This window comes from Lacerta agilis, chromosome 2 (assembly GCF_009819535.1).
Source record: "Lacerta agilis isolate rLacAgi1 chromosome 2, rLacAgi1.pri, whole genome shotgun sequence".
NCBI classification, from domain to species: Eukaryota; Metazoa; Chordata; class Lepidosauria; order Squamata; family Lacertidae; genus Lacerta; species Lacerta agilis.
Genome location: NC_046313.1, coordinates 7,671,096 through 7,815,274, shown reverse-complemented (window position 1 = coordinate 7,815,274; position 144,179 = coordinate 7,671,096). Strand labels below are relative to the sequence as shown.

Here is a 144,179-nt window from a genome sequence, read left to right as displayed (position 1 = left end):
CTACCAAAGCCTGGGGTGTGTGCAAAAATCTCACCTATCCACTCTGGCTCAGAGTTGCTAGGAGCCTGCGCAGCTGTCTGTGTGCTCCCCAGGCTGCACCTCTGCTGCTCTGGGTGTGCAGGCTCCTTTGGTCACCTTGGCAGAGGAATCTAGGTCTTTTGCCCAAAAGGTGATGAAAAGCAAACTTGTTGGGTTTCTGGTCCATGTCTTTCCAACGGCGCAAGGGACTGGGGGAGGGGACGCCAATACAGTTGCCAGGAGCACAAGGGAGCCTAGGTATGCCGATTCAGAATCGGATCCTCTGCTCCAGTTCCAGCCATGTATGTACTAATTTAGTTCTCCCATGTGGCTGCATCGGACTGAAATTTGATGGGACTCTATGCTGAGCCACTACCAAATCCCAAGTATTTACAGTACAAATGGGGACGCGGGTGGCGCTGTGGTCTAAGCCACTGAGCCTAGGGCTTGCCGATCAAAAGGTCTGCGGTTTGAATCCCCACGATGGGTTGAGCTCCCGTTGCTTGGTCCCTGCTCCTGCCAACCTAGCAGTTCAAAAGCACGTCAAAGTGCAAGTACAGTGGTACCTCTGGTTACGTACTTAATTCGTTCCGGAGGTCCGTTCTTAACCTGAAACTGTTCTTAACCTGAAGTACCACTTTAGCTAATGGGGCCTCCTGCTGCCGCTGCGCCGCCAGAGCATGATTTCTATTCTTATCCTGAAGCAAAGTTCTTAACCTGAAGCGTTATTTCTGGGTTAGCGGAGTCTGTAACCTGAAGCGTATGTAACCCGAGGTACCACTGTAGATAAATAGGTAGCGCTGCGGTGGGAAGGTAAATGGCGTTTCCATGCGCTGCTCTCGTTTGCCAGAAGCAGCTTAGCCATGCTGGCCACATGACCCAGAAGCTGTATGCCGGCTCCTTCAGCCAATAAAGTGAGATGAGCGCCGCAACCCCAGAGTCATCCGGGACTGGACTTGTCAGGGGTCCCTTTACCTTTACCTTTACCATACAAATGCAGGATGCACACAGCTCCACCTAAATCCCAATTATTATTTATTCACTATATTATTATTGCTGCTGATGTTCTTGTTCCATTACACTGCATTACACTGCTCATACCAAGAACAAACTTAGTTGGTCTCTAAGGTGCTACTGGAAGGAATTTTTTTATTTTATTTTGTTTTGACTATGGCAGACCAACACGGCTACCTACCTGTAACTGCTTTTCTTGTCTGCTTTGAGTGGTTTACAATACGGTAGCCAGGTCATTACTCAGCAAGCAGCTAGAAAATTCTCCTGCACACTGAGGATCCATTTCCAGAAACTGGTTTTGTTTTTCCCCTACCAACATTTTTGCTGAGACGCAGTCGCAAAGGGAAAAGAAAAGGGTACATACCTTACAGAGCTTTTAAAAAAAATATTGATGAAAATGTTTTCTTCCATATAAAACATGTCCTTCTCATGAATGTATATAAGGCCATTTGGTTTTGGACATTCAGTCACTGCATATGAAATGCAATCTCTATGAGGATGAATTTGCTTTGAAATAGGTCGTGCTGCCACTGTGCTTACATTTAATGGATCGCCTCTTTGCGCTGTTCCTGCAGTTGTGGAAACGTGCAGATCTTTCATGCGCCTTTCCTATGCATTAGGCTTTGATGTCCCCTTTTTGAATTCATAGAATCCTAGAATGATATTGTGTCAAATATATTCTGATGGTCTGCTTTTCCCTCTATCCAGTCTAGGATCCATGATGCAGCCCTGCAAAAAAAGGAAAAAAAGTAATTGTACCAATATTTTTCTATGAATTTCTGGATCAGATAGCTTCAGAACTTGCTTGTATAAACAAGACATATTCATTCAGTGGCATGTCAGTAGGGCTGGAGACTCTTAATCTCAAGGTTGTGGGTTCGAGTCCCATATTGGACAAAAGATTCCTGCCCTGCAGGGGGTTGGACTAGATGACCCTTGTAGTATTCCCAACTCTACAATTCTATGATTAATGTTGTATTAGCTGCCATTTTCTAAAATGGTGGGCATGTGAAGTTGGCTGATGTGCATTATTGTGGTGCTTTATACATGGAGATGGTTCAGAAACTCCACTTTGTACAGTAAAGGTAAAGGGACCCCCGACCATTAGGTCCAGTTGCAGACGACTCTGGGGTTGCGGCGCTCATCTCGCTTTATTGGCAGAGGGAGCTGGCATACAGGTTCCGGGTCATGTGGCCAGCATGACTAAGCCGCTTCTGGCGAACCAGAGCAGCACACGGAAACGCCATTTACCTTCCCGCTGGAGTGGTACCTATATATCTACTTGCACTTTGATGTGCTTTCGAACTGCTAGGTTGGCAGGAGCAGGGACCGAGCAACAGGAGCTCACCCCGTTGCAGGGATTCGAACTGCCAACCTTCTGATCAGCAAGCCCTAGGCTCTGTGGTTTAACCCACAGCGCCACCCGCTACAGCTACAATTACTGGCTGGGCAGCTAATTACAGGCTGGGCAAACTGAATACCTCTTACCACTCTTGAAACAGCTTCACTCACTTCTGATCCATTTCCAGGCCCAGTTCAAGGTGCTGGCCAAGGACTGCATATATCTTCATGAATCTGACCAGATATTAAGATCCCCAAAGGTTTTTTCTGTGGGATCTGTTCCATTTTTGCTGAAGTGGAGGCCACTTGGAGATCCTTTTCTGTTGTGGCAGTCCGGCACTAGTATGTGCTCCCAGGGAAGTGAAATGGTTGAAATTAATTAATTAACCGACTGTTGCCACTAGCTAGTTTGAGTTATGTGATGTTTAAAATCAGTTTTTCTTTGTTTGTATCCTTTTATTACTGGGAGTCACCTTGAATATACTTTTTTTCCTGCAGAAGAACAATTAACACATGCAATAGTAAAAACTATTTTTTAAATAAAAAAACCACCAAAGGAAATTAAATACATATATTAAAAGCTCTCTCAATCAAGCCATTTTTAATCAGCCTAGGTATGGTCTCAAATGAAAGCTAAATCAATCAAATGTGCTGGGGTGAATCTGGAATTTGCAACCGGTTTTAATAAAAAGAGTAGAGAACTGAAACAGTAGCACCTTAGTTCTACTGTTGATTCTTTGTTTTTCAAAATTTCTCTGTTGTACTCAATATTCCATCACAATTATTAAAGGCCACTGCTCTTTTATAGCTGATTGACTGTCAACAATGTCTAGACCAGCAGCTCTGACTCATTTGCAAATCTTGATGACCTGTGATGAACCTGTGAATAGGTTTAAGTGGAGCAGGAGGGGAAGTCATTTAGCAAGGCCGGTGTTGACTGGTTGGTTAATAACTGGAGGGAGGAGGGTTGCACACTGGTCTAAACCACTGAGCCTCTTGGGCAGGGGTCAGCAACCTAAGGCCCATGGGCCAGAAGCGGCCTGTGGAGGTCGTTTGACCGGCCCACGAGCCACCCCCGAACTGAGCTGCCCGCTCATGCACTGTGCTAAATCGGCGCAGTGCAGGGAATCGCTTCTGCGGCACCGAAAATCACATCTGCGCATGTACAGATGCCGAAAATCATGTCTGCACAGACGCAGACGCCAAAAATCATGGGCACACAGGCGCAATCCGTCCCATGGGTAAACCTTTGCAGACCCCTGATCTTGGGCTTGCTGATCAGAAGGTTGTGGTTTGAATCCCCGCGACGGGGTGAGCTCCCGTTGCTCTGTCTGAGATCCTCCTGCCAACCTAGCAGTTTGAAAGCATAGCAGCACAAGTAGATAAATAGGTACCACTGCAGCAGGAAGGTAAACGGCATTTCCGTGCACTCTGGTTTTCATCACGGTGTTCCATTGTGCCAGAAGTGGTTTAGTCCTGCTGACCACTGTTGTAAGAATTTTAAGGTATTTTATTTATATATAACTGTTATTAATGTACCAAAACAAATAAGGCCACATTCTGAAAACCAGTACAGGAAGACAGGCCTCACTCCAAGTATTTCTTTGTCTCAGGAACAAAGGGGGGGTTGCCCCTCCAGCTACTCAGCAGACCTCTGCCTGAGTGATAATCTCTGGCATCCTGATACCTGTGTCAGACAAAAGGGTGTGATTAACAGAAACTTCAAGATCCAAAAACAAAACAAACAAAACAACAACAACACCCCAGATACATGAAGGTGTTTATGCTTTGATTTAGCAGGAATGGTTCCTTATATGTTAAATTGATTAATTTGGACCACTGCCTTTTTAGAATGATTTTTCACAGGTTGGTTTGGAAAGTGAGAACCATGGGCATATATAAATTTTAATTGGACTTTGTTCGAATTGGACAACTGTATCCAAGGTGCCATTGGCTTTTGTCCCCTTAAATAGCAAGAGCGCAGGCCCACCCCTTTGAGAGCAGGACCAAAGCCACAGAGGCCCCAAAGATGCGCAGGATGGGGCATTTTCTCTCCAGGGAGTGTCACACCTAACCACATGGGGTAAAAAGGCTTTAGGTCAAATCAATGCAAGCCCTTACACCAGGGACGCATGTTGATGGGTGTTGCTGTGGCACGCTGAAGGTCAAGAGACCATAGGACAGCTAGCTTTGACACCTGGAAACACACACAAAAGACAGGAACAAAACAAACTTGCATTTTTAGTCACTGGTGGACCTTCCTGGTAAATAAAAGCATAGACCACTAGGGAGAAAATGTTTATCCCAAAGTGCTAGAATACCACAAGTAATTTAGTAACAAAATGCAACATGTTATCCCTAAGGGCCCTGACTTGTAAGACTTTTCAGATTCACACAAAGGCATCCATTTCATACCAGGTTAATAATTTTGTGAGGCAATAATTTTTTATCAAAAAATTAAGCCTCAAAGGGGGGAATGTTGTAAGAATTTTAAGGTATTTTATTTATATATAACTGTTATTAATGTACCAAAACAAATAAGGCCACATGTCTGAAAACCAGTACAGGAAGACAGGCCTCACTCCAAGTATTTCTTTGTCTCAGAAACAAAGGGGGGGTTGCCCCTCCAGCTACTCAGAAGACCTCTGCCTGAGTGATAATCTCTGGCATCCTGATACCTGTGTCAGACAAAAGGGTGTGATTAACTTGGCTGGAGATAGGGAAATGTAAATATCTTTTGTTTCACCTGATGGGTTTTTCTTGGAGGGCGAGAGGAGACATGGGGGAAGGGTCCAAGTTGCCACCAGACCCTCCCAATTTGTGATGTAATTCTAATGTATGGAGGGGTGGTCTTGAGCTGGAGGGGGGGATTTCAAAAGTCTATATAGCAGCTTGCACACCTTTGTTCGGGGTCTTTGCTTGCAAACACCCTGCTGCAGCAGTAATAAAATACAGGGCAATCGCCTTGCTTTGGGAGATTCTGTATCGTCTCTATTTTATTCATAAGTGCTCTTGAGAGGAGGGGAGCCCTACTAAGGCTCTCCCCCGGGTTCATGGACTCCCTTCTGGGGTTGAACCTAATTTTTATAACACCACATGACCCGGAAAGCTGTCTGTGGACAAACGCCGGCTCCCTCGGCCTGAAAGCGAGATGAGCGCTGCAACCCCATAGTCGCCTTGGACTGGACTTAACCACCCAGTGGTCCTTCACCTTTACCTTACCTAATAAATGGAGTATACGGCACCAGTGCCAAATGTTTTCATACCTGAAATACCCCAACCATAATATTTTTGCTGGTCCCGCATGGATACTGTATACAACACACTTCAAGATCCTTTGCAATGCATATAGCGTTTTTCACAAGTTATGCTGAAAGTATATAGCTCTGGGGTGAATCATAGAATTGCATAGTTGGAAGGAACTTGTAGGGTCATCTAGTCCAGCCCCCCTACAATGCAGGAATATCAACTAAAGCATCTGTGACAGATGGCCCTGCAACCTCTGCTTAAAAACCTCCAAGGAAGGAGAGTCCACCACCTTCTTTTCTTTAAAACGGACCAATTTTGAAAGGGCCGTATGTGCATGCAAGCTTCTTCCATGCAAGGGGGAATTCAGGGGCAACCGGATTTATTCCTCCTGCAGAGCAGCCCTATGTGCGTATCGCTCTATTGAGCGTACAGCTCCTTCGCAGTGATACTGAATATGTGTCCTTCCGGGTCTTCAGTTTGCTGGTGTGTTCCTGCTGCCACCTCACACATTTCTAAACACATGGCATGGTTGAAATGAAACACACACCCCTGTCATCGGCATCTACATTTTGCAGCTAAGTTCTAAACGCATCTCTCTCACAGTTCAGAAAAAGGAACGGGAAGCTGAGGGGAATAGGTGAAACATTTTAATAGGATTGTCCTATGATCAAAGAAGCCTTAGGAGCTTTAGTTAAAGCTATGGTTTTCCCAGTAGTAATGTACGGAAGTGAGAGCTGGACCATCAAGAAGGCTGATCACCGAAGAATTGGTGCTTTTGAATTATGGTGCTGGAGGAGACTTTTGAGAGTCCCATGGACTGCAAGAAGATCAAACCTATCCATTCTGAAGGAAATCAGCCCTGAGTGCTCACTAGAAGGACAGATCCTGAAGCTGAGACTCCAGTACTTTGGCCACCTCATAAGAAGAGAAGACTCCCTAGAAAAGACCCTGATGTTGGGAAAGATGGAGTGCACAAGGAGAAGGGGACAACAGAGGATGAGATGGTTGGACAGTGTTCTCGAAGCGACTGGCATGAGTTTGGCCAAACTGCGGGAGGCAGTGGAGGATAGGGGTGCCTGGCGTGCTCTGGTCCATGGGGTCACGAAGAGTCGGACACAACTGAACGACTGAACAACAACAACAACAACGCTGCCCCATTCCCTAGAATGAAGGTACATAGTACCCAAGGCCTGTCAAGTCACTTTGCAAACTGAGGCAGAAAATCCCACTACAGAGCTCCTGCCTTGCAGGGAAAAAAAATACAATATAATGTGAATAACTAACAACTCACTTCCCTTCCCTAACACCCAAAATTGGCTGCTGCAATTTGCCTAATGGTAGGCACCGTCTCAGAAGAGAGGCATTCTGTTCCATGGATGAGAGAAGAAGAAGAAATAACTTCCACCCCGTTTTTATATTTTAAATAATTAACTTTTTCTAAAATTTTGCATGACTGAATCAGCGTTGCAGTTTATATCCCATCTATTTTTTAAAAAAATTGATTAATCGACTGGATGCTGGTGTGTTTCTTTCATAACTACAGGCCCTTGCTGCTGCGAAATCTCTCAAGGAAGAAGTCCTGCAGCCTAAATATGTTGTTTACATTCAGTCTGTGTTTTGAATTCACTGCCCCTTCGTGGCCCCCACTATAATCTCTGAGGTTATTTCCTATTGCTGTCACATTGGCTATGCATTCCTGAGCGTTGAGCAATAACTTTCCCCCATAGGCAGATGTTATGAAGCCGCCGCAGACTGCTAAGTGCGCAGGCCTGAAGCACATTTCTCAGTTTAGGGTGGAAAAATACCATTACACTTAAGATTGTACCTTGAGCCTGAAAGAGCTTCATTGATTATTCTGAATTGCCTGCTCGAGAATTGCCGCACACCCACCCACCCCAAGTTGTCCCGCTAACACACATCTAGAAAGCAAACAAATTACTCTTTGTATTGAGAAGGTGAAAGAAGGTATATGAAAAAGCCATTAAGCTAGCATGGTAATAATAGTTTATCTATTTCTGCCAAAGAAGGTTTATAAAAGAAGGTTTATGGAAATCAAGCAAGTAGAAATTGTGTTTTAACCTCTTCAAATATTCTGTGAATGCATGAGAGCGAAGCAGGAACTCACATGCTGTTTCGCACGGACACACACACACACACACAAACCCCTACCTGATACCCATGTGCTTCTGGACATGTGACTGCTTGTTTAGTGTCAGGGAGGGGCAAGGCCAGCAGGCATGGTCTCGCCTCACCTTTTCCCTGATCATGTGAGATTTACAAGTGCATTTGAAGTGTTGCAAGATATATGATAATTAGATACCCTCCCAACATTTCTCCAATGGAAACAGGGACATCCTAAGGGGGGGAAGGATGCGGGTGGCACTGTGGGTTAAACCACGGAGCCTAGGGCTTGCCGATCAGAAGGTCGGCAGTTCGAATCCCCGCGACGGGGTGAGATCCCGTTGCTCGGTCCCTGCTCCTGCCCACCTAGCAGTTCGAAAGCATGTCAAAGTACAAGTAGATAAATAGGTACCGCTCCGGCGGGAAGGTAAACAGCGTTTCTGTGCGCTGCTCTGGTTCTCCAGAAGCTTTGTTATGCTGGCCACATGACCCGGAAGTTGTACGCCGGCTCCTTCGGCCAGTAACGCGAGATGAGTGGCGCAACCCCAGAGTCAGACACGACTGGACCTAATGGTCAGGGGTCCCTTTACCTTTACCTTTAAGGGGGTGCATTACGGGATTAGATCAGAAATTGGGATGCCTTCTGTAAATCCGGGACTGTCCCTGGGACACTTGGAGGGTCTGTAATTAATGAAAGACTCTCGTGAGCCCAATGAACCTTTCTCCACAGAACACAGCACCCACTGCTACTCTGCATGGGACCCATCTCTCCTAACCAGGCTCTGCTGGGAGCAAGTCTCTGCATCAGTGGTGGCTGGTGCCCATTAGGCAGGTAGCACAGAGACCAACAGTAGGTGGGGCCAGGGCCAATGACAGGCAGAGCCCACTAACTCAAGCTTTGCCCTCCTCCTCCTCCTCTTTGCTGAGGCCGCATAGCTGTCAAGTTTCGGATTTGAAAATAAGGGATCAGCAGTCTCACCTACCCTGGGGACAGTCACATGTCAGTGGTGGGCGGAGCCAGAAGCAAAAGTGGGTGGAGCAGCAATGTAAACTCCAAGCGGGCTCAGGCTCAGAGCGGAGCAAAGAGGAGGGCAGCCAGCAAAGAGGAGGGCAGCCATGTGCTCCGCGCAATGGAGCCCCATTGTCTTCTTGTCTGATCCCATCGAAACAGGACAGGAAGCAGCAGCTGCTCAAAGGCAGCCAGGCTCCGCCCGCCAGCTAACCCGATTGGCCGGCTGAGGGGCTTGGCGGCAACGGATAGGGGCTGATGCAGGGGGAGGAATACACCCCCCTGTAAGCACGGGAAATGGCTCCCACTTGCTTTGAGGGCTGAGGCTTTTCTCTCCAAGTAGGCGAAGTCTTCCCACCCAGTCCCTGGCCAGCAGGGGAGGAGCGGCTTCCATTAAAAACGGGAAATTTAAGGGAAATAAAAAATAAGGGAGAGCAGCAGGAAACTGCTTGAAATAAGGGAGAATCCCGGGGGAAACAGGATACTTGACAGCACTGGCTGAGGGCAATGCTGAGGCTATGGAGGAAGAAGCTGCCAGCAAGGCATGCAGCAGGAAGTTGACTGAGGGCAGCCTCCACCGTTCTGCAGTGGGTCTGCTTGGAGCATTCAGTTACTCCCAATGTAGAGATGCCACAGAATTACCCTCGGAAGAGCGTCTCCCTGTCCTGCGTCTGAATGAGTCACTGTTCCATACCTCCTTTCTTGTAATGAAAAGGCCCTTCCAGATCAGTGACTCAAACACACAGCGGAGGACCTCTTCTGAAGGTGAGTCATTCCTCCACAACCTAAAAATAAATCTTCTTGGGTGTAAGAGTGAGCATCTATTCAGAGGGGAAAGTGTGCTTTGGCCATCAGAGTTTTGGTGTGGGGCGGGGAACATGGCTCTTGCCATTTCTGCAAGTGGCTGGAGCTCTCAGCTGAAGTCCGTGCCCCAGGTATTCACCAAGTAGTGGTGGCAAAACCATAAGTTGTCTTCTAACATGACTTCAATAGCTTCAAAAAGTGTGCCAAATGGCACTTTTTAATTAAACTGCTAAAAGCAGGGGTCAGCAAACTTTTTTAGCCGTGGGCCGGTCCACCGTCCCTCACACCATGTGGTGGGCCGGACTGTATTTTTTTTTGGGGGGGGGGGGTGAACGAATTCCTATGTCCCACAAATAACCCAGAGATGCATTTTAAATAAAAGGACACATTCTATTCATGTAAAAACACCAGACAGGCCCCACAAATAACCCAGAGATGCATTTTAAATAAAAGGACACATTCTATTCATGTAAAAACACCAGGCAGGACCCGCAAATAACCCAGAGATGCATTTTAAATAAAAGGACACATTCTATTCATGTAAAAACACCAGACAGGCCCCACAAATAACCCAGAGATGCATTTTAAATAAAAGCATACATTCTACTCATGTATAAACACCAGGCAGGCCCAACAAATAACCCAGAGATGCATTTTAAATAAAAGGATACATTCTATTCATGAAAAAACACCAGGCAGGCCCCACAAATAACCCAGAGGTGCATTTTAAATAAAAGGACACATTCTACTCATGTAAAAACACACTGATTCCCGGACCGTCCACGGGTCGGATTTAGAAGGCGATTGGGCCAGATCCGGCCCCCGGGCCTTAGTTTGCCTACCCATGGCTAAAAGCAAAGAACAGCAGCACAGATCCCAATGATTTTGTTGAACAATGCGCTACTTCATCCAGTATATTCGAAACAGCGAAAGGACGAAAGGTCACACTGGTAGGTAACACAGAGAAAATTATGAGTGGCTCTATTAAGATAAATATAGCATAACTGATGTTACACTAGGCAAAAATCCAGACAAGTATGGAATTTAAACTTACCTTAATGAAGGTAATGAGGAAAGCAGACACTCAAGGAGAGAAGAGGGGGAGGAACTGGAAGGAAGGATGCACTAGTTTAATTATTGTTTCCTTATAAACATTGATTCTTGAAAGTCAGTTAAGATATATATATATATTTAAGAGGCCTGGTAACATATGGTGCATTTTATAAGATCCTCTTTTTTTTTTTACTGCACACACTGAGCCAGAGGAGCAGGCGAGCATTCAGGCAGATGAAAGTAAAGGTAAGGGGACCCCTGACCGTTAGGTCCAGTCGTGTCCAACTCTGGGAATGCGGTGCTCATCTTGCGTTACTGGCCGAGGGAACAGCTTCCAGGTCATGTGTCCAGCATGACTAAGCCACTTCTGGCGAACCAGAGCAGCGCACGGAAACACCGATTACCTTCCCATCGGAGCAGTACCTATTTATCTAATTGCACTTTTGACATGCTTTTGAACTGCTAGGGGGGCAGGAGCTGGGACCGAACAACGGGAGCTCACCCCGTTGCGGGGATTTGAACCGCCGACCTTCTGATCAGCTAGTCCTGGTGTGCTTTTAAGGTACCTTCAGTTTTCCCCAAAGGAAATAGCATGCTCTTACAGCCCCACTTCTCTGCTTCTTCTCTATAAAATGCAACTTCTGTCTTTCAACTACAAAACTGTTTCCCTCCGCCCTCTTTGAAACAACTGGGAGGTGCTCAGCAGCAGGTGACAAGGAGCCATCAAATGCCACCACCAATGTTTATTCAAGCAAGCAGCTATTAGTCATCAATGCCCATTGAGGCAGCATCTTTAGCTATTAACAAAACAAATCCCTAGAGAGGTCATCTCTACAGGTGACAGCACAATAGTAGCCCTATTACATTACAGATAGGAACCTTCACAGAATGATAGCTTAACCACTGTTTCCTATTTGCCTTCCAGGGTGAGGGGTTCTTTGATGGCACACTGCTACAAACACATGCATGTATTTGAAAGTATTTTATCCTGCTTGCTCTGGTCAGATTGGTTTTGGGTGCACTTCAGATATGGGCAAATTTGTTTTCCTTCTTCAAGAATGCTAAAGGATTGCTATTTTTAAAAATAAGTTTTAGGGACACTTTAGAGTTGTTAGCACATTTTATAATGGCACATGCTTTCAAGTTCTAGAGTCCGCTTCATCAATACATGAAGTGTGATCAGTTGCACACATGACATATGCACATGGTTGTAACTTGTAGGGTGGACAGAGAGTTGTAAGCAGCATAATCACGGAGAAAAGAAATAAATACAAGATAGTTCCAATTCTGCTAGAGCCACTTGCAAAACAATCACAGCAGCTCTTTACAACAGCAGTAATAGGTGATAAAACAACATGGCCATGCTCAGCTAATTAACATCTGCACTAGAAAAGGAAAGCAATTCATATCCAGATGAACCGAGTGGAACTCCTTTATGAATTGTAATCTAGCAGTTTCATAAGGGAGGCATCCTTTGAAAGTCCTTTGCTCAATTATGGCAATCTTAAGAGAGCCAGTGTGGTGTAGTGGTTAAGAGCAGTAGACTCGTAATCTGGTGAACCAGGTTTGCATCTCCGCTCCTCCACATGTAGCTGCTAGGTGACCTTGGGCTAGTCACACTTCTTTGAAGTCTCTCGGCCCCACTCACCTCACAGAGTGTTTGTTGTGGGGGAGGGAGGGAAAGGAGAATGTTAGCTGCTTTGAGACTCCTTCGGGTAGTGATAAAGCGGGATATCAAATCCAAACTCTTCTTCTTCTTCTTAAGATCAGTGGCATATACTGAAATGTTCTTCTAGTGGTTTATTACCTTTGCCACTTGTGATGTTAGATTTGGGGTCTGGCATTATTGGGTCCTGTGACAGTGTTGCCAAAAAAGTTACGAGGATAGATGTTTATTAGATATACAGAGGCTCTTTGCATGCACATATGTGGCTTGGCGAGACCTTTGTTTCCTGACTCACCGCTGTTCCCCGGGCCTCGCGCGCTTCGGCCAGGAATAAGTCGGTCAGGAAGGCTCCACAGCGGCCATGGAATTTAAAGATAATGGGAAAGCACCTGTAGAACAGGAGGTAGCAATTCATCGAATCAGAATCACCTTGACAAGTCGCAATGTGAAGTCTCTTGAAAAAGTCTGTGCAGATCTGATCAGAAGTGCTAAGGAAAAGAACATAAAAGTGAAAGGACCTGTCCGCATGCCCACCAAGACTCTGCGAATCACTACAAGGAAAACACCATGTGATGAAGGTTCCAAGATCTCGGATCGTTTCCAGATGCGCATTCACAAGCGTCTCATTGACTTGCACAGTCCTTCGGAGATTGTCAAGCAGATAACTTCTATCAGTATTGAGCCTGGAGTAGAAGTTGAGCTTACTATTGCTGATGCCTAAATGATTTGTCATCTGCTTCAATAAAAGTTAATATCAACTTAAAAAAAGAAAAAAAGATATACGGAGTTGGAAGGGACCCATAGGGTCATCTAGTCCAATTATTTGTTTCTCTGACAAATGTATAAACTGCTTCACAGCCCAAGGCCATTGAAGTGTGCCAAACACACCCACCCCAGTAGACCTCAAAGACCTGTTGGCGCTATAAGGCCCCCATCTAGAAGCACCCTTAGTTGAATTAGACAAAATGACAGTCCACTATTAAAGAAAAAGTGTATCTCAGATTTGCCAACCAAGTTAGAATCTTAATTATAAAGGCTAGAGTTTTATCTAGAATGTAGACCAGCTGAGAAAAATGTCCCCTTCAATTCCGTATCTAGTTCAGCAGTCGATGTTGGACCCTGATCAATGGGCTTCTGTGTCCAATATCTGTTCTAAATGTGTAACACCCACCTGCTTGGTTGACAATGGGAGGTGAAAAAGGATGATTTGTTCACTTTTGAGCTCAAACTGCAATCCTAGGTGGAGTAAGCTCCACTGAACGCAGTGCAACTTCTGAGTAAATATGCATAGCATAGGCCGCCGGGGGATCTTTGGCCCCCACAATTAAATATTTGAGGGGGCTGCCCCCCCCACGTTGATGGGCATTGCCATTCAAATGGTGTGTGTGCACCATGTCATATGAACAATTATGCAGGCCAGGGTTTACCTGGTCTTCCCCAATGTTTTATTGAAGTTGGCACCCCTGGTGCACAGAATTGCATGTCAGAGAACAAGAAAACCATTTAAATTTTGAATCTAGCCAGGAAAGACTGCTAAGAGATTTCTAACTTATGAAGCGGCATTTCAGCATCACAGAAGACATTGCTTTAGGACAATTATGACATGTATGCTTGCTTGCTACCAGCTCAACCTGTATATTTGTAAATAAACAGTACGTTGCAAATAGAACTTCTGGACTCGCTCATCCAGACGACTCTGGAGCATACTAAACATTTCACAGTCTGCAACACCTTAGTAAAATAATTTCTTTTCACAGAAGGATATTTTAAAAGAAATCCTTACCATTGCAGCATAGACTAGCATCATAACCCCACTGGATTGTTTAAGTAGAGTTGCGTTTGCTACACAATTTCATATGACTGCATCATTTAAGTAAGTGGTTTTCAAACTGCAACCAGGGACCCTTCGATTCCTACATTTAAAAAATCAGCAGTGGAAGACTTTTTTGAAACGCAGCTTGACCAGCATAGCAAATCATCCCCTGAAATGCACAGCTGCAAATGCATGATGGACACAAATATAGAGGCACCTGTACACCACCAACTTAAAACTGGTTTAATATTTGGACCCTCTTCTCAAAGAACCCCAGGGAGTGGTTTGGTGCTAGTGCTGGAGCCAAGGGAGCTCTAACTGAATTCTCAGCACTCTTACCAAATTTACAGTTCCCAAGATTATTTGGGGATAAGCCAAGGTGTCATACCTAACTAGAGTGGGATTTGACAAAACAATGTTAATGTTTCTTAATGGGTGTGGATGGTCCCTTGAATGAGCAATTTATCTGCAGTGGGGAAGGTTGATTGAAGGCAGGCTTAGTGCCTCTCCCTGGCAAACTGATCCTGTGAGGGAATAGATAGGCTGCCCTGCCTGGATGCTTGTTTGCCTCTACTTATGCTCTGTTGGTAAAAGGGATGCGGGTGGCGCTGTGGGTTAAACCACAGAGCCTAGGGCTTGCCAATCAGAAGGTTGGTGGTTCGAAACCCCGTGAACTGCCGTTGCTCAATCCTTGCTCCTGCCAGCCTAGCAGTTCGAAAGCACAAAGTGCAAGTAGATAAATAGGTACCACTCCGGTGGGAAGGTAAACGGTGTTTCCGTGCACTGCTCTGGTTTTGCCAGAAGAGGCTTAGTCATGCTGGCCACATGACCCGGAAGCTGTACGCCGGCTCCCTTGGCCAATAAAGTGAGAGGAGCGCTGCAACCCCAGAGTCGTGCGCGACTGGACCTAATGGTCAGGGGTCCTTTTACGTTTACCTTTATGCTCTTGTTGGTACATTTCTAAATAAATATTACAGAAAGACCCTGGTATAGTCTCCCATGATCCACTTCTCACCGAGCAGGCAGTGAGGGAATATTTAACAACCCAATATAAATTAGTGGTCTCGATCTGTTGTAGGAGTCAGCCAAAGTTTGCACAGGGTCAAGGTGAGAAAATGCAACAGACCAGGATGCGAACTTGAGTGAGCAGCCTAAAATGAACCCCAGAATCGTTCTTTGCACACAGAGATTTATCAATGGCAAATCTATCCAGTAGAAGTTTCAAAATCACTTAAAAAAATTTATCAGTGTATTATCCTACACTACAGAAACTGTCACTTCCTCCCCCACTCTCCTTTTTCTCTTATTGAACTCCCCCCCCCCACCCTCTTATTGATTTGCAAGTGTGTCGGACACACATGCTATCACAAAGGGCTCACAGCTGCCCGGGACAGCTGCACAGGCCATGCAAATGACTTGAGCTATTCAATCACAAAGTGAGCCATGTGAGATATACAGACATCTCAGTTACTTCCTGGGGCCAGGCAAGGGAGAGGGAGAGAGGGTTTATGAGAAACTGCACACGTCTACGCCAAGTCCTGGGTTGTGCAAAAGGACAGCTAAGCATGTTCTACAGCTGATGCATCTGTAGCATTCTGATTTTAAGAAGCAGAAAATGAACTCCGCAGCAACAACTGGTTTGGATATTGACACCTCCCCATTTTCCACCAGTTTACAAAAATCTTTAGGCTCTGTGGACATTGCCTTGTGGTCAGCAGCCTCCTTGGCTCTGGTTCTCCATTCTGGTCCCTTTCTAAGAGGCAGTTCATACAATCATCTTACTCATACAGTCGCCATTTTTGTAGCTATCCCATTAACTTTAGATGCCTGCCATCGTGGTGCTTGGTGTACAATTATGGTGGTGTGACACATTCATCCCTTTGTCGCACACACCTATCCCTACTTATAGTTTGCCCCTTATCCTATTTATAGGGATTTTGGGGCTCCATGATCACTGCAGTTGGTGACAGCAGTCACGAAATTAAAAGACGCCTGCTTCTTGGGAGGAAAGCAATGACAAACCTAGACAGCATCTTAAAAAGCAGAGACATCACCTTGCCGACAAAGGTCCGTATAGTTAAAGCTATGGTTTTCCCAGTAGTAATGTACGGAAGTGAGAGCTGGACCATAAAGAAGACTGATCGCCGAAGAATTGATGCTTTTCAATTATGGTGCTGGAGGAGACTCTTGAGAGTCCCGTGGACTGCAAAAAGATCAAACTTATCCATCCTTAAAGAAATCAGGCCTGAGTGCTCACTGGAAGGGCAGATCCTGAAGTTGAGGCTCCAGTACTTTGGCCACCTCATGAGAAGAGAAGACTCCCTAGAAAAGACCCTGATGTTGGGAAAGATGGAGGGCACAAGGAGAAGGGGACGACAGAGGATGAGATGGTTGGACAGTGTTTGGCATGAGTTTAGCCCAGTGTTTTTCAACCTTTTTTGGGCAAAGGCACACTTGTTTCATGAAAAAAATCACGAGGCACACCACCATTAGAAAATGTTAAAAAATTTGACTCTGTGCCTATATTGACTATATATAAAGTAATTCTCTTGAATTTTTCAATTTTTCCCACGGCACACCAGGCAACATCTCGCGGCACACTAGTGTGCCGCGGAACAGTGGTTGAAAAACACTGGTTTAGCCAAACTGCGGGAGGCAGTGGAGGATAGGGGTGCCTGGCGTGCTCTGGTCCATGGGGTCACGAAGAGTCGGACACAACTGAACGACTGAACAACAACAACAAAGTACATCACATACAATGCTTCAATAATTCCAACAATAATCCTGTAAACTTGGGTCAGTAACTTCATAACAGGGGACTATCAAGGTTTGTTTATCACAAGCTGTATGGCTGGCCACCAACTTAGGGATGGCTTTAAGGGGAGATTAGTCAGATTCATGGAGGATAAGGCTACCAATGGCTACCAGTTATGATGCCTGCATACTACTTCTAGTAGCAGAAGCACCATGCCCCTGAATGCCAGTTTTTTGGGAACACGAGCTGGAGAATGCAACTGTGCTTATTGGCGTCTCATCAGTGGTGACATCAGGGCAGGATTCTAGGACAGAAGTCTGGAGTCCCTCGCAGCAGAATGAGCAGGAAGAACCCCAAATACCCCAGGGCTGGCTTACCACATTATGAAGTAAAACACATCACTATCTAAAGACTGGCCTCCCTGGCAGGGGCGTAGCAAGGGGGGGCGTAGGGGGCGGGTCGCCCCATGTTCCATAATGGAGGGGGTGACAAATTATCAAGGAACAATTACTGCCCTACTAGGGCGGTTCATAAAAAAAATTTAATGCCTGCTCCAAAGGTCTTATCTTACTATACTAGGGATTATATAGCTATATATGAAATTTCATGCATATTGGTTAATATCTTGACCCTCCTCCACCAAAATAGCTGTTTACTTGGCTGTTTTCCTATGTCGTGAAGGCTGAAATTTCAGTTCAGTGGAGCACTTACTGTTCCCAACCCTAACCCTGTGGAAAGCCATCTAATTTGATTTTGAGATGTTTTTAGGAGGTAATTTAATTATTGTTTGATTTTATACCAATGTTATGTATCTTATGTTAGCCACCCTCAACCCGACTTCGGCTGGGATATAAATAAAAGTTTTATTATTATTATTACTTGCTGTTATTCCTTTGTAAGAAAATATGAAATAACGTAAAACCATTTTTGAAGGGGGGGGATCATTGGCGGGGGGGGGGACACAAGAAATTTTCTGCACTGGGAGGGGGGAAGATGGTGAGGAGGGGGGTGGGGTAAAGGGATTTATGAGATTTAATAGGAAGGCTAACCATGGTACTCCGACGTCAGAGGGCAAAAAGGATTTGGAGAATGGAAGAAATATTTAGGTTTTTATGAAAATGTGTTGATTATAATACTTTTGAAGTTGGAATTAGAATAAGAGCAACAGCTTTACTGAGTTAAGAGAAGAAAGGATATAAGAAGATTTGGAATGTGATGTTTTGTTTGATAAGAATAAGTTTTATGATTTAAGATTTATTGATTATAATTGCAAGAATAAGATTAGTTGTAAGGAATTAGATTTTACAATGTTACAAAGTTACTGAAGATTAGAAATGAACTCACAAGAGAGGGCTCAAGGAGGTCCCAAGTAAGATTTAGAAGAAGTGAAGGATTTTTAAGTAATTAGGTTGTTTTTGTGTATTGGGTGTATTGTGTTGTTTTGTATGGGGTGTGGGTATTTGTAATTGGTTTAATTTGGAAAATCCAATAATTATTTTATTTTTATTTTTTAAGAAATTTTCTGCACCGGGCACCACTTGACCTTCCTACGCCTCTGCTCCCTGGAACCCCATTATATCCAGATTCTAAAAGCTACATCATTGCACTACTTTCCCACAGGCATCGGGTTGACCACTGTGGGGAACACAATCCTGGACTAGATGGGTGTGATCCAGCAGGGCTTCACTTTTGTTGCCGGAAATCAGCAGCTCTGAACCAGCTGCCCCTCAGACGGATGCTGTGCAAGCGGTGTCCTGCTGAGCACACAGATGAGTCCAGCTGCTGAAAGCGGCAACAAGACTGAGGCCGACATTACTGCTAAAGAGCAAACTGCCTATCACTGTGATGAGTGGTGTTTGTGTGTAGAAGTCTTCTTTCTTTGGCGATCACTTGTAGCTGAGTAAGATTGTCTTCCATAAACACGGTTTTAACAATGAGTCCGTAAGTAACTGTGGAGGCCAATTCTGGATCCACACGTCCTTCCACAGTGGGGACATTGGTTTCTGGGCAGGAGTTGATCACAGTGTGGATTTGCCAAGCGTGCCTTCCTCTTAGCACGTTTCTCCCTTGCGTCCTGAGTTCGAGTATCTTCAAAGCCCATGGCACCTGTTCTCCAACTGGAGCACTCGCAGGCCAGTGTTTCCTAGTTGTCAGTGATTATACTACATTTTTTAAAGATTTGTCTTGAGACAGCAATGTATATACTGCAGGGAAACCCCTGGAATGTGTATGTGCATGTACAAGGCATTTCTGTGTACCAAGCACACATTGCATTGCCCATCCCTCCATGGAGTTAATGGAGCCTGAGGCATTCATTGTCATAATTACTAAGCACTTTTTTGCCCCCAAATACAGCACTATTCCTTCCACCCACCATAAGAAGCAGCTATAAAGGAGAGAGTTAAAGGGTTTAGTATTCAGGGAGACCACAGGGGTGGGAACTAAGTTTGTATTCTGCCCCTGGTGACTCCAGTATTTGGAGTGAGAGTCCAGTTTGCTTCATATCTCTTCATAGTTCCTCCCCTTTGTGTACATACCCCCAACTTGGGTTCCATTTCTTGAGGCTGTACCACAGTGTGGTGGAAGAGAACGTGGGGGAGTAGGTGGGGGAGATAGAGGAAGAGATCATGAACACGCATTATAAAGGCTCCTGCTTTACTGAGGAGCACGGAGAACATTGTTGGTTCAACAGAATTGGAAGTCAACTGAGATCTGCTCTTCCACTCTGACTACTGTACTAAATATGTAGTAATAATAACAGTAATTTGTACCTCGCCCAACTGACTGGGTTCCCCAAGCCACTCTGGGCTGCTTCCAGCATAAAAGGTAAAGGTAAAGGGACCCCTGACCATTAGGTCCAGTCATGTCCGACTCTGGGGTCGTGCACTCATCTTGCTTTACTGGCTGAGGGAGCCGGCGTACAGCTTCCGGGTCATGTGGCCAGCATGACAAAGCTGCTTCTGGTGAACCAGAGCAGCGCGCGGAAACGCCGTTTACCTTCCCACCGGAGCGGTACCTATTTATCCACTTGCACTTTGACGTGCTTTCGAACTGCTAAGTGGGCAGGAGCTGGGACCGAGCAATGGGAGCTCACTCCGTCGCAGGGATTCGAACCACTGACCTTCTGATCAGCAAGCCCTAGGCCCTGTGGTTTAACCCATAGCGCCACCCGCATCCAGCACACTGTATACTAAAAACATAGAAAAACAGTAAACCTTAGAAAGCTTCCCTATACAGGGCTTTGTGAGGAGTAGCCTAAACAAAACAAGTACAGTGGTACCTCTGGTTACGTACTTAATTCATTCCGGAGATCCGTTCTTACCTGAAACTGTTCTTAACCTGAAGCACCACTTTAGCTAATGGGACCTCCTGCTGCTGCTGCGCCGCCAGAGCACAATTTCTGTTCTTATCCTGAAGCAAAGTTCTTAACCTGAAGCGTTATTTCTGGGTTAGCAGAGTACCTATGTAACCTGAAGCGTATGTAACCTGAGGTACCACTGTATGGAGGGCATGTTGGAAGGCTCCATGTGACCCCTGTGTTTAGATTAGAGATGGGGAAGCTGCTGCTCTCCAAGTATTGTTTGGGGCTCCAATGCTCATCAGCCCCAGCCACCATGGTCAATGATCATGTCTGTGGGGGGTGGAGGGGTTTGTAGTCCAATGAAATTTGGAGGGCCATAGGCTCCCTATCCTTGGTTTAGGTGCCTAGCATGAGTTTGTTTTATCCATAACCTTCTACTTATTGCACTTGTCTGAGTCACTATGTTTGACGGTAGGTACATAGCAATGACAGGTGGGGGCAGAAATGTAGAGGCCATTTTACACCAAAGGCACCCTTGAAGGACTGGAGTCCTTTGGGAGGAAGGTGGGATATACAATTCTTAAACAAACAATAGCTTTTAAAAGCAATTAAAAATTGAGATCAAGATGCTTTAGAATTTATGTTATAAAAAAAGCAGGGCATTCTTTATATAATAAACATATAATCTTTAGAAATGTACGATTACTTTCTCCTCCTCCTTCTTCTGAATGAATTAAGCTACTGTGGCATGCAGCCAAAACCCACGATTGGACCTCATGATTGGATCTTTACTTCATTCAATGTATAGGGTCACTTTCCAGTTCCCAGTTATTAAATGTGCTGCCAGAGGAGTAATGTGATGCAAGAATTGCAATCAGATATAATTTAATTATTGTTTTCCATGCAACTCTCTATTAGTGAAACCAACCTTTCATCAGTCTGGTGTCCTCCGAATGTTTTTGAATACAACTCTGACTGGCTGGGGCTGATAGGAGCTGTAGACTTAAATATCTGAAGGGCACCAGGTTGGCAAAGACTGAGTTAAGCCTTCAGAATTTACTAATTTTTTCTTCATATGCAGTATCGGTCCATGACATTTTCAGATTTCCCTCTCTCCCTTCTTTCTGATCTCTTTATCCATTATGATACAGGCAATCCACTTTAGAGAAACATATTTTTCTATTGTTACGATATTCACAATCCAGTCACACTACACAGCCTACATTTTATCAGTGTGTCACAATGAGGGATTTGCTAGTTTAAACATGCTGCACAGCTTACACTGAATGACAACCCCATTTTCTTCCTTAATTCTGTTAAATTCTTTTAAAACCCAATTAAAATGATTTTAAAATGGTTTAGAAGATCAGAGTTTTAAAAGGGTACAGTATTACATAAACATATGAAAGATAAGAAGTTCTCAAAAGTAGCAATTAACTTCACAATCAGGATGTGCCTGAATTCTACTTTCTATCACCCCCAAAAAGGGTAGTTGCTTTCGGAATCAGCACAAGACATTTTGATGCCTGTACATTCCATGCACAGAAACCAAACTGACTGATAGTTCTGAGGGCAGCAGGCTAGTTTAGAGGGCACAAAACAGAGTGTATGGCACACACAGCTCTGAACTCCAATGAAGGGGAATGTTGGGGTGAGGTGGGGGCTTCAGAAACAACTTTGGCACCTGAGGCTTGTAATCTGGTGAACCGGGTTCGTGTCTCCGCTCCTCCACATGCAGCTGCTGGGTGACCTTGGGATAGTCACACTTCTCAGCCTCACTCACCTCACAGAGTGTTTGTTGTGGGGGAGGAAGGAAAAGGAGAATGTTAGCCACTTTGAGACTCCTTTGGGTAGTGAAAAGCGGGATATCAAATCCAAACTCTTCTTCTTCCTGGTAAGACCCCTTGTAAATCCCTCCTATAAGAATAGACACCACAGTCTTATTCATATGTAACAAAAAGTAGTTTTACTCACGATCAGGCAGAGCACAGTGTGATCCCTGAAGGCAGGCTTTAGGCTTAAAATTACAAATATGTACAAACAGGTTTACCCCATATGCGAGATAACCTAGGGAGACTGCTTGGCTGGCAGCCAACAGTCCAGGAAGTTCGCAGGATGAAAAGGAAGACCGAAGAGAAGGTGGCAGTGTGACTGGGCCTTTTGTTAGGTCAGGTAAGGTCACGCCCACCTACTAGTCACATGCAAGGAAGGATGCTCCAGGCCAGGAGGAACAGGAAGTCCGACTGGCTGGACCAAACATTCCCTTGCATGTCCACTCTAGCAAAACAAGGAATGTTGTACTTGACTGCTCCCAGTGGATTACATCCCACAACTGGATGAAGTGTTCCAGATGCCATCAAAGTGGCAGACCATGCCATCTGCCAAAGACAATATAAACAGCAAAGTTCATTGTCAATATGAAGTAGTAATGGTACAGTACATGGTTTTTTGGACTAGAGCTAGTATCCAAGAAGTGGCTTCCCTATCTATGTCCTTCAAGACTCATGGCGGATTCTGAAACATTTGGTAATGCATCACAAATCAAATGCATGGCATAATAGTTAATAATGCTGTAGTGCACACTACTTTACCAATAGCTGGGAATCTGCCTGGTTTACCAATGTGAATGAGCAGTCATAGTGTTTGACAAAATAATGCTAATGTTTCTTAAATTCCAGAGGGGTAACTGTGTTAGTCTACTGCAGCATAAACAACAAAACATATTGTGGCACTTTAAGACCACCACCCTACTGCCCCAAGCAAGTGTAGGGAGGAAAGAGGAAAAACTGCATGTCTGGGTCTTCTGAGTGTGTATATTGATAACAAGAGCTGCTTGAAAGCAAGTATTGTTCGATACAAATTTTGTCCTTAGGTTTCTTCCGATTCCTATTTGCTAGATTTCCTTATGACACTATAGAGGAACAATGTCACTTGCTCCTTCCGTTCTCTGCACCCTCTTTGCCAGATTCTCATTCATACTGGAGCGCTACGCAAACTGCGATGACACCAGCCCAGGTCAGAACATCATGCAGCGTGCTGGACTTGTTCATCCGCTCTGCTCCTCTGTTAAGGACCGGCTTGATTACAGGGGAGGACGCAAGTGCCCATCTGTCACAGCCTTTTCAAATGCTGCATCAAAGAGTTTGAATGGTCCCAAATATTCCCCTCTCTTTGTACCTCTGGGATATACCCTGTAATTGAGATCACAGCTCCTACTGAATAATTCAGGGGGCCACTGAGTGTGAAGTTTATAATAAACACGCAGATTACGACCAGCTCACTTTCCTTAGCAGAAACAAAGATCAATAGTGGAATCTTCTCCCAATTTCCCTCTCCTTTCTATTTGTTTTTTTTTTAATTTGCTTCCTGTATCCTGCACTCATTCAAAATCCACCTGTTTTTAAGCAGCTTGCTGTTTAGCAACTCGATCCACCCAGTCATATTGGTATTCTTTTCAGCGTCTAGCACCTTGAATTCACTGGCCTCAGTCCATTGTCTTTGAATCCAGCATCTGCTCATAGTGCCTGAAAAGCCTCAAACTCTCTGTGACCCCTTCCTGCCCCTGAAAAATCACCTCGGTCTACTCACTGAGCTACTGACCCTCAGTCCCTTAATCCTCTCCCTCCCTGGTACAATAATACAATGCAAACCTCTCCTCCACAGATGAGGCCAAGGCAGACTTGTTTTTCATGTGCCGTGTTAAGCCCCTCCCTGCTTCCTCCTTGAGGGGGCCACCATATCCCCCCCAGTGTTTTCAAAGTAATGAATATAGCCTGGTAGTCCATATCCTAGCAGGGATAGTGATGCACTTTCAAGATTAATGAAATTCAGTGATATTTCAGGTCTGACAGCCCTATTTATGGCAGCCTCTGAATTAATGTGCTAGGCTGTGCGCTGCAGCTGCTATTAGGAACCTGAGGTACACACACACACACACACACACACACACCAGGATGTGAAGAGGGCTTCCAGATCTTTTAGCTCAAAGCAATGCAGACATTGATCCTGCTAATACATCCTTCATGCTGCTCCCCCTCCCCTCTCTCCATTTCAAATTTCAGAGCTTGCCTTTGTGGAAGGAGGGAAATCCAGCACCCAACATAGAGCATACCAAGTACATTTTAGGAATGCATGCAGGCTTGTAGCCAGAAATTTTGCAGTCGGGTAAGTGTGTGGGTGTTTTAAGATGACACTGGGATGGAAGCTTCATAACCAAATGGAAAAGAGCAGGGGAAAAAACCCCCTAAATGCAGATAGTCTTACATGATTAAAACCAATGAACAAAACAAAAATACATTTTTAATTATAAAAAATTAAAAGTGAGAGCTAAGCCCTTTTGCACTTATTTGTCAGAACACTGGATTAGAGACTCAATGTCAGGGACATTGCTAGGTACTTAAAAGACTCAGGGCACAGTTCCATGACACAAATTTGCATAACATTTGTGCATGTTAATGTTATCTACCGTATTGGCCCGAATATAAGACGCACTGCAAATAAGACGTACCTTTAAAATTCAAGACTTATTTGCGGGTGCGGCCCGCCTCCCAGCCCTACCGCCCTGAATGGGGGACAGGGGCGGCTGGCACTTGGTTCTGAGCATGCTGCACGCCCACCTCCCTAAGCAGGCGCCGGCAGTCCCCATCCTCCGTTCAGGGCAGGAGTGCCGTGAGGCGGACGTGCAGCACTCAGTTCTGAATATAAGCCACTCTTTGACTTTTCACAATCAGATTTTGGGAAAAAAAATGTGCGGCTTATATTCGGGTCAATACGGTATATACATATTACTTAGGACTTTGAGCAAATTAAGATGGTGAGTGACTGGGACCTCACTGGCACTGCAGAGTACAGAATGCCCAGTCACCATGGAAGTTGGTGGGGGGGGGGAAGAGTTTAAACAGAGGGGAAGGAGCAGGAATCCTGGGCCGTATGCTAAAGATCTGGAGCTCAGGCCCCTTAGCCACCCTCTAACAGTGCCCCTGACCACTGGTTTGTTTTTCAAATGAAAGCCGAAAGTTCAGGGAAGACACATGAAACACACCTAAGAGGTCTAAGCCCCTTGCACTACCAGCTATAGATCTGTGTAGATGAAGCCTCTTAGCATTCATATTTCCTTTCTGAGTGTTTCAGAAATACCACCTTAAAGCTCCAGGGGTCCCTCATAACAGCTACATCAAGAATAGGTAACCTGTGACCCTCCAGATGTTGCTGAACTACAACTCCCATCAGGCCAAGCCAGCATAGCCCATGGCCATGGATGATCAAAGATGGAGTTCGAAAGTATCTGAAGGGCGCTAAGTTCTCCATTACTGACCAGCATCTTCATTTTTTCTAACAGTGTTGGTCATTAACCAGTGTTGTTGGAGGGTCATGTGAGGGATCCTATTCCCTCCCCTTCAATACTTCCCCCAACAGTGACTCTCCCTAGGTTTCACTGACAACTAGGATGAATCCTTCATATGGGAGTTGTCTCTGGGGGTACCTCAGGGCTCTACGTTTGAATACCTCTTGCCACCAATGGGATCTCCCTACCAGGGTTCCCAACTACTGCAGTTTGCCTCCCCTTTAAGCAAATAAGTGGCACACTTGGCTTCACTGTCCCGCCCTCTGTATGACAGGAGAATAAGCAAACAGTTTCCTCTTCCTCAGGAAAGCTTTGTTCTCTCCTCTTAGTCACACCTCTTAAGGTACTGATCCACTGCCACAGTCAGCATTTAACTTTATTAGGTAACTTGAAAACATGGATGTCTCGGGTTATTACTGGTACAAATCTTCTACTCATGTAATTCAGCTTTGTTATAATATTTCCTGCATCCCTTTAGCAATGGTAATGACCTTTCCTCCCATTCCCCAAAGCCTAACCTCCCATTTTCTCTCTACTCCTACACCCCCCAACTGCCAAACCCCCAACTCCCTTTCAATGGTTGTTCCCCCTCCTTTTAGAATACCAACTAGCTCCGCGTCCCAGGGAACACCTACCTAACATGGGAGTGATAGGTTAGCCCATGATGAACCTGAATCATCAGCAGGCATTATTCCGCCACAGGTCACTTTTAGGATGAAGAGGACTGACCACCACCACCACACCCACACCATCCTGCCAGCAAGCCTAATTCTTACACCCACCAGATTCCTTTCCTGCTTCTGCCTTAGCAAATGTGGCACTGGGGCTGCCAGTTGCTGACCCCCGAGGTACTCTCCTGGCACTCTGGCTAGCTATGAATCGCTGAATACCTGGTACAAAGGCTCAGTGAGGAAAAAAAGGCTTTCTGAAGTCTCGCCACTTTCCCATGGAGGGAGAGATGAAACCTGCTGTCAGCTTAACATATCCACAGTGAAGTGAAGCGAGAGAGAGCTGCTCATATGTAACTGAAATTTGACAGCAGTGAGGCAAGGGTTGTGTGTGTGTGTTTGCATGAAGAAAGCCTCTGCAGTTTTAATTGATGATTGGGTCTAATAATCTCAGAACCCCGCATAGCTTGTGCCCTTGCACAGAGTCTCTGGGCAACTTTGCCTGAAAGTACCACGTGCAAATCCTTTCTTCCCACTCCAAACTGTTATTTTACTAATGACTCATTATTTTATTTATAGCCGTTTGGGATGGGGAATAATAATAAAAAAAACCAACTTTAAAAGTCATGTTTTGTCACCTGTCTCTTAGTTCCCTCTCAGCAGACACCAAGGAAAAGCTGTATTTATCTCCCGAAGTGGTTGACACTAATAGAATGCCTCTCTGAGAAACTGCATTTCATTTGAGTCTTGCCGAGTCTCACATACATTTTTTTTTTTTAATTCAGATGCAGTCTTTGTTTCAACATGTCTTTATGGGGAACTGTCCCCACACCATAAATACGTGCTTCAGAGCTGCTCATATAGCTTAATGGTATGCCTGTTTCAGAGGCAGAGATTGGTAGGTGAAAGCAGCAGTCCTGTTTTGTTAAATAATAATAACAATAATTTCTGGGAAGTTGGGAGCTGCATTGCCTAGCAGATTGGTTGCATGGGAGGTTTTCTTCACAGAGGAGGGGAGAGACGGTTATATTCATATTGCTGTCACTCTTCTCTTTCCTCTCAGACATATTCTGTACTTTCCTATAACTCCCTTTCTTTCTTTCTTTCTTTCTTTCTTTCTTTCTTTCTTTCTTTCTTTCTTTCGTTACTTCCAGACAACAAACAAGGTGTCAGATCAACAATCTAACAATATACCACAAACCGATTCATAATTGCAGGCTTAAATTAGTGTTCTCGATGGCTTGTTTGGAATTCTGCAAAATTTGTTGTAATTTAAATGCTCATACAGTATTTCAGTTTTGCAATTGGGTTTAATCCGGGGGTGATTATTTGTTTTTATACTGTTTGTTATCAGATTTGCTAGCTCAACTGCCCTGAGATCTATATATGGAGGGTGGTATACAAATTTAATAAAAAATAATAATAGACAGGGGCAGAAAATTTGAAAGCAAAGTAACACCTGAGAGCCTGTTGGAAGAGAATTCTTTTGATCTGACAATGCCATTAGAGTTGCCAAAGCGTATTTAATTGCCATCCTTTCCTTCTTTAAAATGCAAGCACTCTAATTCATGTTTTATACTTTTTTGTTACCTGATGAGGTGCTTTTTGTGATGCATGAAGGTCGAAACAGTTCCTTCACGGCAGCGCTTTGTTGTGGCAATGCCACTGGACTCAAGGAGCAATACTTTATTGATTACAAAAAGGCACCCATAGTGCAGTACAATTCTCTGCGGGTGCAGAATGCCGTGGCAAGACTCCTTACTGGGTCCTCGCCGCGGGATCACATTCACCCGGTGCTATACCAGCTGCACTGGCTCCCGGTGGAGTACAGGATCAGGTTTAAGGTGCTGGTTTTAACCTTTAAAGCCCTATACGGCCTAGGACCCTCGTACCTACGGGACCGCCTCTCCTGGTATGTCCCACGCAGGACCTTACAGTCTTCAAGTAAAAACATCTTAGGAGATCCCGGGCCACAGGGAGGTTAGGCTGGCCTTGACCAGAGCCAGGGCTTTTTCGGCCGTGGCCCCGATCTGGTGGAACGTTCTGTCCCAAGAGACTAGAGCCCTGCGGGACTTGACATCTTTCCACAGGGCCTGCGAGACGGAGCTGTTCCCCCAGGCCTTTGGCCAAGGCACATTCTGACCCCCTCTCTCCTTCTGTAATCCTCATAGAACTCTAACCCAATGGTTGCCATTAATTTGATTCTGAATTGATTTTAGAGTGTATTTTGATTGATTGTGTGGTTTTGTGTGTGCTGTGCCATTTTTGCTTGTTGTTGGCTGCTCTGGGCCCGGCTTTGGCCGGGGAGGTTGGGATACAAATAAAAAAATCATCACCATCTAAATGCTTACAAGGCCATCTAATTGGCACCAATGATGAAAACCTTTTCCTTAAGCCTAATGGACACTCTGGAGGGTAGGGTGTCGGGTCAAGGGGGGGGGATAAGGACGCTCCCCCAAGCATAACGCAGGAATGTTCCAGCCTGTCTCCCATCGGCGATGAGCGTGCAGCTCTCCAGGGAATTCTGGCAGCCTTCCCGACGTTTGTATGACCCGTGCCTTATGCAGACACCGGGCACATATTCAGATACCTTGCAGAGTAAAAACGCAGGTGGAATGAGGCAGAGGTGTGTGCTACAAACTATATTTATTGGTAAGTAAAAGGGAGAGCAAAAGAAAACATGTCCTCTCTCTCTGAGAGAAGTCTGAAGTAGAAGAAAAACAACAACAACCGGAAACAAGAGTACGACAGACATCCGCTCCCGTGATTCCAACGATCAGTCTTGGAATGTATACACACAGTCTTGTGACTGCACAGGGAGAGGAAATAGAAACCTAACATCGGGTTCATTGGGGGCTCATGGTGAGTGAAGGACTAAACCTCCCTAACCTGCACACGAAAGTCCTAGGAAAAAACTCATTGACCTGAAGATGAATTGCATGCTGCTCTGTTAACAGTTAAGCCCTCAGGCTGTCAGATTGCAACCTGACGGCTGTCCATGGACCTTTATATCTACTGTTGAATTAGGAGAGGAGGCAGCCATTTCTGCTCTCCCTCATCCCAGGTAGTTTAGCCTGCCCTGCCCCTGCCTGCTGTGGTGAGCAGGACACCAGTTAAGTCACACAATAGGTGGCAAGAGAAGAAAGAAGAAAAGGACACAGGAAGTCAGATGCCACAGTTCTCTCATCTTCAGGTACTGCACCAGATTCACGGGTACAAGGGGAATCTCAAGATTGCAGCTGAGCAACCCTACCCATCTCCTCTCAATTTAATTGGCAATATCCTTTCAATGCAAGAAAGTTCCAGGAAGAAGCAAAATGCAGGTCCAGATTTGCATTTCTCTTAGCCCGACTGTCATTCCAGCCTTCAGTGATATCATTAAGCTGCATAAGGAACCATAACAGCAACGGATGAATAATTGGCTACTGGCTGAATATTTCAAAGTGATAAAAAGGTTTAATTTTTCCATTTAAGGAAGTGCAATTCATATAACAGACCCCCCCCCCCCAACAAGAATCAAAGCCTCCTCTTACCTCCAGTCATGCTGTGACCATGTCTAAACCTTCATGCTCAGTGAATACGATGTGATATTCTTTGCAAGTCAAGTCAAATGCAATTGAACAACCCCAATACTGAACCTCTGACTTAATCTGGTATCATGGCTGCTAAACTGACAACATCCATGAAATGGATGCAGCCTAAAGTCCAAAAGCATATATTATTATTATTAGAATTATTATTATTATTAGAATTTATATACCACCCTATACCCGAGAGTCTCAGGGCAGTTCACAGAATAAAATAATATAAAACCACAAGATACCCAATGACAATAAAACAACAGAACAATAGCCCCCCCCCCATTTTTTTTAAAGGGCATTATCAAATGGTAGCATCCAACAATCCAGAATCATATATCAGTATCACAAGAACACGGTCGGTCTTCGCCATTGGCATTTAAAGGGATCTGGTTAAGTTGAAGTCTCATGATTTCTTATTTATTTTATTTTAATGTGTGTTTTGTGCCCGCTTTCCTGAACCTGCAACATAAAACATACCGTAATTCCTTTTCTGTTGTTATATGATATAATCCCTGAAGATTATCGTATACAGTTCTTACACTTGTCTACTGTTTGCTCTCTGTATTTGTTTTGCTTCCTTATCAAGATACAATTGTTTGGTTTTTACTTGGTTGTATCAGTTATTGTTCTTACACAATTGATTCAATGTTTATTATTTATTCAAACTTAATGAAGTTTACTAATAAAATATTGACAGAACCCAGTTTTTCTTGGTACAGTCCGAGCTACGGATTGTAGCCATTTTAACATAGGCTAAAGACAATTCAGCATTCATCTATTAATGCACAGCTTTTTTGTCTTCAGCACTTGCTTTACAGGTAAGGGAGCAACAACAAGAACAAGAACAATTTACCACAAAATATCTAAAGCAATGGTACAGCATAGCATAAAACTCCAGCTGACAAATACTGACAGCAGCTTAAAGAAGCCAAAAAAAAAGTCTTCTTACCTAGCTCCAGGAAGTTAGCTCAGTTGGTTAGAGCATGGTGCTGATAATTCCAAGGTTGCAGGTTTGATACCTGTATGGGACAGCCGCATATTCCTGTATTGCAGGTGGTTGGACTAGATGATCCTCAGGGTCCCTTCCAACTCTACAATTCTATGCTTTACCCCCAAACCTGTGCCTGATGCCAAAATAGCACCAGCTATGCCTCTGCTGCCATAAAGTTTAGTACAACTTACCTTGTGCTTCTGACTCATGATGCTATAACATTTCCATGCCAGCAACAGGTGAGGGGAGGAAGAAGCACACACAACCATTTGCTCTTATAGCAAGTCATACTAAATAAAGAGGAGAGAAGACGAAGACACGCCACTGCGGTTCCTGGCAATGTTCTGTGTGTTTCAGAAAGTGTTGTAGAATCCAAAACACCCACCAACCCAGGGTGGATTTGATTTCAATCAAACTGATTTAAATCACAATTTAAATCACTAGTCAGTAAGGCTCAGGGTGGATTTAAATTTTAAAAATCCGATTTTTTTTAAATCAGATTTTTAAAATTTTAATCCACCCTGAGCCTTACTGACTAGTGATTTAAATCGTGATTTAAATCAGTTTGATTTAAATCAAATCCACCCTGCACCAACCCCACTCACACAGGAAACCAAAGATCACCACAGCCAACCACAAATGAACAATCACACCCTATGCCAACCCCGACCTCGCTCACCGCCAAAGGAGCACAAGCGAACAACAGAGAACCTACACAAACAACGCTGACACCAAACCCTACACATATTAAGTGAAACAGAAACATCGTCATCCCACCCCACCTATCTCCCCATCCCACCCACCTCTCTCCCCCTTTTCTTCCCAATGTCTCAACAACAAAAACTGATTTGTAAAAATATGGAAAAAATACGAGAGAGACATTGCACTACCTTTGTAAATCAAGAAAATCTTTAATAATAATAAAAAAGGAAATGTTGTAGAAGGCTTGGTCATTCTCAAGTCTCAGGAAGAAAAGAATTCCATGGTGGTAGGGCAGCTGCTAGGAATGTCCAGCCCTGACCACAAACACTTTAAACCACTGCTGCTTCAGATGACCATTTTTAAAATGATTAATTTATATGTTTTATACTTCACAGGAATTCAACAAGGAGGGGAGAAAGTCATTTTAGGCTGGGCTTGCTTGTCATTCAAATCAAATCAATGACCTAAAAGTTTCTGCAACAAGGAGTTAAAACAGATGCTATGCAACTGGACCCCATAAGCCCCACAAAGGGAGGAAAATGTTTTCACTGTGTAATTAGTTTTTTGTTTTGCTCGTCATTGCACATATATTTGAAACATTAATGGAGGGATCAGTAAAAAAAGTATTTGTTTTATGCTGGGGAAGATAAATAAATAATTTAAAACATGGTGACTCCAACATTTTTTTTCTTCCCTACTTGCAGAGAAGCGTATGCCGTAAACTAAAATGGTAAAAATGGGGTGCATGAAAAGTAAGGATCCCATGCAAGTAGGGAAGGAAAAAAAAAGGTTCAAGTCACCATGTTTTAAATTTTCCTTTTTTTACTGATCCCTCCATTAATGTTTCAAATATATGTGCAATGACAATCAAAACAAAAAACTAATTACACAGTGAAAACATTTTCCTCCCGTTGTGGGGCTTATGGGGTCCAGTTGCATAGCATCTGTTTTAACTCCTTACTGCAGAAACTTTTAGGTCACTGATCTGAATGACAAGCAAGCCCAGCCTAAAATGACTTTCTCTCCTCCCTGACCAGAAACACAGCAGTCACTATTTTGCTACATACATTTAAAGCCTGTCTAAAGTACTGTACATGACTCACACACACACCCCAGTCATGGAAACTGTAGCTTACCCCTCACAGAGGTACAATTCCCACCACCCTTAACAAACTACATTGCTCAATATTATTTGGGGGAAGTCATGTGCCTTATATATGTTTGGTGTGTATGCAGCCCTAGTTGATCTTAATGGTCATAACATACCACAGGAGAAGTCATGGTCTCTTATGCGGGGTCCAGGATGTCTATTTGCAATCTTCCTTCTGTAGTTGCTGGAAGGTATTTTGAAGCACAAAGAAACAGACCAGTTTTTCTGCTCCCTTTTTTCTCACTTTCTTTCCCTCTTCCTTCTTACTTATATCAAACAATTTAAATGAAACAAAACACCCACACACCAGATTTATATCTTCATTACTCAACTTCCAAGTATACTTACTCCCCCATTCATAATTTGCATGGATAGCTCATATCTCAGAAGCACTGTTCATGATAATTTGAGAATGCATTATGAAAGAAATTTGTCCAAATTATTTGTTTCTGCAGAAATAAATGTCTGGGGGAAAGGGCCTTTTGGAAGAAGGAAGAGGCAACTGAAAGCATGACTTGAAAACTAATAATGGAGATCCTTTGTAGAAATATAATGTGTAGAGTTGTTACTTGGTCATACCCATTCTGAAAAATATCACATAGCCGATAATAGTAAATGGTATCCAGTTTCTCTTTATGTTATGTAAAAACAAATAATAATTCCACAATTGGTGGATTTCAGTGGCAACTCTAGCTGTGCTGTCTGCAATTTGCTAGGTTAAAAGGTGGTCATCTCAATCAAATACCTTTATTTCCAATACAGATGGGCTTCTTGGTTAATTCTGAGGTTACAGCACATTAAAAACAAACCCAGTTCCCGACTATTTGAGTAGTAGTAGAAGAAGAGTTTGGATTTGATATCCCGCTTTATTACTACCCTAAGGAATATCAAAGCGGCTAACATTCTCCTTTCCCTTCCTCCCCCACAACAAACACTCTGTGAGGTGAGTGGGGCTGAGAGACTTCAAAGAAGTGTGACTAGCCCAAGGTCACCCAGCAGCTGCATGTGGAGGAGCGGGGAATCAAACCCGGTTCACCAGATTACAAGTCCACCGCTCTTAACCAGTGTGGTGTAGTGGTTAAGAGCGGTAGACTCGTAATCTGGTGAACCGGGTTCGCGTCTCCACTCCTCCACATGCAGCTGCTTGGTGACCTTGGGCTAGTCACACTTCCCAGAAGCCTCTCAGCCCCACTCACCTCACAGAGTGTTTGTTGTGGGGGAGGAAGGGAAAGGAAAATGTTAGCCGCTTTGAGACTCCTCCGGGTAGTGATAAAGCGGGGGATCAAATCCAAACTCTTCCTCTTCTTCTTATCTACACCACATTGGATCTCCAGTAATTCATCCTCTGGTCACTGCTGTGGATACACAACCTGATTATCTCTAGGTGCTGCGGTTCTCTGCAAGGGATTCCCATACGGTGTGGTTGATGTTGCCAAACTTCATGTCACATTTGTATACTTCTTTCTTTTAAAATTTGGATGTTTTATTATGTTTCTGTATATGCTGGAAGCCATGGGCAGGGTACAAATAATAAACTGGTTATTATTATTTGTAATTTTAGAATTGGTCTGCCAGTGGGTCTGCTGCCTCCAGCCAGCTCCCCGTAGAGCACATCCTTGGGGATCCTGCCTTCTTCCATTCCGTGGATGTGACCAAGTCAGCATAGATGTCACTGAGACAGGAGTGCAAATTCTAGGAATGCTGACTTGGGAGAGCACATTTTTGTTTGAGACTCTGTCCTGCCATGTGATGCCCAAAATCTTCCTGACGGAAGGTGTTGAGGCGTTGCTTCTGGTGGGTGCAAGTATGTCCTAATTATTACATTTGTCTTATAATACAACACAACTCTTTCAGAATGGCCTCTGCATAGCCATGCTTTTGAAGATGTTTGCAAACATTTGTTCCCATTTACTACCTACAGTTCACACGTCTTTTGCTCATTGCTCATGGAGTCTTGGAAAGGAATAACAGCTCAGTGGGTATAGCACTTGCTTGCTTGTAGAAGGTCTAGTTCAATCCATGGCCTTTACTATTGAGCCTATGGTTAGGCAAGTGTCACTGGCAATAATCTGTACATAATCTGCAATACAGACCAGCATAACTCCTTTCCTCACTCAACCACATTCCATTTCATGCTGAAGTGCATGTTTAAACATGCCACACTATTCTGCAAAAGATTTTTTGCAGATTTTTTTGTATGAAGTTCGTATACTCCTCAGCTTCCTCATGCACACTTCTAAGTGCAAGCTCGATATCTGATAAATAGTGGAGTGCTTGACTGCATTCCACAATCCTACTTTGTTTGGCTGTGCCTCTGTGATCTCATTATTTAAGGGTGCTATAGTTTAAGGGTTGCCTATTACAGCTGCAATGAATGGTCCCTATGGCTATTTTTTATACATCTGAGATTTGCACAGAACTGTCTCAGACTGTACCTCTTTTATTTCATGACTATTTGACACCACTTTTTGCAATTTTTCTCTTTATATAAGCGGACTTTAGCCCACACAGAAACATTCTATGAAGTTTGCAACAAACCCGTTATGTTTTGAAGGTGCCACAATTCACTTCGTTTTGACAGCAGCAGACTTAATATGATTACCCCTCTGGATGCATGGGGTTTGTATGCATTTTCAGTCTGTCCGTCCCCAAACATTCACACAATCACAATGTAATTTGTGCAGTGGAGAGACAACTGATGGGCTATGTAAAAATAAAATAAAATAAAAAGAGAATGAAGAGTAAACTGCCACATGCCTATTAACTTCCCCTGCAACCCCAATGGGAATAAGTTAATCCCGTTTAGCTGTGCTTACATTATCATGGTGCGGACCAGATAACTGATGCCTTTTATGGGAACTGCAGAGAACAGGCACACAAGAATTGTCAAATGGGTAAAATAATCATAATAATCAGCATTTCAAACTATTTCTCATGTATATAACTTCCTACTAATCCTTGCAACAACCTGGTAAAAAAGGTAAAGGGACCCCTGACCATCAGGTCCAGTCGTGTCCGACTCTGGGGTTGCGGCGCTCATCTCGCTCTATAGGCCGAGGGAGCCGGCGTTTGTCTGCAGACAGCTTCCAGGTCATGTGGCCAGCATGACAAAGTCGCTTCTGGTGAACCAGAGCAGCGCACGGAAACACCGTTTACCTCCCCGCTGGAGTGGTCCCTATTTATCTACTTGCACTTTGACGTGCTTTCGAACTGCTAGGTGGACAGGAGCTGGGACCGAGCAACGGGATTCACCCCATCGCAGGGATTCGAACCGCCGACCTTCTGATCAGCAAGCCCTAGACTCTGTGGTTTAACCCACAGCAACAACCTGGTACGGTAGACCAAACTAACTTTGTACTGCTAAGGGTGAGAAGCAGTGGCTTGCCTAAAGCCTTACCCGAGCTCATGGCAAAGGTGAGGTTTGAACAGGTTGCTTCCACCAAGTTGTTAAGTCAGGAAGTGCCTTGGATGACTACGTGGAGGAGCCTGAGGAGCCGGGGACTTTCACAAAGATTCTCATTGTGAATCCTAATGTAGGTCCTATAAAATATGCCTATGTATTGAGGTTATTCAGGAACTTTCACTTTGCACTGAAAGTTATTCATGTTGGTTTTGCTGGTTTCTCAGTTGGAAACTAACCCTCAGCAGAGAAGGAAAAATTATTCATTCAAAAATTTCAGGGATATTACTATGGATATGGATATCACTACGCATACATTTGCACTTCTTAACAGTTCTGGGATAAAAAGCGCTTCCAAAAAAGCTGTATCTTACTGGCCAAATGAAATTGGCAGAAGAAGGATGTTTTTGACAGTAATTAAAGAGAATATTAGTAGCTCAGTAAACCTATTATAACCAGCTCCCTTTACACTGCTAAAACAACCTCTCTGGTTAGCCTTTGGAAAGCTACGATTCCTTCAGCTCCCATCTGGAGCATGGGGATAATAATACAGAATACCTTACTGGTCTGTTGCATGGATTCCTGGGATAAGGTGTATCACTATTAAATATGTACTATATATATATAGTATATATACTATTATTCCCATATTACACAGAAGAGGAACAAGAAGCTGATAAAACAGTGCAGTGGCATGTCTAAGGGTAGCTAGCCAGTTCCTGGCTGAACTGAGATTTTTAATCAGGGACTTCCTGGGTGACAGCTCAATCTCTTTAGCTGCTACACTACACAAGCTCTCATTGGCAAGATTCTGGCACACAAGCAAATTAAACAGGCCTCGTTGTGTATGAGCATCTCAAATACTTTGGAGTATATTCAGCATTTTCTCCAATGATTCAAAAATAGTAGATCAGATTAGGTCCAGCTCCATGAACATATGGAAAAAAATTGCTTCAGAGTGAGAATGGCTGTTTGTTGAGCCGAGTTATATCCAATGGATACTTGAACCATTTTTGTTGTGAATGGGGCTAGCATCTATGTTCTTCTCCAATGGAGCGACAGAATCTTCACAAAGGTAAAACCTGATGCACTTAAAAAATACTTAGTGACTTAATTCACCAAAAAGCAAGCAAAATTGTTTCCCTTTTGGCTCTCCCCCCCCCCTTTCTCACAGCCCTGTACTTTCTTTTCTCAGTAGAAAGAGTAATCACTAAAAATACAGTACACGGTAATTGGGAGGAGAAGGCAGCTTGCCAAATGTACAAGAAATCAAAGGCTAGATCCTCATTTAGAGCATTTTATACGCGTTGAGACTTCATTATCTACTGCAGCTTGCTGGGAAGGGATTGGAAGGCTGGGGACTGCAGAAGGGAGTGGGTGCAATCCGCTAAGCACCAATGTTCAGCGAACCCTTTCACAGGTTTTAGGCTGGATGAATGGATGGGCTCAAGTTCAGGGATATGGTCAAGTGTTTCTATCTACCTCCGTGTACTTATATATGACAAAGTCATATACAGACATCAAGACTTGAATCCTAAGAACCATGAGCAGAGGAGCTCCACTTGCGAAATGGGAATTTCCCTCCTCCTCCTCCTTCCTACTGCAGCCCCCTGAAAATCTGCTCCTATGAATATGAGAACCACCCAGAACCAATGTTCAGACAACATAAAGCCTCTTGATCTTCTAGGCCCAATTACAAATATTTCGGACTTAACCTTCTGCCTTAGCTTGGTCAATAGAGTAGCATTTTCTATGTGTTGCACCTGAGACTAGCTCTGGAGTCCTGTATGGCTACCCATGACACTGGACCAGTTGCAACAGGCCCTAACTAGGACTGGGCATAACAGATGCTCTGTGGTTGGCAGGGAAACTTGGCAAAGGGCACCCTGGATTTGACAAAACACAGGAGAGCTAATTAAATACTCAAACTCTGTTACATTTGTCTAAAGCAAGATCAGATTCACCAGAACTTAAGAGTTAGAGGAAAATGAGATCTAAATTTAGGCCACATATTTTAAGGATTCAACAGAAATTAACTGATTTCCTGTCTCTGGAAAGAGAGAGGAGTTTAAGGGCCCTATCTACTACAGCCATCAGATATCAGTAATGTGAGGTTTCTTGGGATGGGTGGATTTTTCTTTGGAAATGCGGGAAGTGGAGGGAGTTCTGTGAAATACAAGCATTTCCCTTAGGAGATGTTCTGGGGGCATCTATTATTGAGGGCCTCTTAGGCACAAATGATTTATTTGCAACCTCTGTTGAACTCTAACACTGCCACATGTTTTGCTGTTATTGGAGGAGGGGGAAATAGTTTTTTTTAAAGTATTTTTTATTGACTAGCAGAATCAGCTGATTGGAAACAGTCTTTACTCAAAATAGTTATGCTTAAAATTCTAAAAGGCAGGCTTAAGCAGTATGTGGACCGAGAACTCCCAGAAGTGCAAGCTGGATTTCGAAGGGGCAGAGGAACCAGAGACCAAATTGCAAACATGCGCTGGATTATGGAGAAAGCTAGAGAGTTCCAGAAAAACATCTACTTCTGCTTCATTGACTATGCAAAAGCATTTGACTGTGTCGACCACAGCAAACTATGGCAAGTTCTTAAAGAAATGGGAGTGCCGGATCACCTCATTTGTCTCCTAAGAAATCTCTATGTGGGACAAGAAGCTACAGTTAGAACTGGATATGGAACAACTGATTGGTTCAAAATTGGGAAAGGAGTACGACAAGGCTGTATATTGTCTCCCTACTTATTTAACTTATATGCAGAATTCATCATGCGAAAGGCTGGGCTGGATGAATCCCAAGCCGGAATTCAGATTGCCGGAAGAATGATCAACAACCTCAGATATGCTGATGACACAACCTTGATGGCAGAAAGTGAGGAGGAATTAAACAACCTTTTAATCAGGGTGAAAGAGGAGAGAGCAAAATATGGTCAAAATAAGTAAGATCATGGCCACTGGTCCCATCACCTCCTGGCAAATAGAAGGGGAAGAAATGTAGGCAGTGAGAGATTTCACTTTCTTGGGTTCCATGATCACTGCAGATGGTGACAGCAGTCACGAAATTAGAAGACTGCTTGCTTCTTGGGAGAAAAGCAATGACAAACCTATTGTTTCTTAGTAATCAGACAATCCATTTCTAAGCAATATAAACAGACCAAATGTTTAATTCTCTATTCTAGGACCTTTATTCATACTGATGTCAAGTTTACTGGTCAGTAGTTGCATGGGTCATCTTCCAGACTCTCACCACTACCACCATTTTTGATGATGGGGATATTTACCTGTTTCTAATTTGTAAGGACATCACCTGCTCTCTTAAGAATTTTTGAAGATTACACCTGCATGTTCCTTGGATGTAGGTAGGGGCTGGGGATCTGAATTCATCTATTACCATCTATTTTCCTATTTTGGACTGCAGCTCCCACCCTGCATCATCTATTTTATTTTCACCAGGTTGGGTACTATTTTCCTTTTGGGAGAAGACAGAGGCAAAGTAAGTGTTAAGCAGTTGTGCCTTCCCTCTTTCACCCAACAGCAGTTTATGCAGAGGCCCTTCTGTGTTTTTCCTATTGCTTCAAAAGTAGCTGAAAAAACAACCCTTTTAAAATAATTTTTAACCTCTCTTGCAAGCCTGAGCTCATTCTGAGCTTTAGCCTGCCTGACCCTCTCCCTGCAAGTGTTGGCTACTCTATAAATGATTTGCCCCTTCTATTTCTTATGCATGCCCCTTTTAAATCTCAGCTCATCTGAAAGTTCCTTATGCAGCCATAAGGGTTTCTTTAACTGCCTCCCATTTTTTCTTTTTTGTTGGAATTGTTAGCAATTGCGCCTTCAAAGAGGGCATGGGTAGGCTCATGCTAGCTGGCGGCACCCACCCAAATGTCTCATAAGTGCAAGTTTGTACCAGAAGGGCCCCTTCAACAGTTTCATTTGCATGAATTGGGGCTTCCTGGTGGTGGTGGTGCTGTGGTAAGCTGCCTAATGCTTTCTCTCTGAGCAGCCACAATCATGCAAATCACAATGGATAGAGAGGCATTGCTGTTAAAGGTTTGTGTGGTGCCAAACGGTGTAAGAGTATCTCTTTGCTACAGATTATGAACAGATGTAATTTTACATGATAAGATAATGACAAGAATAATGAAACTGTGTGTTTCAAGGCATCCTTTGAGGAGTGGGAAATAGCTCATCACTATCACCCATATCCAACACTGGAGAGACCGAACAATGCATTAAAACATCTTCCACATAAATGTCAGAAAGATTAACTTGCTAAACAGAAGGTAACAGTCTGGGTCGGTTAATGATCTGGTTTGTATATTTCTAATTTTCTTTCATTTTCTTGAAGAGAGAAGAAATTGGGTTTTGATTTGTGTGTGGGTTTTGATGTGATAGTTTTTAAAAAAAAAATCACAAAAGTATGCAGCGATGGGGGATGGAAGGAATAGAGTGCTATTCCTTATCACAAACCATGTGACAATACAGAAGTGCCTATGACTAGTGATGGGTGGACTCCCGAGTCCAATTTGTAGTCGGCTATTAAAAACAGATTAATTGAAAGGATATCCCAAAATTAATACTTTTTAAAATAGATCAATTAGTAAGATTGCTTCCTTTAGCTGTTATGTTGCAAATGAGCTGTTCAGATCAGATTTTTCTGTGTGCTTAATTGACACAAGAGCGTCCACACAGTGACCCATTTTTTCAAATATTAATTGCTATTAGCCATCTACACCAGTGGGTAGGTCTCTGTTAGATTTTAACCCTTCCTGGATGCAGGGCGCAAGGAATTAGAAGGGACGCAGGCATCACGCAGACTACTCAAACTCTCAACAACATATTCATAATTGTGAGTTCTGTCTAATAACCAGTTGAGTGTGTGCAAACAAGTTAGCGCCCCACACAAGTTTTCACAATGCACAGCATCACCTCAAGACTCTTTATCAATTCACACTGCACCTGTATAAGGAACTAGATGTTGTTGGACTCTTATCAACTCTAGCAAGCATGGCCAATAGCCAGGGCTGATTTTATTTACTTACTGAATTTATACTGCACCTAGGGGCAAAACTAGGCTTTATTTCACCTGGGTCAAAGACCCAGGTACACACACATTTGTGTATCTCAGGGCTGTCAGGAACAGTATTCTTCAGCCACCAAATGCTTGGGTAAACAAGAATGTTTCCAATTCCTCTTTAAAGTTAATAATGATGGGAGACAGCTGTACCTCCCTATGGAGAGTATTCCACAAATGGGGATCCACCAATGAAAAGCCCTTGTCATGGGTCAACTAGGCAGCCCCCGGGATGGCACCATCAACAAGGCATCACATGCTAATCATAGGGTCCAAGATGGTTGATACTGGGGAAGGCACTTTTTAAGTTACGACTGGAGGATCACATCTGGAGGATCACAGGTTTCCCATTCCTGCAGTTCTGCTTCATAAGTGTCTTAATATTTCATATTTACCTCATGGATTAGGTTGCCTGTGTTTTTCCTCCTCTCTGGAAGGATGCCCCACCCTCTAATTCCTAGTTTGCTTCCAGCATAACCGAGGGAGGGATACTCATAATCCCCACATCATTCAAAGCTTGCATGCTGAACAGCTTGAATAGGGAGCCACCCTACCAATACTTTCTCCCACCAAGAGCATATTTTCTGCCATAGGCTCCTGCTGTTTTCTCACCAGCATGGGGTGGGTTGCTACTGTTCCATTCCAAGGGAGTGGTAATTTATCGTCACAACAAACAATTTGCCTCAGCTAATTAGTCGAGAGAGAAAGTTGTATTTGTTACGTTTTCTCAAAATATTCATGTTGATTAGTCAAAACGTAATCATGTTGATTAGAATAGTGTTTATTTTAATTGCATAAATCAGGATCATTGGTTCAAAAGAAGGCACGATTAAACTTTGCAAATAAAGCCTCAGTAGAAACTAGCCCACAGAAATGTCTGCTAAACTGCTGGCCCACACATGATTACATCAATCATCTGTAGCACATGTGAGATCTGAAAGAAGGGGAAGGAGAGAAAAGGATCTGGAAAAGCTGAAAGCCATAGCTCAGGAGATGAATGAGATGACCAGATTCCTAGTATTTACTATACTTATCTTATGAAACTGTGGGAAGCTGCTGAAATTAAACATATGCATTCTGCTTATAGGGATGTCACGCTCACCGAAAACGGTGTCTTTCTTGTTCATTGGTGAAGTGAAAAATATTTATCACCAACCATGCATGTTGAGACTGTTGAGAACACCACCCTTCTTCCCATCAATTAGGTTTGGGGGAAATGCTTTAGTGTTTTGTTTTGTTTTTGAGCTTGGGGAGAGACATGGGCTTCCTGAATCACCCCCCAAATTCCCTATGCTGCTATTAGCCTTGAAACATCCTTCTATTGGCTACAATATGTGACTTTTTCAAGCCTAACTGCATCAGGGGAAGGGCAGGGGGGGATCCTCTTAGGGGTGTCACGGAAGGTCTTGGCATGTGCACATCTGCCTATAGGTGCCAGGTTTGTAACCTTGTATCCCAACATTTATTTATATTTTTTAATGGAATTCAGTCATGTAGCCCTTTGGCAGTGGCAGAGGAAGAAAGGTCAAGGAGCGTTTGGGTCTTTCCCTCTTCACATCCCAGACAATCTTACTCGGCTATGCTTATAGGGATGTCACGCTCACCGAAAACGGTGTCTTTCTTGTTCATTGGTGAAGTGAAAAATATTTATCACCAACCATGCATGTTGAGACTGTTGAGAACACCACCCTTCTTCCCATCAATTAGGTTTGGGGGAAATGCTTTAGTGTTTTGTTTTGTTTTTGAGCTTGGGGAGAGACATGGGCTTCCTGAATCACCCCCCAAATTCCCTATGCTGCTATTAGCCTTGAAACATCCTTCTATTGGCTACAATATGTGACTTTTTCAAGCCTAACTGCATCAGGGGAAGGGCAGGGGGGGATCCTCTTAGGGGTGTCACGGAAGGTCTTGGCATGTGCACATCTGCCTATAGGTGCCAGGTTTGTAACCTTGTATCCCAACATTTATTTATTTTTTAATTAAATTCAGCCATGTAGCCCTTTCGCAGTGGCAGAGGAAGAAAGGTCAAGGAGCGTTTGAGTCTTTCCCTCTTCACATCCCAGACAATCTTACTCGGCTATGCGTGATCGCCAAAGAAGCAGCTACCTGCCTGCCCTAGAGGGATGATAGTGTTTCCACCTCCTTATAGCAAGGGTGGCAAACCTGTGGCCCTCCAGATATCGTTGGGATTCCATCTATCAAAAGCCCCAGCCGTCAAGGCCAATTGTCAAAAATGATGGGGAGCTCTGGACCAACATGATGTGCACAGGATAAAAAAGTGCCTGTGGATGGTGATTTTGATCAGAGAATGTTGTAGAGAGTTGAACACCACCTCCCTCTTTACTGTTGCTCTGATCAAACTGGCAACGGCAAACGGGCTGCATTTTATTTTTAAAAAACTATGAGGTCCTATTGTAGATATCCCACATAAAGATGTTGCTTGCTAGGTGGGACTGATCTGATATGCTAGCTTCCTGTTGCTTCCAGCTTTCTGTTGCTTACTGGGAGGAGCAAGGTGGCAGGGAGGTCCGTGCAGTATAAATGTACTCTCCTGGGAAGCAACAGTGGCCCACCTACCAGGGATATAGTGTAGTACCTCTACCCCACCTGGTAAGCCACTTCAAAATAAAATAGCTCACAGGTTATCAGGGCTATTTACAAACCAGAGAGATTTTTCTTTAGAGGAAAAAAAAGCAACACTTTGATACAACTGACAGTTCTGCTGCTGATTGGAAATCAGAAATTAAAAAACAGAATACAGCGGCACCTTGTTTTTCGAACGTAATCCATTCCAGAAGACCGTCCCAAGTTCCAAAACATTTGAAAGCCGAAACCTCAATAACCAACAGCTAGCATTCGAAAACAGTTACGTTCAACTTCCGAGACTTTCAAAAACCGAGATACCACTGTATTTATAATAATTGTAAATATGGGAATGCAGGCAGGGTAAAGAAGAGATCATCTGCCTTGAAGAAATACTAGCACTTATTGGGCCAGACCCAGATGTAACTACAATAAAACTAGCTACACATAACAACTGCTGGCCCTGGGCATGGATACCCATCCCTATTTGAATTAGGCAATGCTTCTAGCCAGGGTGGCTCTAGCCAGTTCATCTGAGCTCAGGTGAGGACTGTGTCCAAAAGATAGAACTACAGGTATGTATCTGCACCAGCAGCAAGTACTGGATGCAGGTGGCGCTGTGGTCCAGGGCTGTCTTTAGCAGATGCGGCGCTGGGGTGCAAATATCCGCCCAGCACACCCAAATTACCACAGATAGTGTTGGGGTGGCCATAGCTGCGCACTGCCAGCCATCTGGGGGCGCAACTCGCCCCCATGCCACTGCAGGAGAGCAAGGGAAACTGCACGCCTGCCAGCCTTATGGTTGGCAGGGCACAGCTGGCGGGTGTGCAGGGAAAGGGGAGGCCGCTGGCAAAGCTGCGCAGCTCCCCCACTTGCTGGGGCACCCCTGAGAGGCCAGTGCCCTGGAACGACGCACCACTAAGCCCTATGGGAAAGATGGCTCTGCTGTGGTCTAAACCACTGAGTATCTTGGGCTTGCCGATCAGAAGATTGGCGGTTTGAATCCACACAGCAGGGTGAGCTCCTGTTGCTCTGTCCCAGCTTTTGCCAGCCTAGCAGTTCAAAAGCATACCAGCGCAAGTAGATAAATAGGTACCGCTATGGCGGGAAGGTAAATGGCGTTTCCGTGTGCTCTGGCTTCCATCCCGATGTTCTGTTGTGCCAGAAGCGGTTTAGTCATGCTGGCCACATGACCCGGAAAGCTGTCTGTGAACGACCGCCGGCTCCCTTGGCCTGAAGCGAGATGAGTGCTGCACCCCATAGTCACCTTTGACCAGACTTTACCGTCCAGGGGTCCTTTACCTTTTACTGGAAGTGATTATACTGGAACCTATTGGAGCCATCACATGGGATTTTCAGTTCATTGAATGCTGGAGAGAAGTAAACCAGTTCACCAATGTTTTGCATTACTACTGTGCCTTTCCAAATACTTGTTGAATTCGGGTTAACAAAGGGTAATCATTCTGGCATATGTGCATACCCTTGTGTGAACACAGTTTGTGGGTATAAGAAGGTTGAAAGGGTAGGAGGGGAGCTATTATGTGCTAATGACTCCATATTCTCATGGAGCCATACTGTTGGTTTCCGATAAATGCTTTCCCCCAGTTTCTAAACTATCCTGCTGAGCTACAGCCTTGCTGCTTATATGCACGCAGGCACGCACACACAGAGAGAGCAGTTTGAAGGCTGGAACTTCTGGCAAGACAAAGCAAACTGGTAGGACAGCTTCTGGCAAAGGATAGCAAACATATGCAGCAGCAGCAGCAACATGCACCACGACAAAATGAGAAAAGGTCTTTGGAATACCATGGAGTGATGGGGAAAATATCTTTAGAGTAGCTTGTCATGTGGGCTCAGGCAAATTGCAAAGGAAAATGCAGGGGCTTCAAGTGAAATAAATAACCAGGAATGTTAGGACTGGGGAAAAATCTTGGAGGAAGTCGGAGGGCTGTGGAAGAGAGCTCATGGGGTGGGGTGGGGGGTAGAATCACTTGTGTGTAGCAGCAGGGCAAATATGTCCATTTAGTTATAAATCTGAACTTTCACAATAATTTATTAACCCTCAAATCTGAATTCAATGTTAAGATTTATTAGGAAAGCAATTGAAAATGAAATGTCAAGTATCATCACCATTAAGTAAATCTGATGCATGCACATTTGGAGTACTGTGTACAATTCTAGTTATGCCATCTCAAAAGGGGTACCGGTATTTCAGAGCTGCAAAAGCCACAGAAAACATAAACTAAAATTATCGAGAAGCTGGATTGCTTTCCATATGAGAACCAAAGTACTGGTGGATTTTTAACTTTAAAAAAAATAATTGGATGGGACAGGCATGATAGAGGTTTGCAAAACCATGAGTGGTGCACAGAGAGTTGGTACATAACTCCCCCCGCCCTATGTCTCATAATGGTAGATGACTGGCAGTAAGCCCAGGACAGATTAAAAAAGAAAGTACATTTTCACACAATACATAATTAACTGATGGAATTCACCACCACAAGAAGTGGTGATAGCTCCTAGCTTAAAAAATAGTATCACAGAACATAATCTGTTAGTTGTTATGAACTGTGTTTGTACAAGGAGGTTACACTTAGCTGACACAGTACACCTCTGAATTCCAGACCCTGGAAAAAAGCAATAGGTAACGGCTATTACTTGTGAACTTCCCAGAGGCACCTAGCTTCCTGCATTTATTTTAAATAAGAAGAATATTGTTACACGTTTCCTGAAAGAATTCTGTAAGGCTATTTGAACAGGCTTATGGGATGCTGCATAAACTCAAAGCACATCTCCCCCCACTCCCCAAATCCTCAGAACTGTTGTTTACTCCACAGAGAGCCAGAATTCCCATGACCCTTAACATACTACAGTTCCCGGGATTCTTTGAGAGAATTCATGTTCTTTAAATGTGTGGTGTGTACACAGCTCAGATGCATATTGTGACCATCTGCATTTCCAGCTGTTCTTCAACCTATGTTTACTTATGTTTATATTATACTGCTAACTCTTTTAAATTGTACTATTACGGTGCTTGGGGATTCTTTCATTTAAGTGGCTTATAAATTATTCTAAATAAACACACACACACCACAGAACAACAATAAGCTTCCAGTGATCTCCTGGTAGAGGAACACAAATTCGGGGGTAAGCACTACGACCCTAGAACTTCTCACTGCTCGGAGATGTGTTGCAAGTGTAATAATAATGTAAACAGCACAAGATATCTCTCCCCCTCTCTCTCCCACTCCCCTGGGATCAACTTTTGAATTAGGCTTGGAATGGCAGTAAGAGTAAGCACTGGAGAGGCAAAGAACAGCCCCTTTTCTGATAGTTGATGGAGGAGGGAATTGCAGAAATGAATACAATGCAGAGGCCCCTCTCCTGCTTTCCCCCACCCCCCTCTCCTCTTTCTCCTTTCCCGCCTTGCTCCCGTTTGCTTTGCTTTCCTCTCTTTCTGAATGAATCTCTCCCTCCTTTCCGCCCCCTCATCAGGCCCCAATGCTGGTGCCTCTTTCTTGAAACTCTTGCTGCATGCCAGTTGGAGGCCAGAGTGGGGATGGGAAGCTGGGAGGGGGCAGAGGGAGCTTTCCTGAAAATCACATGATTACCCAGCTTATATAAATCACAGCTTGTTTTTCTCAATTTGCAAGGGATTTAAAGGTACAGAGTTCCCTTAAAAAAACCTAAAAAAAAAAACTAGGAATACGTTCCTTGGGCCTTTTCAAACTAGAGACCTGATTTGATGTACCCTAAAGGTGCCAATTCCTGATATATATATATTTTTAACAAAAATCAATTGAAAACACTTTATGACGCTTTCATTTACCAAGCAGGTAGGCCTATATAGCAATCACATTGTATCAGCATTTTACTATCCTTTTCATTCTGTGATGCATTAGAATGTCTGCTAGAGCACTTGCAAAGGTAACTACATCTGCTGTTCTTGGTTTATAAACCTTAGCAGTATGACACTGTCCTCTAAATATGGCTGCCAGTCTGGCTGAACAAAGGGATGTTCTCCTGTAGCAAGCATTTTGTGTAGCTATGCCCATGGGCAAATTATTTACTGCTCTTAGCCTTAAAATACAAAAACTTCCGCCCAAAGATAAGGAGGGAAATCTTGTAATTATTCTCTGGAAGTTGTTTCTTACATTCTGTAAGGAAACCGGATAACAAGCAGAGCCGTTTTGTGATACAATTTCCACCATCCTATTAACACCAGCCACATTCCCTTATTTCCCTCTTTCATGGTGGGAAACTCTGCCATGAGAATTGAAACCATTATGAGTTGCCAGGCTCTTTCTTTTCTTTTTAAACCAACCTCTGTTCCTGTGATTTTAAAAGTAGCTTGATCTGCCATTGGTAGGGATGTTTTTAATTATGCTGGGAAAGCATCACCTGTTGATTTCAGTAGATTAAATTGCTGCTATGGCTACAGGGACAGAGCAAACAAGTTTCTACTGGTCAGCTTGCAACCCAAACAAATACCATTTATTGCAAAGTATATTGAGTAGAACCCATAAAAGTTTTATGAAAACAGGGAAGCATGAAGAAACAATGTAACTCTTCCAGAGGAGACTTGGGACTGAATAATACATTCATTTTCATTACTTGATGTCTTGCAGGAAAAAGTGATGAATTCAAAGGCCACAGCCTCATCTTACATTTAAAGCACTATTATGAAGGGATTAGGGGTTTCCTAACAGCAGAATGTGCGGACTGTTTCATATTAAACACAAATGCCTTTGAAGTCAGGTAACATGCAATTACAGTTATTCTGCCTGTAGTGTTGTATTTTTGATAGTGCATTCACTCTTTGGCCATACTCACACCATCTATTTTAAAGCACAATTACAATACTTTAGTAGCCATGGCTTCCTCCAAAGCATCCTGGGAACTGTAGTTTCTTTAGGGTTCTGAGAGCTGGTAGGAGACCCCTGTTTCACTCAAAGAGTTACAATTCCCAGAGTTCTCGGGGAAGAGGGATGGACTGTTAAACCATCTGAGAATTATAGCTCTGTGAAGGGAACAGGGGTCTCCTAACAACTCTCGGCATCCTGAACCAACTGCAGTTTCCATGATGCTTTGGTGGAAGCAACGACTGTTTAACAGTGCTTTAAATGTCTAGTGCAGATGTGGTCAATGAGTGGGCTATCAAAGATAGAACACCAGATAGAACTGTAATTTCATCTCACCTCACTTAAAATGCAATGGCTTAAATAAGAAACATTCTACACATTCCAGTGCCACTCTTAAAGTACAGAGAAATCTAGGTTTATGCAGCACAAGGATATGTGAACTAGCCCCGAAGTCTGTGTGCACTGCAGTCTACTTTGCGGGACTTGCAAGCGACATCACCTTTCATATTTGACAGTCTACTTTCAAAGCAGTTTCCAAATTACAGAGACCCCATATTTATGTAGCAATGGGCTAAACCTGCATTATAATAGCTGGCTCTGTTGGTGTGGTTTTCTTTCCCAATGCTGCTGGCAAAGATTTTGTTTTATCTGCCACCCCCTCAAATGGAAAATGGTCAAGATTGGTACATTATTCCCTTCTTGGCCAACAGGAATAGGGGAAAATTAAGAGGAAGCAAAAGGACGGATTAACTTTATGAAAACATACCAACAACAAGGGCAGAGACCATTTGTCTGTCTGGAAAAATGGACCTTAAGTAGTACATCTTGGCTCAGACAATGACAACATACAGTGGTGGCCACATAAATTTTCTTATGTTTCTAGCAAAGCCACAGCTTGTAATATCAACTTCAGTCCAACACTGACCTTTTCACAATTGAGGCAAGCTCAAAAGTATTAATCCAGAACCAGCTCAGATCTTCTAAACCATTAGCTTGGTAAAGTAATGCCCATCTGTCATCTCAGAACCTGAGCAAAAATTAAAGCATGTGTCAACTAGAAAACCAAATAATTATGCCATGGGAAGGGTTGGCATGATAAAAGCAACTTTTTATAGATGTGGAAATATATACAGGTGTCCCCCCACTTATGCGACGGTTATGCTCTGGACCCCTGCACACATAAGTGAAATCACGTAAAGAGGGGGACACCTTCTAAAAACCCTCTAAATGCCCATTTCCCCCTGCTCTCCAGCGCGCACTCTCTTCAATCCAGACCAAAATAACTAGAGTTGAAGCTCTGGAAGCAGCTGGAGGTTGGAGGACATGTGGCAAAGTGGCTGCGCTACCCTGCACATCAGCTGTTAGGCGGGGAGGTTGAGCAGCCTAAACAAAGCCCTGCTGCGCCTCAGATCTCTTCGGGGCTTCCACTGCCCATATGCCCTCTTAGGGCTCCGGGGTGGGTTTCCTTGTGAGCTGCAAGGACTTTCCATCTCTCTCTCGCCATTTCCTGGTATGATAGATAGATAGATAGATAGATAGATAGATAGATAGATAGATAGATAGATAGATCTATCCATTTCCTGGTGCTGTGCATACACACAGTCACACAAGTAGAATGTGCATAAAGTGGAAGGATGCCTGTATGAGAAATATATGTGGGATGTAGTCACCCTCTAAATTACAACAGCAGCTTTAACTGTGATAGTATATCCCCCTAAATAATCTGTCACTGTCCCATAGTTGATCGTCTTATAATCTAAAGAACCACCTGTTCCTATAATTTGAAATCAGTGTAACAGCTAGCATCAGCTTAATGGAAGTTGTAGCCATGCATGCTTCCAGGGGGAGAGTTCAACATCTGGGACATCACTACCAACGAATTGCTACCACAGCAAGCCACACCCACAACAGCTCCCTCCCCACTGCCAATCTTAGGGCCAGTTGATGGATGAAATGTGCTCTGACAAATACTTGGATTCCAGGTCCTGTGCAGATTTAAATAACATATCCAGAGACCTTTTCAGGTTTTGCTGTCTGCAGTCTAGCCCAGAGGTCTCCAAACTAAGGTCCACGGGCCAGATACGGCCCGAGGGACTCATTTATCCGGCCCGCGGCAACTCCTGCCACTGCCACCCGCTCTTACTGGCGCAGCGCGGCTGCCCACTTCTGGGTCGGAGCGCCAGAAATAGCTTGTGTGCATGCACAAGTGTTATTTCTGGTGCACATCCGGGTCAGAGGAGACCCGTGCACATGTGCACAAGCTATTTCCGGTGCTCCTCAAACCCGCAAGTATGCCGGAAATAGCATGTGTGCACGCGTATGGATGCGCACTCCCCCACCCTCCGGCCCTTGAGCGATCGGTACTGGAGACACTGGCCTGAGGCGCGGTAAGTTTGCTGACCCCTGGTCTACCCAGATGACAAATGGAGACAGGGTATTTTCTGTGGAACCATCCCCTGCATTATTCTTCTTGTAAAAAGGTAAAGGTACCCCTGACAGTTAGGTCCAGTCGTGGATGACTCTGGGGTTGCAGCACTCATCTCGCTCTATAGGCCAAGGGAGCTGGCATTTGTCCGTAGACAGCTTCCGGGTCATGTGGCCAGCATGACTAAGCCGCTTCTGGTGAACCAGAGCAGCGCACGGAAATGCCATTTACCTTCCCGACAGAGCAGTACCTATTTATCTACTGGTACTTGCATTTTGATGTGCTTTCGAACTGTTAAGTGGGCAGGAGCTGGGACCAAACAATGGGAGCTCACCCCGTCGTGGTGATTCAAACCGCCGACCTTCTGATCAGCAAGCCCTAGGCTCAGTGGTTTAGACCACAGCGCCACCCGCATCCCTATTCTTCTTGTACCTATTCTATTAAATTTTCAAAGGTGAGTTAAAATGGTTTAATACGCTTGGGCTTTTAATAAATAAATTGCAATGTTAATTTTACTGCTTCTTTTACAATTGGATTACTATTTGCCGCTGTTTCTTCTGCCATTTTAATGATTATTTAACAATTCAATGAAGTTTTATCATTTTTTTATTTTTAACTGTAAGCAGTCTTGTAAATTTCTCAAATTTAAAACACCCACTTTAAAGTAAGTAAGTAAGGAAATAAATAAATGAATAATCCAAAACCTGTATTTATTTATGTTTCCATAGTATATGCCCATACATACTGCTTGGGGTTCTGGTGGTGTGGGAGCACCAGCACGTGGATCTCCCTACCTCTTGAGATCAAGCCTTCCCTGTATGCTTTTTGGCACCTGCTAAAAACATTCTTGTTTAGACAAACCTACCCACATGCTTAGAAAGTTGAGATAATTTTACTTTGTTTTAGTATTTTATCTTTAAAACATACAAAAGTTTGTATGTTTGTGATTTCCCCCTCAATTTAATCTTTTTGTAACCTGCTTTGAGTTTTGTTTTTGGTTGTAACAAGAGTATAGTGACATTCTTTTCTCTGTAGATGTACCCCTTTCATAAGGCAGTAAAGCATATAAAGTCTTGGCAAAATCAGTCCCAAGACTTGACACAGGCCTTCTTGCACAATCAGGTCCAGCAGGACCCAAATGTAGGATAACAACTAACATGTGTGCCCAGCTCATGCCAAAACCAAGTCAGGCCAGAGAAACAAAATCAATGCTGGCAGTGAGCAAAGGTACAAAAATTGGAAGTCTGAGTAGAGTCTACTAGGCTAAAAGATCACCAGCAAAGCACCGTGTATCTGGAATGAAAGATGTTGAGCGTGTATAAATTCAACAGCACAGGTGGTTGTCGAAGACAAGGCATGGGGATCTTAGAACAACAACAACTTTATACCCCGCCCATCTGACTGGGTTGCCCCAGAAATAAGAGACAAGATGCAGAACAGGTATAACAAATGTAGAATTTAGTCAAAACAAAATAATTCCTTCCAGTAGCACCTTAGAGACCAACTAAGTTTGTTCTTGGTATGAGCTTTCATGTGTATCTGAAGAAGTGTGCATGCACACGAAAGCTCATACCAAGAACAAACTTACTTGGTCTCTAAGGTGCTACTGGAAGGAATTCTTTATTTTGTTTTGACTATGGCAGACCAACACGGCTACCTACCTGTAAGTAGAATTTAGTGTTCAAGTTCTATACCAGTACACAGCAACAACTGGACTCTTAGTGTGTTGGTCTAACCACTATACAACAATGGCTTGCTCTTAGTGCACACCACATATTACACTGTTCTAGTGTAGATTATGTGGCCACTTATACACTGCCAAAAAAGAGAAATTGCATCAAAAAGGAAGACAAGGGGGAGTACTGGTTTGCATCTGCTAAATTATTATTATTATTATTATTATTATTAATTATTATTAGTATTACCCTGTCCATCTGGCTGGGTTTCCCTAACCACTTTACAAGTATATATACAAATTTGGGGAAAATATATATAATTTGAATATATCTATGAGTGGCCAGCACTGTGTGATAGTGCTGCTGCTCACCTGGCTGATGCAAGAGCAATACGGGTGGTGGGGTGAGGTTGGAGCTGTGTGGCAAGAGCACCGGATCAGCCATGTAGTCCTGACCTCATGCTGCTTTCTTGATACACAACACCCGTCAATAAAAGGATTAAAGTCATCTAGCAACCACAACAACCTTAAACAAGAGTAAAGCATTAAACTTATCAAATCACACAAACAAAATAGCAAGGAAGCCTTAACGCCAATAAGACCAGCCAGTCAAATGCTTTCCTAAACGAAGAAGCTATCTGCTTTCTAAATAAACACCAGAAAGCTGGTTATTCATTATAAATGTCTTTAGATAATGAATTCCAGAGAGGATGCCTCCCCACAACCCCCTTGAACTTTAGGTTCACTTTAGGTGACAGATTTTTTGAGCATCATTGAATAGCAATGAATTGGTAATTGCCTTGTTTATGGTAATCTTACCACCCTGGGGGCACTATATGAATTTTCTCCCTCAGACACCAAAACACTTGACTATCTCTAGCACCATCACAAAAAAGGCTCTGCTTCTCACATTTGTAAGCCCTTAACTCTAAAGGTAAAATTATCTCTATCTAACATTTATTTATTTTCCCATTTAATGCTTCTCTTCACAGGTTGTTAGGGCTAGGGAAGATTTCTGGACGCCACTGCAATATTAATATTATCTACATATAGGTATTTTTTTCATCGTAACATTTCTAAGCCCATTTTATATTTCATTCCAACCATGCTATGCGCGTTCTCTCTCTCTCATAATAAAGCAGCAAATAGCATGTAATTAAGTATGACAGCAAGGTTTACAACCTTTTCTCAAACCTTCCCAGCTCCATTTAATCTACTTTTAAAAAACTGTTTTAATTTCAGAGATCAGGGAACAATAGGCTTGTCAGTGAATTGTGAACAGCCAGAGAGCAATGTAATTTAGGATGCTTTGCCTCAATTTCTTTCCTTGTGACATTTCCATTCTTCCCAAACTGGATCTCAAGCATGAAGACGCTGCCAGCTTTAGCAAATTAATTGTTAATGTTCCAAGAGAAATAAGAGCACAGAGGGTCACCATTTGGAGCTTATTATGTTTTCAGTTCCAATGATTTTGACCACTGGACCTGGTGTGGAACAGTCCCATTGCACAACTTCATGTGGGCCAAGGGCATCCACACAAATGCCCAGTTCCTAGGAGACTCTGCTCACACAATTTATCTCCCTTTCTTTTAAAGTAGAGAATTCAGCTGAACAGAGCTTCTAGACAATCAGGCTTTGGTGTTAACACGATTTCCCACATAGCTGTGGTGATTGTGTCACTCTATGGCCATGCTTGCTTGTAACAGTAAGGCAAGAACCATAGTTTAATAAACTGTAATGCGCATGAGTAGCCATTTTGCTTCTTCTCCAGTGGGGAAAGTAAACAAACCAGGAAGGAGAGAGCTTAGCATTACATCCAAACTGGGGGTCGTGGTTTGTTGTTGACTTCCTGCACAGTCCTAAGTATGTTTTCTCAGAATTCCCACTGATTTCAGTGGGATGTACTCCCTCAATAAAGAATGCCAGCACCAGATCAGATCTCAAATGCACACTCTCTCTCCTTGAGGGGAACAGCACTTTCCCCACCAAGAGCACACCAGTCACTCACTTCTGCAAGTCATAATTGAGATCTGTTCCCCTGCTGTTCTCCAAGGCAATGGAAGAGCAACAAGGAGGGCAGGTTAGAAATCCGGTTGGGTATGGTTTCACAGTCCAAGCAGTTTCCTCATTTTACTGCTTTGTTGTACCAGTCATGCTAGTAAATCTGCGTCCTATTTCTTTCAGCAGCAACTTGAAGATGAAAAACTATCATCTTTTTATTGTATCGTTAATTAGGCCACAAAGAGAATTACATAAAGTATCTAACAGATAAGTGTATTTGTATAAATAATACTTCTGATGATCAATAATGTCACTTCTGAGAGGATAGTGACACCTGCTGGATAAAAGTGCACATTGTTATAACATGATCTCCATCCAATAATCAACCCTCCCTTGTGGTCATAGCCCACTAAGAGCAGCTTCACAACATAAAACAAACAAAAACAAGCACATTAAAACTTAATTTTAATTTGTGTCACACTATTTATTGAAGACAGTGATGAGATGCATTGGATGTGACTGGTGGTCTCTGTAGATTCACCATAGAATTCTAGAGTTGGAAGACCACAAGCAGGAATCTCAAGTAAAACATCCATGACAGATGGCCATCCAACCTCTGCTTAGAAGCACCCAGTGAAGGAGAGTCATATTCCTTTTTACTCTCTGCTGTGTCAGCTTATGCTGGAACGGCTAATAAATGTAGTTGTAAACCAAGAGGAGGAGCTACTGCAAGAGATTATATTGGAGATACATTTCAAGAGAAGAACAGGGAACAAGTGGTACCACCAGCCAGGCATAGCTGGAAATACCAGCTGCTTATATTATTCCAGCTGCTTGTGATATTATTTTGAGTCTCACATTTCTAAAGCGTCATCTAAAAAGGAGGTGTGTTGCTACTAGGTAAAGGTAAAGGGACCCCTGTTAGGTCCAGTCACGGACTCTGGGGTTGCGGCACTCATCTTGCTTTACTGGCTGAGGGAGCTGGCGTACAGCTTCCGGGTCATGTGGCCAGCATGACTAAACCGCTTCTGGCGAACCAGAGCAGCGCACGGAAACGCCGTTTACCTTCCCGCCAGAGCAGTACCTATTTATCTACTTGCACTTTGACGTGTTTTTGAATTGCTAGGTGGGCAGGAGTTGGGACAGAGTAACAGGAGCTCACCCCATCACGGGGATTCGAACCGCCAACCTTCTGATTGGCAAGCCCTAGGCTCTGTGGTTTAGACCACAGCGCCACCTGCGACCATGCCTTTCATTTGGGAGCATCGGTGTGCCCCCAATGTGCTCACAAAGGCTTTCCTGGTGACCAGGGGGTGCCCTTCATCGGAAATTAGGCTGTTGTAGCCAATAAATTTGAAGTCTGTGTGGGTTTTTTTGGGGGGGGGGGGGTTGTTTCTCTACTTTGCAAAGATGGCCATTGGCCCAAAAAGATTAGCAACCCCTAAGAGCCAGACCACAGGAGCCACCACGAGATCACTCAATGTTTTAATTTTTACTTAAAAGCTTCTGTGTGGCAGCGGCATGGCCCAAATTTGGTTGGAGTTGCGGCATTATGGGAAGGGTTTAAACCTCTCCCAATTCCCCTGATCTAAATCATCCTCCCTGGCTGCTGCACACACGTCAGAGAGAAATCCAACGACGACTCACATCCTCTCCACCTGCTGAACTTCTGCCTGTCAGAAAAATGAGGAATGCAGAAACCTTTGCCTCCAGCAGCCTAACAGGGTTCCCATCCCCCCCTTCACCCCCGAGATGTTTTGATGTTGTTCTTTGTTTACAAAAATACTTATATACCTCGTTCTAGCATGCCAAGTCGCAGCCGCCACCCCAGGTACCTCTACGAGGCATCAAAACCCCAACTGAGATCACTTCAGGCGGACGCCTTTCCCGCCTTCGACGGGCGGTAGGCGGGGCTTGAGCCCTCACACAACAACATCCGGGCCTTTCCTCTCCCGGCGCTAACCGCCGCCCGAGCCCACCCACGCAGCAAACCCCCTTTCCCGATTGGTGGCTTGGGCGTGACGTCACGAGCGGGGGGTGTCCGGGAGAGAGGGAGCAAGTTCGTAACGCCTGCGTCTCCATCTCGGCCCTGTACTCTGCTCCGTTCAGCGCAACTTGGTTTCTCCTCTCGGCAGGTCGGCCTAAGCTGCAAAGGATGATGGGAAACCGAGGGGTTCTTCCAGGCCGTCGTACTCTCTCTCACACGCACGCGCAGACCTAGCCGGAGAGTTGGGCGGGATTTGTTTTCTGCTTTCTGAGGAGGGAGGATGTGAGGGAAGGAGAAGGAGGGCGGAGCGAAGGATGACGAACTCAGATCATCATCATCATCATCATTATTTATTATTATTATTATTTCCCCAGGTTGCTAGGAAATAATGATATGAACTGTAGTGTGTGTGGTAACAATTCTAAAAATAAATATCAGCATCATTAAATAAAAAACATTTAAGAAAACAAGCGACAGAAACACGCCATTGCTCATCGCAACTCCTATCTAGGACTTCCCAGCTACGACGCAAATATGCCCAGTATACAATTCCCGTTGCAATACCATCATTAGCTCACTTGATGCTTTTAAGTTGAACAAATCGCTCTCTAAGGATTTAGTCTCGGCTTGGAGGCAAGTGATTTGAAAATAGGGTGTCTCTGAACATGCACAGAGACGCTCCTCCAATAATGGAGATTATGTGGATAGAACTACCAGATTACATGACCTGATTTTCTTTAAGTGCAATTAAGCAATCATCCATTCTATAATAAATAAAATAAAAACACGAGATAGTATATTGGGCAGTATGCCCCCATCAGTTGTACCAACAGGCTAAAAACAGTTTCTATCCGTGGGCTGTTAGGCTGCTGAACGGAAAATAATATACGGTAGTTTACACGGGGTTGGTGTGTTGTGCGACAAGCACACAGAGTGCAATGGGATTGAGTGTTGTGGGGGGGGGGGCTTGGTTAATTTCATTGTACACAGGTTGTACATTGACAATAAAGGTATTATTATTACAGCTTAGAAAATTGCTTTATATTAAGTCAAACCTTGAGTCCTTGTTCAGTATTTTCTATGCTGAATGGGGGGGGGGGAGAGGTTTCAGACAGGAGATGATGAGGGCTGAAGGGGGGGGGGCTTTTGCATGCAAAGTATGTACTCTGCCATTAATTATTATTATTATTATTATTATTATTATTATTATTATTATTTATTACTTGTACCCCGCCCATCTGGCTGGGTTTCCCCAGCCACTCTGGGCAGCTTCCAACAAATATTAAAATATATTAAAATGTCACAGATTAAAAACTTCCCTAAACAGGGCTGCCTCCAGATATTTTCTAAATGTAAGGTAGTTGTTTATCTATTTGACATGAGAGGGGAGGGCGTTCCACAGGGCAGGTGCCACTACTGAGAAGGCCCTCTGCCTGCTTCCCTGTAGCTTTGCTTCTCATAGTGAGGGAACCGCCAGAAGGCTCTCAGCACTGGATCTCAGTGTCCAGGCTGAACGATGGGGGTGAAGACGCTCCTTCAGGTATACAGGACCGAGGCCGTTCAGGGCTTTAAAGGTCAGCACCAACACTTTGAATTGTGCTCAGAAACATACTGGGAGCCAATGTAGATCTCTCAGGACTGGTGTTATGTGGTCCCAGCGGCCACTCCCAGTCACCAGTCTAGCTGCCGCATTTGGATTAATTGCAGTTTCCGGGTCACCTTCAAAGGTAGCCCCACGTAGAGCGCATTGCAGTAGTCCAAGCGGGAGATAACCAGAGCATGCACCACTCTGGCGAGACAGTCTGCAGGCAGGGAGGGTCTCAGCCTGCGTACCAGATGGAGCTGGCAGACAGCCGCCCTGGACACAGAATTAACCTGCACCTCCATGGACAGCTGTGAATCCAAAATGACTCCCAGGCTGCGTACCTGGTCCTTCAGGGGCACAGTTACCCCATTCAGGACCATGGAGTCCACCCCTGCCCGCCCCCTGTCCCCCCAAAACAGTACTTCTGTCTTGTCAGGATTCAACCTCAATCTGTTAGCAGCCATTCATCCATCCTCCAACCGCCTCCAGGCACTCACACATTTATTATTATTATTATTATTATTATTATTATTATTATTATTATTATTATTATTATTACATTTCTAACTGCCCTTCATCCAAAATCACATGGCGGTTTACAATATAAAAACACAAAAATACATAACGTAGTAACAAACAAAAACAGCACCCTTCCTGAGTGTTTAAAAGGCCATAGGTAGTTTACCTGGAATCAGGAATGTTTTTGCCTGGTTGAGATGGGTACCAACCATATGGAAACTGTTCTAAAATGAATGCAACACACCTGATCCCTGAAAGCCCCAGAGCCCTCTTGTATCCCTCACCTGCTTTTGGCTAGTGGGAAACAGTGTTTCTGTATAGGATTTGGTGCAATCCAATTGCAGTTGTGGGCAGGATTCAGTGTCTTTTAACAGTTGGGCACAGGAAATTTCAGCACCTGCCAAAATACTGTCTTCTACAGGAGGTCTGTTCTATGTTGCATCATTATGCAAGGGGTTGACGCTCTGGTTGTACTCACCACCCATGCCACAGTGCGTCAGGTTTTCTGGTAGGCAGAAGTTTCTATATGGAGATGCTGAGATGGGCATTCAAGCACTACTCATTTGTGCATAAAATAGAAACGGGGATGTAATAAACTAAAGAAGAAATAAATGGTAGGACCTGGTGTCAAAATTTACATTCGGCATATTGATAAAACAAAGAATTGGTGGAACTTATTCTTCATTCTAATTACTGTGTAGACACCTACACCAGGCAGAAATGGAGTGCAAACACAGGCTTTTTCTCTCAGCTGAGACAGGCAGATTCTATGCATGTTTACTCAAAAGGAATAAAAGTGATGATTTGGGCAAGTGCATGTTCTGAGATTAATATTGTTATGTCTGCATAATCATTTACCCAAAGTACTCTACTGATTCAGAATGTCTGTTCCTCAATAATCACAAGCTTGTCCTATGTGAATATTAACTAGATCTTACAATACAGAAGACAGTAACTGTAAAGCGCTCACGTACACTGGATCTTATTTGCTGATCAAGATTGTAGGATCTATAAAAGTAACAGCATGTTGTACAGTCAAAAAAGTAAGAAAGGTGGCATTTTATAATAGTAATCTTTACAGGCAGACTGTTAAGCATGTGAAATTAGGGGAAATTGGTAATTTCCGTAGTATGCAGTAAAAGTTGATAAAACACATCACAACTGTTTTGACAGTTGTTTTTAAATTACAAATACCATTTATTTAGCAAAGAACTGTTCACTTGGGGAATATTAAAAAGACTAGTGTGTAGTCTTTAAAGGCTTCCATGTTGCTTCAGTTGGAAACAGTTCCAATATAATGCAGGCTCTTGGGAATCTGAGAAACTACTGATGTTTCTCCCCATAGTAGAATTATACCCAGAAATGATTTGATGAAATGTTATGGCCTATTTCATGCATAAAGAGAACTTCTGCTCATTAAACCAATGACAGTAGATATTTTCTGCCCTTGCGCCTGCTTCTAGGAACAATTATGAAACTAACAAAGCTTACAGAACCTGGGAGAAGAACCGTATTAGAACAGAGTTTTACCAGATGTTGCCTTCAAACGATCTATAATTGTATTTGTCTCTCATTACCGACAGCAGCCTCAGCCTGCCATAGAAGATCCTCTTTCTCTCTTTTTGAGACCACAGAGTAGATGGACAGTTAATGCATCAGCAGCAAAGGTAACTCAACAACTTGAATTCTTGCTTATTTTCCGTATTTCTAACAAAACTCAAGATAGATGGCTGTATCTCAGGTAAAACGAGTGGCATTAGTTAAAAATAACTGGATCCTATTTGCACAATGGATTCATTTTTAAAATGATATGGAACAGGGCTTCACTACTGAAGTGTTTTATCTTTATGTAGGTATGAAATACATTTTATATATACGCTCTCCAGCTTTTGGATGAGACCAAAAGACTGCTAACCACTTCAGAGAAGGGCAATGGAGAAATGAAATAATTTTTTAAGGAACTCAATGTGCTCTGTTTAGATTATGGAAGCTAAAAGATTGTGGGATTTTAGTAGGCGGAAAAAAGGTTTCTGAGATTCAGCTGCTCTTGAATCTTGCAGAAAAGGTATAGAAGCTGGCAAAGAACTAGAGTTGTATGAATTCACTCTTGAGAACCAAGGATAATAGTAAGGGTTGTTTAATTAGCAAAGCTGCTATTTGTGGATCAATTATGTTGGGTAGCCTTTACATTGAGATTAGGCATCTACTTGAAATGAAAAATGTATTCTATACCTTTGTATGGTTATGCAGTGTTGCATATAACACTATACCATGTATATGAAACTATTAGCTAGTGCAGGGGTGGCCAACTCCCAAGAGACTGCGATCTGCTCACAGAGTTAAAAACTGGCAGTGATCTACCCCCTTTTTGGAGGTTCAGGTCAAAGTTGTTGAGTTTTTGCAGAGAAGAGGTAAAATGTTGACCTTTTTTTTTAGGGGAGCCACAGTTGTTCAGCTTCTTTGGGGGGAACCAATGATCTACCACTGATCTGCCACAGGTGTCCAGTGATCTCCTGGTAGATCACAATCTACCTGTTGGACATGCCTGAGCTAGTGGATTAAGAAAGTCAGAGGACTGTTGTGTTCAGAGACTAAGATCAGATTCAAATTCCTGCTGAGTGATAAGGCTAATTGGGTGACCATTGTCTAGGAACTCTCTCTTAGCCTGATCTATCTACTTCATAGGATTATGTTGAGAATAATGTGGGTGGGGGAGCTACCCTGAGCTCCTTGGGGGAAGCATAGCATAAACATGTAATAAAAAGAACAGCTAAACTACAGTCACTGTTTATGACACTGCTAAAATAGTATGCATTGTGCTATAGATCAACCGGCTTTCATTTTTAAGAAAAATAAGAGCCAGTTTGGAGATAGGAAATGTTTAAGTGGCTGCTGATGGAAAAAAATATATACTGCTGTTGATGAGAATTTTTTTCCCATGATACTCCAAATGTTCCACAAAATGGTACCAATATTTAACCACCAGTGTTATACAGGTTGCAAAGTTATTATGCAGCAATAAGACCTACATAAAGAAGTAACTGACAGGTTCTTTAGTTCACCCATATAAGTTAAGAGAGGCACCGAAGGAAAGGGGGGAAATAATAAGAGAGTTTATTATCAGATTATTCCTAAAAGAACACATGGCTAACTTTCATCCTGTACCTTATCATTCCAGTACTGGATGAATAAATCATTTTGTTGTTGAACCTCTTTAGTTCTTACAATATTGGTGGGGTTTGACCATATAAGCCAGGTCCCCGAATCATTAAGAACCAATCCTCAACAGATAGCATGAATGAATGGGCCATATGACCTCATATGACCTCATAAAGCCTCATCCTGCATGGTAACTCAAAAATACACCTCTCACATATAGGGTAGGTTCATTGTCTAAGAACTGTTCAGTAATAAAATAGCACCAGGGAGCCAGCGCAGGTCAGGGAGCATGGAGACAAGCTGGTTGTTGTGGGCAACTCACAGCTTGGTTGGCCTATGGAATGAAAAAACTACTAGAGTATATAAAAAAAGTTTTATTTGAAATAGAATGCACCACAGCCAGTCCTTCAGTATGCTTCCTTTCAGCTGCTTTAACCAGAACATCTCTAATCAGTAATGCTTTCCCAAGAAATGTTCTTATTTCTCTGCACTTATTTTTTGTTTTCAGACGTCAGAAATGTCTCCTGATGAGTCCTGGTCGCCAGCTGAAGATGACAGCCAAGCATCAAAACTAGCTAGGAAATCCAGAGATGCCCCCTTTGTTCCCATAGGTGAGTTGAACCCTTCAGCAATTTTGAGTCCATGTGGTACAGTGGGTAGAGTGTTTGGACTTGCTGTGGAGAGACCTGTCAAGAGTTGAATCCCCATTTAGCAGTCTGCCTCCCTGGGTGATCAGTCACACACAAACTCAGACTAATTTAACTTGCAGCCTTGTTGTGAGGGTTGTTGTTGTTGTTCAGTCGTTCAGTCGTGTCCGACTCTTCGTGACCCCATGGACCAGAGCACGCCAGGCACGCCTATCTTTCACTGCCTCCCGCAGTTTGGCCAAACTCATGCTAGTCGCTTCGAGAACACTGTCCAACCATCTCATCCTCTGTCGTCCCCTTCTCCTTGTGCCCTCCATCTTTCCCAACATCAGGGTCTTTTCTAGGGAGTCTTCTCTTCTCATGAGGTGGCCAAAGTACTGGAGCCTCAACTTCAGGATCTGTCCTTCCAGTGAGCACTCGGGGCTATTTTCTTTAAGGATGGATAAGTTTGATCTTTTTGCAGTCCATGGAACTCTCAAGAGTCTCCTCCAGCGCCATAATTCAAAAGCATCAATTCTTCGGCGATCAGTCTTCTTTATGGTCCAGCTCTCACTTCCATACATTACTACATATATATTACATATATACCGTGAGGGTATATACACCCTAATGTATGCCATCTCCAGCTCTTTAGAATAAGGGTGGGATATAACCGCTCCGGCGGGAAGGTAAACGGCATTTCTGTGCACTGCTCTGGTTCGCCAGAAGCGGCTTAGTCATGCTGGCCACATGTCCCGGAAAACCTGTCTGCGGACAAACGCCGGCTCCCTCGGCCAGTAAAGCGAGATGAGCGCCGCAACCCCAGAGTCGTCCGCGACTGGACTTAATGATCAGGGGGGTCCCTTTACCTTTTATAACTCTGAGAACTCAATAAATTGGTGGTGGCGGTCAGTCTCTGGGTTATGGCTTCAAATGCTGTTGTGCCAGTAATAACGATATACCGTAGCTAGGAGGGACATGGAGATAGTCACTCCAGTCAGCAACTAAATTCCATCTGCTATATCTGGTTCCTAGATCTGTTGAGTTGCTAACTCTTGCTCTGTTTTGCTGCATTATTTTGTATTATATTGTTGTTGTTGTTCAGTCGTTCAGTCGTGTCCGACTCTTCGTGACCCCATGGACCAGAGCACGCCAGGCACGCCTATCCTTCACTGCCTCTCGCAGTTTGGCCAAACTCATGTTAGTAGCTTCGAGAACACTGTCCAACCATCTCATCCTCTGTCGTCCCCTTCTCCTTGTGCCCTCCATCTTTCCCAACATCAGGGTCTTTTCTAGGGAGTCTTCTCTTCTCATGAGGTGGCCAAAGTACTGGAGCCTCAACTTCAGGATCTGTCCTTCTAGTGAGCACTCAGGGCTGATTTCTTTGAGAATGGATAGGTTTGATCTTCTTGCAGTCCATGGGACTCTCAAGAGTCTCCTCCAGCACCATAATTCAGTATTATATTACTGCTTTAAATTGGCAATTTTTGCAGTTTGATGGAAATGTGGGATCCCCCCCCCCCGTGTGTGCATAAATGGTTTTCTTCCAGTTTTGCTGCATCTTATGTACAGATTAGTCTGCTCTGCTGGAGCAGAAGAAGAGTTCATGTTCAAGAACAGAGTGGTGCAGGTAGAATGCCATAGGGATGCCCTGGCTTGTGTGTGAGGCAGTGTATGTATGTTCAGAGTCACATCTATATAGCTCTCTGCTGCCTCGGTGACCATCCATAAAGTGGCACACCTCAGACTGGAAACTGGAGAACTGGGTGGTCTTCAGGAATATAGAAGTTGGACACTCCTGGCATAAAAAAACAGGCAGGAAACACATTGCGGCTCCATATTCCATGCCACAGACTTAATACCATCCTTTTTAAAAAGTCAGTGTATTTTAAACAGACAAGTGAATGACATTTCTTTTTTGCTATTAGGATTTTCTTTTAGAAATGTGCCCACATTGAGAGAGGCTAGCAGAAGCCTTGCAAACTGTCACAGTTTCACCCATCAACCTTCATTAGTCTTCCTTCCCATTTATCAGCTCCAGCTGAACTGCACCAGACCAGGTGCCTTTCCAGAATTTAAAGTGATTTGTACATGCAATGCCCACGAACACAGGCTAATTTGTATGCACTGTTGCCAATTAAGCTGGCTGCAAGGACAGTGCTTGCCTCCCACAGACCAGGTTTGCAGTTAAAAGAGAAAACAGAAAGGCCATTCTATTGAATTTACGCATCAAACAATAAGAAACGTAAAGAAAAATTACATCACCTGACAAATCTCCCAAACCAAACTGTTCAGGAGGTAAAGCTTAACACATCTGGATGTCACTCCAGAGCAGTATTTTTTAATTATTTTGGATTCAAGGAGAGTTGTTATGGTTACAGTGAATGGCCCTGGGAATCGAAATCCTAGCCTTCACCCCAGAAAATGAAACATCCTGTTGGAACAAAATGAGCTGTCACTTACCAACATTTTGATTCAGAAGGGGGTCTATTTTTAAAATGTGTACACAACATGGCTTGTTTACCACATCTGCACCCGATTCTTGGTGCAAGGAGCTGAGGGTGGCATACATGGGCTTTATATTCACAACCTTTTAAGTTGGGTAGGATGAGAACTAGTGACTATAACTCACTTATCTTACAGGGACATGAACCCAGCAGTCCACAGTTTGGGTTGAGCACTCCACTAGTTCATCAGGGAGGAACTCAGGAAAGCAAACGGTCCGTGCGAAACAAAATAAAAAGTAAAAAAAAATCCTTCCAGTAGCACCTTAGAGACCAACTAAGTTTGTTCTTGGTATGAGCTTTTGTGTGCATGCACACTTCTTCAGATACCATGCACACGAAAGCTCACGAAAGTTGGTGTTTAAGGTGCTACTGGAAGGAATTTTATTATTTTATTATTTTGTTTTGACTATGGCAGACCAACACGGCTACCTACCTGAATCTGGGGTTGCAGCGCTCATCTCGCTTTACTGGCCGAGGGAGCCGGAGTTTGTCCACAGACAGCTTTCTGGGTCATGTGGCCAGCATGACTAAGCCGCTTCTGGCGCAACGGAACACCGAGACCAGAGCAGCACACAGAAACGCCATTTACCTTCCCGCCAGAGTAGTACCTATTTATCTACTTGCACTTTTGGCGTGCTTTCGAACTGCTAGGTTGGCGCTAGCTGGGACCAAGCAACGGGAGCTCACCCTGTCGTGGGAATTCCAACCACCGACTTCTTCAGATACCTTCAGATATCCGTGTGAATGCACACTTCAGATATCTGAAGAAGTGTGCATGCATATGAAAGCTCATACCAAGAACAAACTTAGTTGGTCTCTAAGGTGCTACTGGAAGGATTTTTTTTTTTACTTTTTATTTTGTTTTGACTATGGCAGACCAACACGGCTACCTACCTGTAACTGGGTCCATACAAAATGACTCTATGCATGTGTGCTTTCGACTGACAAAATAGGAAGGGTATACCTCCTCTTTTGGCTCCTTGAGACGGTCCATTGCATCATCATCATCATCATTATATCTATATATATATAAGTATTAAAACCCAGTGTGGTGGCAACCACTGCTTTAGATGCCTTTAAGGGAGATTCCTGGATGAATAGGCATTGTTGAGACAAACAATGGGTGGGGCAGGGCTGTTGGCTTCATGTCCTGCTTGTGTACTTCCCCCAAAGGCACCTGGCTGGTCTCTGTTAGGAAGAGAACGTTGGATTACATGAAGCAACAACCTGATCCAGCAAAGCAATGCTGGTGCTCAATGCTAAACTTCACCCCTCTCTTTAATATCCAGGTCTGGCAGGCTGCTTTGCTGTAGTGGGCTATGGCCTTTACAAGCTGAAACACAGAGGAAGCCAAAAAATGTCAGTCCACCTCATCCACATGAGAGTTGCAGCACAAAGCTTTGTTGTGGGTGCAATAACAGTAGGTAAGAGAGCACGTTGTTGTGATCGGTGCCCTTTTGTTAAGTAACCTCCCCCCTGTCCAGTTTAGCTTCTGAGGCCATGTCTCCCAACCCCCCAGAAAAAAATCCACACCAAGCCAAGAGTCTAGAGGTTCCCCACCACACCCACCTGTCAATCAGCTGATGTCCCTGGGTGGTGCCAACTGGTAGGTGGGGTCCAATCCTGTTGGGTGCTGCTTTTCTAGTGTGTTTCCCGCAGGGAATGTGCTAGGAAAGCAGAACTCTTCCCCCTCGCCCCAGTTGGGCACAGCCAACCATCTATTAATCACCTGATTGCCACCATGGTGTCAGATGATTGACAGGTGGGTCGCCCCACTCGCCTGTCAACATTGGCCGATGGGGTGGGTAAAGATCTGGCTCATGGGGCCGAAAACGTTCCCCAGCATGCTGTAGTGAGTAAACAGGCAGCACTGTAGTTTTTGAATCAAAGCCCTAAGCTTTTGTTGTTGAGTCATCACCAGGCAACAGATCCATTTGCCTGTGCTATGATAGCAAACGTGACCTTATTTCTGTTCAATACAACAGTTGCTGGATGATATTGAAGCAGCCATTGCTAAGGAATATATCTGCTTTCTTTTGTTAGGAGTTCTATATTCCATGTATACGGATTACATGAAACGTTCGGGCACCAGTGGACCGAACAAATGATCATCATCATCAAAGCAAAGAGGAAGAGGAAGAAGAGCAAAGCATTTGATTCAGTATTATTTTATAAAAAACTTTTATGTATAAGTGTTTTTAGAATGTATTCCAAGTATGCCGCCAGGATTCCCACTGCCCTCCCCACTTATTAAAGCAGCTTCTATATGCTGAAGACAAGCTCTGCATTGGGCATCCAGATCTGAGTCAACTTTGCAGCTTTTTCCTGGTTCGAGTTGAACATTCGCTCTCAAGGTTCAGAGGTGTGTCCGGCTTTTAGAAACACCAGCAGTTAAGCCCCCTAGGGGAGTCTTAACGTGGCCGATGTCTGGGCATAGGAAGTTGCGTGATACAGAGTCAGACCGCTGGTTTGTCTTCCCAGCCTCTACTCTGGCAGCTGCTCTCTAAGGCATCGGCCGGTGGGCTCCCTCCTACCTGAGTTCTTTTTGATAATGTCTGGAACTGAGCTTGCGATTTCATGTACACTATGCATGCGGCTTTGCCACTGAGTTGAGAGGCCTTCCAACATCCATGTCGGTCGGTGCACCCTCAAAAAAACCCAGAATAAAGCCTGCCACACATTTTTAGGATATACACCTGAACATGTGAAGCGTAAATGTGACAGATATTTGTTGGCAAACGTTATCACACACGTACACATTTCAGGCAGCTGGGATCATCCGTAGCTTCTTGTCAAATGCGCATGTAATGGCAAACCCGGACAACCTCAGTGCAGTTAAATGCAAGCTCAGCTCATTCAGACCACCCCAATTACCCTGGGATGAGTTCTTTCACTCGGGAGCGGTTTGATCATCTGAATCATCTTGCCAAGTGATAAGAGGGATTCTACTGCTCATCAGCTGATTGTTGTTGTTGTTCAGTCGTTCAGTCGTGTCCGACTCTTCGTGACCCCATGGACCAGAGCACGGCAGGCACACCTATCCTTCACTGCCTCTCACAGTTTGGCCAAACTCATGTTAGTAGCTTCGAGAACACTGTCCAACCATCTCATCCTCTGTCGTCCCCTTCTCCTTGTGCCCTCCATCTTTCCCAACATCAGGGTCTTTTCTAGGGAGTCTTCTCTTCTCATCAGGTGGCCAAAGTACTGGAGCCTCAACTTCAGGATCTGTCCTTCTAGTGAGCACTCAGGGCTGATTTCTTTGAGAATGGATAGGTTTGATCTTCTTGCTGTCCATGGGACTCTCAAGAGTCTCCTCCAGCACCATAATTCAAAAGCATAAATTCTACGGCGATCAGCCTTCTTTATGGTCCAGCTCTCACTTCCGTACATTACTACTGGGAAAACCATAGCTTTAACTATACGGACCTTTGTCGGCAAGGTGATGTCTTTGCTTTTTAAGATGCTGTCTAGGTTTGTCATTGCTTTCCTCCCAAGAAGCAGGCGTCTTCTAATTTCGTGACTGCTGTCACCATCTGCAGTGATCATGGAACCCAAGAAAGTGAAATCTCTCACTGCCTCCATTTCTTCCCCTTCTATTTGCCAGGAGGTGATGGGACCAGTGGCCATGAGCTTAGTTTTTTTGATGTTGAGCTTCAGACCATATTTTGCGCTCTCTTCTTTCACCCTCATTAAAAGGTTCTTTAATTCTTCCTCACTTTCTGCCATCCAGGTAGTATCATCAGCATATCTGAGGTTGTTGATATTTTTTCCGGCAATCTTAATTCCGGCTCGGGATTCATCCAGTCCAGCCTTTCGCATGATGAATTCTGCATATAAGTTAAATAAGCAGGGAGACAATATACAGCCTTGTCGTACTCCTTTCCCAATTTTGAACCAATCAGTTGTTCCATATCCAGTTCTAACTGTAGCTTCTTGTCCCACATAGAGATTTCTCAGGAGACAAATGAGGAGACAAATGAGGAGACAAATGAGGAGACAAATGAGCTGATAAGGTGTGGCAAAGTGTGTAGCAGGAAGTGTGATAAAATGGTCACCTATTTGGGCTCAGTGGTTTTTCCACATTGCCTACGATAGCATTTTGTATAAATCAGGCCTTACTCATTTATTTTTCTTCCCAAGTAGCAACATTCTGTTCCTTAAGCAGCGTCAACAGAATTATTTTACTTCTACTTCTCCCCACTGTAATTATTCCTGCAGCAGTGTCTCCTTGCATTCTAAGTCAGAAGACAAAGAAAAGCTGATGAAACCAGATAACAAGATTAGAAACCAGAAAGGTAGTGTATAGTTGACATATTTATTTGAAAACCTGGACCTCTGTTGAAACAAATAATGATCAGTACATTTAATATAAATTAGTGCCAAATACAAAACAAAAATACCAAATATACTTCTGAATTCCTCTTGCTTAGGACTCACAAGTAGTGAGAGTACTGTTGTACGCACATCCTACTTGTGGCTTCCCATAGGCATCTGGCTAAGAACAGGATGCTGAATTAGATGGGCCTTTGACCTGATCCAGCAGGGCTTGTCTTGAAACCTGAATGGGTTTTGTAACAGATTGCATATATACCATTCAGCAGAAACCGGCCTTGTCTTGTAACACAACTGCGGATATTTAGTGCATCCTGAGTGCAAGATGCATGTGACATTTTTAGAACAGAGGGGCTGCCCTGGAAGCCTTCTCACCATGTTTGGTTCAAACATACCTATTTTGGCCAAGTTCAGTGGGACACTCTTCTTGTGCCCAAGTCTGTGCGTGTGAATGTGGCATGTTTTTTTTAGTGCACACACATTGAAAATGAGACTGCAGTTTTAATTTTGAATTTTTAAATTTGTATTTTAATCTGTATTTTAAATTGATTCTTTTTATGTTTTTGCTGTGATTTTAATTAGTGTTAGCCGCCCTGAGCCCGGTTTTTGGCTGGGAAGGGCGGGGTATAAATAAAAATTTATTATTATTATTAAGGTAGGAAGCAAAGCAACACCTGATTCTATGCATGCTTACTCAGAATCAAGCCCCACTCAGTTGAAAGCGGCTTACTAGAAAGTTGATTATGCACAGAAATCAAGTCTTAGGCTGTCCACAATAAGTTATAGAATGGGTGACTCTCCTTATACAGTGAAGAAATGCAGTTTGTAGAGCAAAGGAGCTATTAGTATATTGGTGTCTGTACTGTTTCAAATGCAATCGCAGTACCAAGTTGTCTCGCACCACAGAGAACATCCAGACAACTCTAATAATATATGTGGCCAACTTTGCAAACTAGAACAGCTGCAAACTTGATTAAATACTGGCATTTTCTGCAGATACTGCATGTATATGGCCATATGTGTCCGTTTCTGTGAGCACGAGGGCTAGAAACCTGGGGAAAGCTTCAGGGATAAAACTTAAAGCAACAGGTAGATACCATCTTCTGTTCATACAATGAACAACTCTACTCAAATATCGAGGATTGCCTGAAACCTCGACAGAGCACTGCAAGGCCTGAATTAAATTTGCATCACTTCTATATTGGTATTTGGATTACAATGTAAGCTGCGACTGAATGTGTTGTTAAATTAACCGGGTAAAATGTCACACTAATACAGGAAAAGGGGACCCTTAATTTTCTGTAAATTAAAAACACACATTTACCAGCAGCAGAGCAAATGATGCAAGCTGCAGCTCTGTATGAAACTGTTATTTCAAGTTTTACCTAATAAATCAGACGTGACATATTAAGCTAAAAGTGTGTGCAGTGTGAGTTAAAGCAGTCAGCTGATATGAGATTTTGCCAGCCATGTCATTTTAACAACTCTGTACCAAATTGAGCAGTAGTCAAAAGGAAAGAAAGGGGGTCTTGTTATGCTGTATGGCACCCTGTTCAATGATGTGCTGTAAAAATATATAAAAATATTCATAGGGTCAGGCAGGAGGAGGAGGAGTTGCAGGCTAGAGTTCTTTTGCTTCTCGAAAAAAGAAAAGAAAGCTGTTATACTTGAATCTCATGGAATTAAATCTTGCAATCACAGCTCTGCACATAGAACAAATTTCCTCAGCCAAGAGGAAAATTCAATTATGTTAGTTTCCTAATCCAATAGCAAGAAGGACCATGGGGATAGCCAGGCTGGGTGCACTCTGTGTCAAACAAAAACCCAAATTCCCCATCTGGAATAGTGAACCTGCTGGTTTTCATTTGGACTCCTTGATAACAGGATATTATTGGGGATAAAATGGCAAGGAGGATATTTCTCAACTATCAGAAAAGACGCGTTGTCAGTTTTCCAGAAATTGAGGGGTGTGTGATCATTTCTCCCTTAAGACAGGAAAGACAGTGATCTGCATCAAGCGGAAATCAAATCAACAGCACCTTCACTGTAGTTATGTGTTTCAAGTATGGGTCACTGTCAAATACCTGTAAAGCAAGTAAGGGCTTTCAAAAGTGAAAATGACAGACAGGACAGGGGTATGGAACTCTCCGTCTGCTATCGCTAGACCCTGCTTCCAAATAAACAAGTTTTCCCCAGGCACATTTCTCCCAATTTGAGGCCAGAAATCAAGATCCAACTAGGAGTAAAACGCTGGGGGGCAGGGGGAGAGGTAACTTGGTGGAGAGGGAGGCCAGTGGTTGAATGAAGAGTTCAGCACCCTCCTCCCACTACAGTCGTACCTCAGGTTACGTACTTAATTGGTTCCGGGTCGCTGCACACAACCCGAAACGTACGTAACCCGAAAAACGTGCTTTGCGCATACGCGAAGCACGCAGAATGCTTCTGTGCATGCGCAGACCGCACGCGCGGCGGGTTACGGGAGTTTGCAACCCGAAAAGTACACAACCCGAAGCGTACGTAACCCAAGGTACAACTGTAATTGCTTTTTGAATTTTAGTACCCACACCTCCAGTATTCTGAAGATGTTTGGTGGCGACCCACATTTCAAGATATGAGCCTGTCCATCACTATTACATACAATCTCAGCTTCACAATGATTTAACCCAAGTTCTCTGTCAGTCCTTTTGTAACTTTTCTAGGTGACCTTAGGCACAGCTTCTAAAGAAGTCTATTTTCCAGTGTACCAGACGATCCTGAATAACATAATTCCTTTCCCCTTGTGCTCCCCTCTCTCTCTTGAAGTTGCAAATTCTTGGATATTTGCAGTAACACATCTGAACCAATCAAAACTTGGCTTAGGGCAGCATAGGAGGGCTCTACGTCCTTTGTCTTTAAAGTCACATCCTTACTAGTTCGGAGGGGATTCATCTAATCGAGGCTTGGTCGGCATCAACATTGTTGAGGAGGAAGAGTTCTGGATGACCAGTGAGTCCCAGGTGATACTAGAGAAGGAAGAAAAGGAGGTGGCAGTTAGGAATGCTGCCTAGGAGAAATGAAAACATGGTTGAAATCAGGTACGGTCAGATCTCCTAAGGTTTTCCAAGTGGGAGTCCACAAACTCTAAAGAGCTGCAGCCATTTGTTAGGGAAGTTGCTGGCTCATGGGTGGGAAAATGCTAGTTGGGGCCGGTCCACTGTCCCTCAGACATTGGGGCCGGACTACATGTTGAAGAAAAAAAATATGAACGATTTTCTATGCCCCACAAATAACCCAGAGATTCATTTTAATTAAAAGCACACATTCTACCGGTACTCATGTAAAAACACCAGGCAGGCCCCACAAATAACCCAGAGATGCATTTTAAATAAAAGGAAACATTCTACTCATGTAAAAACACGCTGATTCCCGGACTTTCCGTGGGCCAGGATTTAGAAGGTGATTGGGCCGGATCCGGCCCCCGGGCCTTAGTTTGCCTCCCCACGATCTGGAGGCACACAGTTCCCTACCCCATGGTAACTCCTTTCCCCAAACTTCATTATTTCAGGAGGCCAGCTCACTAGCGAACCCATTCCCAGGAGCCCTTCCTTACATAAATTAAACCAAAATTCCAGAAGTATAGCCATGATTGAGAGAACCGCCGCCACCATTAGCACTGTCAAGGCTTGTTAAAAGCTAACAGATCTATTGTGTTGTAAGAAGGTTACAGCTCACGACACCAGATGCACGAGCGCCTAAGTGGGTCGGTATATACAGGTGGAACTCGAAAAATTAGAATATCGTGGAAAGGTTCATTTCTTTCAGTAATTCAACTTAAAAGGTGAAACTAATATATGAGATAGACCCATGACATGCAAAGCGAGATATGTCAAGCCTTCATTTGTTATAATTGTGGTGATTATGGCGTACAGCTGATGAGAACCCCAAATTAACAATTTCAACTTTGGGGTTTTCATCAGCTGTGCGCCATAATCATCACAATTATAACAAGCAAAGGCTTGACATATCTCGCTTTGCATGTCACGAGTCTATCTCATATATTAAACTCCAGTAGCTAATGAAAACAATTGCTTACATAAATGGACTTTTCCACGATATTCTAATTTTTCGAGTTTCACCTGTATATTCCCTGAATACAGAAGGGAGTCGGGAAGTGGCTTACTAAATGAAGCCAAAAGGTCAAGCAAAGCAAGAGGCAGCACTTGGGTATGTCACACAACTGTGCAGATCACAAAGGAATAGCGCATGAAGTTAATTCAAGATCCAGTCAAATGAACAAAAGACCCGATCACAGCACTATGGACTAGTGACCCCAGGTGAAGATCAGGGATAGTGAAATTTAACTATTACAATTTATTTAGGCAGAGGGCCTTCTCGGTAGTGGCGCCCGCCCTGTGGAACGCCCTCCCATCAGATGTCAAAGAAATAAACAACTGTCTGACTTTTAGAAGACATCTGAAGGCAACCCTGTTTAGGGAAGTGTTTAATGTTTGAAGTCTTATTGTTTTTAATATTCTGTTGGGAGCCGCCCAGAATGGCTGGGGAAACCCAGCCAGGTGGGCATGGTATAAATAATAAATTATTATTATTATCTATTTATTTTAGCTGGAGTATGATGACCTTTCCAATCTGCTACAGAATGCCTTGGTGGATAAGACTGACACCCCCACACCTCCATATTGGTTTCAGAGTCTGATTAGCATCCATTTATTCTCTTGAGCAGAAACTGACTTTTTTGGCCTATATTTATGGCAGATGGGCATTCTTGGCATTCATTACTTCACTTTAGAAGATATGTAGGTGAATGGACCCTTGATAACAGAGCTGATGTTGTTTGATTGCAAAATAGACTTGCTCCAGTACATATGGAGACTGTTGGGTTTGTATCTCTGTTTTGTGGCTCATTATTGTTAGTAAGTGACTTCCACAAGTTGTGGATTTGTTTCTAAGCAGGGGCAAGTCTTCAGCCCAAGGCCAATGAGTAGAGAGGATAATTATCTGTGTTGATGAGATACTGGAGAGATTATTGCTGAGAGCTGAAGATAACAAGAGAAGTTCTACTGCTGTGTCTGATGGGCCTGTTCTGTAGCAGGTGACTCATTGGGAACCTACACGACTTTACGGAGTGGTTTCCTCACTTTGCTAAACAAATATTGTAGTTTTTAATAGGATGCCTGAAGCAGCTGTTTGGGGCAAGTGTTTGTCCTTGCCCAAAAAATTAGGAGCAGATGTGACTATACCATAATCTTAAAAAAAAGGTAAAGGACCCCTGACAGTTAAGTCCAGTCGTGAACGACTCTGGTGTTGTGGTGCTCATCTTGCTTTACTGGCTGAGGGAGCCAACGTTTGTCCGCAGTTTTTCCAGGTCATGTGGCCCACATGACTAAGCCACTTCTGGCGAAACCAGAGCAGCACACAGAAACGCCGTTTACCGTCCCGCTAGAGCGGTACCTATTTATCTACTTGCACTTTGACATGCTTTCAAACTGCTAGGTGGGTGGGAGCTGGGACCGAGCAACGGGATCTCACCCCGTTGCGGGGATTCAAACCGCCGACCTTCTGATCGGCAAACCCTAGGCTCTGTGGTTTAGACCACAGCGCCACCCGCGTCCCACCATAATCTTAGCTTTATGCAATTGTGTGGGGAGTGCACTCTGGATAGTAGCTGCAGGTATGTGTGGTCTTCAGTTGCTTTATGGGATATGGTGCAGTTTATATGCCCTAGTTTAACCGATATATATATGATGAAAGCACGTTACAGGGAGTGGTTAAAATTCAGATTAATAGGATGTTGCTACTGATAAAAGATCTGGTTCGATTTCTCAAGAGCTCTCCGTCTCACGAGTCCCAATGCCGAAGACGTCATTAAAGTATCACCACTTGAGAAGAGGCATGTAGTGATTGGAGCAGACTGTTGAAAACCAGCCATTGTGTTTCTTCATACCATTGATGCATATCCCATTACCAGGGACTGTATGCTGGGCATCATTATACCCACAGTAACTATATCTTGTGAGCATCTGAATGTACAGGTGAAACTCGAAAAATTAGCGCCTCATGGAAAGGTTCATTTCTTTCAGTAATTCAACTTAAAAGGTGAAACTAATATATGCAATAAGACTCATGACATGCAAAGCGATGTATGTCAAGCCTTTATTTGTTATAATTGTGATGATTCTGGCGAACCCCAAATTGTGATGATTATGGAGAACCCCAAATTAACAATTTCAACTTGGGGGTTTTCATCAGCTGCATGCCATAATCATCACAATTATAACAAATAAAGGCTTGACATATCTCACTTTGCATGCCATGAGTCTATCGCATATATTAAACTCCAGTAACAATTGCTTACATAAATGGACTTTTCCATGATATTCTAATTTTTTGAGTTTCACCTGTATGTTGTGCAAGTGAGGGCTCTGCGTGTGAGAAACCTACTGCTCTCTCTTCCGTCGCTTGGCCTTCTGGCATCACGTTGTATTAAAAGAACTACTCCGCCCCTTCTCTTTGTCCTTGGAGTATACTTATCCTCTTTGCTAATCTCGCAAAGTAGGGATTGGCACATGAAAGCTCATACTGCTCTACAAGTTCTTTAAGACTTCTGTAAGTTGAGGTCCTGTCGAATTTTGCAGATGAACCAGTTAATGTTAGAGATCCACCAATATCAGCATAGGTGGATGAACCGCAGGCAAATCATCATGTCCTTGTCTCAACTCCTGAATTGCCATCATCGAAATATAGATCTAGAAAATCACCACTTCCTGCCGACGATGGGAAATATTACACGTCTATTTATGACTTTCAGAACATCAGCCCTCCCATCTCGTCTTATGGAAATCAAGGATACTCTATGGTGGTTTCATTTTCTCCGCCCAGTGAGGGTATTCAAGGATGATACAAGGAAGCAACTGATCCCCAGCAAAGAGTCAAAGCAAATGTGGACAAGGGAAGTTAAGTCCAATACCAAAAATATTAACTCCCCAATGGAAGAAAAGAATCCCGTTAGTCTAGAACTACGAGATTTGAAGGAGAGACTATTGAATATAAGGACTGAGGTTTTAGCTCAAAATATAAGAACTGTAGCACCTGGGGCTCATTATTTAATGACATCCAACTCCTCACCCCATAATAAGACAACAGGGCAATTCCACGCTTCCCCTTCAAGTATTACTGGAGATGAGGAAATTGGCCCCTCCAATATCCGCACGACAATAACACCAAAAGAACTTCTTGCCATGGACAGCCTGGAGAAATCCAGCATTCAACCTGGACCTTTAACAACTTGTGAGAAGGATCGACCTTCTCCATTACACTTTTGGCGAGACAGAATAGACAGGCCTTCTGAACCCGAAGTTGGCTCTCTGTTGGCTAGCGATCCTCATTTTATAGCCCATGCTGCATTAATATTCCCACAATCACAGACAGATCCAACAGCACCTCACCCTCTTCAGGAGGGAGAGAGGGACTGACAACCAGAGAATCACGGGGTGAACGTCTGCCCCATCCGGGGTGTGGCGGATTGGGGTTTATCTTTTAGACACATCTCCCATATTGAATACTCACCCCTCCATTGGCCCAAAGATGATTTATTAGCGAGGTGTTGTTACCCCCCTATTGGGGAGGCTAACATGAAGCTTGGGATCTCCACTATTGAAGGGCTAGGGAGGTATGGCGGTGGGGCTAGATATCACTACGGGCGAAGGGCTTTGAGATGCAATAATGCTCGAACCCCTTCCAATCTACGCCCCATCCCGAAGGACGAGGGTAGGGTGAGCAGGGATTATCCACCTCCGTCATTGGTGCTGTGCAATGCCAGGTCCATTGGCAATAAAACCGCCACCATGCGTGACTTCTTTGTCTCGCTGGGGGTTGACCTGGCTTGCGTGACGGAGACCTGGGTGCGGGAAGGTGAAGTAGTCTCCCTACGTGAGATAGCACCCTTAGGTTTTTCCGTCCTCCACCAATCACGGACTGTGGGTCGGGGGGGAGGAGTAGCATTGTTAATCCGGGAGGGTTGCTCTTTCAGAGCTCTGCCAGTACCGGCGATCTCCGGTATTGAATGTGTTGGTCTTGTGTGGGGTTCCAAGGAGAACTTGGCTGTCTGGCTGGTGTACCGACCACCCAGCGCACCAGCAGCCACCCTGTCAGACCTGTTGGAGGTGGTGGCAGGCTGGGCCTTGGAGTTCCCAAATCTACTGGTCTTGGGAGACTTCAACGTCCATGCCGATGACACTCCCTCTTCACAGGCTCTGGACCTAGTGACTTCCATGGCGACACTAGGGCTCTCCCAGTTTGTTTTGGGCCCCACACATCAAGCAGGCCACACACTGGATTTGATCTTTGGTGCTGGCATAGATGTGATCATGCTCCCCTCTGTGGAAGTGCCATGGTCTGATCACTACGCTCTGAGAGCCAAGATTGACTTTCCGCTCCTCCCCTGCTCGGGTGGCGAGCCTATTTTGGCTCGCCCGCGAAGGCTGATGGATCCAGATAGATTCCGTCAGGCTTTGCGGGACCCTGCCCCCCCTGGCGACTCATTAGATGACCTTGTCGAAGATTGGAATAACCGACTCTTGACGGCCATTGATGAGATCGCACCTAAGCGCCCTCTGCGACCCCGCCGAAACCGGACCCCTTGGTTTACTGAGGAGCTCCGGAAAATGAAGCGGGAGCTCAGACGGCTAGAGCGAGTATGGCGGCGTGCTCGCGACGGAGCCTCAAGAACATCTTATAGGATGTTTATGAAAACCTATGAGATGGCAATGAAGGCGGCAAAGAAGTCTTACTTCTCAGCTTCCATTGCATCTGCTAGCTCTCGCCCAGCACAACTCTTTAGAATAATTAGGTCTTTAACAACCCTAGAGGGACAACCAAATTTAAATACAAATTCGACTCATAGCTGTGAGGCATTTGCGAGCTTTTTTGCGGAGAAAGTCTTGCTGCTCCGCCGTGACCTCCCTGCCAATTTGGATACAATAATGGAACTGGAGGCCCCTCGACTGTCCTCGGGTCCAGTATTGGACCACTTTGATTGGATACTCCCTGCCGATGTAGACAGATTCCTCCAAGCTGGAAGGCCCACCACTTGCCCCCTTGACCCGTGCCCATCTTGGCTGATTAGAGCGTGTCCAGACGAGGTACGGGCCCCTCTGGGTGAGATCATAAATTTGTCCCTTGGCACGGGGACTTTCCCACAGGAATTGAAGGAGGCAGTGGTGCGTCCGCTCTTAAAGAAAACATCCTTAGATCCTTTAGATCTATCCAATTACCGCCCAGTTTCGAATCTTCCGTACCTGGGTAAGGTAATTGAGAGAGCGGTTGCTGAACAGCTTAGCGGATTTCTGGATGAAACATTGGCTCTGGATCCGTTTCAGTCCGGCTTCCGCCCTGGTTATGGGACCGAGACAGCTTTGGTGGCGCTAACAGATGATCTTCGTAGACAGCTGGATCGAGGCGGTTCGGGCTTGCTGATTCTTTTAGATTTGTCAGCAGCCTTCGATATGGTCGACCACGATCTTTTAGACCACCGCCTTGCCGACGTGGGGATTCAGGGCACAGTCCGACAATGGCTGCGCTCCTTTATCTCAGGTCGGGGACAGAGAGTGGTGCTAGGGAGGGAATTGTCGCCGCGACACTCCTTGGTGTGTGGAGTTCCGCAGGGCACAATCCTTTCCCCGATGCTTTTTAATATCTTTATGCGCCCTCTTGCCCAGATTGTCCGGAGTTTCGGGCTGGGCTGTCATCAATATGCTGATGACACCCAGCTTTTTCTGTTGATGGACGGCCGCCCTGACTCGGTCCCAGACACACTGGCCAGGTGCTTGGAGGCTGTGGCTGCATGGATGCGTGGGAGCCGGTTGAAGTTAAACCCTTCGAAGACAGAGGTCCTCTGGCTGGGTCGGGACGACATGGGGTTGGGAGGCCAACTCCCATCTCTTGTGGGGGCCCAACTAGTGCCAGCGCCTTCCGTCAAGAGTTTGGGTGTAACCTTTGATGCCTCTCTTTCTATGGAGGCACAGGTTGCAATCACAGCAAAGGTGGCATTTTTCCATCTCCGCCGTATTAAGCAGTTGGCCCCCTACCTCTCTCGCCCTGATCTGGCCACAGTGATCCATGCGACGGTCACCTCCAGACTTGACTATTGTAACTCGCTCTACGCGGGGCTGCCCCTAAAGCTGACCCAGAAACTCCAGCGGGTGCAGAATGCCGCGGCGAGGCTCCTTACCGGGTCTTTGCCGCGGGACCACATTCATCCAGTGCTTTACCAGCTGCACTGGCTCCCGGTGGAGTACAGGATCAGGTTTAAGGTGCTGGTTTTGACCTTTAAAGCCCTATGCGGTTTGGGACCCTCGTATTTAAGGGACCGCCTCTCCTGGTATGTCCCATGTAGGACCTTAAGGTCCTCAAGTGATAATCTTTTGGAGGTCCCGAGCAACAAAGACGTTAGGTTGGCCTCAACTAGGGCCAGGGCCTTTCTCAATATTGGCCCCGACTTGGTGGAACAGCCTATCACGGGAGACCAGGGCCCTGCGGGATTTGGCATCTTTCCGCAGGGCCTGCAAGACGGAGCTGTTCCACCTGGCCTTTGGGTTGGTTTCTGTTTAATATTTATGCTTCATCTTTTATTGGTGGGTTATTTTGAAATTGAGACCTGCAGTTTTAATTGAATTTTAAATTTGTATTTTAATCTGTTATTTTAAATTGATCGTTTTTATGTTTTTTGTTGTGATTTTAATTGATGTTAGCCGCCCTGAGCCCGGTTCTCTGGCTGGGAAGGGCGGGGTATAAATAAAATTATTATTATTATTATTATTAAGTTAACGTAGAATCATAGAATCACAGAGTTGGAAGAGACCACAAGGGCCATCCAGTCCAACCCCGTGCCAAGCAGGAAACACCATCAAAGCATTCCTGACAGATGGCTGTCAAGCCTTTGCTGAAAGACCTCCAACTTCAAACCCTTTGTTGTTTAATGTCATTGACCCTTCTGGGTCACATGCATGTGGCCCCATGTCAGCACCAGAAAGGTGGTCCCTGTTTTCCCTTTGCCAAGTTACACTCAGAGACCCTTTCTTCTCGGTTTATTCGGAGAGGGTGTGTTTAAGGACGACGGCAATTTGGGGGGAGTGAACAGTTGGTGCTTATACTTTGGTTCTCTTTGCTTTCTACAGCTGCCTGCTTTTCCCTTCCCTGGATGACGATTACACCAATTCAGTGAACGGTATGGGAAGGGTTGTGTCCCCCCCGTTAATTTCAATGGAAGATCTGTGGGATGCATTTTCTCTGTCGCACGTGCCTCTGCTCTCTCCAGTGAAGAAGCAGGAAGTTCTTTTGGGGGCAGGCTGGCTAGATCAGGGCAGAGCATGTTTCACGGGGTTTTTAGAATCATGGAGCTGAACTGGGGTCTCGAGACGTAATTATTTCAGCCAGTTATAGATCCAATAGTGCCACAAAAACCCAGACAACACCCCCCCCCGGCAATCTTACTAATTTCTTACATGGCATCACCTGTGTGCTGGAGAAATATAGGGCTGTATTTTGAGCGTGCATAGGGTATTTTCCATTGCGTGAGTAGAATGGCAGCATTGGATACAACCCACAGGTTTCTGAAGGTAGATGCTGTAGAGTCAAAAGGTGCCTACATGTGGCAGAATAGTCACGCACATCTGTCAAAAGGTGAATATGTTCATACATGGTACATGTAACTCCCCAGATGGAAGCAGTATCGCTAGGAATTCCATGTGGCATCAAGTGGTTCCTTCCAACTGGAAGTTGTGCCGTTTCAGTGAAAGTCAACATTGTGATTTGCAGCTGCAGCCACAACAGTAACAACTGAAACCTTGTCAGCATTTCTTCTAGAAAAGACGTTTGGATCTTGGCGGTTCTATGTTGTGTCTTCAGATGTGTGAATTTCCTGGTTCAGCTGTTCATATCTCGGCTTAGTAAGCTCGGTTATGAATGAGTCTCTAGCATTCATATGAACATGCAGCCTCTTCTGGCAAGCCACTATTAGACCAGCAAGTCCAATATACTATTATTTCCTATTTTAATCAAATTGGGGAAAGTATCGTTGCCAGTTTCATAAGCAGTCAGGGAATTAAAGCAACTTCAAACACTGGCTGAAAATGCTGGCTTGTTCCAGAGCTAGTAACCATAGTTTCTCAGGTTGGATGGAACGGGAAACTGTAGCTGATTAGAAATTTCATGGGTCACACAAAGGGGCTTTGTGAACAGGCAAAAGGCTTGGCAATATCTCAGCTTATAAAGCAGAGATGTGATTGTCCAAAGATTGCCTTTGGGTCATTTTGGCTTCCTGACTTTAATGATACTGAAAAAGACACATGTCTTAAATACATGTATTGCATTTTTGTGTTGTGAACCACCCTGAGATCTAAGGATGAAGGGCAATATACAAATTTAATAAATAAATAAAAATTAAAAAGTAACACTTCATGGAGGGCAACTGGTATCTTCTGTAAGTAGCAGGGGGGAAAAATATCCAGGCAATTGTTCTGGTTTTTACTAATGATGTTTGGTATCTAACTTGCCAAAACTACACAATATTGATAAAGGGCCACTAATTTGATTTTGAAGTCCACTGACAATTTAGAAAAGCCATTTCGCGCTAATACACACTGTAAAAATCTCTACATGCAAATTCTGCTAATCCCATTAAGACTTTGAGAATAGTTTAAACTGTTTATATAGAGGTATGAATCAAAAGGATAGGATGACCAACAGTTTCCAACAGACTGAAACTTACCGTATAGCGTCTCAAGAATTAACATAAAAATGTACCGCCGTGTTTTAAACACTGTAGGACATTTAAGCTGCAAGTTTCTTAGCGAAGTAAAAATTACTTACACCTTCCACTTCCCTTAAAGCTGGTAAGGAGAGCTTGTAATAAAAGGGGGAAAAGATAAAATTTCTATAGCATGTCAGAGTTGAATCTGTTTTATCCAAAAGCTTTAACCTGCAGGTAATGTTGTCCCACAGAGCACCAGAAAGGATTTTGCCAACTCAGCAGTACTCATCTGAAGGCTGCTCCACTGACCACGTATCAGTTGTCATTTGATTTGTTGTGTTAATAGGAAACTGCTACTGCATATATTTTTAATAGCTAATTTGCACTCTGGATTGTAACATACACAAATGATGCAGGAAACACCAACAGAAATAAATTATCTAAAATATAGAAATTGTGAGCAGAGGTCTCAACCAGGCCTTAATCTGACCCACAATGCCCCCTCTCCTTTGTTAATCAGCTGCAAAAGACTCATGTTTTATGAACTGCAGCCGAGTCTCTGCAGAGCAGTTCCTGGCGTTTTGGGGGTCACAGAACCCTTTGAGAACAGACCCCATCCCCATAACTTTCCCTATAACGTAACAGCTCAGCTGGTTTTCAAAAATGTATTTGGCCTATCCTTCCCAAATTTGCCAACAACAGCTATTAGCCAGAAAAGCTACATAGACCCTTTTTAAAAATCTATTTCATTATTCAGGCATAGTATGCTATGCAAAAGCACCTTAACTTGCCCCTGCGGTAAAAAATTTTGAACCGTGGCCTGATCTGGTTAGGGAATAGTTGTGCTATTCAGGATTAATTATATCCATCATTCCTGGCCACTGCCGTTGTTTCTTAGAGCCAGCCATCAGGATTGTTCCTACCATCAGCTCCTCAATGGCTTGCCACTTTGAATCTTTACCTCCCCAAAGCGGCAAACTGAACATCGCCTTGTGCCAGAATCACTGAATGGCAATGCAAAGCATCACAAAGGTTTTGATGTCTGCATGGATCTCTATGCAAGACAGCAGGATATTCCATTCAACGGCAGGGTGTGCTTTGCAGATGTGGGTGCAGAATCCTTCAACGCTCAAATGAACAGGAGCAGGAAGAGAGAAGAAAACACTGCCCACATTCCACACCTGGGCGCATTTTACAAATAATAACAGTAATCACTGTGTGCTTGATATATCAAGGAATACCCAAATAACACAACCTTCGTGAGGTTAATTTAAGCAAAGAAGAAGGACACCCAAGTTGGAAAATGTTCCATTCTTTTAATTTAAATTATCATTTATACAGACTGATTTATACTAGAAAAAATAGACATTTGTTTCATAGATTGTACAACCCAAACTGTGTAGCAGGGATATGCTTTAAGCCTGCTACATAACTACGATTTTCAGAATCTTGTATCATGTTCAAAACGGTGTCAGACAGAAACTGACATCCCAAGAGGCAGGCTTGTCTATCTTTCTTCTGAGAATTTACAATGTTAAGGTGCACTGAAGAAAAAAATCATAGCTGCTGAAGGCCACTGGCCATTTTTTTAACCATGCAACTCCCCAATAGTGTAAACTATTCTGCTACTGAAAAAACCTAGAAGGCAATTTGCCCATTCAGTGTACAAAGCATTTCAAGTAATCTTGCAAAGTCTCCATAGAAAATGCCAGGTGCACTCTCAAGAGTTTGCAAAACAGAACTGTTAAAATAATGTCTGCTTCTGAGCTGGGGAAATGTTCACCAAGTTTATTGAAATACAGCAAAAAAACCGAGCAGTCAATAGGTTAAGCTAGTACAAATAAAACCGGTCAGATAAATAGCGATTCAAAATTTAGCAGCTTTGTTGCAGCAAAAAGGAATGATCAGAGCCCCTCTGTAGTGAATAATAGCAGCACGGCCCAGTAGGAACCACACCTCTCAAGTGTATGGCCAACTTGAACCCTGTATTTCAGAGGTCCTTCTCTACTGTAGGCAAGGATGTCTTTTCTTAAGGAAAGCTACACATACCAAACACCAACTGGCCTTGAGTGCAGCCTTTCCCCCATCCCATGCTGGTTGAGCATGCTGGGAGTTGGAGTCCAAAAGTATTGGAGCCTATCAGGCCATGTTAGTGTTGAGTGGGGAAAAGCTAGGTCCCCTCTTGGCATCACATCTTCATGGCACTACATACAGTTGTAGGCAGCAGGAAAGATTCCAGCTAACTCGGAAAGTCTCAAAACACATGCAATGTCACCTTCTCTTAAGCAAAAGATCCTCACAGCTGCCATTAATGTTTTTCACAAGTGCACACGAGACAAAAAATGTATTGTCTAGTTCTTGTGCAGAAACTGAATGCTCCCACACTAACTGAAAATATTTTAATTGTATTTTTCTCTACATTTGAAATTTAGGTGCACCTTGAAGCAGCAATAGAAAGTCCCCCCCCCCCATTGTATGTGGGCCAGTAGGCTATTATAGCCTTGGATTAATGCTCCAGCACACAGAACCAAGCATCCGTTAGGCTGACCAGTTTTAAAAGGATTCTTGCATGCTTAACTATGGCCTGGAATGCAGCCTTCGACATTTGTCAAAAACAGGGCATAGGTTAACGCTGATAAAAAGTTATTATTCAACCCGTTAAATCTTATCCAATACCCAGGAAGCAAAACGATAATGATCCCCTTAAAAAGGGTACAGAAAAATTGGAGGATGAAACCTGAAGGCACTCAGTCTGGCTTCCAGTGACGATTGGAAAAATTAGGGCGTTTCAACTCAAGGTTTATCATTTTTGTTTTTAAAAGAGAAGCACACCTGAAGGATTGTGTGCGAATGTCAAATGTCTTTTTGGGGAAGACATTGGCCAGGTGATGGCGCTTTTGCTAGGTGTTTTAGTTCTGATTCCTACCTTCTAGTGATTATGGGTACCCCTCTTCAAGCCAAGTGGGCGGTTAGCCTCACAATACGTGCAAGAAGGAAAGTATTAAAATTGGAATCCATCAAAAGCTGTTTCGTTTCTGGACCTGAAACACAGCTGATGAGGCAGATGCAACGAAGCTACCTTAGCCCAAATTCTAGTCCAGCAAAATCAGTATACTTATCCGTTTCACAAGATAAGGGTAACATTTGAGACCAGTGACAATATTTGCGAGCAAGTCCTGCTTGAGGCAAATCTCAAGGAATCCCCTCAGGTTCTTCTTTTAAGAACAGAAATATATTTGGGAATCTAAATGTTTACCATTTCCCAACGAAACATAACACGGAGGTAGTAGAATAGTCTCTGAATTTCTGTGGAGCTCATTTCACAATGTGCTACTATGTTCCGTATTGGGCCTTTTCAGAACACGCTGCAACCTTAGGAAAGTCATTCTGAATTCTATTTAACAGATGACAGACACATGCATCTCTGAACGATATTGCAGAAGGAATATACGAAACATATTCCAGGAGGTAAAAACCATTTATCATTATACCAAATACCCTACGCATAGCTCAGTGATGCAATTATTAACGTTATTAATGCTATAATTAGTCCTTTCTTAGTATCTATCTCAATGTTGTAATGCCAAGAGGGGAGGATTTTGCAATGCTACCCTGAAGACTGTTAAAAGGAAATGAAGCAACAGAAAAACCATTTAAGATGATGGAGGGAACAATTTGAATCATTACACCAGGTTAACTATGTGTTTTTTTAAAAAACAACAACAACAACATCACCAATGTTCGTAATAGTATGTGTAGTAGGAGACTCCTGGCTAGAAAAGAGGACTCAAGTATTCATACTCAAGTATTTTCCTCCAATGGACGCCAAAAACCTTCATTTTAACTCTTAACATTCCTGACACAAAGAGTTACAGGAAATATGGACATCACTTCACTGTATTAATAACAATTAAGTCACAAAACAAACAGTAAAAGCTTGTAAACATTGAATGCAAAATTATTTCCCCTTTGCTGACCACCAGAATTGCACACTAAGCAAGTTAATTAACGCTTTTTAATGCATGGGCCCAGTTTTGATTTTTAGCAGCTGTTCTTTCGGTTAAGAAAAAGCTAATAATTGAGAGTTCTCTAACGGAGAACTCCAGTGGAGACAGAAAAGGGAGAAATCTATACAAAAATTGTGGGTTTCCTCTCTTTAACTGTGATCTTGCTTTTACGCTGAAGAGAACCAAGAAAGCCATTGGGGGGGGGCGGGGATTTGGGACAGTTGCTTAAGAGAAATAAAATTCCACAGCACATGATACATGCGCACATCTCTTGAGCTGGATAGCAAGCTGTTCCTCTAGTGAAGACCAAAAATTAAATGACCAAGCCAAGCACTCTTTCTACCTGCTTCTCAGCCAAAATGTGCAGCCACCCTATTTGTGTGATTTTTAAGACAGTAGTCTGGCCACCTGGCAGGCACTAGTACTTTCACGAATACTGAAAGTAGCAATTGTACTTTCAGAAGTGACTTGTACTCCTTCCAAAATAAGTTTTCAGCTTGGCACGGCTCTCTTTGATAAAAAGTTGCAGAAACAGCCACAGCATCACTAACTTACACCTGCCTTCAATCATTATCAGAAGGAGTGGTCAGCCGGCATTAATCAACTGGGCAGGAGACTGTTGGATTCGCTTGCCAGCTTCTACATTTAGCAGAATTCACGGACAATGCTTCAATCAAACTGCAATATTTTGGGTTCCAGGTGGAGGGCTTGAACGCTCAGCTGTGGGGGAAGCTGCCTGCCTGCAGAAAGCCAGCTTCGCAGGAAACAAGATTCAGCATTAACGCTTCTCATGCTGTTTCCCAACATGCAGGGAGATTCTCCCCTGCTTCCTGCCCATGGCGATTTACCTGCATCCTGAAGCATACAGTCCAGAATAAAGACGCTTCCTTAGCAGTGAATAATGTTGGCCTTTACTTTGCATTCCAGCTGCTGACACTAACAAGACTCATTAGGGTCTATTCTATTCAAGTGCAATCACGACATTTTATTTTATGCCTTTAAAACAGGGTTTTTTTTAAAGACACGATTGCCATTAATTGAATGAACCCCAGTGTAGAATATAGTATTAGTGCCTTGGTTAAAGTCGAAAGCGTTTTAGTGTTTGCATTCTCACACTGAGAATAATTTGATGCTACAACGGAAGCAATGAGAATTTTTGTTTGTTTGTTCTTTCGAGTGTGATTGTAGGGGGACAGCAAGGAAAAGAACCCGAGTATTTCTCAATATGTACAACCGCAATTATTATTTTTTCAACACCATTACCACAATCTTAACTTTGTGCAAAAGCGCACATACATTTGGATATGTTCACAGAGTAAACCATAGAAACACACTGGCCCTGATGGCTCCCTGTTGCATACAGACAGACCCAGTATTTAATTAATTGGAGACGAAGCCGGCTCTTCAATAAGCAACGTTCTCGTGACTCTTACCGTGCGACCACAGGCCAGGAAGGAGACCCCGAGAGCTATTAGGCACAGCCAAGTCTGGAGGAAGAAGAAGGAGGAGGAGGAGAGAAGCAGAATCCCAAATCAATTGTAGGTTTACTTAAAAAGACAGCCCCACCACAAAGTATTTTAGCCACTACAAAGATAACAGTGCACTGTTCCCATGTAATCCTAGGTCTCTTAATTTCACTGGGAGAGTAGGCCCACTGAAATAAATGGACCTGAATTATATCTATTAATTTGAAATGGTCTGCTCTGAGTAGGACCAGTGTTGGATATAACCCAGAGTGGGTCATTTCATTTACTGAATTTATATACCGCCCTATACCCGGAGGTATCAGGACGGTTCACAAACAAAAATCACAATATATAAAATCAAAATAAAAACAATAATCCAACACACACACACCCCAAAAAGGAGCCACATTTTAAGGGGTATAGGATGTTGATTAGGTCAGCCAAAGGCCTAGTTAAAGAGGAACGTTTCTGCCTGGCGCCCAAAGGTGTATGAAGGCGCCAGGTGAACTTCCCTGGGGAGAGCATTCCACAGACAGGGAGCCACTGCAGAGAAGGCCCCATTCTTGTGTTGCCACCCTCCGGACCTCTCGAGGATGAGGCACACGAAGGAGGGCCTCGGAAGATGATCTCAGGATCCGGCCTAAGTTATGTCACTACACAAAGTAGCCTAAACTTTAGTTGAAAACCACCTAGGGTCACACCCCTGCCCCAACTTCCCAATGCCTCAGCAAAACAGCAGCACTCTACCAGGTTTCAAAACGTGAAGGGGGCTGTGCAATTCCACCCTAAAAAAAACACATTGTGAGGGGAGCCAAGAGAAAAACGTGTCACACAGCATTTGCTGCCATTGCATGCCAAGAGGCAGATCTAGTTAACCCGACTAAAGAAATCTTAGCCGAGCGATTGTAGGAGTTTTAATCCAATTAAATGTGCATCACTGCAAGTCAGAAGAATACTTCAGAAGAACAACAACACACAATTCCTTTTTAACGTGATGCACATATGTGTCAGGGCCGGCAGCTTCTTGGAAGAGGTTGTGGCCTCTCTCATAAACAAGAAGAAATGCTTTTGCTAAAATGGTGCCTATGGTCAGAGCCACTAAGAGGGAGTTATGGCTGAACTAGGCTCAGAGAGCAACAACTGTAAGCTTTCATTTTTTGTTTGTTTGTTTGAAGTCTCCAGCCCCTTTAGAGTGAAAGTTATGAAGCAAAATGTGCAGGCAATATGCCATGGAGAAATTCAGAGTTTCTCTCTGGAGAAGGCATTTCAAAGACATGGCTTCAAAATGACAAAGGGCAGCTTTATGTTGTTTAAAAGGGGCCAAATTCCCCCCCTGCCATCTGGCACGTGAGAGAACATTGTGTAGGGCAACATTCAAAAGATATGGGTATGCACCCACCCTTGCTTTAAATATGTAAAATCAGAGTGAAGAGAGGCTGCTCTCGGTTGGCCCATAACAATTGCAAAAGGACACAGAGAAAAGTAGATCATCCCTGAGCCCAAGTATTTTAGGCTGTTGACTCAGGGGGGAACTGAGTAGGAAAAGGTGCAAGTGCAAGGAGGAATTGTAATTACAAGGGTAATAATAATAATAATAATAATAATACCCTACCCATCTGGCTGGGTTTCCCCAGCCAATCTGGGCAGCTCCCAACAGAATAACAAAACATCAGAAACTTCCCTAAACAGGGTTGCCTTCAGATGTCTTTTAAAAAATAAGATAGTTGTTTATTTCCTTGACATCTGATGGGAGGGCGTTCCACAGGGCAGGCACCACTACTAAGAAGGTCCTCTGCCTGGTTCCCTGTGACTTTAATTCTCACTGTGAGGGAACTGCCAGAAGGCCCTCGGAGCTGGACCTCAGTGTCCGGGCTGAACGATGGGGGTGGAGACGCTCCTTCAGGTATACTGGGCCGAGGCCATTTAGGACTTTAAAGGTCAGCACCAACACTTTGAATTGTGCATCTTCTAGGGATGCAACGAGACCTGTGCTTAGACACACACTTGGTGCACGCCAGGATTACCATCAAGGAAGGTCAGCAACATGATTTTAATGCCTCAGGATCCATTCACATATATGGGAGAAAGTTAAAGTGTAGATTCTGAAATTCCATGTTGGGAGCTAAACCAGCTCCTTGTCACCTGTGACCCCAGTGTCTGAGGCAGGAGAGGAGACTCTTCCCTTCTTGCTAAACTACAGCCAGTGTAGATCTTTTCTATAAACCTTGTGGGAGCCATTTAGAACTGGGTTTAGTGCTATCTGCATAGGCCCTCCGCTTCATTTGCATAGTCACATCCTGGGATTTAACTCTTGATCACTCAGAATGACGGGAGCTGGCTTTTAAAGAGACACATTTTTGGGGGGGGAGACACAAGGTTGTTGTTTTGTTCTGGGAAGAACAACAGTTTCTGAAAATACACCCACTGTAAGTCAGGGAGAAGAAGAGTTTGGATTTGATATCCCGCTTTATCACTACCCGAAGGAGTCTCAAAGCGGCTCACATTCTCCTTCCCCTTCCTCCCCCACAACAAACACTCTGTGAGGTGAGTGGGGCTGAGAGACTTCAGAGAAGTGTGACTAGCCCAAGGTCAACCAGCAGCTGCATGTGGAGGAGCAGGGAAGCGAACCCGGTTCACCAGATTGCGAGACTACCGCTCTTAACCACTACACCACACTGGCTCTCAGTGAGAACACTATCATGCAGCCTGAGGCACAAACTTCTAATTTACTGAGCATTCCATCTCATTTTCCCTAGGTAAGGTTATTTGTAAGTGGGAAATGGTGCAAGTACAGAAGCTGCTATGTGCTGGGAGGCGGAGGGAAGAACTCTGCATTAAGACACCTATAGGCATCTGGCCGTTTCCCAGTGTGCTGGAATAGTATTGGCTGGTAAACGCCATAGATTTCAAAAAAAACCCATCTCTGGACTAGGTGGGGGAAGAAAGTCATGCTTCCTAAGAAGATGTACCGTATTTTTCGCTCCATAAGTTGCACTTTTTTCCTCCTAAAAAGTAAGGGGAAATATCTGTGCGTCTTATGGAGTGAATGGTGGCCCCTGGCGCTGAATTGCCCAGGGGCCAAAAGAGGACCATGCTTTTTATTCTACAAAGAGAAAAGGGAGTGTTGAAAGGAAGCCGCTCAGCAGCTGATCAACAACAGATCGGGAGAGAGATAAGAGTCCCGGCTCCCTTTCAGCCCCGCCCTCCTTTGTTGAATGTGCTGCAGAGGGAGGTTGTTTGTTTCCCCAGCTACATGTGACTGGCTGATTAGATTATCTGTCTGGAAACTATAGAAAAGGCTCCTTTCCCTTTAGAAGCTGCAGAAATGTGAGTTGAACCCCATAAAAACAGAGCTTTTCCTCTTTGCTTTTCCCCCTTTGCAAAAAAAAACTGCAAAACTTTTAGTTGATCCTCAAAAAAACAGGGCTTTTACAGGAGGAAAACCAGAATTTTTTTCTTTTCTTGTTTCCTCCTCTAAAAACGAGGTGCGCCCTATGGAGCGAACAATACGGTAAGTCTTCAAAAAGAAGAACAACAACCACCACCACCACCATACAAACCCACCATTAACTTACCAAATATGCCACGAAGGCTAGGTAGACAATACTGAGGAGTGAAGCAATCACATAATAGATTGTTTGTCCCAGGCCAGTTACATACGACACCACAAAGTACATGTTGATGGCGCAGATGATAAGAATGAGAATCCCCCCAGCAATCTTCCAGGCCCTAAAAGTCAAATTAAGAAACAATATTATAGTGGGAGGAGATGAGCTAGGAATGACTTACAACTATGCGGAATGGTAGAGAAGTAAGATGAATACTCAACTCCCCCCCCCCCCAAAAGGCTAAAATAAAATAAAATAAAGTCAGGTGACCACATTTACAAAAACCACCTAATATGCTAGAAGCCTACAGGATGGGACTCTGCAGCGTGTGGGGAGGGGAAACTGATGTGGAAGAGCAACCAAAAGTGTGTTCATGTGTATTGTAAATATATACAGGGTGAGTCTTTTAAAAGAGGCCCTGTTTGAACATGTGTAGTCTGTATCCACGGGGCCTCTTTTAAAGGACTCACCGTGTGTGTGTGTGTGTGTGTTTGTGTGTGTATGCGCATGTACACGTACGTACGTGTATATATATATATACATACATACACATACATAAACACACACACACACACACACACACACACACACAACAGGAGTGGTATTCTACTAAGTTTTAAAGTAAAGGTAAAGGGACCCCTGACCATTAGGTCCAGTCGTGTCCGACTCTGGGGCTGCGGCGCTCATCTCGCTTTACTGGCTGAGGGAGCCAGCGTACAGCTTCCGGGTCATGTAGCCAGCATGACTAAGCCGCTTCTGGCAAACCAGAGCAGCACACGGAAACACTGTTTACCTTCCCGCCGGAGCGGTACCTATTTATCTACTTGCACTTTGACATGCTTTCAAACTGATAGGTTGGCAGGAGCAGGGACCAAGCAACGGGAGCTCACCCCGTCACGGGGATTCAAACTGCCGACCTTCTGACCGGCAAGCCCTAGGTTCTGTGGTTTAACCCACAGGGCCACCAGTTTAACTGCAGGGTAAAAGGTTCAGCAGCTGGCAAGTCACTGCATGTATTGCTTTTCAAGTATTTATGGCGATGTGCTGGAAGTTGATTTTTTTTTGTTACCTGTGGCAGCAGTGGTTGCACACAGCAGCCTGGTGAAACACAGAGAGAGATGTTGCCCAGGAGTACCACAAACTAAAATGGACACGTGGTCCTGGCATCCCACAGAAAAGCTACATGTTCCACTAGTCGTACTGACTATAAAACACACTCCACACATTGGGGGGGGGGGTCCTCCTGTCCACAGGGTGGGGAGAGAAACACTGTGTGCATACATGCACACGCACACAGTCCTATGCTCATGTGAAGAGCTTCCCTTCATAGTAATAAAGTGAAGCCTCAACTTGCTGCGAAATGACAGGTGAAACTCGGAAAATTAGAATATCGTGGAAAGGTTCATTTCTTTCAGTAATTCAACTTAAAAGGTGAAACTAATATATGAGATAGACTCATGACATGCAAAGCGAGATATGTCAAGCCTTTATTTGTTATAATTGTGATGATTATAGCGTACAGCTGATGAGAACCCCAAATTAACAATCTCAACTTTGGGGTTTTCATCACCTGTATGCCATAATTATCACAATTATAACAAACAATGGCTTGACATATCTCGCTTTGCATGTCATGAGTCTATCTCATATATTAAACTCCAGTAGCTAATAAAAACAATTGCTTACATAAATGGACTTTTCCATGATATTTTAATTTTTCGAGTTTCACCTGTACATCCAGGGCATCAGATTGGAAAGGCGAGGGTTGTCTCTCTCTCTGTGTGTATACATACAGGTGCTGAGATTGGCTTGCCCAAGTGACAATAGTTCCCAGATACAGTGGCACCTTGGGTTAAGAACAGCTTAGTTTATGAACAGTTTGGATTAAGAACGCTGCAAACCGGAAGGAGGTGTTTTGGTTTGTGAACTTTGCCTTGGAAGCAGAACATGTTCCGCTTCCTGTTGAGTGTGCTCCATTTGTAAATAGAGTCCCCCGCTGCTATGGGAAAGCACGCCTTGGTTTAAGAACGGACTTCCGGAATGGATTAAGTTCGTAAACCAAGGTACCACTGTACTGAGAAGTGTCTGCTCAAAAGCAATATTATGCACCTCAGTTTTTACCCTCCTCAGGTCCCTCAAGGATGTGATACGCATGCAATTCTTCATACTTACAGGCCATTGGCGAAGTCATTCATCACAGGACGCAAACTGGTGAATGTGAGGACTGGGATTAATGCAAAAGGAAGCTGGAAAGGAAGGGAAAAAAGGGGGAGGGGAGATATTGCTCAAGAAGGTATCCTAAACTTGGGCCTCCAGCTCTAGATTTCCTCCTAGCTGAGCTTACATGACTTACCCTCAAGTCTATGACGTTTCCCCACAGGGTGATGGCTTGTTCTCTTTAGAACAGGCACCCCCAGACTTGGCCCTCCAGCTGTTTTGGGACTACAATTCCCATCATCCCTGGCCACTGGTCCTGTTAGCTAGGGATGATGGGAGTTGTAGTCCCAAAACAGCTGGAGGGTCGAGTTTGCGGGTGCCTGCTTTAGAACCTGCACTGCACAGGTTCTTACTGGTTTCCACATAGGAAACAAACGGGCCCTAGACTGTGAAACCGACTTCAGTATGTGCTGAGCTTCCTCTCATTGGACTGCGAGGTTTTATTATTTCAAATCACTGCTTTTGGAAACCAGTGTATCGAACCTGGATTCCGTCTTCCCTCCCGAACCTTTCCGAGGGCAAATTTCGCTGCGGCCGGTATATGTGCCCCCGCAACTATTCTTTAGGACCCTCACCTGCAGGCTCATAAGAACGTTGAGGAAGTCATTCATGCCAGTCAGGCGTTCCACGTCTTGGAAAATGGCAACCAGGAGGGTCGGCGTGATGGCGATGGAGCGGGTCAAAACCACTCGAGCAAATCGTGACCACTTCAGATTGAGGAACCCCTGAAACAAGCAATGGGGAGACAAATGACCTGAACAGCCAGCGGAGCTCAAATGTCATCAAACGACAAAACAGTTTGTAGGGTGGGATACGGGTACAAGGAAGACATTCTCAGGCTAACTGGCTAGTTTTCAGCTTAATGCTCAGAACCTTCACCAATGGAAACGATGCCTTATGAGGAACAGCTTAGGGAGCTGGGTATGTTTAGCCTGGAGAAGAGAAGGTTAAGGGGTGATATGATAGCCATGTTCAAATATATAAAAGGATGTCATATAGAGGAGGGTGAAAGGTTGTTTTCTGCTGCTCCAGAGAAGCGGACATGGAGCAATGGATTCAAACTACAAGAAAGAAGATTCCACCTAAACATTAGGAAGAACTTCCTGACAGTAAGAGCTGTTCGACAGTGGAATTTGCTGCCAAGGAGTGTGGTGGAGTCTCCTTCTTTGGAGGTCTTTAAGCAGAGGCTTGACAGCCATCTGCCAGGAATGCTTTGATGGTGTTTCCTGCTTGGCAGGGGGTTGGACTGGATGGCCCTTGTGGTCTCTTGCAACTCTATGATTCTATGCTCACAACCTTCCAGTATTCTTTCAGTTGATCATCATTTACCTTTGTGTGTCTTTCATTTTCATAAACATCACTCCATTGTGATTTTTTTAAATAAAAAAAAAATCATTTTTATTTATATAATGATAAATGGAAAACCAATGCAAAGTCTGATTTTTTAAAGGTATTAAAAGAATGCCATTAACGTAAGTTTTGCTGTTTGTTTTCTTAGTCCTAGCATCTGCTCTGAAGATGTTACACAGCAGCCTAAGTTACTGCATGCTGGTTTTCTTTTGTAGGTGAGAACTTTCATGCAGAATTGCTTGCATGTGCCAGAAAGCAAAACACCCTCAGGTAACTGAACTGTTTAGACTGGGTTCCAACATCTCCATCATCTCATCTTCACTCAAGTAAGGACAAACATAAGCCAACATGGCCAAAGAGAGATGAAATACCTCCATGACAAATTGTCCAGAGTAGGTTCCTGTCATTGTCGAACTCTGACCTGCAGCGAGAATCCCGATAGCCCAGATGTAGAGAGCAGCAGGGCCAAAGGAACAACCCAGAACAACACCCTAGAACAGAGAAGGATTCTTGTCAGTGATGTATAAAAGTAAAATTCTGAGGGGGGAGGGCAAATAAAGACTTACAATATAGAGCTGCCGAGGCAGCGATCTAATGCAAGGGGGCCATTTTATTAAAATCGCTATTTAGATGAGGTTGGCCAATTCACTCAAACAGAACACGAACTTGAGGGTCAGGGCTACGGCACACATACATTAATTTTCATAAATATGCCAGTGCCAAATGACAGTTAAGTTGTCCAACTTTCCATTTCCCCAAGAGCAACGAGCTTCTTGCACTATTCCGCTGGATGGGAGCAGGAATAAAAGAACCTCCCTGGGGTTCTTTGCAGAACACTAGGGCAATGAAGGGACGTGGGTGGCGCTGTGGGTTAAACCACAGAGCCCAGGGCTTGCCGATCAGAAGGTCGGCGGTTCAAATCCCCGCGACGGGGTGAGCTCCCGTTGCTCGGTCCCTGCTCCTGCCAACCTAGCAGTTCAAATGCACGTCAAAGTGCAAGTAGATAAATAGGTACCACTCCGGTGGGAAGGTAAACAGCGTTTCCGTGCGCTGCTCTGGTCCGCCAGAAGCGGCTTAGTCATGCTGGCCACATCACCCAGAAGCTGTCTGCGGACAAATGCTGGTTCCCTCGGCCTATAGAGATGAGCATGCAACCCCAGAGTCGTCCACGACTGGACCTAACGGGCAGGGGTCCCTTTACCTTTAGGGCAATGAAGGGAAGACCCAAACTTGTCTAATATTTGCATCTCCCCTCTTGTCCTTCCCTGCTAAATCCAGAGGAAAAACAACTGCTGAAACATTGAAATCACATTTTTTGCAGGGTGTTGGTTTTTTTTTCTCCAGGCGACATGTGGATTGTTGCCCTAATGCCCGATAAAGCATTATCCCCAGTTTGGAGTGGGGTTGGTTTTTTTTTGGGGGGGGGGAGTGTATCTCAGTATGTACTCCATCAGGTTCCCCAATATCTTTGATAGCTCCTCTTTAACAGGCTTCTGGAAGCTTGCTAAACCTTTTTAAGGTAGATTTGTTCATTGTCGTCAAAACTGAACATATTACAACTTTGCATTTTAGGTTTTTTCCCCTCAGAGGTAGGTTATGATGGTTTTTAATCTGGACTTTTAGCCAGCATTCTTATAGAGCTGTGTTTATCACAGCTCTTTTAAAAAGTGATATTAAAAGGAAATAAAAGAGAATCTAGACACTGTACAAGCTAAACGTTAGAGTGTTCTGCTATTCCAATGGGATCTCCTGCACCCCTGAAAATCTGCTGCAGAGGGTCTCTCTGGAAGATATGAAATGTGTGCTTTGGGGGGGGAGGGAAAGTCCCACTACACCGCTGGAAGTCTGCTTGAACAACATTAGATTCAACCTTTCCTTGGCTACACAGATATTCTTCATGCAGTCAACTTTGGGGGAGCAACGGCTGAAACGATCCAAGACGGTTCTGAGCCAAGCCCAATATTCCTTTGCTGCCTCAAGAAAAATGCCTATATTGCCGTTCAAAGACTTACTCACCCCTTTATAGATATCGACATCCAGGGTCCCATTTGATTGAAACAACGAAGGTGGAGCAAAGGTTTTATTTGCACACATCTCTTGCTGCAAAGACAAATTTTGACATGTTTCAAAAACTACGCTTTCACAAGGTCGATTCAAGTATGAGGAGAGGGACATATTGCTGGGATATACAGTGGTACCTCGGGTTAAGAACTTAATTCGTTCTGGAGGTCCGTTCTTAACCCGAGGTACCACTTTAGTTAATGGGGCCTCCCACTGCCGCCACCACGCGATTTCAGTTCTCATCCTGAAGCAAAGTTCTTAACTTGAGGTACTATTTCTGGGGTAGCGGAGTGTGTAACCTGAAGTGTCTGCAACCCAAGGTATCACTGTATATATAAATGCTGGGAGATTCCATCAGGATGCAGCAGGAGAAATGGGATGCAATAAATAGAACAATATTTATTTATTTATTTATTTATTTATTTATTTCAGATTTCACCAGCCCTTATCTGGCGGATATGTGCTGGAATCGGCGGTTTTGTTGCGAAGGTACAGGGGAGTCCTATATGCCCAGAGATTTTGTCCCAGTGCCTTGGGAGTGGTTGAGTCAACTGAACATATTCTTCTGATCTGCCCATTTTATGTAGACCTTAGACAAAAAAATTTATAGCTCCACTGCTATCCCAACCTAGTCCCGTACACAAGAGAAAAACAGGTTTTGTTTTTGCTGAATAACTTTACTGGACCAACAGCATCCTTGGTGGCCAAATTCCTCTTTTTTTTTTTCCTTAAGCGCTGTAAGGTAAAAATTGACAGCATTGACATGGGTCTAAATGTATAACCTACTTTTATTGCTGGCTTAAGTGCCATGTTCCTTTAGGTGCTTACTCGTTTTAATTTTTGTATGGATAAATCCTTGTTTTCTGACTGACGGTCGAATAAAATTTCGATGATGATGATGATGAATTAATTAATTAATTCCCGCCTTCCCCGTCCAAGGCCGGCTCAGGGTGGCTAACACCAGATATATAATACGTTCAAAACACAAAATCAAACAATTGATTAAAACACAGCTCAAAATCACAATAAAATGAGAATAGAATTAAGTGGCCAACCCACGAATCATAGCCATGAAGGTAGGAATATTAAATATTCGCCGGTCACGGTCACCCATGTTGGTCGCTTATGTATTGTCACTCTACTGATTCTTTCGAGATCCAAGCATTCCCTCTTTCCTTGAACTGTTTCCAAGAGGTCTGATAAGGTATTTTGTAACCAAGAATCAGTGCCTGGGCTTGGATTTCCCCCATCTTTTTCCTCCAATCGCATTTGCTTTTGTGCGATCCTCTTTCGGGCTGCAAATGTGTGGGCGGGGCCTCCACAAGCCACCCCAAGGATGCTTTTTGATAGAGGCGTGCGATATAAATGCTTCAAATATTGGTTTAGTTTGGGTCACGCCAAGTTACTGGGATACATCCTGTTCCCTTCTGGGAATGCCTTAAAATTATGGAAGAAAGTGTACCAGAAGAGAAACAGAGAATAGGGACTCACCAAGTCTTTGTTTGTCTTTCCGAAGAAGGCTTGGGCAAAGACCGAAACGACAAAGACGTTTATAATGAAGGAGATGAAGAGGGCAATGCAGGATTCTATGAAGAAATATTTGTTGGCCTCACTGACCTCCTTCTTGTTGCCCCGATTCACCTGCCGAGACTGGACAGAAAGAGAACAGGTTAGCACAGCCTGCAAGAAGGGGTTTATTCAAGGCCGTGTCCAAGCCAACAGGTGGCATCCTCTGCAAATTCTGAATATTCACCCATCTTTTGAAGGTCAATAGTTACAATGGGCTAGGCTGTGTACATAGGGTCTCACAGATACAGGCAGTACGATAATGCACCAGCCTTTCGGAACAGAAGGTTCATGTATGGGAATTTCCACCTTGGCCTACCCAACATAATACTAGAACCTGGGTTCATCTAAGAGAGCTGAATCCTGGAAGATTCAGAACAGGAAAAAAAGAAAGCGCTTCTTAATTCAGACCATATGCATCTGCTTGGCCACCGTGAGAACAAGGATGCTGGACTAGATGAACTGATGTGATCCAACAGGGTCCGTTTTTAGTTCAAGATGGGAACCACAACACATTTTATACAGCAGGGGTCAGCAAACTTTTTCATCAGGGGGCCGCTCCACTGTCCCTCAGACCCTCTATATTCTGAAGAGGAAAAAATCGAACGAATACCTATGCCCCACAAATAACCCAGAGATGCATTTTAAATAAAAGGACACATTCTACTCATGTAAAAACATGCTGATTCCCAGACTATCCGTGGGCCAGATTGAGAAGGCGATTGGGCCGCATCCGGCCCCTGGGCCTTAGTTTACCTACCCATTTTATACAGGAATGTGAATATAAAGGGAAAACACACGCAACTGAAAACTATAAAGGTTATAAAGTTGTAGAATATCCCAAAGAGGGCTGTTTTAACCCAGCTCATTCTTCTCAAAAGTGACTGAATTTTAGAAACATATCACGGGCTGCAACAATCCCTGTGGTGTCCTGCCAACCTAAAAGGCAACCAAGACTAGGGTTAAGGTAAATGTAAAAGGTAAAGTACCCCTGGATGGTTAAACGTCCAGTTGCAGATGACTCTGGGGTTGCGGTGCTCATCTCCCTTTTTAGGCCGAGGGAGCCGGTGTTTGTCCACAGACAGCTTTCCGGGTCATGTGGCCAACACGACTGAACCGCTTCTGGCGCAACGGGACATCTTGACGGAAGCCAGAGCGCACGGAAATGCCGTTTACCTTCCCGCCACAGCAGTACCTATTTATCTACTTGCACTGGCATGCTTTTGAACTACTAGGTTGGCAGGAGCTGGGACAAAGCAACGGGAGCTCACCCCATCGCGGGGATTCAAACCGCCGGCCTTCTGATCGGCAAACTCAAGAGGCTCGGTGGTTTAGACCACAGTGCCACCCATGTTGCTCTAACTAGGGTTAACTAGGGTTACGCTAACAAGCCGCAACTGCTGTCTTCCTGGCCACTGAGCTGGGGAGGCATGTGCCCTGAGAGAAGCTGTGGCTTCTTTCCATCAGCCTGCACAGATTTAAATCACTAGTCAGTAAGGCTTGATTTAAATCACAGTTTTCTACATAAAGACTAATTCTTGCTGGTATAACTTTAATATGCAAGTAGATGAAGATTTTTAGAATAACAACTTTTCATATTCGTTTTTTTACCCCCAGTTTAATAGGTTAATCATTCATATTTGGACAACTTTTCTGTTGTACTTAGGAAGGGGAAAAATAATCATTACCTTAATAATAGCAATTTAAATAGATTTATTAGATCCATTCCACTCCAAACAATCAGAAAAACATTGTTTCTATTCTATTCACTGAACTTGAAACTTAACACTGAAGGGGTTGATTCTGTATTCATAGGTTTGTAGAACAATAGGATTAAGGTCTTTTTCTCAACTCTGTTCATGTTATAACATTTTTGCTGTGAAGAAGAGGCATGTGATCTCTGCTGAGTCAAATTCAGTTTTGAGAACTGCAAAAGTAAACCAAGCATCTGTGATAATATCTTGTAGGCAGAGAAACTGCCCAATAATTTTACAAAAACCTCTGGAAGAGCATAAATGACATTGTGAATGGATTAATGGAATTTATTTACCAAAAAAATTTAAACATATACAGCCTTATTCTACATAATTAAAAAACTAATCTTTATTTCATGATTGAATAACCTTTGGATGGTACAGTGGTGCCTCGCAAGACGAAATTAATTCGTTCCGCGAGACTTTTCGTCTTGCGGAAATTTCGTCTTGCGAGGCACCGTTTCCCATAGGAACGCATTAAAATTTAATTAATGCGTTCCTATGGGGGGAAAAGTCCGGCGGCTCCGGTCGGAAGGGGCACCAGCCGGCACCGGAGCCGCTCGGCACCGCGTTTTAAGGCTGCAGCGAGCGAACTATTCGCCCGCTGCAGCTTTAAAACGTGACGCCGTGCCGGTCGGGAGGGGCGCGGGCTTACCTTTTGGCTCCGGTGGGGAGGGGTGCAGTCGGAGCGCGTCGCCATCTTGGGGTCGTCTGCGCATGTCCTTAAAACGCGGCGTCACGCGGCTCCGGGCCGGCTTACAGTGGTACCTCGCCAGATGAATTCGTCTGGCGAAGCACGGCCATAGACGAATTCGTCTCGCGAGTCAACTAAAAACTCGCAAAACCCTTTCGTTTTGCGAGTTTTTCGTTGTGCGAGGCATTCGTCTTGCGGGGTCCAATGTAATATATTTTCCTCAAAAAGCATTTTATTTTTTAAAAAAATCCAATTTAATAAAAAAAAAATCCGATATTTTATAAAAAAAAACATTGATTTTTATCCACCCTGCTTTGCTGTGTGGCATTTGTGAGGGGAAAGACTGAAGTGACAATCGGCCCCACGCAGGCAAAAAACAGCAACGCCCCAAGCTTACCTTGACCAGCGCAGAATGCAAGTACATGTTGTGCGGCATGATGACAGCACCCACGATCCCAACGGCTTGCTCTAGCTGAGGGATGCCACAGCCTTCACAGTACGGCATGAACATCCCTTTCAGCAACTGGCCCTGGTCTGGTCCCACCCTAACATACTGTAGGGACATAAGAGGATGGCCATTAGCACAGCTGGAATCGCAAGCGGCCTTGGGCAAGACGCAGGTGTCTACTTTCAGACTGACACAGCAATGCCACTCGTGAGGTACTTTCCCCCTCCTCGTTTTCATACAGTGCAGCCTTCCGCAGACATTTGCTGAACTACAACTCCCACTAACCCTGACCATCGGCCACGCTTGCCGGGGCTGATGGGAATTGTAGTCCCAAACACTTGGAGGGCACTGGGTTGGGGAAGACCAAGGCAGCAAATCTCTCTCTTCGGCCCACTCTTACACGGCCATATTGATACAGAGCTATGGTCGCATTCAATATATTCACCTGCACCCTTGGGGTGTAACAGAGTTTGCTGACTGCACCACTGCTGTTTTGTTTTCATATCTGGCTCTGACGAGAGGTTCCAACAACATTTTATTGCTAATTTTTTATATTGTTAGCTACCCTGTGCTTCCATTGAGAGGAAGGAGGGGATATACAGGTGAAACTCGAAAAATTTGAATATCGTGGAAAAGTCCATTTATGTAAGCCATTGTTTTCATTAGCTATTGGAGTTTAATATATGAGATAGATAGATAGATATTCTTTATTCGGCTATAAGCCCACAAAGTAAAACAAATCAATAAATAAAACGGCATTTTACATTCTAAAATATCAACTAAAATATTTCAACGGATGAGATAGACTCATGATATGAAAAGCGAGAAATGTCAAGCCTTTGTTTGTTATAAAAGTTGTGAATGCATCACCACCCCAAAGCTGAAAATTTCACCCCTATGGAAAATCACAAGCTCACCCCAAATATGAAGACCACTTCTCTGGCCAGTCAAACTATGTACCAACACTTACGTGAAACCACTAGGAGAGGTTACATAGAATTGTAGAGTTGGAAGGGGCCATGAGGAGCATCTAGCCCAACATGTTTTGTTACATTCTGAATGGGAAAAGCCACTTTTTAATCTCTAATGCAAAAACCCCCACATATTCAAAAGCAATGTTACCTCATATCCAAATGTAACGGCCATAATGGTAATCAGGAACCCGAAAAAAGCTTCCAGTTTCCTCAGGCCTGAAAAAGACACGCATGCACATTTGAAAAGATACTTTGGGAGCCGAAAGTCCTTTCATACAGTCTGGAATAGTGAAAGAGTTTCCTCAGTGCCTCACCTCATCACACTGGCCGTCAGGTCAAGCAACAGCGTGCCCATTTACACACCGCACAAGTCTCTCTCCTGGGGGGGCATCCAACAAAATGCCTTGAATGTCCAACACAGTGTGAGAACCTATACAGTGGTACCTCTGGTTAAGAACTTAATTCGTTCCGGAGGTCCGTTCTTAACCTGAAACTGTTCTTAACCTGAAGCACCACTTTAGCTAATGGGACCTCCCGCTGCCGCCGTGCTGCCAGAGCACAATTTCTGTTCTTATCCTGGAGCAAAGTTCTTAACCTGAAGCGTTATTTCTGGGTTAGCAGAGTATGTAACCTGAAGCATATGTAACCCGAGGTACCGCTGTAATTAAGTGGCCAACCCACGAATCATAGCCATGAAGGTAGGAATATTAAATATTCGCCGGTCACGGTCACCCATGCTGGTCCCTTATGTATTGTCACTCTACTGATTCTTTCGAGATCCAAGCATTCTCCCTTGGGCCACCCCTGCCACAGAGCATTAGAGGCCATGTACAAAGGCTGGTCCTTTGGCAGAAAGTGAGGCAGGAAGGTGCGAATGGTAACCCCAAACCAAGAAGCTGATTACTATAAGAACGAGGAAAGCCACATGTCAAGGGATCAATCGTTTTGAACCAGCAACCGTTTCCCATGCAAGACATCATGCCGCCGGAATCCACAGCTTTTGCAAAGTGGGTTGCGAGACTTCACCTACAATCTGGAGAGCCGTACGAGCTCTAGTCCTCATTCCCAGCAGGGATCCGCGTTTGCAAAGCAAGTCGCAGGCAAAAGCCCTTTTCCCAGGATTTCGCAAGCGTGCCCCAATGAATAGCAGGGCCTACTCAAGAGTTGGTTGCGAAAGTGCTCTCGCTCCACTCGTCAGATTACTAAGGGCAGCAGGAGGAGGAGGAGGAGGAGGAGCTCTTATATAAGAAAGGAGCTTACCGTACTTGTCCAGGAAGAGAAACATAAAGGTGTCGGCGATTGTGATGAGGACTCCGCCCCACAAAGGGATTCTGCAGGAAGACAAAACAGGCGGCGGAGGTTTCAGGGTGTTCTAAGTGCATCAGCTGAAAACCGAGTGGGGCCAATCTGTTTAAAAATGTTGGGAAAGGTGGACAAAATACTTGCCTATTGAGAGGGAACGAACCTGGGAGGCCTCATTCAACCGCGGAAGGGGAGGGAATCAGATAAGAGAAAGTCACAAGGAAACACTAAGCATTTTTGTTGAAAGTTTATGGGGTGAAACGCTGCGTTTTCCCAGTGATGAAAAAAAAAATTGGGCAACTTAACAGCGGCCTGGTCGCTACAACTGGCTATGCCCAGCTAAGCTCTGAACCCTGCGGGCATTTTAGAAAACCAGCTGCCCTCTCGGGATGGGAAAGGGATGACATTGCCATGCCCTTGTGCTACCCTTCGAACAAGGGTCATATCTTCCCTCCACAGTAGCCATTGTTTTTTTAAAAAGCAATTAAATATTGCCGAGCAATTCTTAACAATAACACGAAAATTCAGTGTTTAAGAAGTATTCAGAAAGGAACTGAAAGAAATATGGCAACTATCAGAATGCTGTGGTAGCCCTGCCTTATACAGAGTCAGACCAATTTGTCCCTCTAGCTCAGTATTGTCCACACTGGCTGGCAGCAGCTGCTCAGGGTTTCAGGGAGGGGGCATTCCCAGACCCAGGGATCGAACCTGCGACCGTCGGTATGGAAAGTCTTTGCTCTACCCACTGAGCTCTGGTGCTTTCTTCAGATGCCATCGTATAAAATAAGTGGCACACGGTTCCATTTAATTTATAGCCACTGCATCCTGCCCTCCAGGATGAAAGGCTTCCAGAACAACGGAAGAATACCAACCGTACGACATTTAGAATACAGTATACAGTTGAGAGGTGGCAACCAGCATAGGAAAAGGGGTCAGAAAGAAAATCTAAATAATATCACGTCAAGAAGTTTGAACATTCCTACAGGGGGAAGGTTTGGGATTTATTTATTTTTCAGTTTTCTGCCGGCGATTTGTCACAAAAGGACTAGAAATCATTAACATAAAACGTGTAATAGATTATAAAGATGTTCTTGTAACAGACGGTATTGTGTCAAGATACCCCTTATGTGGGACTGTGCAAAGCTAGGCTTCCCAGCAGACAAGGGCTGTGTTGGCGATGGAATTCCCAGCCTAGGGTACTGAATTCCTTTGCCTGGGGAATTCCTGGCCTTGCTGAGCAATTCTGATGCCGAGCGAGGCTTGCCAGAGTACAGCTTTGCTCCGTTACTGTTGGCAAATAAAGGCTTGTTTATTTTTCAAGAGCTCTGCCAAAAAAACCCGATCTAATTTCTAACTGCCCATATCTGCAGTGTATTTATTTACTAAATGTTTAAAATAAAATTAGGAGGGCAAAGCAGTGGTGAAGCGGGAGGGCGAGGGTTTGCAGCAGGGGTGGGGAACCTGTGGGTATCAAGAACTGGTTGGACCACCATTCCCATCCGCCACGGCCAAGTTGGCTAGTGGTTAGGGATGATGGGAGCTGTAGTCCAGCAACATCTGGAGGGCCAAAGATTCCCTACCCCTGGTTTATTTTAAGTAAGGGGCTGCATTATGGGAGAGCTGCTGACAGCAAGGAGGAGACAGCATACGGGAGGAATGGCTTTGCATTGTCAGAGCTTCTCTCCTGCGGAAATCAGTGAGCTGAATTGCAAACGTTTATAAATGTTGTGTGGACATAGCCGGCCAAGGACTAAGCTGGTTCAATAATGCATTTGTGGAATCCTATGCTTGAATGTTCTCCAGGATCCAAGGAAAAGACACATCCCCAAACCATTTGCACCATCCCCGAATATGGAAAATGAGAAAGTTAGGATGATGATGATGATAATAATAATAATAATAATAATAATAATAATAATAATTATTATTATTATTATTATTATTATTATTATTATTATTATTATTATTATTTATTTGTACCCTGCCCATCTGGCTGGGTTTCCCAGGATGAATGGTTCTTGCCCGAGTTGCTCAATGATGTAATCCTGCAGCCAAGCTGGTGCCAAACATACTGCTTGGCTTTCCTTTGGACCACATCAGTGAGACCAAGAGGGGGGGGGTCGTGTTGTGTGTGCAGCCCAGGACCTCCATACACACTGCCCAAACATGCACCCCAGGGAGGTCACTTCAGTGCTGCTAATAAAGTGGTTTGAATTCACCCTTAGAGGCACACTCCATTGTCTCTTAAGACAGAAGGGTGCCAACAACTAGGTTTCTACATGAAGGGAGTTTCTTTTTTACAAGGAGGTACATTCAAGCATGTGGACTTTCCCAAATGCTTTCTGAGATTTTGACAGTCCTAGGAGGGCTGTGCCACGTTTATTATTTTTCCATATACGGTATAGACCAGCCTTCAGAAGTTCCACTTTACACACAGGAGCAGGGCACTGCAAGAAAACAAACCATGTTTTTCCTAGTTCAGAATAAGAAACTGGTGACACCACTCCAGAAGCAGGAAGGTGATGCTTAAGCCCCAACCTACCCAGAGGACAAAAAAGGCAACTTACATCCCAACAGACAGGAGGTGAATGGCGATTGCAGAGCCAATGACTTCTTGCATATCTGAGCCAACAATGGCCAGCTCCACCATCAACCACAAGATAATCCGAGGGACCTAAGGAGCAATCAAGAATTTTGTTTTATACACACACAAAATGTGAAAGAAGCAAATGGGGGGAAAACAAGGATACACACCCAGATTTTTTTTTTAAAAAAACAAACAAACACAACTTCCATTGTTAGTTTGGTAATATGAACAACCTTCCTACTATGAGATATTCTAATGGTACACAACCAATCATATTTCCACAAGCAATTAGTGACTTTCTTCCTCACCAAATCTTAACCCTTTTTCTCTCCAAATACACTACTTTTTGCCCATCAATCTCATATGCCCCAGGGCTCTGACCTAGAGCATCGGCTACCTTGCTGAACGAAAGTAAGCAGCTCTGGGTCTGCCTGGATGGAAGACTGACTGGGAACCACAAGGATCCCACCTTGAATTCCATGACGATAATTATAAAAATTATAATTTTATTATTTGTACCCCACTCATCCGATTGGGTTGATGGCAGAAAGCTGTCGCTAAATAAAAAAATAAAAACTTTTCTTTTTCCAAACCTTTCTTGAGCAACTGAGGTGCATGCCAGAAAGATTTGCCCACTGCTACTTGATAGGGTGGAGAGAAGGAACAGGAACCCTTCCTGGGCCTCCGTTTCATTTCTACATAGCAAAACGTGACGGTCAAAAAAAAAAAAAAAAACCCCACAGAGGCAGCAAATCGTATTTATTCACATGAAGCAGGTAAGCTTGAAAGCTTGCTGATAATGTTATCTATATTTGACAGCTAATATTAGGCCCTAATATTATCAAGTGTTAGGACTGTTAAAGCTCCAGGAGCACCACAGCTTCCGCCAAGGCTGCTAACTGTCCTTTTGCAATCACAGATCTACCTGTCGTGTGTGTGGCATCAGGTATTAGATTTAATAGTTGTACACCACAATACTGAGCTAAAAGTGACTCACGGCAACAAAGCCTCACAGGAAATAATAATAATAATAATAATAATTTATTATTTATACCCCGCTCATCTGGCTGGGTCTCCCTGGCCACTCTGGGCAGCTTCCAACAAATATTAAAATAAAATACAAAGTCACAGATTAAAAACTTCCCTAAACAGGGCTGCCTTCAGGTATTTTCTGAATGTCAAGTAGTTGCTTATCTCTTTGACCTGTGATGGGAGGGTGTTCCACAGGGTGGGCGCCACTACCGAGAAGGCCCTCTGCCTGGTTCCCTGTAGCTTTGCTTCTCGCAGTGAGGGAACCGCCAGAAGGCCCTCGGTGCTGGATCTCAGTGTCTGGGCGACTGTTTCATCGCCCTCAGCTCCGGGGGGAAATTAGCAAACGACCCCTCCATCAATATAATCGTATGAAAAACATAACAGCACTTAGTTTTAGAAGAAGTAAACAATGGATGCAGCTCAATCGAAACTCAGAATGATTAAAAAAATAATTGATTAGGAACGGCTGCTGAGCTGAATGCCATTCGGCATGATCCCTTTGGGGAAGGGAGGAGTATGATCCCAGGCAGAAAGTTCTTCTTAGCCACAAGGTGTGTGGGGAAACTGGTCTTGTTCTGCCCTAGACGGAAGACACACTCGTTTGCTAGCAGCATGGCAACAGGTGAGTGGAAACTGATGAGACAAAAAACAGCCTTGCGGCCAAAATTGTGAGGCTTGGTGGACCTAATTAAGCTAACGGGCCAGAGGGAACCCACTGTATAAGGGTCTAATTCCTGTGGATCAAACCAGACGCAGCGACAGAAGCAGATTAAAAGGGGCCGGAAGATCCCCCGTTACCACAGGCACTGAGCAATAAAAATAACAGTCGCTGCGGTCTATTTTTAGAAATTAAACACTTCTGATGAGGGAAGGATTCTGCATCTGCTGACCGCCAACCACCTACGTGGATTACACTGCCTGGAATTTGGCAAGTCCTGAGCCAACAGACACCAACGAGGTTCGTGAAGCCAGCTTTCAGCTACAAGGGAAGCTCAACGTGAAGATACGTGTTTTTAAGTAAAAAATAAATGAATCCTTCTGCAGAGAGCCACAATGAGCTTTCTGAAGGCACGACCCATTAGAGCCACAAGCAACAGCGAAAGGAAACTCTTCACTCCCCAGCATTTTAGTTTGCAAAATTTTCCCTCCTTGCATTAGCTTCCTGCCTGGTGCTACCAAGGGGAAGAACAGCAGAAGCCCAAAGCCGGGAGGGACAAGCCTACATTTGCAGCTGTTTCTTTGGCACAGTATCGGCCCTCCCAGAAACTGGCCCCTCCCACATGGTTTTTGGAGGCTGTTTTGAAGAAGCTGTGCCGGAGCGGTCTCCACACCACCTTAGTCCCAGGAGATCTCAGAACGCAGCTTCTTCCTGGTTCAGTTCAGGGAAAATCGTTACTTGGAATTGCCTGGCTTGACCTGGGACTCAACTCAAACCCAACATCCTATTTACTGAGGGTGTTTTAATGCAATCCCCGGGGGGGAGAGGAAGTAAATAGACGTGTCAAGTTCTGAATACCCCAAGAGGAAACTTAGTCCAGGGTTAGCTGTAAACGCACACATGACCACCCAGAGACAAGTCACCAGAAATAAGATGGGGGCAGACAAGGAGGGTTTGCTAATCCTGGTGGAGGAGGAGTGTTTTCCAGCCGAGATCCACATCCCTAGGCAACTGTGTCTTGCCGAAACAAGCCTCAAAAGAATTCCACAGCGAACAGAATACTCCTATGTGCTTCTTTAAATCCAGGCTTTTAAGCAGACTGGCTTCTTCAAATACTAGTAATTAAAGTGATTATGGAGAGGCAACACAAAGCAAATATTGCACGAACGTAGTAGAACGGAGGAGGAAGGAAGAGGCTAAGTTGCAGGCCTGCCTGGAAGCCACAATCCCAGCCCTGTAATTCAAAATGCATGCAATTTACTCTGTGCTGAGAGAAGTGCTCTCTTGCACACATTCAGAACACATTCAAATACCCAATTTAAAAAAACAACAACAACGAAAGCAAGCCCTGGGTTCAAGGTAAGAGCTGTATAGGAAAGTCCGGGCAAGCAGCAAATTCTCCTCCAGGTAATGGAGAAGAAGAGAAGAAGAGTTTGGATTTGATATCCCGCTTTTCACTACCCGAAGGAGTCTCAAAGCGGCTAACATTCTCCTTTCCCTTCCTCCCCCACAACAAACACACTGTGGGGTGAGTGGGGCTGAGAGACTTCAGAGAAGTGTGACTAGCCCAAGGTCACCCAGCAGCTGCATGTGGAGGAGCGGAGACACGAACCCGGTTCACCAGATAACAAGTCTACCGCTCCTAACCACTACACCACACTGGCTCTCTGGAGGTGGTGATGATCTTAAAAGAGGGGTGCACTCAGATTCACCCACCCCTATTTCCCCTGACAAGGCACCCCTGATTTAAAGGGCTGGCGGAGATGCAGTTTTGCCTATTTATGGTAAGGGGGTGACATCCACAGTGCAGCAGGTGCTTTCTTTATATGCAGAAATACAGTGGTGCCCCACTAGACGAATGCCTCGGTAGACGAAAAACTCGCTAGACGAACGGCATTCGCTAGCGGAAGGCTGCCCCGCAAGATGGAAAAGTCAATGGGGCTGCCTCGCAAGACGGGGGAAAAAAAAATTTCGGCGCGAAAACCTCCGCGCTGCATTGCCGCTTCGCTAGACGAAAAATTCGCTCTGCGAAGACACTCGTAGAACGAATTATTTTCGTCTAGCGGGGCACCACTGTAGTACAAAAGCCAGAGGATCTGGAGGCTGGTGTAGCCTTTCCAAATTCACTTCTAGGTCCCATTAACTCCACTGCATGTTGCGCTTTGGCGCAACGCACCTGCCTTCCTCCCATCTGCTTCTTTTTGCCTTTCTGGATCTGCATCTGTCCCTTGTATGCGTCAAATTCCCTTATACTCTTTGGCTACAGACATATGACTTTGGGAACGGCCCGGCCCCTTCAGGAGCCTCTTGGACTTACCACAATTCCTGGCCCCCATCTTCCAGGGGGCCTCTACTCACCCCCCAGATACTAGTTACCACCTATACTCCCAATTCTGTCTAGCTGCTTTTAACACACAGGGAGATCTGATCCTGCAACAACTGGGTGCATTCCTCTGCTCGCAACAAAAGCACAAGATAAATTTTCCAAATGAATGGCTCAATTCACTCACCTTGGGATATTGCCGGTTGCATACTTCTGCCAGGTGAAGTCCTGTTACCACTCCTAGCCTCGCTGCCAGGCGCTGCAAGAGCAGGCCAATGATCGTGGCTAGCAAGAGAACCCAGAGCAGCTGAAAGGCACAAAAGCACAGCAAGGTCAAGAGCAGCCAAGGTAGGAGAACTCTGGGAGCCAGCCAGCCAGCCAGCCGAAGGATTCTGTTTCCTAAAGTGTGTCTGCAATTCTTCATGAATTTAAATACAGACGCAGCCTCAAACCTCTCTCACAACCAGAAACAGGGCATGGAGGAGAACACAGCTTTCAATTGCACATTGTTTTACCAAGAAATAACTGCTGAAGAAGAATATTGCAGACATGTCCAGGCTACGTAACACATCCACTGGCATGTGAACTGTAGTCTAGAGACTTCTCTGTTGGGTATTCTTACCCATCTATTCAAAAGAATTACAATCCGCAGCTTCCTTGGAGAGTAGCATTTGGCAGGACTGTTGAAACCGGACAGGGCAGGAATGTCTTCAGGAAAATATACTACTAGATTTCAATCTAGCTTTTTGTGAACGAGGAAACAAACACATTCCTACTCCGGTAATATAAGCAATATAAGCCTATCTCACCTGCTAAGGGCAACCCAGCTAGAGAGATGTTTTATTTAAAACTTAAGTTTTCAGCTGCAGGAGAATATAAGGTTGTTCCAGAATAGCTTACTTTGCCACCAACAGGTTTACTGCTTGATCTTACATTATCAGTAGAACTTCAGGTTTCTGCTCTGACAGAGAATAATAGAATCATAGAGTTGGAAGAGACCACAAGGGCCATCCAGTCCAACCCCCTGCCAAGCAGGAAACACCATCAAAGCATTCCTGACAGATGGCTGTCAAGCCTCTGCTTAAAGACCTCCAAAGAAGGAGACTCCACCACACTCCTTGGTAGCAAATTCCACTGCCGAACAGCTCTGTCAGGAAGTTCTTCCTAATGTTTAGGTGGAATCTTCTTTCTTGTAGTTTGAATCCATTGCTCCGTGTCCGCTTCTCTGGAGCAGCAGAAAACAACCTTTCTCCCTCCTCTATATGACATCCTTTTATATATTTGAACATGGCTATCCTATCACCCCTCAACCTTCTCTTCTCCAGGCTAAACATACCCAGCTCCCTAAGCCGTTCCTCATAAGGCATTGTTTCCAGGCCTTTGACCATTTTGGTTGCCCTCTTCTGGACACGTTCCAGCTTGTCAGTATCCTTCTTGAACTGTGGTGCCCAGAACTGGACACAGTATTCCAGGTGAGGTCTGACCAGAGCAGAATATAGTGGTACTATTACCTCCCTTGATCTAGACGCTATACTCCTATTGATGCAGCCCAGAAACAAGGGAATAGTTGAACCCCTGATTTAAAGGGCAGGCAGAGATGCAGTTTTGCCTATTTTTGGTATGGGGGCGACATCCACATCTGGGTGATTTGGGAAGAAAGAGCGCTCTTGCCAGACCAGCCTGGTCCCACTGCAATTCATCTTCATGTCAGGAGGACTCAAGCATTAAAATAAAGACAAGTCCGCCCAAAGAAGGCTGTGGAGTCCCCTATTCGAACACGGTTATGGTAAACATCTGGCTAGAATTAATACATGTATTGGCACATGGAGTAGGAGCAAGCTCTCTTTCAGCTCTCAAAACTCTAGGGGTGGCTTTTAGATGCTTGGGAGCAAATGTTTTGTAGCAAGAGGCTACTTACCTTAAAGCCTGCAATGGCGCCAGACTGCAGATCCGATTCTATGTTGCCTGGATCCAAATAGGCGATGCTCATGAGAAACCCAGGCCCAGTGAAGGCCCAGAGTTTTCGAAAACTGAACCATGGATGCTTAAAAGGAAAAAAAGGGAGGGGGATTAAGAGTGTGGAGATGTTTTTCCACGGAAGGGAAGGAGTTGTCCGAATGACGATTAATATCACAATCAATCAACACAGAAAGTTAGTTGTTTTCTTTCTTTTTTAACCAATGCTTTAATTCCAGAAGGATGTACATTCATTAGAGACCCTCTAAGCATATTGAATTATCATACAAACATATCTGCATCACCATCTAAAAAGATTCTTTAACATATACAGGTGAAACTCGAAAAATTAGAATATCGCGGAAAGGTTCATTTCTTTCAGTAATTCAATTTAAAAGGTGAAACTAATATACGAGATAGACCCATGACATGCAAAGCGAGATATGTCAAGCCTTTATTTGTTATAATTGTGATTATGGCGTCCAGCTGATGAAAACCCCAAAGTTGAAATTGTTAATTTGGGGTTCTCATCAGCTGTATGCCATAACCATCACAATTATAACAAAACAAAATAAAAAAATAAAAAAATCCTTCCAGTAGCACCTTAGAGACCAACTAAGTTTGTTCTTGGTATGAGCTTTCGTGTGCATGCACACTTCTTCAGATATCTGAATAAGTGTGCATGCACACGAATATCTGAAGATATCTGAATAAGTGTGCATGCACACGAATATCTGAAGATATCTGAAGAAGTGTGCATGCACACGAAAGTTCATACCAAGAACAAACTTAGTTGGTCTCTAAGGTGCTACTGGAAGGATTTTTTTATTTTTTATTTTGTTTTAATTATAACAAATAAAGGCTTGATATATCTTGCTTTGCATGTCATGTGTCTTATCTCATATATTAAACTCCAGTAGCTAATGAAAACAATTGCTTACATAAATGGACTTTCCCACGGTATTATAATTTTTCGAGTTTCACCTGTATAGGAAAATATAACAATGAGAATGTATTCTTACCAGATAGTCTTAGAGTCAACGTGTAGTGGTATATCAAAGTTAGATGACTAAGTTTGTAATATATAAGAAGGAAATTGGGTGTGTTCTAATGAAGATTTAAAGAGGCAGTGATACAAACTCTATCTTAAAGATACAGTGAGGAATATAGCAGATTACGGAAAGGCCCTGTCCTGGTGTATATACTTCATCTTGACATACTGTATTAACTTCTATCAATAAATCCATCTACAGAACAGATTTTTTGAAACAATCTTATCATTTGAACTACTATCCAGTATTATTTTACGTCCGTGGCCTGCGTTCTTGCCCTTCTACCATTTCCGTGTGAGCTTCAATCAAGAACTCCAACTTCTTTACTTTAATTCCAGAAGGACCATCATGCCAGGAGCAGAAAAGAAGCAAACCCACCCAACGATAGAGCATCGCACTGAGTCTACATCATGCCAGACACGTTTATCTTAACAGTGGCCTAAATTTGGAGCATTTACTTTGAACTGTGCTCTGGGAAGGTTCCTTAAAAGCTTATCAGGGTTTGCTCAAGCAGAAGACTAGCGATGGCAGGCAAGCTTCTCTGCAAGACAGCTCCCATCCAACAGTACCAATCTCATAAGACTGCAAGGGAATGTTGGATGCACTTTAGGAAGGCTCAGTTGATGTGGGGCGGCCACAAACCCAAATAAGCCTGAGCAGTGGCCTGCATACGTTCTTTGTCCCCTAGAACATGGGGAGAAGCCAAGTTTGGATCTACTTATCAATCTTTGGGTGATCTGCAGCAGAATAGCAAGGGTTTCAGACACCCAAATGTTATGGTCTGGTTTTGGATAATGCCTCTCCTTGTTGCAGATGCTTATTTTGAACCTCAACATTCCTTGGGTTAGGAAGCCTTTGCGGTCACCGTTAGCTGCAGAGGTGATCCACAAGAAGCTAAATTTATGTCCGTGCTTTACTTAGAAAGGCTGCCAACACATGCAGCCTGCAGGGAAAGGTCTGTGCTGCTGTGACATTTCAAAAGTTAACATCAGTAGCTGCCCACAGAGCACCATTGTTCCTCTTCGTTCAACCATTACACTGGCCAGGTTAGCAAGGAAAATGACTGTTTCATTTCTGCTCCCTGGAAAGTAATAGGAAGGTACAGAGAGGCCCATCTCTCACTATAATCATCTTCAAATAGTAGTACACGTCAAACATATGGCCTGGAACTTGGGATTTGTTTAATAAAAGGAAAACCTAAGTGGAAGAAAACCCACTCAAGGCCATGTTAGTTGATTATCTGAAACTTCGTACTTCTAACAGCAAAAGAATGCTTCCCTTTCAAATTAAAAATTGGGCACAGCCTTTACTCTTAATAGCTGCAATAGTTTAACAACAATAACAATAACAACAACAACAACAATAATAATAATAATTTTATTATTTGTATCCCGCCCATCTGACCGGGTCCCCCCAGCCACTCTGGGCGGCTTCCAACAAATATTAAAATGTCACAGATTAAAAACTTCCCTAAACAGGGCTGCCTTCAGGTATTTTCTGAATGTCAAGTGGTTGCTTATCTGTTTGACCTCTGATGGGAGGGCGTTCCACAGGGCAGGCACCACTACCGAGAAGGCCCTCTGCCTGGTTCCCTGTAGTTTTGCTTCTCGCAGTGAGGGAACCGCCAGAAGGTAGTAGTAGTAGTAGTAGTTATACCCAAATTAAAATAACTGCCAACCCCAACCAAACATTTAACCAACCCCAACCCAACTCAAACAAAACAGAGGAACCAAAATACCCAGAACCACCTATCTCTGCATGAGTTTAGCGGTGGCCTTAACTGGAAAGAGGGAGGCTCAGAGGAGCAACTCATGTAGCCTTATTGGATAATGGATTGATTCTGTTGCATATGGCACCTTGTGCAGAATTACACCCCTTCCCAGAAGAAGCTGCCTGGAAGGAAGCATGGTCAAGGCAGGGACACAGTGGGCAATCTTTTCCACAGGTTGTCCCTTGGGGCTCAAGTAGGTTATTTCTCCCTCTTTGTAAGCAGTTCTTCCGTGGCGTTAATAGTAGTTCCTCAACACAGCATTTGGGAACTGCTGCCCTGCGCACACCTCCATTTCCCCTGAAGGAGAGGTGGCCAAACGCACTTACCTTTTCATCTTCAGGTACAGGTATTTTCTGATCGAAGTAGGTGGTAAATTCATCTGTGGAGTCGGAAAGCTGAGATGGTAGCGTGGTGTTGCAAATGGTGCTCACGCCGTCCCCAGAGGAATCTTCTGCAAATCGACAATGGAAATTTTTGATAAGCGGAGCGGAGCTTAAAGGAGACAAAATTCATTGCCAACCTTCACGTCAAGTAATAGCCAGCACGGTGCCTGTCAAATGTTGCTGGACTAGTTTTCGTCAGTGCCAGGCACCATGGGCAACCATCAGAGATGGGCGGAGGGTTGTCGTCCAAGAGCATCTGGAGGAAAGTTTATTGGCTACCTCAGTTTTATACAAGATGCTATGGCACTCTCTCTGTGTCTGGCTTAGCAGATGGGGGTTTGTGTGTCAAAGGATTATGTTCTAAGACCTGGGATTCAATCCCAGCAGAGACCTGATTTTCCTGGACCTCTCAGCCCTCATGACCAAAAGAAGTGACTACAGTAGACAGTTACAGGTAGGTAGCCGTGTTGGTCTGCCATAGCACCTTAGAGACCAACTAAGTTTGTTCTTGGCATGAGCTTTCGTGTGCATGCACACTTCTTCAGATACACTGAAACGGAATGACTGTAGACAGAGATGAAGCAAACATGGTAAATTGCTTTGCATATTAGAAACTTAATACGTGCACATTTACATTTTTTTAAATTATCACAGGCCCATTTTCTAAAAAGGGGGGAGAGAAAATTAACATTAAAATCTGATGCCCACTGACCTGGGATTAAGCCTTACAGAAGCAAGTCCCACTGAATTCAGAGTACAGTGGTAACTCAGGTTACAGACGCTTCAGGTTACAGACTCCGCTAACCCAGAAAGAACGCTTCGGGTTAAGAACTTTGCTTCAGGATAAGAACAGAAATCGTGCTCTGGTGGTGCAGCGGCAGCAGGAGGTCCCATTAGCTAAAGTGGTGCTTCAGGTTAAGAACAGTTTCAGGTTAAGAGCGGACCTCCAGAACGAATTAAGTTCTTAACCCGAGGTACCACTGTAGTCATGTTTAGGATCTCACTGTCTGCCAGTCAGGTTACATAGAATTTTAGGAACTGCATGAGGTCATCAGTCCCTCAACAATGAAACCATGGTTAAAACTATCCATATTTTGTTTGTGTATGTGCCCTGTCATTTGCAAGAAGAAACTTACTCTCCTGTTTCAAAGCTGCAAGGTTGTTTCCAGGGGTACAAAGATGAAATTTGGTACAATCACTCTAAAACCCTGACTGCAAGAAAAGCTCTAATTTTAAGAAGTGTCTCCCTCGAAATGCATGATGTGATGTCTTCCTCATACTAGTGGCCGGCCGTTGCTGAAGAAGAAAACAAACTAAGCTCCACAGATTTAAGAACGGAAGGATGCAGGAGAGCACGCTTCACACAATTCAACAATTCTGCCAATGGCAATGGGAAGGGGCAGACGATAAGAGCGGGTTTATAGTGTTGGCTAATAATCTACACACGACATATACAGACTTCCCCAATATGGTGAGATGGGAAGATGGCGTCGAGGAGTGCAGCTTAGTCAGTCTTGCCGTCCTTAATTAAGATTTTAAACGATTGAAACTTAGATATATTTTGAGGATAAGATAGGCTGTAGAGTAGAAGTTTGTTGTTATGGTTTTAAGATGAAAGGATGAGATATGTGATTGATTGATTGATTGATTGATTAATTAATAAGATAAGAGATAAGAGTTATAAATGGATAAGTGGTTAGAAAATAGATTTGAATTATATAGTTTTTGGAAGTTACGAAAAAGGTATTCACAAGGGACGCAGAAGGAGGAGATAGGAGGAAGTCCTACCAAGATGGGAGGGAAAATAGATTTATTTTTTATAGAAGTAATAAGTTGTTATTTTGTTGTGTTTTTTGTTAATGTTTGTAGTGGTTGTAGTTTTTATGTTGTTATTTTTTGTTATGTTAATTTTTTTTAATAAATATTATTTAAATAATAATAATAAAGATTTTAAACTGTTTCTAAGCCCTCCAGGAGCCTTTTTTATATAGTTTTATAGTTCTAATGATTTACTGACACGACATATACAAATAATAAGAATAGTACTGACAACTTGCACACAGTTAACTCATGCACGTTCAGATGGGTCAGGAAAGGGTGGGGTTTCAGGAAAAATGACTTTAGCAATCCCACCTGCCATTGAACCCAATGGATTTTGACTTTACACAATTTAGGTTTTAGGTGCAATTCCCAGGACGTAACCCCCAAGTAAGTTGCAGGCCTACTGCAATACTTCCCCAGAACACAATTGGATGGCCCTCCTAATCCAGCTGCTGCCATCTGAAAGCATGGTTCCAACATGCTGGGTCCCTGCAATCGGGGTGGGTGGGAGTCAATGGGCAGGGATCCAGTTTAGCTGTGCAGCCTATATATGACCGGTTTCCAGCAGTGACTACAGAGCTGCCCTTCGATGGAGGTGAAGAGGTACCCTCCTTCTCGGAGAAATGCCTCCCCCTACCTGCACAAGAAGGCTGATCGCGGAAGAATTGATGCTTTTGAATTCTGGTGCTGGAGGAGACTCTTGAGAGTCCCATGGACTGCAAGAAGATCAAACCTATCCATTCTGAAGGAAATCAGCCCCGAGTGCTCACTGGAAGGACTGATCCTGAAGCTGAGACTCCAATACTTTGGCCACCTCATGAGAAGAGAAGACTCCCTGGAAAAGACCCTGATGTTGGGAAAGATGGAGGGCGCAAGGAGAAGGGGACAACAGAAGACGAGATGGTTGGATGGTGTTCTCGAGGCTACCAACTTGAGTCTGACCAAACGGCGGGAGTCAGTGAAAGACAGGCGCGCCTGGTGTGCTCTGGTCCATGGGGTCACAAAGAGTCGGACACGACTGAACGGCTGAACAACAACCTGCACTTGCAGGCTAACTGTCCTGCCAAGCCCAGAGCCCAAGAGGCTGACCAGCTGCTCCTTTCTTACAGCCAGATCGATTCCTTCCCTTGTTACCAATACCTTTCTAGAATGAGAAGCCATTTCCTCCCGTTTTCCAAACCAGGTGATCGTTTGCTCTCTCCCTTCAACACAGCTACTAGTTGGCGAAGCATCTCTCTTCCTCCATCATCTTCCTTCTCCTTATCAGTCTGTTTAGATTGTAAGCCTGTAGGCAGGTTTTAACGCTATGTACTGCACAGCATCCTATTCTTATTACTGACATGCTTAATTTTTTTGCTCTAGACATAAAAACATATCCTTCATCTGAAGTCCAAGCTCGTTCTGCTCATTGACTGAAGTGCAGAGGCTCCTTTTGCACATACCAAATTTCTATAAAGTATTCAAGTATTCCTTATCTTGATGGCATGGCTTCCGTCTTGTGAGTTTCCCAAGGGCATTTTTGAGAGGTCACAGGAGGCTAGATCAGACAGACCCTTTGGGTCCAGTCCAGAAGGGCTGAAAATAATGTTCGCCCTTTAACACACCTTGCCGCTTTATTCCAAGATAAAAATGTGGCGAACGCACAGAATTCAGGTGCAGAGCACAACTTCTTTTTCTTTTTTTAACCATAGGGAAGTCGTGGATTAAACTGACTCTCCCATCGGCAAACAAGAATTGCGTCAAAGAGTGCTATGTAGACACAGATCTACAGAAGGCATCTAACAAGGGTTTCCCCCAAAACAGCCCCCCACTCTCCGCCAAAGGGAAAAGTTACAAGACACTGGAAAAAAGTTTTACATCAAGTCCTGAAATGTCATTCTACCCCCTCGCCCTCGCCCCAATGCTCCGGTTGTACTCACTCTTGTACTCTAATTTGTATTCCCCACGTGGCATTTTACTTCTGCTTCCAAGAACCAAGAAAGCTGAGCTCCACTTACGCCAGCCTCCTTGGAAGCGTAGAAGAGACCAATATATAGTCGAGAAACAGGAACAGTAAGGATGCACATAACACACGGTTTTCTGTTGCAGCTGTAAAGTCAGTTTCTCCTCCTACACCTCTGCTTTCCCCGCCTCCCAAATTAAAGAGGCGATGCCACTCAGCAGATCTGTTGACATGGTGGCTTTACAGCAACTCTTGTGTAATGAAAACCACCATTGCAGGAAGAATTCCACCCCCAGATGAGCCAAACTCACCTTGCCTAGCTAGTTAAACAAAGACGAGAAAGTGTAAGGAACAGGATGTAGCACACAGATGCAGCCTGTTGTCGACTTCCCTGAAGTTGCGTACTGAAAAACTGGCCACTTGACAAAAAGCGTAAGCTGTCGCAAGGCCTTGGCAGAGAGAAAGAATCTGGAATGTCCTCTTTTAAAAGGTGTGTAAGGCTGCCTGGCAAATATAGGTCAGCAAAAGGAGAGAGGTTCTGTTTTAGGGGCATGCCGAATGATTTCTGTCTTTACAGGGTTGCTTGCTTCAGTCTTGCACAGGGCTTTCGAGTGGGAAGGGGAATTTCAACCTGGTGCCTGGGGATTTCACTAGTGAATTTTCTGCTTTGTTCTGGTGAGAGCAGAAAGCTGTCATGTATGCCCCAGGTTTCACTGTTTATCCAAATATTTGGCCAAGACAAAAAGGGTTTCAAAACTCCACACTCCTAGAAAGTAACACCACCGCCGTGTCAAAATCAGAAGAAGTCATCAAAGTGGCATATTATTTTTTTTAGTTTCTGACCTGCCCATAGCATCACAGATATGGAAGATAACTGGACAGGTCATCTAGTTCAACCTCTGGCCAGTGCAGGAGACTTTGTGCAATGGCAAGGAGTTGGACAAGAAGACCTCTGGAGTTCTCTTCCAACCGTATGATGCTATCAAGAGGTAAACTATTAGAACTCTTAAAGTAGTCTTTTAGCAACACATGGGGAAGAAGGCAGAGAGGCCTTTAGGGAAATCCACAGTCCCCATGCAGAATTCTCCAGTTTTAGCCAAATCATCCCCACCCAAAGCCTCCTAAAAAGAGTTGCCATGGTGGTCAACCATGAGTAGATTATCCCTCTCTGGTCCTGTGAAATTCAAGCAGTGATTCAGCCGATCTAATCATTACTCAGCTAATGTTCCATTGCTAGTTTGGACGTTTTCAAGACTAGGCAGTTTAAAGATAAGAAAAATTAGACAAATCCAGCTGCAGGATTTCCAAATACCACACCTAACAAGGAACATGAAAAGCATATAGAGATATTTTCCGTTGGTTGTTTCAGAGAGTTGTGGGAGCACCTTTCCTGTAAGACGGCTAAGACCTGGGGAGATTTGATTTCCTCCTTCAGGTCCGAAAAAGCCTAAAGACTGCTTGCAAAAATCAAGGATTGTTCCTTAGAAGCTGAGTATTTCAAGAGTTCTGAGAAACCACTCCGTGGAGAAAAGTCACCTTGTGTTTTCTTGGCTTTTCTCTCCTGAGGAAATATTGTTTAATAGCCTGCTTCTGCAGACTGATAAAACTGCTGAACAAGACACCAAACGGCACCTTTCCTATTCGGTAGTGAAGTGCAATTGAATTACACACATTTAAAATAACAGATGTGGTCACAGCTATAAAAAAATCAACAGATTTAACAGCACAAAACTAAGGAGTGCAGTGAGTCGTTATTTCCAGTTTTAAGAATATTGGCCAACAATCGTCCTTACCTATGTATACCACTGAGCAACATTTTAACTGGAGCATTCAGAACTGTAACTCGCATTTGGTCAACTAAACAACTAAACAACAACAAGGAAACTGGAGCCCATTAAAGCCAAGCTGTTGTTAGCTGCACGGAGGGTCTACGTTTACAAAAGATAAATGTCATCTCAGAGGTCCATCTGGTTTGACCTTCCCCAACACCACTGAAATTCAGACAGAACCAACCTCTTAAAGGGCCTTGAGAAAAACAGACCAATATAGCAGTGTTTTCTAGCTGCACAAGCCCATAGGCGTAATTCAAGACAAACTAAAAAGCGTCCATTACGATGGCTGGGAGGTGGTGATAATGTGAATATAGAGCCCGTAAAATTATCTTGTGCAACCCTGCTGGGTGGATTTAACAAGCTGGCAGTTAAAGGATTTCCTAGAATGTATCTCCCAGTTCCACAGAGTTTGCTTACAGTCGCTGGGGCTTGCTCCCATTTCTTATCCAGTCGTAAAAGCAGGGATGGGGGCAAAGAGAATGGGACCTTACAGATCAGGGTTGGTTATCCACTACTGCGTTGTTATGAGGTGGGGGGGGAGACTCAGCCCCACACACCGTGCCTCTTTCCAAAACATCTGTTTCTGCGTGTGTGGAGTGGAACGTACAAGAGAATGAATATCACCACTGTGATATATTTTTATGATGCAGCGGTACATAACCATTTTAATATACAGTGATACAGTGACAATAAAGTATTTCTATTTCTATTCTGTGGGTTAAACCACAGAGCCTAGGGCTTGCCAATCAGAAGGTTGGCAGTTCGAATCCCCGCGACGGGGTGAGCTCCCGTTGTTCGGTCCCTGCTCCTGCCCACCTAGCAGTTCGAATGCACGTCAAAGTGCAAGTAGATAAATAGGTACCACTCTGGCGGGAAGGTAAACGGCGTTTCCGTGTGCTGCTCTGGTTCGCCAGAAGCGGCTTAGTCATGCTGGCCACATGACCCGGAAGCTGTACGCCGGCTCCCTCGGCCAGTAACGCAAGATGAGTGCTGCAACCCCAGAGCCGGACACGACTGCACCTAATGGTCAGGGGTCCTTTTACCTTTATTTCTATTCTATTTCTATTAATAAAAAAATAAGAGCAAGCTTGCTAAACCAGTTCCTTTGTCTAGGCGATAGCTTTGGCTGACTAGTTGAGTACCGTGATGTACAAAATCCAAAGAAGTTGCTATAGAAACAAACAGGTGGGCATTTCCCCTCACTATCACTTGGCTGGTAGGCAGAACGACAAAAGCCAGAGTTGGTGGGCGAGCTGAAAAGCTGAATGCTAGAAGAGGCAAAGGCAGAAACCTGTTTGCTCTGTGCTGGAAACCTAATGAAGGTATTAAGATCTGCTGGAGGAAGATCTGCTGTGAGCCTCTCCATCCTATATGCACAGGTTGCATATATGTGTAAATAGAACCATTTACCTTAAAGACATCACAGCCTTCGCAGACCTTCGTTTCAAGGAAACCATATGAACCGAAGTGGACCCTGCAATCATAATCTGAGACCCTTATTAGTGTGCCTCCTCCTCGAGAGGTCCAGAGGCTGGCAAAATGAGAACGGGCTCTTTCTGCGATGGCTCCCCGCTTGTGGGAGGCTCTCCCCAGAGGAGCTCGCCTGGCCCCTTCATTGCATATCTTTGGGCACCAGGCAAAAACATTCCTCTTCTCCCAGGCCTTTGGCTAATTTAACAATCTGCCGCCTTTTAAACTGCCGTTGTGTGTTAATAATAATAATAATAATAATAATAATAATAATAATAATAATAATAATAATTTTATTTATACCCCGCCCTTCCCAGCCAGAAAACCGGGCTCAGAGCGGCTAACATCAATTAAAATCACAGCAAAAATAACATAAAAATGATCAATTTAAAATACAGATTAAAATACAAATTTAAAAATTCAATTAAAACTGCAGGTCTCAATTTCAAAATAACCCACCAATAAAAGATGAAGCATAAATATTAAACAGAAACCAACCCAAAGGCCAGGTGGAACAGCTCCGTCTTGCAGGCCCTGCGGAAAGATGCCAAATCCCGCAGGGCCCTGGTCTCTTGTGATAGGCTGTTCCACCAAGTCAGGGCCAATATTGAGAAGGCCCTGGCCCTAGTTGAGGCCAACCTAGCGTTGTATATGTATATGTGTGTGTGTGTGTGTGTGTGTGTGTGTGTGTGTTATTACTAAGTTATGTCTTTTTGTGTTTCTATATTGTAAACCGCCCTGTGATCCTCGGATGAAGGGCAGTATAGAAATTTAATAATGATGATTTTTAAAAACCCAAACACTGCCCCGAATGAACATCTCGCACTGGTACATGAGGCAGAGAAAACAGCAGACATTCAATTAAAGACGGGGTTATTATTATTTTTTAGATTTTCTGTCCGTTGGGTCTGAAATGTTTCATCAAGTTCCTTAAAACGACGACGAATGAAATAGCAAATTTACCATATAATGCTTCTCGCTCCTTCCCAGGTGTCATGGTGGGAGCTTTCTCTGTAGAGCCAGGCTGTTTAGAAGAAGTCACATTCACTAGGAGAGAGCACAAAGAAATAAAAATCATTAGGGCATGGCTGCATGGGGCACCTGAAGATTAATGAGACTCTGCAATAGTCCCAAGTCTGTTCTTTTCAGCTCTTCCAGGGAAGATGGGGCTGGAGGTGCAAATGTAACGGAACACATAGATCTGTGATGATGGAAGGAAAGATGGTGGAGAAGTGGAGCACACATGGAACCACACAGCCAGAGTGTGGTTCATGTCCTTTTGAGCGCAGCATTTACAGTGGAGGGTGTGGGTGCATTGACGAGATGGTCGATAAGGTCTAGAAAGAGACACAGTGTTGCTGCATTCAGGATGCATGGACCTTAAACGGCTCAGGACCACAATACCTCAAGGACCGCCTCTTTCCATATGAACCTACCCGGACCCTGAGATCATCTTCTGAGGCCCTCCTTCGTGTGCCTCCTCCTCGAGAGGTGCGGAGGGTGGCAACACAAGAACAGGGCCTTCTCTGCAGTGGCTCCCCATCTGTGGAATGATCTCCCCAAGGAAGTTCGCCTGGCGCCTTCATTACACACCTTTAGGCGCCGGGCAAAAGCGTTCCTTTTTAACCAGGTCTTTGATCTGTTTTGACATCCTATAACCTTTTAAAATGTGGCTCTTTTCAGGGGGGAGGTATTGGGTTGTTGTTTTTATTCTGATTATATACGTTGTGATCTTTTCTTTGAACTGCCCTGAGACCTCTGGGTATAGGGCGGTATTTAACTCAATTAATAAATAATAATAATAATAATAATAATAATAATAATAATAATATGCTGCACCCCCAGCGAATCAGCCCTGTGGACACACCAACGTATCATGTAGCTCAGTAAATTCATGTTGAAGAAGAAGAAGAAGAAGAGGAGGAGGAGGAGGAGGAGTTTGGATTTGATATCCCACTTTATCGCTACCCGAAGAAGTCTCAAAGCGGCTAACATTCTCCTTTCCCTTCCTCCCCCACAACAAACACTCTGTGAGGTGAGTGGGGCTGAGAGACTTCAGAGAAGTGTGACTAGCCCAAGGTCACCCAGCAGCTGCATGTGGAGGAGCGGAGACGCGAACCCGGTTCACCAGATTAGGAGTCCACCACTCTTAACCACTACAACAAGCCTTAAGGCGAACATACAAAGTTCCAGAGTTTCTGTCTGCAGTTCCACATGCCCCCTTGTTCCCACCTTGCAGGAGTAGACCGCTTTCAGTGATACCAAAGTCCAATCGCAGTTCAGTCTATTTTGCAGAGACAGCTCTTCCAAGATGTGTCTGAAATAGTTTGCTCTTTTAATCTTTCCCCAGAACAAACAAGCTCTTTCTTTCCTAATAAACACCGAACTCTCTCATGCCTCTTGCAAAGGAGGTCGCTTGAGCCAGAACTTTACTACTCTCAGTCTAACAAGGGTACAGGCTTGAGATAAGGAAGGTTTTATGGGGAGCCCAGACCATCCCTTTTACATGCTAGTTGTCTCCTCCTTCAGGGATGAGGAATCTTTGGCCCTCCAGATGTTGCCAGAATGCATTGCCCAACATCCCTGACTACAGGCCATGCTGGCTGGGGATGATAGGAGTTGGAGTCCACCAACATCTGGAGGACCACCGACTCCTCATCCCAGCTTTAGGTTCTATCAGCTGGTCCTATCACTGCGACATTTTTCAAAACTGCTTCTTGGCATACAAATATTCCACGCCACTTCCCATAACCTTGAAGTTCCGCCCTAGAGACGCTCAAAACTCAGTGGTCTGACTAAATGCGTAAAGTTTTTAAATACATGTTATGCTCAACGAGGGGAACAAGTAGAGGGAAGGACAAGGAATACAAGAGTTAAAAGGCTGGGAAAGGCAGCTGTACAAGGCAGGCATAAAGGTAAAGGTAAAGGGACCCCTGACCATTAGGTCCAGTCGTGTCCGGCTCTGGGGTTGCGGCGCTCATCTCACTTTACTGGCCGAGGGAGCCGGCGTACAGCTTCCGGGTCATGTGGCCAGCATGACTAAGCCGCTTCTGGTGAACCAGAGCAGCACACGGAAACGCCGTTTACCTTCCCGCCAGAGCAGTACCTATTTATCTACTTGCACTTTTGACGTGCTTTCGGACTGCTAGGTGGGCAGGAGCTGGGACCGAGCAACGGGAGCTCACCCAGGCGCGGGGATTCGAACTGCCGACCTTCTGATCAGCAAGCCCTAGGCCCTGTGGTTTAACCCACATCGCCATACAAAAGACTTAATTTGTCAGCCGGTCCTAGGAAGCTGTAAGCAAGTCAGAAGGGGAACTACGGTAACCAAGGCGAATATCATTTTGAATACTTGAATGGCTGCTCATTTTTTAAAATATGAATCAGCACTAATTGCAGAAAAGCAGATGTGGGTGGCAGGAGTCAGAACTAGGTCAATTTTAGCACTGCTTCCACTTCAAGGAAAAATACATGAAAAAACTTGTTATACAGAAATATGGATTAGCAAGCAGCTTGAGAAGCAAAAGCAAAGAGGATCCTAGTCTGCTTGTGGAGTTTTCCATTAGAATTAAAATATTTCACAATCAGGTTCACCTCCACAATACAATACAGATAATATTTGTTTAGCTGAAGCCATTGTACGGATATGCTTGCAGCAAAGTGTGTGGGGAAAACATCCTGCCAAAATTGTCCCGTTCTGAATTATCAGAAAGTTTAAGTGGGATAGTAAGCTCCTCCGACTGACCGGCGCTGGCGGTAACTGAAGTCCAAAGAGGACCAGATTGGGGGAGACTGGGCTTGTGGTTCCCACATTTCTCCCGAAGAATCTTCCCAACAAATAACAAGGACACTCTCTTTCAGAAGGACGGATGGACTCAGGAAAGCACTTCCTCTGAAGGCTAGAACCAGTGCATTCCAACAAGTCAGAAAATAAATTTGCCCTCATTCAACCAAGGTCTTCAGCTTGATTAAACAGCATGCTCTACTACTTCAAGCATTTCCCCCAGAGGCACAGCTGAAGCTTTCGGCTTGCAGTAAACGGTTTCCCCTAGCTATAGGGAACAAGAGATGCCCATTAATTTCAAATCACACCTCCATTTCAGAATGTAGAAGCAACCCTATTGGAACAGGCGCTTGTGTTTTTTTACGGCTAATAATGACCGATGGACTTATCCTCCATGAATGAGCCAATCCTCCCATTTAAGCCATGGAAGTCGGCAGACATTTCCACGTCTCACGGCAGTGAATTCCATAAATTAACTGCACATTGTGTGTAAGAATGGCTTCCTTTCGCGTGTCCTGAACTTACTGCCAATTAACACAAAATTAAAAAATTCCTTCCAGTAGCACCTTAGAGACCAACTAAGTTTGTTCTTGGTATGAGCTTTCGTGTGCATGCACACTTCTTCAGATACACTGAAACACAAGTCACCAGACCCTTATATATAGCGAGAGGGTGGGGAGGGGTATTACTCAGAAGGGTGGTGGGAATGGGCGATTGGCTGATAGGGGTGGAAAACCTGTTGACGACCGTTAACGACTGCAATTGGTCTTGCAGGAAAAAGCAAGGGGTGAGATGGCTAAAAACAGCTATATCATGTACAGTATAATGAGATAATAATCCAATGTCTCTATTCAGACCAGGCCTCTCCGTGGTTTTAAGTTTGGTAATAAGTTGCAATACACAATTCCACTGCACAACCCCAAGCTATGGGTAGAGACATCTCTACCACACCACCCATTTCTCTCAGCTAAAAAGTCCCAAGTTTTGTAACCTTCCCTCACAGAGTCGTCGCTCCAGCCCCCTAATAAATTTGGATGTGCTTTCCTGCACCTTTTCCATCTCTACATCATTATTTTTGTTATAGGTGTGTACACAATACTCAGTACTGTAGGCTTGTGCCCTAGCAAGGCACATGCGCAAGATGTACCCTCTCTACGACGTGCCGCATCGCACATTTTGCTGGCACAAGTGCCTCTCTGCTCTTCTATAAACCTTCTATAAAGCTGGGTTCAAGTCTAGAAGCGGAAAATTATGGGCAGTAAAGGTGTCTGGAAGTTTACTATCCTTTCAATCTTCTACACCTGACTTTCGGCAGCAAGGTGTGCCAAGGGGCTCGTCCGAGAGGTTCCTTTGCGTGCGTGCAAAGGATGCGCAGCTGCACGGAGCGTCACCAACTTGGAAGTCACCTTATGTGGAGTCCCCAACACGTGAAGTCACCTTATGTGGGAGGCAAACTAGCCTAGCACTCTCAGATAACAGGCAATGGCTCTCCAATGGGGTCTTCAGCAGCCCGGTTAGCAAAATTATTTTAACGGGAGATCCTTGAAGGGCAGGCAAGGCGTGTGCGCTGCTGCAGAGCTACGGCACCCTTCCCGATGCCCATTTCATGTACACGCTACAATTGAAAATGAAGAACAAGCATGCACATAGGGGGGAGCAGCGAGTGCGAGATCGGCTCTCTCCAGCAACTTCATTTCAAGTTGGTTTCTCTAACTCGCATACGCTTCAGGCTCACCTCGTTTAAAAGAACCACAAAACACAGTTACAGGGAGGTAGCCGTGCTGGTCTGCCGTAGTCGAAACAAAATAAAAAAAATTCCTTCCAGTAGCACCTTAGAGACCAACTAAGTTTGTTCTTGGTATGAGCTTTCGTGTGCATAAACGAAAGTATCTGAAGAAAGTATCTGAAGAAGCGTGCATGCACACGAAAGCTCATACCAATGGCAAACTTAGTTGGTCTCTAAGGTGCTACTGAAAGGAAATTTTTATTTTGTTTCCACAAAGCACAGGACACACATGGATTCAACTGAATGCCCAATCCTTGCCTTATTTCAGCAGCTGGCCTTGTACGGGACAGCAAGATGGGTTTCCTGACAGCACAGAAAAGACAGGTGGTTGCTAATATGGAAAGAAACGAACAGGAGGGGATAAGCCCAACCGTAGAGTTCAAAATGGTTCACATCCAGTATTCCTGCTGGGGGAGCTCAGGCAAATCCTTTGACAACAAGCTGGATTGGGTGACCCCTGGAGCAGATTTTGGGGGTGCGTGCTAAGCTGCAGTGTGGGGAGGAAACTGGAGCTTCATTTCTGCATGCAGAGGTCTGTTCCACTCAGACTATGCACAGCCCTGGATACAACCCAAGAGTGGGTCATGTATATGCTTTTATAGTTTCCCTGGTGGAAGCATTAAACCATTTCCAAGTTCTCTTGGATCCAATAAGAGGAGATGCTCAACGACTAATATTTCAACAAGCAGCTGGTGCGATGAAACTCTGACCCATGGATGTAGTTAGGCCTAGAAGAGGTCCTACTGTGACCCACAAGGGCATTTCTGCCAAGACACACACAGCTGTCCCCCTACATTTTACGTGGCATCAGGTATGGGGCAGGCAAGGTGTGACCGCCATCACTTTGGCATACATTTGCAAGCAGTTTGTGCTGTGTTGAAACTACAGTGGACGCTCGGGTTGCGAACGGGATCCGTGCGGGAGGCGCGTTCGCAACCCGTGCTGCTTCGTCTGCGCATGTACGAGCGCCGAAACCCGGAAGTAACCAGTTCCGGTACTTCTGGGTTTGGCGCAATCGTATCCTGAAAATGCGCAACCAGAGGTATGACTGTACTAGCAAACAGGGTTCAGAGGCAAGTCCCTTTCCAGAGGTGGGCTTTTTAAAGAGAATGGTGCTATGTGACCCACACACACACAAGTAATATACAATACCTAAAGTGCAATGGCTTTGGTCAACCTCTGTGACACGACAGCTGTGAGCATAGAAGGGGCAAGCCTGTTTACCCAGGTGTTCCCTTGATCTCTCCACTAGAGTCACCTGTTTTAATTGCTGTGCTATTTTAATGGGTTTTTTTATTGTGTACTTTAATTATGGCTGCTTATATTTTAAATGTTTATGTAACTGGTTTTGTATTGTTTATGTAACTGGTTTTGTGAACTGCTGGGAAGCCTACTTTGGCGTTAACTGTTAAGTATTTGTGTGTATCTAGATCTCTGTGTATCAGAATGCGCACCTCCCCACGTTTCCTGGAAAAAGGGCAGAATATTCTCAAGTCAAACCACGGAAACAGTCTGATGAGGAGAGATAAAGGAGGGGAGGGGGAAATCATATCTGTTAGAATCACTGGCACTTATGCCGGTTTGAACAAGGATCAGTCCGTTTCCTACAACACACCTTCTGAATTCAACCGCTTCTTGATCCAAAAGTGCAACCGACTTGGAATTAGGACTGACTCCAGCTTCCCCCCAGCAAGAGAGAAGAAATATACTAGTAGTTTCGCAGTAACAGTGCAAGCCTAACTATGTCTACTCAGTTACAGGTAGGTAGCCGTGTTGGTCTGCCGTGGTCAAAACAAAATAAAAAATTCCTTCCAGTAGCACCTTAGAGACTAACTAGGTTTGTTCTTGGTGTGAGCTTTCGTGTGCATGCGCAGGAAAGCTCATACCAAGTATAAACTTAGTTGGTCTCTAAGGTGCTACTGGAAGGAATTTTTTATTTTGTTTTGACTATGTCTCCTCAGAAGGACTTTGCATTGAATTTAATGGGGCTTACTCCCAGGTAAGCGGGGTCAGGCTTTCAACGTTAAGCATTATTAAACGAGTATGAGAGAGTGCATATGTATAATGTGCAACAGTTCAGCGATTAATGCAGACCTGAAATCTGAACCTTACTACTCCATTCTTCCAATTATTTCCCTCAAAGTAAATGCAATAGGGATGCCGGTGGCGCTGTGGTCTAAACCACAGAGCCTACGGCTTGCTGATCAGAAGGTTGGCGGTTCGAATCCCTGCGACGGGGTGAGCTCTCATTGTTTGCTCCCAGCTCCTGCCCACCTAGCAGTTCGAAAGCATGTCAAAGTGCAAGTAGATAAATACGGTAGGTACCGCTCTGGCGGGAAGGTAAACTGTGTTTCTGTGCGCTGCTCTGGTTCGCCAGAAGCGGCTTAGTCATGCTGGCCACATGACCCGGAAGCTGTCTGCGGACAAACGCCGGCTCCCTTGGTCAGGGGTACCTTTACCCAAATGCAACAGACTATTTTTAGTTCCTGCTAATTTGGACTCTTCCTTGCCTGGGACCAATAGGTATTTAAGAGGAATAACCACACGTGGTTAGAATCATAGAATCTTAGAGTTGGAAGAGACCACAAGGGCCATCCAGTCCAACCCCCTGCCAAGCAGGAAACACCATCAAAGCATTCCTGACAGATGGCTGTCAAGCCTCTGCTTAAAGACCTCCAAAGAAGGAGACTCCACCACACTCCTTGGCAGCAAATTCCACTGCCGAACAGCTCTCACAGTCAGGAAGTTCTTCCTAATGTTTAGGTGGAATCTTCTTTCCTGTAGTTTGAATCCATTGCCCCGTGTCCGCTTCTCTGGAGCAGCAGAAAACAACCTTTCTCCCTCCTCTATATGACATCCTTTGATATATTTGAACATGGCTATCATATCACCCCTCAACCTTCTCTTCTCCAGGCTAAACATACCCAGCTCCCTAAGCCGTTCCTCATAAGCCATTGTTTCCAGGCCTTGGACCATTTTGGTTGCCCTCTTCTGGACACGTTCCAGCTTGTCAGTATCCTTCTTGAACTGTGGTGCCCAGAACTAGCATTCTGGTTAGCAGCATTGAAAACAAAGGAATGCTGTTAAACTTAAGGGCCTTAATCTGAGCAAGCTTTCGTGAAAAGTCGTTTTTCCACTGTCTGTGTCACAAGACACACAGTGCATCATGAAGCCTGATGTCTACCAGTCTTTACCCGCAAGTCTGAGTTTAAGAACAAAACTCAGCAGTGGTGCTGTTGTTGAATCACATCCTGTTCACTCACCCAGTTTTTGACCGTGCCTGATTATTCCTCAGGACAACGTATGTCTGGCCAACTCATACTACATTTCCAGAAACAACCGAATCCCCTTGCTTTAAAAATAAATGACTGACCTGTGTCAATATTATTAACTGACCTGTGTCAATAATAATGGCTGGCTCGTGTCTCTGTGGTAGTAACTCAGTGTTTCCCAAACTTGGGTTTCTAGCTGGTTTTGGACTACAAACTCCCTTCATCTCTAGCTACCAGGACCAGTGGTCAGGGATGATGGGAGTTGTAGTCCAAAAACAGGTGGAGACCCAAGTTTGGGAGACTCTGTGGTAACTATTTAAAAACAATTCTCTGTTATGTATTGGCAATGCAATCCTTGCTGTAAGGATGGCATTCAAGTTAATATGCTAGAAAATCTGAGTAACCTTCTCACACAAACATTTTGCAAGATGATAACTGGAGAAGAGAAGAAAATACAGTACATGCACTGGGATTAGTTTTTCGTTCCTATTCATGAAGCACTGCTTTTAAAAAGAAGGGGGAAAAAGGTCTATCTTCTTCATGCAACCTAACAAGGCCCAGACGGAAAAGAAAACACTGAAACGGGCAGATTTGTGCTCCACAACACACAGGCTCCCTCCTAGGTCAGGCCAAAGGTTGAGCTAGTTCCTCAGGGTTTCCCCAACTTGGGTCTGCATATGCTGTTGGGACTACAATTCCCATCATCCATAGCTAGCAGGACCAGTGGTCAGGGATGATGGGAATTGCAGCCCAAAAAACAGCTGGAGACCCAAGTTGGGGGGAAATCCTGATCTAGCCCAATATTCCAACAGGGACTAGCCACACACCCCCTGGGGAGATCAGAGGCAACGTACGAAAATTATGACTCTTGCCTGTTTCTCCCTGGCACGTGGCATTCAGAAGTACACTGCTCCTGTACATATGGATATTCTGGACGTGGGGTGAGATCCTGTACACCTGGCATAGCTGTCAACTTTTCCCTTTTTTAAAGGGAAATTCCCTTATTCCGGTTACAGGTGGGTAGCCGTGTTGGTCTGCCATAGTCGAAACAAAATAGAAAATTCTTTCCAGTAGCACCTTAGAGACCAACTGAGTTTGTGGTATCTGAAGAAGTGTGCATGCACACGAAAGCTCATACCAAGAACAAACTCAGTTGGTCCCTAAGGTGCTACTGGAAGGAATTTTCTATTTTGTTTCCCTTATTCCGAATAGGATCCCTCGCAAGAAAAGGGGAAAGTTGACAGCTATGACACCTGGAGGCCTAGCTTAAAATGTTGAAACAGCAGACAGGGTTTAGGCTTCCATTGTAAACGCACTTACCTCTAAATAAAACCCCACTTACATCAACTGGCCTTGAAAAGTCCAAGCAAACATGCTTTGGACTGGGTTGTAATTGTCACATGCTAAACAAGAGTCACCACTATCTTGCTTTTCCCAGAGTGCCCTCTGCCTTCCCAGACCAAAATAAAAACCTGGGATGGATTGGTGTGTTCAAGAATACCATCTCTAGGAGTATCCGCTGGGGGAAGGAGAGGAAGGGGTGGAAAGGATCAGGTCACTTAGAACTGGAAAGGAACATGCCCTCCGGTCACGCTGACTTGCAACTCTTGTTTGGTTTGGAAAGAGATGCTCCTCTTGTCTCCAATGATTTCACTTGCGATAACGACCCACGTGAAAATGCAACCTTACAATCCTATCTGCGACCTTCCACCCCTCCGCCTCCCAAACCAGGCGCCTGAGGATGTTTAGATAGCAGGAAAGCTCCTATTTTCAGAGCAAACCACCAGAAAAAAAACAAAAAACATGCCGGGTTTCATCCAAAGCCTACAGTTTTCTGGAAGAGAGCAAGGGCAAGAGTTGTGCAAACGACTTCGAAGCAAATGGAGGCCACCAAGCAAGCGAGGAGGGACGGCGAGGAGGCTGCTTCCCCGAAATGCACGGCAGCTCCTGACGGCAAAGCGTTTTCAAAAGACACTCCAAAGTTGAATGCAAAGTAGGAGACTCAGCAAGAATTAAGCCTCTTCCTCTGAAAACCACGTTCAGACAAGGCCAGTTCCCTGGGTCTTCCTCTAGAAAGCAAGTTTTGTGGCTCTGCTGATATCCTAGCATTTATTTAGAAAACCACCCTGGGGTGGGAGAAAATAAAATAAAACAACTGAGGTTCTCTTCCCCCCCCCCCCCCTAATAAAAGCAGCGCCTCCTCCAAACATTGGGTTGCACAATTAGGATAAGTAATCTTATCCCCCGCCCCTTTGTCTCATCCACACGACCGGCTTGACCCTTGAGATATCAAGAAGACGCAGCAGAAGGTTACACGTGTGCAAACCTCGGCGCCCTCCCCGGACGACCTCTCTCCCCCCCCCCCCCGCTGCTGAAATGAGCCCCCCCACCAACCCTTTCAACAATTGCACGCATGCCAGGCGCCCCGCGCCCCAACTTGGCCGCCCCCCACCCCTTACCTTCGCCGACACAGGCGCCTCCAGTCGCCGCCGCCTCCTTGCTCCATGGCTCAGCTCCATCCAGAGCCTCGGCCCCGCCCTCCGCCGGGCTCCGCTTCCCTCATTGGATCGCTGTGCGGCCGAGGGGCGGGGGCGGAGGGAGAAGGCGCCTCCCGGCGCGGCGCGGCGCGCAGAGCTAGGAAAGGGTAGAGGAGTAGTCCGCACCTGCGCGGCGCCTGCACTCTTTTAGATTAGAGCGAGACTGGGGATTCGCATAGGCACGTCCAACAGGTAGATCGTGATCTACCGGTAGATCACTGGACGTCTGAGGTAGATCACCGGCTCCCCTCAAAGAAGCTCAACAACTTTGACTCCCCTAAAAAAGCTCAACAAGTTTAACCTGAACCCCTAAAAAACGGGCTTTCCTCCCTAAAAAAAGCTCAACAACCTGAACCCCCAAAAATGGGGTAGATCACTACCTTTTTTTTAGCTCTGTGCGTAGATCGCAGTCTCTTGGGAGTTGGCCACCCCTGCACAACAGAGTTTTTTTTAAGATGAGTGCAAAGCCTACACAAGCCAGAATGCCCATTTTCACATGGCAAATGCCTCTACTCACATGTAAAATGGTCAGAAGCACATGTGGACCATGCTAAAGGAGTGCAGGCTTGTAATTTAATTCTGATTTAGTTGGGAACTCATTTAATTCTTGCAGATTTGAGATTTAATTCTCAAGGACTCAAGCCCCACCCCCCACCCCGCAGTGACAGATTTACGTACTGTATAAGCTAAACAAGCTACATTATAGCTTAGGGCCCCACTCTCTTGGGGCCCCCAAAAATGTAAAGGGAAAAATGACTGGGTGTACATTTCCAAAATATAAGGTAAAAAACTAATAAAATAAAGTCTACATACAGCAAGTGTTTTGTTTTGTGTAGGCTCCTATTTGTTATGTGCCAATGGCTTTAGATACCTATGAGGTCCATAAATTACCATATAGCATATATTCAAAATAGAAAACAGTGACCATTTGTTGTTGACAAAGGACAGCTGGACATATTACCTTCAGTGGCTTAGGGCCTCATCAAACCTAAATCGGGCCCTGATTATTGCTTAGGCAAGCCTATCCAGGTGCTTCAAAAAGCCAAGGCAATTCTAATCTGATTTAGTATTTTAACTTTTGCACGGTTTAAAGAAGAGCTGTACATTTTCCTTTATTTCTCCTACCGATAGAGAACCTACAAAAGGACTCTATATGGGCTCTTGGGTACCCCATAAGGGAAAAGGAGCAGTTTTGTTTTTACTAATATCAATGTTGACAAGCTGGAATGTGTGCAGAGGAGGGCAACCAAAATGATCAAGGGTCTGGAAACTAAGCCTTATGAGGAGCGCTTGAAGGAGCTGGGTATGTTTAGCCTTGGAAGAAAGAGAGAGAGGAGATATGATAGCCATCTTCAAATATCTCAAGGGCTGTTACACGGAAGAGGGAACAAGCTTGTTTTCTTCTGCTCTGGAGACTAGGACCCTAACCAATGGCTTCACGTTACAAGAAAGAAGATCCCAACTAAACATTCAGGGGAAAAAAACTTTCTGACAGAGGTGCTTGACAGTGGAATTGTCTCCCTCTAGAGGTTGTGGACTCTTCTTTTAAAGCAGAGGTTTTTAAGACCATCTGTCATGGATGCTTTAGCTGAGATTCCTGCATTGCAGGGGGTTGGACTAGAAGACCCTTGGGGGTCCCTTCCAACTCTATGATTTTATTATTCCTTGGGCCAGACCTAAAGGGGGGGACACAATTGTTCTGAAAAATAGCAATCTGACACTCACTTATTAGATTGTAAGTTGCACTGAACGCAATAGAAATTTCTTAGTTGAAAGGTGCTGCATGCATACTTAGCTCATGTTGAATTGTGGTCCACATGCCCAGGACCGCAGGGCTAGCTTCTTTCCAACACCAGCAATCAATATTTGATCTATAAACTTGGTGGCTCATCAGCATATCAAGATCCACGGGTTGTTGTTGTTGTTGTTGTTGTTGTTGTTGTACATTATCATTTACTCCGGCTCCCATGTGCTCCCACCGCTGATGTTTGAAGCCACATAAGCAATGCAGAGTGCAGTTCCTTGAGAAATAGCGCCGTTTGGTGCTATTTCTTCCCTCAATTCATCTTCCATCCAAAAGGAAAACGTAAGCCGCATTCACATTACAGTTAAACTGAGATGTGTAAATTTGAGGCAGCTGCTGGGCATGTGCAGAAGACAGTGCGCATGCTTGCGCAGACGACAGTCTTCATCGAACAGGGGTTGGGGAGAGGTGCAGGTGGAGGGAAACAAAATAGGCAATGCACATCAGGTGTGTGCAGCTATATGCAGATTAAGCTTGAAAGACAGTGGGAAGAAAACAGCCTTGTGTACATTGCTGGAGTCCTTTAAAACAAAAAAAAGCTAAGCGAAACTGCTCTAAGTTGTTTTAAACGAAATCAGACATATTTGTCTATCTAACCCAGCATTGTCTCCTCTTAACTGGCAGCAGTTCTACTGTGTCCCAGAGGTCTTTCCCATCACCTGCTACTTACCACAGTCCTTTTAACTGGATAGTCTGTCTTTTGCAGCATTTTGTAAAAACCAAAACACCCATACAGGGCAGGGGTGAAGAGGGCTGACCCTGGACATTAAAAGTCACATGAATGTATGGGGGCTAAGATTAAAGGGAGGAAATTAAGACTCGCCAGAGCCACTGAGCCATTTCAGCCCTTGCTTCTTGTTTATACAAATGTTTTGTGGGCACTTTCTCTTTCCAGCATGTCCCGGCAGCCGATGCCCTAGCTAGGAACCAGATCACCAAGACACATTGCTGCCAAAATCCATTTTGCAGTTGCTCAATACAAGTCGTCTATCTGCTTTTTCTTTTTTTTCTTTTTTTCTTGTGCAAACTCACAACGATTATTTTAATAAAGAGCAGTTACGAAATACTTTAGATAAACATTTGTAGGCTGCTATTATCATGTCTGTTCAGGATTGCAGATTTTGTAAAGGTACAAAGAAGGACAGGGCTGTCTTAAATAAAAAAAAAGCAACAGATTTGTAAATGCAATTTTTCAGTTAATCGCATACAAGGAAAAAATGGAGGGAGGGGGACATCTTAAATGCCTATACAAATAAAATAATATTTGTTCATAGTTGGGGAGCAACCCAACCAATACAAGAAAGAGGGAGAAGAAAGTAAGTTGTGTTATTTCAGGTTCAGGTACCTATAGACCTTTAACAGCTATGTGTATAAAAGAGGGGGTTTCAGGCTGTGTAGCTGACCATGCAAGGGTGCAGCAGCATCTGCTACAATTGGCTCCTGTGGGCACCTCCTCCTCCTTTGCCTTTCGTTACCTTGCATGACTAAAAGCCCATCACTTCCAGTCCCTCCACAAGGAGACTGCATCATCCACAAATTAAACCAGCGCATGCAATCCATATCACATTTCCAGAGAATGCAGGAAAAGGGACCATCAAAGCAAAGAGCCTCATCTGAGTCACAGCCCAAGCCCTATGCATGTCTATTAAGTAGTAAGTCCCATTGACCTTGATGGGGAAAGTAGATACAGGATCGCACCCATCTGAATGCGGACCCTCCAAGTGTCCCTATTTTCCAGGGACAGTCCCAGATTTACAGAAGCCGTCCCAGTTTCTGATTTGATCCCGGAATGTCCCGCTTTTCCTTAGGATGTCCCTATTTTCTTAGGAAAAATGTTGGCGGGTATGGATTTATCCAGCCCTCCGAGCCAAGGAGATAGGTAACTATACAACCTTTAGAATACATGTGTATAGGGAAGTTTTTTTTAATGTTTTATTATGTTTTTATGGAAGCTCCCCAGAGTGGCTGGGGCAACCCAGTCATATGGGTGGGGTATAAATTGAATAAGAATAGAATAGAATAGGATGTCCCTATTTTATATTGAGAAATGTTGGGGGGTATGTGAATGCTACAGGAAAAAACCTAAACTACCCAACAGAACAGAAACCTCATCTCCACTTGCAGCCTAATTAATAATGCTAATACTTACCCATCTCACAGTTGGGCTGTGAGAGGTGTTTTTTAGTCATTTTATGTTGATGATGTTAACTTCTCGCTCTGCAGATTCCTCAACGAAGAAAAACCCCACACCTATTTCACTATATATAAGTGTCTCCAGCTGATAAGAATTCTTCAACCAGACTTTGCCTTTCTCAGGCTAGTAATGGACAGGGTTGTTTTAAATAGCCTGGCAAAACCAATTATACCTTTGCTCTTTTTTTAAATTTAAAGACATACGCCCAATTATGTATAGTGGGGCAGAGTGCCCTGAAAATAATTATATAACTGACACACCAATAATTAATGGAGAATTAATTGGGCACAAGAAACTTTGATCCTAGTTCTGCTCGCTGGTGCAATTGATCATTTTGGACTCGGTCACAGAGGGTTAATATTGGGCAAATGTTACTGATATGGGGGGGAAACAGTTTAAAAAGCCATTTGGTGAAAACGAAGGAAGCATTCCAATGATTTGTGCATAAAATATAATGAAATCTGGAACAAGTTTGTTTTGGGAGGGGTTTCTTTTTAGGAACAGAACTTGGCACAAGCGCACATTTTCCACCTGTGATAAGTGCAGCTCTGATAAGTCTCATTAGATAAATCAATACAATGCAAAGTCTATCACTGATCCACTGATTCAAATGCTCCATCAAGACTGAATTTATCAGCCAGTTGACCTGAAGACTTTCGTTAGCCTTTCTGGCTTCTGTGTGGGATTTTTTTTTCTGATAAGAAAGAGCTGAATACACAAGACCTCAGAAACCTCCACACACCCACTGGAGCAGACATATCATTGACTCAAGGGGGTGGGGGAATATTAGTGCATGGCTATCTTTAAAGGACCCTAGCTGGACCAGTTAACAAGTACCTTGTGCCCATCATGACATTGTGTCCCTGTGCGTCGATGCGGGGAGATGACATATGAGTCAAGTATCCCATTTTCCCTGGGATTCTCCCTTATTTCAAGCAGTTTCCCGCTGCTCTCCCTTATTTTTTATTTCCCTTAAATTTCCCGTTTTTAATGGAAGCAGCTCCTCCCCTGCTGGCCAGGGACTGGGTGGGAAGACCTCGCCTACTTGGAGAGAAAAGCCTCAGCCCTCAAAGCAAGTGGGAGCCGTTTCCCGTGCTTGCAGGGGGGTGTATTCCTCCCCCTGCATCAGCCCCTATCCGTTGCCACCGTGCCCCTCAGCCGGCCAATAGGGTTAGCTGGCGGGCGGAGCATGGCTGCCTTTGAGCAGCTGCTGCTTCCTGTCCTGTTTTGATGGGATCAGGCAAGAAGACGATGGGGCTCCATCGCGCGGAGCACATGGCTGCCCTCATCTTTGCTGGCTGCCTTCCTTTTTGCTCCGCTCTGAGCCCGAGCCCGCTTGGAGTTTACATTGCTGCTCCGCCCACTTTTGCTTCTGATTCCGCCCACCACTGACATGTGACTGTCCCCGGGATAGGTGAGACTGCTGATCCCTTATTTTCAAATCCGAAACTTGACAGCTATGGTCAGGACATGTACCTGTATCATCCCATTCTGAGTACAGTCGTACCTTGGAAGTCGAACAGAACCCGTTCCGGAAGTCCGTTCGACTTCCGAAACGTTCAACTTCCAAAGTGCGGCTTCTGATTGGCTGCAGGAAGCTCCCACAGCCAATCGGAAGCCGCGAAACCCCCTTTGGACGTTCGGCTTCCAAAAGAACGTTCGAAAACCGGAACGCTCCCTTCCGTTCGGAAGCCGGAACGTTCAACTCCCAAGGCATTCGGGAGCTGAGGTACGACTGTACCACTACTTGATCCCACTGCAATATGAAGGAATGTTAGGAACTGGTTTCAAGACGCCACTTTTCTGCCCACCATTATTTTTTTAAATACATCATATTAAAATCAACAACATTAAAACAATTTTTAAATATCTCTCTGGAACAGTGGTTTTAAGAGTGCGTTCTGAGAAACGCTGGGGCAACTCAGAAATTTATCAGGGATTTCTCGCCAAAAGAGTCTGTGCATTGTGTGCGGTTTTAAGCACATGGCCAGAAAGGTGTATCCTGGGCGTGCATTTCTGTATACTGTATAAGGGTCTGGCAACCTGTTGCCCTCCACATGTTGTTGGACTACAAGCCCCAAATTCCTTGGCCATTTGCCATATTGGCTGGGGCTGATAGGAGTTCCAAGAACATCCGGAAAAATGCAGGTTCCCCATCCTTGGTATATATAGCAGGACACATCATGTTTACTATAAGTCTAAAGGGCCTTCTTGGTAGTGGCCCTCTGGAACACCCTCCCTTCAGATGTCAAGGAAATAAACAACTATACAACTTTTAAAGACATCTGAAGGCAGCCCTGTATTGGGAAGTTTTTAATGTTTGATACTTGTTTTGTATATTCTGTAAGCTGCCCAGAGTGGCTAGGGAAACCCAGCCAGGTGGGCAGGTTATAAATAATAAAATTGTTATTATTTTTACATGCCTGAAGCCAAACCATACACAACCAGCAACACTGAAGGATCCCCCTGTTTGGCTTCTTCCAACAATTCCAATAATGTCTGAATATAGGAACCGTTTGGTGTAAAGAACAAACTGCTGTTTTTCTAGAAAATGAGGCACCGGAACTCACCGTGAACACCCCCCTCGTTCTCTTAGAATGGCTTCCGCCTGAGAGGCGCTGGAAGTGAGTTCTGGCTGGAAAAAAGGCCCTGGGAATGATGAGATCTATCAGGTGATAAAGACTGTTATTGGCCCAGGCTAGGAAGTTTACGAAATCACATATTATAGCGGTAGCATGGAGAAAACCACCTGCCACTGGTAATGCGTGAGGTAACCGGGAATCAGTTCAACGAGAATCATAGAACTGTAGAGAAGGAGGCTTAGTTTGGCCAGAATCGGGTATAGAATACATTACTTCGGGTAAATGAGCCACCATAGCCGCTACAGCACCGTGAAAATTTGTGTCCCAGCCTTTTTAGAGTTGTCTACCCATGTACCTGCCCACCTAGCAGTTCGAAAGCACGTCAAAGTGCAAGTAGATAAATAGGTACCGCTCCAGCAGGAAGGTAAACGGCGTTTCCGTGCGCTGCTCTGGTTCGCCAGAAGTGGCTTTGTCATGCTGGCCACATGACCCGGAAGCTGTTTGCGGACAACCGCCGGCTCCCTCGGCCTATAGAGCGAGATGAGCGCCGCAACCCCAGAGTTGATCACGACTGGACCTGATGGTCAGGGGTCCCTTTACCTTTACCTTTACCCATGTACCCAGGTGGCGCTGTGGCTTAAACCACTGTGCCTAGGACTTGCTGATCAGAAGGTCGGCAGTTCGAATCCCTGCAATGGAGTGAGCTCCTGTTGCTCGGTCCCTGCTCCTGCCTACCTAGCAATATGAAAGCACGTCAAGGTGCAAGTAGATAAATAGGTACCACTCCGGCGGGAAGGTAAACGGTGTTTCCGTGCGCTGCTCTGGCTCGCCAGAAGCGGCTTTGTCATGCTGGCCACATGACCCGGAAGCTGTACGCCGGCTCCCTCGGCCATTAACGCGAGATGAGCGCCGCAACCCCAGAGTCGGACACGACTGGACCTAATGGTCAGGGGTTCCTTTACCTTTACCCATGTACTATCTGAAACCCAAGGGGCACATTGGTTCCTGGATGCGATTTTTGAAAAAATCTCTCCTAGCCCACTAAAGTCCATTGCTAAACAGGATTTAGGAGACAGTTTGGACAACTTCACCAAATTAGAAAACATTGATGTCCATATATATATATATATATATGTGTGTGTGTGTGTATGATTGACTTAGTAATCCCCCCCCCCCCGAGGTTTGGCCCTCAATCATGAATATTTCGCCCACAGGCTGGGTTATTTTAAAGCTGTGTGAGGGTGGTTTCTGCTTTCCCCCCTTTTAACTAACTTTGTTGATCCGAGTAAATGATAGCCCTCTAACAATAAAAAGTAGGAGCAGAAAGAAAACAGAAGTTACTAAAGGAAAAGGGAACTTTTAAAAGCAAGCAGGCAAATAAGAATTTCCTTCAGACTTTCCTTAACTCAGTAGCTGTTTCTGCCAGATCAGCAGAGGGGAACACTATACACCCTTTTGAGGACGTGACAGGCTCTACGCTTGCGATGGCGGGACGAAAGGTCAACACCAAAGATACTGCGTTCTTTGCTCAGAGGAATGCAACAGGATTCTGGTCACCTGAAGCAATGCATAAATTATTATCACTCTAACCACCTTTGTATCCTGCACTTCAACCAAGGGCCTCAGGGCAGAATAGGTGGGGCAATTCCCTTTCATTCTCTCTCTTTTTTAAAAAGAATTTATTGGTATTTAAACAAAATACAAAAAAGAATACATACAAAATACAAACTACAAGATACAAAACACAAAACAATTCCCTTTCATTCTCACAACCTTCTGAGGCAGGCAAGGCTGCAAGTCACTCAGTAAAACTCATAGCTGTCAACTTTTCCCTTTTCTTGCGAGGAATCCTATTCAGAATAAGGGAATTTCCCTTGAAAAAAGGGAAAAATTGACAGCTATGGAAACTGATGGATGAGCAGGGACTTGAACTCAGGTCCAGGTCCATAGTCCAGGTCCAACCAGCACTCTGCAATTTACATCACTAAACTCTCATTTCATTTGGTCACCCAGAGATAAAAGGACAGCAGGCTATTGGGGATGCTTTACAGAACACATTTATTTTTTCTGTACTCTTTTTGCAAACTATGTAAGAAAACGTATTTGGTGGGTGTAGTGAGAAGTTATCAGTCGTTATTCTTGGATCTGCTTCTGAGGCTTGTTAAAAATGAGGTTTGGACTTGTTTTGTTTCATGATAAAAGTATGCCTCCTAAGGCTGTTTAAACAAATCCCTTCTACTGTTTCCATAATCTCTTCCACACCAGATTCACATTTCCAGCCTTTACTGTTGAAGCACCTTCTATATCTCCATCCTTTTCTTCTCTGCATAAAATGATATTACGTGCTCCCCCACCCCTGCTTTTCCTCCCCCCCCCATCATGCTTTCTATTGGTGTCTTTACGTCCCTTATGCTGGAAACACTGCTGTTACAGAGGTCAGGGAGGAAGTGGGGAGGGACAAGAGGAGAGTAGAGAGTTGCAGGGGTCTGGCTCTTGGGAAGGTCTTTGCAGGATGGGGAATAGGAACCTGGGACATCAGGAGAAGTTTGACCCAAGAGAGGGCCCCAGTGGTTTGGGCGGTGGAGACCTGGATCTGGAAAAAGATCTCAGTTCCCAGGATTCTTTGCTTTAAATGGATGGTGTGTACACAGCCTGAGACTTCACCATGCAGGTGTACAGCTCTGGTCCATGGGCTCATGAAGAGTCGGACATGACTGAACGACTGAACAACAAACTCCCATCAGCCCCAACCAGCATGGCTAATGGTCAAGGATGAGGGGAGGTGTAGTCCTGTAACATCTGGAGGAGTGCAGGTTCCCCACTTGTTTTAGTCTTTTCCTCTGCTTTTAGTTTTCTTTGTATTTCCAATCACTTTATTATTATTTACAGGTACCAATAAAGCCGTGTTGGTTTGCCGTAGTTAAAACAAAATAAAACAACTTCTTCAGAAGTGTGCATATTGGTATGCACACGAAAGCTCATACCAATAACAAACTTGGTTGGTCTCTAAGGTGCTACTGGAAGGAATTTTTTTATTATTTATTATTTTGTTTATTATTGTTGTTGTTTTTATCTTTCATTTCCCTAGAGACCTCAAAAATACATTATATTCCTGTACATACACAACTAATAACAGTGTGCATGTGTAAAACATGTTCTTATTAAAGGATCTACAAGTTGGTATAAACCTTTGGAACTGGTGTTTGGATTTCTGGAGAGTTTTGAAATGAAATGAAGCTCCACTGTTCTCCCAGAGTTATCTTTGTTCCTGCTGCTGGCCTCAACTGGTGAGACAATTCTGCTATAAGGGCAATCAATACGCCATACTCTCTTGCACCCAGGCATTTTGGGCGCACCTTTTAAGTCCTTCCAGAGTGTGGCTATAGCCATACATGCAGCCACCAAGTCCTGATTCTTTGAAATAATTGAGTAATGCAAGTGAATCTGGGAACTGTGGTGGTCCAGCCACAGCTGCCTGACCCCCCACCCATTCCTGTATTGCAATGGATTGGACCCCTGCCCAATTCTACCATTCCAGACCCTCCAAGGGTCCCTATTTTCCAGGGACATCACTGATTTACAAAAGCCATCCCCGTTTCTGATTTGATCCCAGAATGTCCTGCTTTTCCTTAAGACGTCCCTATTTTCACCAGAGAAATGTTGGGAGGGTATGGAGTTATGTGACCCCCCCCTGCCGAGTTGATTGGAAGACATTTGAAGGCAGCCCTGTATATGATTTATTATACGCAGGGCTGTCTTAAGCCTATCCGGCACCCTGGTTCAAAGATCCCTCTGGCGCCCCCCCGCCGCCTCTCCGCCCGCCTCCCTCCCGCGCTGGCCGCCCCTTGGGAGGGGGGGTGGGCTAGCGGGGGGGTGAGGGG

General features: G+C 44.3%; 3 protein-coding genes across 6 annotated transcripts; 2 read left to right on the top strand and 1 right to left on the bottom strand.

Moving 5' to 3' along the window:
• The first annotated feature begins 12,543 nt into the window (after positions 1 to 12,543).
• Positions 12,544 to 13,034, top strand: LOC117040605 (40S ribosomal protein S20-like). The gene has a single exon (XM_033138460.1). The coding sequence runs from the start codon at positions 12,637 to 12,639 to the stop codon at positions 12,994 to 12,996; it is 360 nt and encodes a 119-aa protein (XP_032994351.1). The 5' UTR covers positions 12,544 to 12,636; the 3' UTR covers positions 12,997 to 13,034.
• Positions 13,035 to 59,982: 46,948 nt separating this feature from the next.
• On the top strand, positions 59,983 to 67,127 carry HIGD1C (HIG1 hypoxia inducible domain family member 1C). The gene is made up of 4 exons (XM_033138459.1): positions 59,983 to 60,363; positions 62,364 to 62,466; positions 66,278 to 66,412; positions 67,032 to 67,127. The coding sequence occupies exons 2-4, from the start codon at positions 62,373 to 62,375 to the stop codon at positions 67,094 to 67,096; spliced, it is 294 nt and encodes a 97-aa protein (XP_032994350.1). The 5' UTR covers positions 59,983 to 60,363; positions 62,364 to 62,372; the 3' UTR covers positions 67,097 to 67,127.
• A 4,770-nt stretch (positions 67,128 to 71,897) lies between these two features.
• Positions 71,898 to 137,690, bottom strand: SLC11A2 (solute carrier family 11 member 2). Of its 4 annotated transcripts, none has more exons than XM_033138455.1 (17): positions 137,672 to 137,690; positions 123,303 to 123,386; positions 115,218 to 115,342; positions 112,031 to 112,156; positions 110,300 to 110,419; positions 106,080 to 106,186; positions 103,471 to 103,541; positions 102,359 to 102,426; positions 101,186 to 101,341; positions 98,266 to 98,424; positions 96,730 to 96,813; positions 95,085 to 95,204; positions 93,939 to 94,088; positions 93,319 to 93,392; positions 91,114 to 91,267; positions 87,506 to 87,559; positions 71,898 to 72,322 (listed from the first exon to the last, which is right to left on the bottom strand). In XM_033138455.1, exons 1-17 carry the CDS (start codon positions 137,673 to 137,675, stop codon positions 72,245 to 72,247), a joined length of 1,734 nt encoding a protein of 577 aa, XP_032994346.1. In that variant the 5' UTR covers positions 137,676 to 137,690; the 3' UTR covers positions 71,898 to 72,244. The 4 variants fall into 4 exon arrangements, with proteins under 4 accessions (XP_032994346.1, XP_032994347.1, XP_032994348.1 ...); XM_033138456.1 differs by lacking the exon at positions 137,672 to 137,690 and adding an exon at positions 136,998 to 137,021; XM_033138457.1 differs by lacking the exon at positions 137,672 to 137,690 and adding an exon at positions 133,641 to 133,656.
• Positions 137,691 to 144,179: the final 6,489 nt, after the last annotated feature.

Coding starts and splice junctions, on each gene's coding strand:
- HIGD1C (XM_033138459.1), top strand. CDS start 62,373: ATGTCTCCTGATGAGTCCTGGTCGCCAGCTGAAGATGACAGCCAAGCA. Junction 62,467..66,277: donor TGCCCCCTTTGTTCCCATAG/GTGAGTTGAACC, acceptor TTTAATATCCAG/GTCTGGCAGGCTGCTTTGCT. Junction 66,413..67,031: donor TGTGGGTGCAATAACAGTAG/GTAAGAGAGCAC, acceptor TTCTTTTGTTAG/GAGTTCTATATTCCATGTAT.
- LOC117040605 (XM_033138460.1), top strand. CDS start 12,637: ATGGAATTTAAAGATAATGGGAAAGCACCTGTAGAACAGGAGGTAGCA.
- SLC11A2 (XM_033138456.1), bottom strand. Junction 110,420..112,030: donor GCGCCATTGCAGGCTTTAAG/GTAAGTAGCCTC, acceptor TGTGCCTTTCAG/CTGCTCTGGGTTCTCTTGCT. Junction 96,814..98,265: donor GAAAGACAAACAAAGACTTG/GTGAGTCCCTAT, acceptor TTGTCTTTGCAG/CAAGAGATGTGTGCAAATAA.